At 44.1% G+C, this 144,179-nt stretch overlaps 6 protein-coding genes across 13 annotated transcripts in view; 3 read left to right on the forward strand and 3 right to left on the reverse strand.

The window, feature by feature from the left end:
- b4galt1l (DP-Gal:betaGlcNAc beta 1,4- galactosyltransferase, polypeptide 1, like) overlaps nt 1–2,423 on the reverse strand; it is a 13,282-nt gene extending 10,859 nt beyond the window's left edge. For all 3 annotated transcript variants that reach the window (XM_030145656.1, XM_030145655.1, XM_030145654.1), the window contains exon 1: nt 1,585–2,423. In XM_030145656.1, the coding sequence (XP_030001516.1) occupies nt 1,585–1,954 (370 nt within the window). In that variant the 5' untranslated portion in view covers nt 1,955–2,423. The remainder of the gene's footprint in view (nt 1–1,584) is intronic.
- Nucleotides 2,424–11,390: 8,967 nt separating this feature from the next.
- neurog1 (neurogenin 1) lies at nt 11,391–12,637 on the forward strand. Its single transcript, XM_030145903.1, has one exon. It carries the CDS (start codon nt 11,528–11,530, stop codon nt 12,107–12,109), a length of 582 nt encoding a protein of 193 aa, XP_030001763.1. The 5' UTR covers nt 11,391–11,527; the 3' UTR covers nt 12,110–12,637.
- Nucleotides 12,638–18,626: 5,989 nt separating this feature from the next.
- LOC115427524 (pollen-specific leucine-rich repeat extensin-like protein 1) lies at nt 18,627–21,087 on the reverse strand. The gene is made up of 2 exons (XM_030146107.1): nt 20,988–21,087; nt 18,627–19,522 (listed from the first exon to the last, which is right to left on the reverse strand). Exons 1-2 carry the CDS (start codon nt 21,085–21,087, stop codon nt 18,627–18,629), a joined length of 996 nt encoding a protein of 331 aa, XP_030001967.1.
- Nucleotides 21,088–51,729: 30,642 nt separating this feature from the next.
- Nucleotides 51,730–84,522, reverse strand: arap3 (ArfGAP with RhoGAP domain, ankyrin repeat and PH domain 3). The gene is made up of 36 exons (XM_030145907.1): nt 84,364–84,522; nt 76,893–77,038; nt 75,386–75,862; nt 74,623–75,000; nt 73,583–73,623; nt 73,392–73,474; nt 72,737–72,789; nt 71,431–71,652; nt 69,177–69,246; nt 68,975–69,095; nt 65,160–65,344; nt 64,703–64,809; nt 64,036–64,235; nt 63,299–63,384; nt 62,774–62,956; nt 61,247–61,382; nt 60,653–60,757; nt 60,355–60,517; nt 59,770–59,872; nt 59,497–59,695; nt 59,354–59,417; nt 58,584–58,747; nt 57,790–58,002; nt 57,458–57,563; nt 57,236–57,383; nt 57,087–57,155; nt 56,440–56,514; nt 56,251–56,368; nt 55,480–55,608; nt 55,264–55,400; nt 54,830–54,912; nt 54,707–54,742; nt 54,510–54,573; nt 54,293–54,430; nt 53,505–53,543; nt 51,730–53,417 (listed from the first exon to the last, which is right to left on the reverse strand). The coding sequence occupies exons 2-36, from the start codon at nt 76,964–76,966 to the stop codon at nt 52,977–52,979; spliced, it is 5,010 nt and encodes a 1,669-aa protein (XP_030001767.1). The 5' UTR covers nt 76,967–77,038; nt 84,364–84,522; the 3' UTR covers nt 51,730–52,976.
- A 7,297-nt stretch (nt 84,523–91,819) lies between these two features.
- Nucleotides 91,820–116,537, forward strand: shtn3 (shootin 3). 4 transcript variants are annotated; one of them, XM_030146134.1, is made up of 17 exons: nt 91,820–91,950; nt 95,586–95,646; nt 103,204–103,298; nt 103,435–103,639; nt 103,718–103,815; nt 103,894–103,975; nt 104,063–104,157; nt 104,976–105,122; nt 107,209–107,362; nt 107,537–107,705; nt 108,076–108,146; nt 108,600–108,703; nt 108,958–108,972; nt 109,633–109,713; nt 111,385–111,553; nt 112,303–112,549; nt 113,296–116,537. In XM_030146134.1, the coding sequence occupies exons 1-17, from the start codon at nt 91,891–91,893 to the stop codon at nt 113,402–113,404; spliced, it is 1,962 nt and encodes a 653-aa protein (XP_030001994.1). In that variant the 5' UTR covers nt 91,820–91,890; the 3' UTR covers nt 113,405–116,537. The 4 variants fall into 4 exon arrangements, with proteins under 4 accessions (XP_030001994.1, XP_030001996.1, XP_030001995.1 ...); XM_030146136.1 differs by having other exon boundaries at nt 109,633–109,695; XM_030146135.1 differs by having other exon boundaries at nt 109,636–109,713.
- A 17,549-nt stretch (nt 116,538–134,086) lies between these two features.
- Nucleotides 134,087–141,356, forward strand: thoc3 (THO complex 3). 3 transcript variants are annotated; one of them, XM_030146408.1, is made up of 7 exons: nt 134,087–134,288; nt 135,722–135,878; nt 138,459–138,663; nt 139,663–139,824; nt 140,230–140,330; nt 140,919–141,122; nt 141,177–141,356. In XM_030146408.1, the coding sequence occupies exons 1-6, from the start codon at nt 134,109–134,111 to the stop codon at nt 141,080–141,082; spliced, it is 969 nt and encodes a 322-aa protein (XP_030002268.1). In that variant the 5' UTR covers nt 134,087–134,108; the 3' UTR covers nt 141,083–141,122; nt 141,177–141,356. The 3 variants fall into 3 exon arrangements, with proteins under 3 accessions (XP_030002268.1, XP_030002269.1, XP_030002267.1); XM_030146409.1 differs by having other exon boundaries at nt 140,919–141,108; nt 141,176–141,356; XM_030146407.1 differs by having other exon boundaries at nt 140,919–141,356.
- Nucleotides 141,357–144,179: the final 2,823 nt, after the last annotated feature.

Below are 144,179 nucleotides of genomic sequence, written 5' to 3' on the forward strand. Positions count from 1 at the left end.
TGCCTAAAACAGTGCATCACATGACCCGTGTGTGATTAACTATTAAATACAAATCAGCTGTTTCCTGCTTCCACTGTTTCCACAGTGGGTGTGTCAGTATTTGACAGTGTTCCTCACGGGTCTGTAGTAGAACTCAACCACATGGAGAGTGAATGCAGACAATGGAGGTCTGGGTTCTACCGGTGGAACGGGCCAGAAGAACAACGGCTCCTGTTTCAAACATCCTGTGAATTCAGCTCATATTAAAAGTGAAAGTGTTTGACCATTAAGATTTGTCTTCAGTTCATCAGAAAATAATCCATTAAAAAAGTAAATATCATAGTCAGGTCATTATTATTGTTTCTAAAATATGTGGATGGATGAAGGCAGAGCCTCCTCGGCCTGGTTCTGGATCAGAAAAACAGACCGACAACTGGTCTGAAGTCAATTTAACAGGGTTTTTGTTGACGTGTGATTGACAGGTGTGTGTCCACAAGTCATACAACCCACAGGTTCTATTCAAATCCTCACACCACAGAAGAGGTTCTATGACTTCAGTCATTTTTTAAGGATTTTTGTTGTAGCTTTTAATCTAAAATGATCTGAAACTGAAGGTTTGTTTAATGTGACTCCAAAACATATAATAAAATTAAAGATTAATGACAGACATGTGACTGAGCACATGAACGCATGAGGACTCATTCACTGTCATGACTGAACTGTGGGACATCACAGCTGAGGAAACAACTCACACTGATGCTCAGGTCAAAGGTCAAAGGTCACCACGGTGGAGCTGCAGTTTAAGCAGAAACCACATCTGCAGTTCAACCCTGGTTTTTCACCAAACCGGGTCCAAATACGTCAGAACATCCAGAACTAGAAAAGCACTCGGAGAGCGCAGACCTCCGCCAAGGCAGATCAGTGCCCCCCTCCACCCCCCCCCCCCCCCCATCACTACCAAAATTGAATCATTTGTTCCTTGTGCCAGTATCAACATTTCCTGAAATTTTCATCCGAATTCGTCCATAACTTTTTGAGTTATCTTGCACACGGACAGACAGACAGAAAAACCAACGGCGGCAAAAACATAACCTCCTTGGCGGAGGTAAAAATGAGCAGAACTCAGAACTAATGACAGGTTAGGAGGTCACATGTCCTTCAACCTTGAACCACATGAACTCCAGTAGACCACATGATGACAAAAACCCCCACAGACCTGAAGACCAGCCGCTTCACCCTCATGTTCTGGGGGAATCTGACACATTTTCATCCGGTTTATGAGTTGATAAGTCGACATAAACACGTCGGTTCATCCCTAAAACTTGTTGATTTCATTAGATATGATCATCATCTCATGATGTGACTGAGTTGTTTTTAAAGTGTTTTATAAATAAAGTTGACTTGACTAGAGTTGTTGGTAAAACAGGTGTGTTTTTCTCCATTTAAGGTTAAAAATAGGAAACAATGTAAATAATTCGTTTGGGTTTTTTTTAATCATTTTGTTAATCCTACCTCCTACTGTATAAGGTACTTCTGTTCAAGTTCAGGGGGATGAAGAACATCCACCTGGGGAGGGTCCAGAGGAGGTTCTGGTTCTGGACTCACCGAGCAGGGGGGAGGTCTCCGGACACTTGTCCAGCTGCTTCTGCGGCTCCTCCTCCTTTGGGGGGTTCTGGTCCTGTTGGTCCTTCTGGTCCTGCTGGTCCTTCTGGTCCTCGCCTTGGGGGTTCGGCTTGTCCTTCTGGTCCTCCTGTTTGGGGGGGTCTTCCTGCGGGTGCGGGAGCTGGGTCCGGGTGGTCTGGGCCGGGCTCGCAACGCGGTGGCCCGACTGCTGGTTCTGTACGAAGGCGAACCGGATGTCCAGAGAGCGGACATAGAAGACGACGGTGACGGAGATGTGGAGGAGACACAGCAGGACCACCAGCTTGCAGGTCCGGTTCAGGAGGTTGAAGTTCACCGGGGAGTCGGCGGCCATCCTGCCCGACCGGAGGCGCTCGAACCCGGTCACAAACGGCGGCGGCGGAGGAGGGGTCTGGAGCGGAGCGAACTCACTGCTAGCTGCTGCCCTCGGGCTCCATTTCACCGGCGGACTCTGAAGTTGTCAAAGTACAGATAAGTGTCCGGACCACGCCCGACACCGACCCAAAACCCGTCAGAACTGGGACTGTCAGATTGTATCAGGATGTCCGTTAGCACAGTTAGCTTCAAATGCTAACTCCGACCAGGAACTCCGTGTCTCTGTCTCCTGTTGTCGTTAAAACTGTCCGAAACATGCGGTAAAGTCCCTGGAAAGACAAGGCCGCCCTCGCCCCGACACTGTCACACAACAACAGTGAACATTTGGTAATAAATCCGGCGGGTTGGGAGCCGAGACAGAACTTTGGAAAAGACGGCGAAACTCGGCGACTCCGACTGTCGGTGCTCAGTCACAAGTCGACAAGCTAACCGAACTCAGCACCACAAAACCGGAAAGGGCCTATCAAAATAAAAGCACCGACCGAACTCGGCACGATACCGCCGGAAAAACCTATCAAAATAAAAGTATTAACCGAACTCAGCAGCACATCACCGGAATAAACCTATCAAAATAAAAGCACTGACCTAACTCAGCAGCACACCACTGGAAAAAAACATTAAAATAAAAGCATTGACCGAACTCAATATTACACCGGAAAAACTTCTCAAAATAAAAGCACTGACCGAACTCAGAACTACACCACCGGAAAAAAAAAAAAAAACTGTCAAAATAAAAGCACTGGACAAACTCAGTACTACACCACCGGAAAAACCTGTCAAAATAAAAGCATCATTCATCGTTTGTATTAAACTGGATTCAGTTCTCATGAATGAATGAAGGTGGAAAGAGCCCGTTTTCTGTTTTCACTGCTCTTCATTTTTTGTATTTTTGCTGCTGTTAACTGTAAAAATTTCCCCACGGTGGAAATAATAAAGCCTTATCTTATCTTATCTTATCTTATCTTATCTTATCTTATCTTATCTTATCTTATCTTATCAACATTTGAGGTTTTAATCATTCTTAGGATTCACATTATTTTAATATTTTGCTACAGTTTCAATCAGCATTTTTCCATTTAATTTCACTTAATCTGACAAAACATAAATGAAACTGTACATTATTAAATTTTTTTTTTTTTTTTTTCAAATTCGAACCGAACCAAATGTGAAGAAAAGCCAGTTGAACAGATGAGTCACAAGATGGCGCCATTTTACAACTAGAAACATGAGACCAACGCTACTTTGACTGATGTGATCCATATTTAACCCCAACAACAAACAAAACCAAAGAACAAACAAAAAACAAACAGTGAAAAACAAAAAAGTAACGCAAAGAAATACAAAACACACAACCTCCACCATCATTATCAGAACTGATTCAACAACTACAACAACACATGAGAAACAAACAAACAAACCAAACAAACAGGAAAAAGAAAAACAAAACAAATCTAAAACAGACAACATCCCAAAACCAAATAAACACACAAAATCCAACACAAAAAGGAAAGAAAAACAGTGAATAAAGAACGGTTTGACGCCACCTGTTCGATAACAGGTGGGTGTGACCAGCAGGGGGCGGCACAGTCTGAGTGACGGCCCCTGGCCCCTCCCACAGCCTCAGAGGGACCGATGCTCTGTCCAGACTGGGACCAGGAGGTGGGGCCTTGGGCTGCAGGTGATAACTCCTGCTGACAGCTGATTGGACGGTCTGAGTCGGTGTCAGCTCCGCCCCCTCCGTAATCTGCATCTCCATCTTCATCACCACCATCACCTTCATCGTCATCACTGTCTGATGTCAGTATGTGAAATGATGATGATGAAGATGATGAAGATGACATACACACTGTCATGTTGTGTTTAACTCTTCGTCAACCAGAACAACATATTAATTATGATTTCAACACATGACTGTGTTATTCCAACGAGGGTGTAGAGCAGGGGTGTCAAACATATGGCCCGTGGACCCAAACGGTCCACCAGAAGGTCTGACCCGGCCCAGCCCCTGGTGTCAGTGGGTCGTGGGTCTGTCAGGTCCACTTGTCTGGTTCTAAAGGTTTGATGTATTTGTAGATCCACTGTCATCGTGTATGAAATTAACACAGACATAATACTGGTACAATTCAATGATTTTTCGGAAGAAAAGTCTGGTTCATATTTGTTCATGTTAATATTTTGTGTGAGAGGATCATTAATAAACATAAACATTTTCATATTGTAATTTTACCTTTTTTGGACTAAAACAAAGTGAAAAGTTGACATTATTTACAGTCAGATGGTGCAAATATTAGATCTGGACATTTAATGAGTCCATGAAGTGGGTCTACAGTGGACCGCCAGTGGACCTCCAGTGGGTCTACAGTGGACCCTTCAGTGGACCACCAGTGGATCTACAGTGGACCTCCAGAGGGTCTACAGTGGGTCTACAGTGGATCTACAGTGGACCTCCAGAGGGTCTACAGTGGGTCTACAGTGGATCTACAGTGGGTCCACAGTGGACCTCCAGTGGATCTACCGTGGACCTCCCGTGGATCTACAGTGGGTTTACAGTGGACCTCCCGTGGGTCTACAGTGGGTTTACAGTGGACCTCCAGTGGGTCTACGGTGGACCATGTGAACACTTTAAACTGGTTTTGTGATGGTTTGTTTCATGTGCAACTCTGTCAGAATCATGGACCTGATGTCTAACACCAATCAGACTCATTGATTATTGAGTTTCAGTTTGATAGACGTGTTCTCTGAGGACTAACTTGAGCCTTTTCTTCTCTGAGGACATCTCACATCCTGGTTCTTTCACCAGTGTCTGTTCCAAACCCCTAACCTCCTCTGAAGGGGAATCTATTGAACTCGCTGTTTCTAAATGATCCGTGTGTTTAGTTTAGTGTTAACTGTTCCACATGTTCCTCTGGTTTGGTTTTAGTGTTTTCTTCTGCAGAAGAAGAGACGAGCCAACAATAAACCGAGTGAGGAGCTTCCCCCCTCTCCTCCTCCAGCTTTCAGATGCAAACGAGGCAGACATATGGAGAGGAGGTCTCGGAGCTGCAGCCCTCCTAAAGATTCAGATTGTATGACAAATCACGTCCAGGACCACTCGGCCTCCGCCCCCATCCACCACCCCCCTGCACACCTCCTGCCCCCCCCTCCGTTCACACCCCCCACCAGACAACAGCTTCATTAGGCTCAAAGAACAGAGTTTCGGAGCTTTGTGGTTGGTGTCCAGACCCACAGCTTCTTCTCCCTCAGCCCTTTGTTTAGGTTATTGCTCTTCAAACCATATGCCCCCCCCACACACACCCCACCCCGCCAACCGACCGACCAACCGACCAACCCAACCCAACCAACCCTGTCTGATGATGTCAGATAAAGGCTGAATGTGCTGACTGTCCTCTCAGTCTGGACTCGGCTCCGTCCACAACAAACCTCACGCAGGGGACGAGTTTAGACAGTTTATAGTGGGCGCCACTGAGCTGCTCCTGGAAAACAAACATTTCACTGCATTGGCACCAAATTTAAAGTAACTTAGTGTTAATACTCTATGAAGAGTTTAATTAAACATACAGAAAATGTCAAAATTGGACAAATCATTGAACTCAGTCCAAATGGTGAACTTCCTGTTGGGTTTGGGGTTGGGCTTCCTGTTGGGTTTAGGGTTGGACTTCCTGTTGGGTTTGGGGTTGGACTTCCTGTTGGGTTTAGACTTCCTGTTGGGTTTGGACTTCCTGTTGGGTTTGGGGTTGGACTTCCTGTTGGGTTTGGGGTTGGACTTCCCGTTGGGTTTAAGGTTGGACTTCCCCTTGGGTTTGGGGTTGGACTTCCTGTTGGGTTTAGGGTTGGACTTCCTGTTGGGTTTAGGGCTGGACTTCCTGTTGGGTTTGGGGTAGGACTTCCTGTTGGGTTTAGGGTTGGGCTTCCTGTTGGGTTTGGGGTTGGACTTCCTGTTGGGTTTAGGATTGGACTTCCTGTTGGGTTTGGGGTTGGACTTCCTGTTGGGTTTAGGGTTGGGCTTCCTGTTGGGTTTAGGGTTGGGCTTCCTGTTGGGTTTAGGGTTGGGCTTCCTGTTGGGTTTGGGGTTGGACTTCCTCTTGGGTTTAGGATTGGACTTCCCGTTGGGTTTGGGGTTGGACTTCCTGTTGGGTTTAGGTTTGGACTTCCTGTTGGGTTCCTGTTTTTCCGGGGGGGCTGGTGATGTTTCCACATCCACGCACAGATCATATAAAGAATAAAACCTTTTGCTCTAAATGATGATATTTAGTTTCCAGATGACGTCCTGATCCACATTCTGTGGAACTAGTGGACGTTACAACATGTGACCTCTGTGAAAACCCTGTGGCGGTTGGTGTAGGATGAGGGCTGCATGATGGGGCGGGTCGTCCGGCGGCTCTTCCTCCTCCTCTTCTTCGTTGGTACACAGTGTGATGGTGATGGACTACAGTTCATTGTGTCCTTTCTGTCTCCTCTTATGAATCTCTTCCCGTCTCCTCACAGCGTCTTGTTGTTCAGGAAGGTTTTAATGTAATGGAACTAAAGCCGTGAATCAGATGCCGCCTTCGCCGAGCGGCCTCCACCCGCTGGCCTCCACCTCCATCAATCTGCTGATGCATTCTGGGAGCAGCAGCTTCCTATTCACTTGTCTGCGCGTGTTTGCTCAGGGTTATAATTTACCTCCAGTTTACCCTGCATTAGTAACCACAAAGGCAGCGATTGGGCCGAGGGTTTATCTGCCACCGACCGGCGCCATGGCAACGCCACGACCAGAAAACACAACACCTGAAAAGAGTCGACACATGATGGAAACCAACGAGTCCTGGTGTCAGTCTGACATGAACGGATGGTTACAACAGAAAACATCAGGACACAACGCCACATCTGTGACAGCGAATCATATGGAAGTCCACGTGTCACATGATTCTAATAGTTTATTTACACTGAGTCTGTTTGGGTTTAACGGGTTAGTTTGAGTTAGTCTGAGTTAGTTTAACTGGTGCAGACGTAGTATTAATTTTTCGGGTTAAAGCCTTGACTTACAGAAGCTAAAGAAGTAGAATGAAAGAATGAAGGACACCAGATTCAGTTCATAAAACCACAGTTTAATAAAGGTCTGTTTTTGTTCTGGTTTTATCACAGAAAACACCTCGTTCTCAGGTTTGGTCAGAGACGGTTTTGCACCTGATTGTGTCAAGTTTGATAAAAACAGATTCAAACTGGGATAAAATGTAAGAGCAGCTGAAGTTCACTCTGGAGCTGGAGCTCAGTCTGATCTAAGACGACTGTGGGTTTATTTAAAGGGTTCATATCTGTCTAAACCCACTTATATTAGACTGTGCTTCATTTCTTTGTGTATTTGGACCCTAACAGTTCAGACAGTTTGAATTTGAACCCTCCAGCTGCTGCATAGCTATCTTTATATTCATTTGGGCAAAAATCCAGTGGATTTCTACAACCTGTTTAAATTCCTTCTTAATTTGTTATAACTAGTTACGTCATGACATTTGCACATATAAGGTCCAGACCCAAGCAGAGCGTTTACAGTTTATGTAGACCACAATGTTTGAAAAAGCATAATTCCATTTAAAAAAGCAAAATATCACTCCTTTCAGACCAGTCCAGGGTTTAAGGTTAGGGTTTAGGATTTAGGTTAGGGTTTAAGGTTAGGGTTTGGGTTAGGGTTAAAGGGTCCTGGTCCTGGACCCAGTCTGCATCGAGGCTTCTTTGGTGCTGTGTTTTTGTGGACCAGTGTCGGGCCGGTTCCTGGACCCGGTCCTGGGCCGGGTTCCTGGTGGTTCTCCAGGATTAGTGCAGATTAAAGGTGTGGGCTTTTGTTTCCTGTGTCTTTCTGTTCGCTGTGTGAATCGTTTTCTCACGTGTTTCACTTCATTCACATTCAATCAGATCTGGTGTCGCTGAGGCTTAATCCTGTCAGAGCTTCACCTCGGACAGACCTCTCACTCCGACGCTTTTCTTTGGCTCTGTGTGCTTCATTTCAGTCTTTATGCGAGTCTCACTGCGTCTGCATTGAATGTGTTTTATTGTTTATCTGCTTCGTACAATTACCATTAAAGTGTCAACAACACAAACAGTCCAAAAATAGGACGGTTTAAAAAAAAAAAAAAAAAATCACAGTTTTACAGTTTTACAGTTGCAGATGCAGGAAAACCAGAAACAAGAGTAGAACAAAGTAGAAACTGTGATTCAGGCTAAAAGTTTAGGCAAAATAAAACAACAAACTCAACGAACAACCACAAACACATCATGTACGACTGTAAAAAAAAAAAAAAATTCACACAAACAGCTGATTTTAGATCAGTCGACCCTGATTTATTTAAGTAAATAGGTAAAGATTTATTTAATGTTTGGTTCATAAAATCTGAACATCTGATAAATACAAGCACCTTGAAACTCCTCCTGTTGTGTTTGATTTTATTTTCTTGTGCTTTGTTTTATTTTCTTGTGTTTTGTTTTATTTTCTTGTGTATTGTTTTGTTTTATTTTCATGTGTTTTGTTTTATTTTCTTGTGTATTGTTTTGTTTTATTTTCATGTGTTTACGTGTCTTGTGTTTTATTATCTTGTGTTTTGTTTTGTTCTGTTTTTTTTTTTTGTTTTGTTGTTTTATTTTCTTGTGTTTTGTTTTATTTTCTTGTGTGTTGTTTTATTTTCTTGTGTTTTATTTTCTTGTGTGTTGTTTTATTTTCTTGTGTGTTGTTTTATTTTCTTGTGTTTTATTTTCTTGTGTGTTGTTTTATTTTCTTGTGTTTTGTTTTATTTTCTTGTGTGTTGTTTTATTTTCTTGTGTTTTATTTTCTTGTGTGTTGTTTCATTTTCTTGTGTATTGTTTTGTTATTTATTTTGTTATTTTGTTTATTTTGTTTCGTTTTGTTCAACCTCAGTGTTGCTCAGTGCTATCACATCAGATGACGTGTCCATGTGGTTCAGGTCGTATCCTCTACACCTTAATGGTTCCACCCACGTGTTGTAAACTACTGTAAAGTGTTGTAAAGTGTTGTAACATGCTCCTCAAGCTGTCACTCCTCTCTTCTTTTACAGCCTCTGTCACTTCAAACCCAAACTGTCCAACCTCCAGGTTCTGACGGTTCTCCACCCTTATTTTTCATCCAGACCATGTACTCTGTTTTGTTTTTCTGTCTTTGTTTCATCTGGTTTTATCTTTTTCATCTTTTTGTTGTTCTCATTTCGTTTCTTCAAATGTTTCAGATCAAATCTAAACTAGAATCAATGACCTTCATTTGTATTTTTGGTTCTTTTTCTTTCTCAGTTCCTGTTCCATCTCATGAACGTTCTATTGAAACATCTTAGCGTCAGACGTGTTTGTCTGTTTTGTTGTGTTCTTCAGATCTTTCACAGCATTTTTCCTCTCTTATGTCCTTCCGGTCCCTGCAGGTCTGGTGAGGTTCTGTTGATTCTTCATTTCATGTTGTGTTTTCTTCAGTTCTTCTGCAGAACTTTGGTTCTTCCTGTTGTGGAGGTCTGACTCCTGTAGTTTTCTGCAGTTTTCCCTCATTCAGGCTGAGTTTTTGCTCTGTTTTCTGCGGTTTTTTCCTCGTTCAGGCTGAGTTTTTGCTGTTTTCTGCTGTTTTTTCCTCGTTCAGGCTGAGTTTTTGCTTTGTTTTCTGCTGTTTTTCGTCATTCAGGCTGAGTTTTTGCTGTTTTCTGCTGTTTTTTCCTTGTTCAGGCTGAGTTTTTGCTTTGTTTTCTGCTGTTTTCCCTCATTCAGGCTGAGTTTTTGCTTTGTTTTCTGCTGTTTTTCGTCATTCAGGCTGAGTTTTTGCTTTGTTTTCTGCTGTTTTTCGTCATTCAGGCTGAGTTTTTGCTTTGTTTTCTGCTGTTTTTTCCTTTTCGTTGCTGCTGTTGTGGCGTCTGAGGCCTCTCCGAGGCTTGTGCCGGCCCTGCAGTTCGGCCCAGAGATGATTTGTGTGCAGCCTGGCTTGGGTTTTGTTCCTGCTGAGGCCCATTTGAATAAGAATGCGGCCAATAGAGTGGCTGAGGCAGAAAGAAAGCAGCACAAAAGGCCAGAGGAGCTGGATTTGGACGAAGGACAAACCAGGAGAGGAGTGAAAAGAAGCACAGGGCGGACGTCCACAATGGAACAATTCACCTTCTAATCGCTTTGATATATTATACATGCCTGAAGACTCTAAACATTGTGTAATTATTTATAAATGACTGTCCCCCCCCTCAGCAGAATAAAGCCTCAGAAAGACTCTGCAGGTCTCTGCTGAACAGACCAACCTCTAAATGGAATAATTAATGGAAAATTGTATGGCTGTCTCATAAAGATGTCTTTAAAAAACACTTAAAGGAAACTGGGCTGAACTCACACTCACCGGGTTTAGAAAAGATGAACAAAAGACACAAACGCAACGTGGTCTGGGTCTAGTCTGGGTCTGGTCCGGGTCTGGTCTGGTTCTGGGTCTAGTCTGGGTCTGGTCTGGGTCTAGTCTGGGTCTGGTCTTGGTCTGGGTCCAGTCTGAATCTAGTCTGGGTCTGGGTTTGGGTCTGGTACAGTTCTGGGTCTGGTCTGGTTCAGGGTCTAATCTGGGTCCGGTCCAGGTCTGGGTCCGGTCCGGTTCTGGGTCTGGTCCAGGTCTAGTCCAGATTCAAGGTTTAAAAGAGATCAATGTAATAAATACAATTCAAGTGGAATAAAAACCATCCTCAACTCTGTCAACCTCAACATGTATTCAACAGTAAATATGACAAATATTCAAAGAATAAAGTCCACGAGAAAAAAAAGTCACATCCGAAAAGATGGAGAAACTAAAAGGAACTGAATTAAACTGAGTTCAACTTAAATAAAGTGAATTAAACTGAGTTCAACTTAAATAAAGTGAATTAAACTGAGTTCAACTTAAATAAAGTGATCTCAGACGTTCAGACTCTGATGGTCCTAGTGTTCGTGCTTCAGAGATGAATGAATGAATGAATGAATGAATGGATGGATGGATGGAGGTGGATTCTGCAGAGCGTGTCTCCTCCCGGTGGGGGGGGGTTATGGTGGGGGGGGGGGGGTTGACTCCTCTTTCCTATTCTTTCTGTTTTTTATGGTTTTGGTTTTAACTCTGGGTCTGGATCACATGGGGGGGGGGGGGGGGGGGGGGGGAAGCTGTGGTGGTGGTTGGCGGGGGGGGGGGGGGGGGGCTGGGGGTGCGTGTCATTCGCGTGGCCGGCCGCGGCTTCTGATTGGCTGGCCGTGATTACCGGCACGCTTCTATGCGCGGTCCGCACAAACACCGCAGGCGTCATTATGTAAATGCGGCAGCGCATCGGCACGGGGCGGGTGGGGGGGGGGGGGGCGGGCAGGGGGCCGGTCATTGTCCCGGACTCCGTATATAAGCGGGCTGAGGCCGGTCGTGTGCCAGGCTCACCGGCTCACACGAGCTGATCCAGAGCAGAGACCCCACAGACGCGTGCCGTCCCGTTCCGAACCGGAACCGCATCACGTACCAGGGCGCGTGGCCTCTCACCCTGCAGCTGCACGCGCTCCTCTGCACAGATAAACCCGGTCCCGCGTCGACATGGACCCGGTCTACTCCGACATCGACAGCAACAGCTGCGACTTCTTCCCGCACACGGACGACGAGGACCCCCGCAGCCCCCCCACCGCGTCCCCGCACGCGTCCCCTCCGGAGCAGCAGCAACAGAGGAAGCGGCGCCGCGGACGCGCGCGGAGCGACGCGACGGTGCAGGTGGTGAAGAAGAACCGGCGTCTGAAGGCCAACGACCGGGAGCGGAACCGTATGCACAACCTGAACGACGCGCTGGACGCGCTGCGGGGGGTCCTCCCCGCGTTCCCGGACGAAACCAAACTCACCAAGATCGAGACTCTGCGCTTTGCGCACAACTACATCTGGGCGCTGTCAGAGACCATCCGCATCGCCGACCTGCAGGCGGGAAAGCCCGGTGACGCGCCTCTGCTCCTCAGCCCGGCTCCGAGCCCTGGCAGTGACGGCTGCTCCTGGAGCTCCGGCGGCTCGTCGTCCTCCCCCTCCCCGTCTTACTGCGCCTCCAGCCCGGGCAGCCCCGCCCCGGAGGACTACGGATACCTGCAGCCGGACCCCGTGTACGGCTTCCACAGCTTCTTGCCCGGGATCTACTGAGACCCGGACCGGACCCGGACTCAGAGACAGGAGAAATGACCCAGAGCGGAACCGGGTCCGGGTTCTGCTTCACTGTTTGCCTTATAGAACTCAGGTCCGAATGTGGATCCAGATCAGACTGAAATAACTTAAGTTGTGTTTTGTTTTAGTTTTCATTTTGTTGTATTTTTCTCCTGAACCTTTGCACTTTGCTCCCACCCCCCCACCCGGAGGTTTTACAGTTTTTATAGATGACTTTTTTTCTCGGGGGTGAAAAGTCAATTTTACAATTTGTCGAGTGATGGAGCAGAAAAGAGAGCGTGGAAATCCAGTTTCTCCGCTTTGACAATAGACTGAATGGAACTGCCCTCATTCATTATGTATCCTGACCCCCCCACACCAACACCCCCGACACATTCATCATCATCTTCACCCCCCCACCCCCCACCCCTTAGATGATGTTTGCTTTTATTTATTACTCCATTTGTTTTACTTTTGTCTTGTTATTAAATCTGTATTTTGTACATAGAGAGATTTTTTATTCTATTTACTTCGGTGCCAGTTTTTTTTTTCTACAAAATAAAGTTATAATGTTTCTATTAAACAAACTGCGCATGTCTGTTTGTCCACGCTGTCCTTACTCTGCGCTGAAATGCGCGCAGTAATGTGCGCCTGAACGCGTCTACACAATGTGTTCAGGACGCATTAATAAGTGTTTTATTATAATTAATATTAATAAGGTAACGGTTCACGCGCAGCAGCAGGTGGAGGAGACGAACAAAGATCGTTTATTGTGCGTTAAAGTTGGACAGAGGGTTCTATGGGGGTCTGTGGATCTGGTCCAGCTCTGAACGGAATGTGTCAGGAGAAAACGTCTGTAAGGATTTTGCGCTAAAAAAAAAAAAAAAAAAAAAAAAAAAATGTGACTGACTGATGTCAGTAAAGAAACTAAAAACACGAAGCTTTAAATGATGAAGAAGAAACAGTGTCACCTTCAAACACGAAGTTACATGGATTTAATCAGAAAAATGAGATTAAAGATGAAATAATAATAAAACAACCAGAGTTCAGAGAAACAACAGCAGAACACAACATACTGGTGGTGGGGGGGGGCGTCATCAGGCCCTGTCTGTGCACGTGCAGAGGATGGAGGAGGAAGAAGAAGAAGAAGAAGAAGAACAACAACAACAAGAGGAGGAGGAGAAAAAGGAGAAACAGGAGAAACAGGAGAAGAATAAGAAGAAGAGGGAGGAGGAGGGCTCCTCCTCAACAGGTGAATCCGTCTCGTTAAACTGTTGTTATGGAACAGATTAGATAAAGAAAAATAATTAGATTTCTATTTCTATGTTTATACTTTTGTATTATTCGTATTCTTTGTTTATTTGTATTATTCGTGTTCTTTATTTGATTTTGTTTTACTCATTTGACCGGAACTCTTCATGGGTCATTTATTAGGCCATTATTCCCTTTTATTATTGTATTAGTTATTGATTGTATGATTTTTGTTCCTTTTTATTGATTAAAGTCATTTTTCTAATTCATTGATCTAAGGTTTTTGACTGATGAGGTTGTCATTATTGATCCTCTGTTTATCTTTACAGAATGTATTGATCGTTGTATCGGTTAGGGTTAGGGCTAGGGTTAAGGTTAGTCTGACTGGGGGTTTTGTGGGCGTTTGGGGGGGCGTGTGCTAATGGAGTAGGATTAACGGTCGTGGCTCGTGCACCTGCAGCGTCATAATGAGGTCCAGAGAGTTTGGACTGGATTTGTATGAAGAAGAATCCAGATCCACCAGAAACAGAAAAAAACAGAAAACAAGTGAAGAAACGGAATCACACAAACAACAATTATCACAGTCACACAACACCACAAATACCATAAATACCACAAATACCGCAAATCCAAAAAATACCACAAAAACAAAAAATACCATAAATACAAAAAATACCACAAATAAAAAATACCATAAATACAAAAAAATACCACAAATACCATAAATATTCTTCCAAAGTCCTTCATGTCCAGACACTGATCGGAGCTCTGAGGTCCATCCAGTCCATCTAGACCAGGGGTCTGCAACCCTGGTCCTAGAGAGCCACTATCCTGCATGTTTTAGATGTTTCCCTCTTCCAACACACCTGATGGTTGTTATCAGGCTTCTGCAGAGCTGGATGATAGGCTGATCATTTGAATCAGGTGTGTTGGAACAGGGGTACATCTAAAACATGCAGGATAGTGGCTCTCTAGGACCAGGGTTGCAGACCCCTGATCTAGACCACTACACTGTCCACATACAGGAGACCTGGGGTTCTAGAACCTCCAACAGGAGGATGGGACGGAGCTAGAACCTTCATGTGTCCACCTCCTCTACTGTGGAACCAGCTCCTGCCTCGGTCCAGGAGAAGACACCGTCTGTACGATGAAGAGGAGGAAGACGACTGTCCTTTAGGATAAAGACTAGAGTTAGGACGGATCAGACTGATCTGAGTTCAGCTCAGAGAGACTTAGACTGGGATTAGACTGAGCAGGATACACTGACCTCCTCTGTCCTCCTCCTATCTGTCCTCCTCTGTCCTCCTCTCTCCTCCTCCTCCTCCTCCTCCTATCTGTCCTCCTCTCTCCTCCTCTCTCCTCCTCCTCCTCCTCCTCCTGTCTGTCCTCCTCCCTCTGTCTCTCCTCCTCCTCCTCCCTCCTCCTCCTGTCTGTCCTCCTCTCTCCTCCTCTCTCCTCCTCCCTCTGTCTGTCCTCCTCTCTCCTCCTCCCTCTGTCTCTCCTCCTCCCTCCTCCTCCTCCTTCTGTCTGTCCTCCTGTCTGTCCTCCTCTCTCCTCCTCCTCCTGTCTCTCCTCCTCCCTCCTCCTCCTCCTTCTGTCTCTCCTTCTGTCTGTCCTCCTCTCTCCTCCTCTCTCCTCCTCCCTCTGTCTCTCCTCCTCCTCCTCCTCCCTCCTCCTCCTGTCTCTCCTCCTCCCTCCTCCTCCTCCTTCTGTCTCTCCTCCTGTCTGTCCTCCTCTCTCCTCCTCCTCCTGTCTCTCCTCCTCCCTCCTCCTCCTCCTTCTGTCTCTCCTCCTGTCTGTCCTCCTCTCTCCTCCTCCCTCCTCCTCCTGTCTGTCCTCCTCTCTCCTCCTCCCCAGAACCACACACCAGATGTGTCTCTACATAAACACATGCGTCTGTAACTGTCAGTCTTGTGGTTTGAGTCAGTAAATCTAAACTTAACATGAAACCTCATCCTCAGTTTAACGTGGTCGGTGCTCAAAGGTCATGTGATAACTTTTGTTTTGATTTAGTGCTACATAAATAAATAAATAAAATAAGACAGATTATGAATTGACACTATACAGATTCTATTTGTAATCTGATTCAGTGTGGTTCTGATTGGTGATGAGTGTGGACTCAGGGCTGATCTGGGCTCAGATGTTCCCTGAGGCGACAGCAGACACACTTACTGATCCCACTTCACAGAGCCTTCTTTAGACGCTGACCTCCGACCTCTGACCTCCGACCTTTGCCTCACAGTGGTCTGCTGCTGCTCTCATCCTGTCCACAGACTTTTGGACATGAAGGAACCGCTGAGTTGCTGTTAAAGTCCAGGTTGGTGTTGCCTCAGAGACAGTGGGTCCAGTTTGATGTTTGAAGGTTTCATCAGATTCATTGGCCTGTGGTTCAGTCTGACTCTGGAGCAGTGTTCCAACCCTGAACCTCAGACACACATGAGGATGATGAAGGTGAAGAAGATGAAGAAGATCATGAAAGGGATGAAGATGAAGGTGATGAAGATGATAAAGGTGAAGAAGATGAAGGGGATGAAGATGATGAAGGTGATGAAGATGAAGGTGATGAAGGTGATGAAGATGATGTGATGAAGGTGAAGAAGATGATGAAGATGAAGGTGATGAAGATGATGGGGATGGTGATGAAGGTGAAGAAGATGAAGGTGATGAAGATGAAGGTGATGGAGGTGATGAAGATGATGGTGATGAAGGTGAAGAAGATGAAGGTGATGAAGATGATGATGATGAAGATGATGAAGTGAGCGTCCGTCTTCAGATGGATCTCATTGGTTCTGGTTCTGGTCCAGTCTTCTTGGCCTTTTCTTCCACTGGTTTCATTTCTTCTTTGGGTTTTCATCATATTCTGGGTTTTGAAGACATTTGACCATTTTTCACCTTTAGTTCCAGTTGGACATGTTGAGTTCCTGTCCGTCATCTGTAGAAGGTTTTTCTGTAGAACTGGTCCTGGTTCTAGTTGGACGTCTTGGGTTCCTGTCCGTTGTCTGGTTGTGGTTCTTTTATTCGATTTTTATTCAAATATGGTCACAAACACCTGGATGTAGAACCTCATGAATCCTCTTGGATCTAATGCCATGTTTTTGGACATATGTTCCTTCTCATCTCAACACCTGTCAGTTATTTACCTGTTTTTACCTGAGGATTGGCCCCGCCCCTCCCCTCCCCTCCCCCGCCCCCCTGCGTTCGCTGTCTGTCAAACACACACTTTGTGATACTTAAAAGACCAATTAGACTCAAGCTAAGCTCCTGTTTTAGCAACAAATCATTATCCCACCGCCGCTGCCACGCCCACCGCCAGGGACGCCCTGACATGTGGAGGTCACATGACCCGCAGGAAAGCATGCATCAAATAGGACAACACTCCTCCATCTCCTCCTCTTCTCCTTTTTCTCCTCCCCCTCCTCCTCTTCCTCGTCCTCCTTTTCTCCCTTCTCCTCTCCTCCTCTTCCTCTTCCTCCTCCTCCTCCTCCTCCCCCTCTGGATTCTTCTTCCTCCTTTTCACCCTCCTTCTCCTCTTCTTTCACCTTCTCTTCCTCCCCCTCCTCCTTCTCCTCTCCTCCTTTTTCTCCTCCTCCTCTTCTTCCTCCTTTTCCCCCTCCTCCACTTTCTCCTCTCCTCCTTTTTCTCCTCCTCTTCCTCCTCCTCCTCTTCTTTCACCTCCTCCCCCTCCCTCCTCCTCCTCCTCTTCTTCCTCCCCCTGTGCTCCACACCATCCCCCTCCTGATGCTGAAACATGAGTGCTGAGGAAGGCAGCCATGTTTTTTTGGTGTTTCCTGTCAGCCAGGTGAAGCAGCAGTGGTGTGGGCGTGGCCTCAAGTTTGTTTTGTGACAACAGAAGAAGAACTGCCGTGGTTTTGTTGGACGTGGACGGAGGACTTTCAACCACAGGACTTCACTTCCACTCGGTTCCTCTTGACCTCCTCCATTCAGACACCTCCAGAGCCTCGGGCAGCTCCGCCCCCTTCACTTACCTTACTCCGCCCACTGCCTGTACCTGCAGCATCCCACAAGTGTGTGTGTGTGTGTGTGTGTGTGTGTGTGTGTGTGGGGGGGGGGGGGGGGGGGGGGGGGGGTTAAAAAGTGTCATCAAAGTGTCACCATCCACATGAACACTAACTATAACCCAGAACCAGGCCCAGATCCAGACTAGACCCAGACCAGACCTAGACTAGACCCAGACCAGACCCAGATGGAACCCAGATTAGACCCAGACCAGACCCACACCCAGATTTAACCCTGACCCAGACTAGGCCTTGACCAAGACCCAAAAGCAGACCCAGACCCAGCTAAGCTATGCTTAGCTTAAGCTAACCAACGTCCTTAATGCCTTAAATGACCTCATGTAGTCATTGATGCTCATACTAACAGAGCTAATGTGCACACATGAACTGACAGTGGTGGTCCTGAAGTGTGTGGGGGGGGGGTATGGAGGTCGGAGGGTCAGATGGAGACCAGATCAGGTCAGACCAGACCAGACCAGATGAGGAAACTGAGCCTCAGAGCTGCTGCTGCTGTTCAGGTAAACAGATGGAGTCTCAGGTCCTGGAGCTGCTGGAGATAACCTCTAACCCCCCCCACCCCACACACACACCCCACCCCCCCGCACTGATTGCACCTGTAACCCCCCCCACACACACACACCACCACCCTCCTGCCCTCGGGGCAGAGTAGAGTTTCATCCTCTTCAGACCACTGTTTCCAACTCCTCAGTGAGGAAAGTATCTATTGTCTGCCCTAAAAGTCACTAAATGACATCATTGGCTAATTTGCATAATTGACCATTTGCATGTAATAGTAATGGACGCTGTAGGACAGAAGAATAACACTGTGTTAGAGATAAAAAGTGAATAAAAAATACCATAAATAAGTTTAGAACTCCAAATGAACTGTCCCCTGTGGAATCTTGGTTTGTTTGTTTTTTTTATTTTGCTGTTGAAATAAACTTCTGCAAATAAACTTCATGATCAATGAAAAAAGTAAAACTGTAAAATGTAAAACGTAAATCAAATAGATTTGTGTAATGTGGGTCTGAACACAGTTTAGTCCTGTATTGTTAAATGTCAGAATGTCAAATTGAATCCAATGTCTGTTCTATGGGATGGAATTGTTAGTTGTAACCCCCCTCCGTTATCTGGGACCGGCAGACTGACCCAGAACCGACACTGTGGAGGACCCACTGAGGGTCCGGGTTCGTGTGGTTTTTAGTTTGGAACTAAACCAAATGTGTCTGAGTCAAACGCAGTGATTTATTTTAGTGTGAAAGTGAAGAAACATTTACATCTGCCTCTGGATGTGGACTGTGTGGGTCTCTGTGGACGTGGACTGTGTGGGTCTCTGTGGACGTGGACTGTGTGGGTCTCTGTGGACGTGGACTGTGTGGGTCTCTGTAGGTGTGGACTGTGTGGGTCTCTGTGGACGTGGACTGTGTGGGTCTCTGTGGGTGTGGATTGTGTGGGTCTCTGTGGACATGGACTGTGTGGGTCTCTGTGGACGTGGACTGTGTGGGTCTCTGTGGGTGTGGACTGTGTGGGTCTCTGTGGACGTGGACTGTGTGGGTCTCTGTGGGTGTGGACTGTGTGGGTCTCTGTGGACGTGGACTGTGTGGGTCTCTGTGGGTGTGGACTGTGTGGGTCTCTGTGGACGTGGACTGTGTGGGTCTCTGTGGGTGTGGACTGTGTGGGTCTCTGTGGGTGTGGACTGTGTGGGTCTCTGTGGACGTGGACTGTGTGGGTCTCTGTGGGTGTGGACTGTGTGGGTCTCTGTGGACGTGGACTGTGTGGGTCTCTGTGGGTGTGGACTGTGTGGGTCTCTGTAGGTGTGGACTGTGTGGGTCTCTGTAGGTGTGGACTGTGTGGGTCTCTGTGGACGTGGACTGTGTGGGTCTCTGTGGGTGTGGACTGTGTGGGTCTCTGTGGGTGTGGACTGTGTGGGTCTCTGTGGACGTGGACTGTGTGGGTCTCTGTGGGTGTGGACTGTGTGGGTCTCTGTGGACGTGGACTGTGTGGGTCTCTGTGGGTGTGGACTGTGTGGGTCTCTGTAGGTGTGGACTGTGTGGGTCTCTGTGGACGTGGACTGTGTGGGTCTCTGTAGGTGTGGACTGTGTGGGTCTCTGTAGGTGTGGACTGTGTGGGTCTCTGTGGACGTGGACTGGTTTTGACAAAAAAAGTCACCAAGTTGTCCCCACTGGTTCAGACTCTAATGGGTCCGTGGGTCTGTGGATCAGGTCTGGACTGGACCACGAACAACAGATTTAATTATTGACATAAATCCTTAAAATCACGACTCAGTTCAGAATCAAATGTGTCAAAGTTTCAGACTCATCTGGACCACGTTCAGAACAGCATCACACAGGGTTCCACAGAACCAGGGTTTAATGAAGACGCGTTCACTTGGTCAAACTGGTACCAGCTTCAGCTGTGGTGCTGGTTCTGCTCTGATGGACCAGAACCGGTACTGTTCAGATTGGACTGTGTGTTTTCCTGTGTGTAAATATTTTATGTCCACACGAAGACCACATCTGCCACATGTGGAACCCACACATGGACCAGTGTTGGTGGAACCTGTAGAACAGGGCTGTCAAACTCATTTTGGTTCAGTTCCATATTCAGCCCAATTTGATCTGCAGCGGGCCAGACCAGTAAAATAATGACTTAATAACCTATAAATAATGACAAATCCAAGTTTTTCTTTTTGTTTTTGTACAAAAAATCCCAATTAAATTATGAAAATATTTACATTTTACAAAACAGATGTGAAAAACCTGAAAAAATAGAAATTTTATTGAAAAATTAGTGCAATTTTAACAATATTATGCCTTGACTTATTTATACATGTACATTACACACAATGTTCCATAAACATTTGTTAACAGGCAGAATATTGTTAAAATTTTGGAGTTTGGAACTAAAATGTGCTCAGTTTCTACAATATTCCATCTCTTATTATTAACACAACTGCAGATCACAGTGGATCCATAAATGCACCAAACATTTAGGAACAGGCAGAATATTGTTCAAATTGCACATTTCGGGTTGTTCATCTTTGTTTTTATGTATGCATTTATTTGCATTTTATTGTGAAAGAATAGTTTTGTAAATGTAAATATTTTGACAGTGTAATGTTATTTTTTTCACTTAAATTTGTTCCACATAATTTTTCACAAAGAAAATTTGTTGTTGTCATTATTTCTGGGTTATTGTGTTGTTATTTTTACTGTAGATCCCATTGGTCTGTATGTGGAACCTGAACCAAAAGGATTTGGACAACCTGGACTGTTCAGGGTCATTTTTGCACTTTCATCCCGCGGGCCGGAACAAAACCTTTGGCGAGCCAGATTTGGCCCCTGGGCCGCATGTTTGACACCCATGCTGTAGAACATAAAGAACATAAACTTCCAGGTTCTGTTGGTCCAGAGTCCAACAGAACCGAGTCTGACAAAGGGCTTGAACATGTTTATAACGCTCTGGTGTGGACAGACCAGTTCAGTCAAATGAAGCTCTGTGGATACAATGAGTGGAGAAAGTCCTGGTCTGAGTCCTGGTTCACATAAACCAGAACCAGAACCAGAACCCCAAACCAAAACAGGCTAAAGGCAGAACCAATCTGATCAGACATGTGTTTCCATCGTACACCTCTATAAACTCTGGAGTCACATGATCTGTGGACACGCCCACATTCACACCAATATCTGCACATGTGTACGCCGGCGCCATGACGCGTCACATGACCCAGTGTTCCATCCACGTCTCTACGGCCCGACATCAGGGTGAAGGTGATGGAACTGACCCGTCCACATGTTCCTCTGATGTTCCACTGGAGCGTCTGAACCGCGGTCATGTGACCACGCGGTCAGGCTGATCTGATCATTGATTATTGATCGGTTCTGTGGATCTCTGGTACTTGGATGAAGCGACTGTTTCTGAGGCAGAGGTTCTGACGGGTCGCTGCTGCTCTGTGGGGGTCTGTATGTGGGTGGGGGGGGTCAGTGGTTATGAGGTCTTAATCAGAGGTCTGCCCCCCCCCCCCCGAACCCATGACCTCACCGCTCACACAACACCGCAGCAATTTCCAGGGCAATGAAACCGTTTCCACGGCGACGAGGCCCACGCCCTCACAACGCAGCGTCTGCACCGTTTACAGAATTAAAAATGTCACTTTGCTAATTTTCAGCTGGAATGTGAAGGTCGAGGCGGACGGCGGACGGCGGGCGCTGGCGTCCAGAATAATGAGTCCTTCTCTGTTCGGTCCTTTTCAGTGGATTTAAAACCTTCAAATTCACCATGAAGAAAAGTATAAATCACACATTTAAGTCGCCGTGGCTCGACCACAATGGAGCAGGAGGCGGAGGACGAGGGGAGCGCCATAATGTAAAATAGTTAAAAGCTTATTAGAAACGCTGAAAGGCAGAGTGATTTCCACTTTGTTTCGGAACACCCTGAGCTCATCCTTTCAAGTGATTGTGAAGGAGGCAATTCAAGTCTCTTTGGGCCCATATGAATGAAGGCCCTCTTAAAGCCCCTTTATACAACAGCAAATTCCCCACAGGCGTATGGCCTTTAGCTCCATTACTGATTTACCCAGCATTCATCTGGAGCCTTCTGCCGCCATTGTTCTGCAGCAGCAACGCCTGCACCTGATGAAGGCAAAGAACCACCAAATACTACCACAGGAAGGGTACAAATACTAGCAGAAAAAACACCAAATACTACCACAGGAAGGGTACAAATACTAGCAGAAAAAACACCAAATACTACCACAGGAAGGGTACAAATACTAGCAGAAAAAACACCAAATACTACCACAGGAAGGGTACAAATACTAGCAGAAAAAACACCAAATACTACCACAGGAAGGGTACAAATACTAGCAGAAAAAACACCAAATACTACCACAGGAAGGGTACAAATACTAGCAGAAAAAACACCAAACAGTACCACAGGAAGGGTACAAATACTAGCAGAAAAAACACCAAACAGTACCACAGGAAGGGTACAAATACTAGCAGAAAAAACACCAAATAGTACCACAGGAAGAGTACAAATACTAGCAGAAAAAACAAAAAAATACTACCACAGGAAGAGTACAAATACTAGCAGAAAAAACAAAAAAAATACTACCACAGGAAGTGTACAAATACTAGCAGAAAAAAACAAAAAAATACTACCACAGCAAGAGTACAAATACTAGCGGAAAAAACACCAAAAAGTACCACAGGATGGGTACAAATACTACCAGAAAAAGCAACAAATATTACCACAGGAAGTGTACAAATACTAGCAGAAAAAACACCAAATACTACCACAGTATGGGTACACATACTACCAAACAAACACCAAATACTACCAGCAAAACCACCCAATACTACCACAGGAAGTGTGCAAATACTACCCAAAAAAACAACAAATAGTACCAAAAAACCCACCAAATACTACCACAGGAAGAGTACAAATACTACCAAAAAAACCCACCAAATACTACCACAGGAAGGGTACAAATACTAATAAAAAAAAAAAAAAAACAAACACCAAATACTACCACAGGAAGAGTACAAATACTACCAAAAAAACCCACCAAATACTACCACAGGAAGGGTACAAATACTAATAAAAAAACCCAAAACAAACACCAAATACTACCACAGGAAGGGTACAAATACTCGCAGAAAAAACACCAAATAGTACCACAGGAAGGGTACAAATACTACCAAAAAAAAAAACACCAAATAGTACCACAGGAAGAGTACAAATACTACCAAAGAAACACCTAATAGTACCACAGGAAGAGTACAAATACTACCAAAAGAACACCAAATACTACCACAGGAAGTGTACAAATACTAGCAGAAAAAACAACAAATAGTACCACAGGAAAAGTACAAATACTACCAAAAAAAAACCCACCAAATACTACCACAGTAAAGGTACAAATACTACCACAGGAAGGGTACAAATACTACCAAAAAACACCAAATACTACCACAGGAACGGTACAAATACTACCCAAAAAAACACACCAAATACTACCACAGGAAGACTACAAATACTACCAAAAAAACACCCAATACTACCACAGAAAGAGAACAAATACTACTAGAGAAACCACACAATACTACCACAGGAAGAGTACAAATACTACAAAAAAAACCCCAAAAAAACCCAACAACAACAAAAACCAGCAAATAGTACCACAGGAAGGGAACAAATACTACCAGAAAAACCACAGAGTACCAAATTAAAAAACAAAAAAAACAAACCTAGACTAAACAAAATTAAACTACATTAAACTAGAGTAGACTAAACTAAACTAGACTAGACTAGACTGGATTAAAGTAGACTAAACTAAACTAAACCAAACTGGGCTAAACTAATATAAAGTAGACATGATTAAACTAAACTAGACTAAACTAGACTTGACTAAACTAAACTAAACTGGACTAAACTAATGTAAAGTAGACACGATTAAACTTAACTAGACTGGATTAAAGTAGACTAAACTAAACTAAACTAAACTGGACTAAACTAATATAAAGTAGACACGATTAAACTAATCTAAACTAGACTACACTAGATTAAACTAATCTAGACCAGACTAGACTAATCTAAAACTAAACTAAACTGGACTAAACTAATCTAAAGTAGATTAGACTAAACAAAACTAGACTGGAATAGACTAAACTAAACTAAACTGGACCAAACTAATCTAAAGTAGACTAGACTAAACTAAACTACACTAGACTAGATTAAACTAAACTAGGCTAGACTAGACTAAACTAAACTGGACTATACTAATCTAAAATAGACTAGACTAAACTAGACTAGATTAGACTAGATTAAACTAAACTAGACTAGATTTGACTAAACTAAACTGGACTAAACTAATCTAAAGTAGACAAGACTAAACTAAACTAGACTAGACTAGACTAGATTAAATTAAACTAAACTAAACTAAACTAGACTAAACTAAATTAGACTAAACTAGACTAGGCTAAACTAAAGTAAACTAAACTAGACTAAACTAAACTAAACTAAACTAGAATAGGCTAGACTAAACTAAACTAAACTGGACTAAACTAAACTAAACTAAACTAGACTAAACTAAACTAAATGAAACAAAACTAAACTAAATTAGACTAAACTAAACTAGACTAGACTAGACTAAACTAAACTAAACTACACTAGACTAGACTAGACTAAACTAAACTAGACTAGACTAGACTAGACTAAACTAAACTAAACTGGACTAAACTAAACTAAACTAAACTAAACTAAACTAAACTAAACTAGACTAGACTAGACTAGACTAAACTAAACTAAACTGGACTAAACTAAACTAAACTAAACTAAACTAGACTAGACTAGACTAGACTAAACTAAACTGGACTAAACTAATGATGTCCTGCATCAGTAACATTAATAAAAGTAAACGTCTATAAAATGGTTTTAATCTGATTCATTTAATTGATCAATGACATTTAAATGTGTTTAAATGTGTTTAAATGAGTTTAAATATGTTTAAAGGTGTAATTAAATAAACCTGACGTGCGTTTCATTCAGGTTTGTCTTTGGTCACATGTTCATTCATTGAGTTCAGTGTATTTTCAGTTTTTTCACTTTAACTGTTGTTATTGCGACACATCCTTGAGCAGCTTTATGTCCCTCTGGAGGAATTGGACTGATTGATTCCCTGGAGGAGGGGTTAGTGTGTGGGGGGGTCGGTGGGGGACGGGGGCTGGGGGGGTTAGGGGGCGGGGGCCAGGGGCGGTGCTGTTAAACATGGAGCTGCTGAATGAGGCGGCTCTCTGGATAGAAAAGGTGGAGGCCTGATCCCTCTGCTTTCTTTCTTTCTTTTCCTTTTCTTTCTCATTTTCTTTCTTTCTCCTCTAACCTCGCCCCCCTTCCACCCCCCCCACCCCCACACCGCCCTCCCATTCACATAAAGGGGTGAATATAATTCCAAGTGGGCCTATTGGAGCTGTACTTAGATTAATTAGAGCCTCCTTTAGAGCCCATTGAGCCCCTCTCTCCAGCGGGGGTCCTGCCCCCTCCCAAAGGAAAGTTTTCACATCCATTTGCATTTGTTTGTGTGGTTTTTTTTGCTGCAGTGAGGCGGAGGAGAGGAGCACAAAAGGAGAGCAGGGAAAATATTCTTTTAATGGCTTTTTCAGTGCTTTAGCTGTTTTCTTTACGTCCTTTCAGGACGAACGTCTCCACAACTGGAGGAGAAGAAGTCGTCAAAGACGGAGACGAGACGAGTGGAGCTGAAATCAGATCCATGTTCACAAAGACGCAAGAGGGTTAGCGTTGGAGTGTGTGTGTGTGTGTGTGTGTGTGTGGGGTGCATGCCTCTGCATGTTCACCCATGCATTAACAGCATCTGAGGCTGAGCTGCAGCTCTGAACCATAACAGCACAAACAGAACCAGAACCAGAACCACAATCTGAGTCAGAGCCAGAGTCATGCTCAGAACCACAAATACACACATAAATACACAGATCAGATCAACATGTACAACCAGAATCTGGAACTTTAGCACATTCAGGTGAAGGGGCGGGGCCTTTCTGTGTTAAGGTTACATGTTCTCCTCATGTTTGCAAGGGTTCTCTGTAGGTTCTGTGGGTTCCCTACGGGTTCTGTGCTTGTTCTTTGTTAGTTCTCTGGGGGTTCTGTTGGTTCTCTGTGGGTTCTGTTGGTCCTTTGTTGGTTCTCTGGGGGTTCTGTTGGTTCTCTGTTGGTTCTGTTGGTTCTCTGTGGGTTCTGTTGGTCCTTTGTTGGTTCTCTGGGGGTTCTGTTGGTTCTCTGTTGGTTCTCTGGGGGTTCTGTTGGTTCTCTGTTGGTTCTCTGGGGGTTCTGTTGGTTCTCTGTTAGTTCTCTGTGGGTTCTCTGTTAGGGTTCCAGGGTCACTGTAAACCACTGTAGGTGTTAACAGTTTGTTTCCATCCATGTGATGAACTGGAGACACGTTCAGGTGAACCATCACCTGTTGGTACCCAGGGTAGACTCCACCCTCTGACCCGGGGTAGCCTCCCCCCCCCAGCGGTCCAGCTACACATGTACATAAGGGTTTTATTGGTTATTTTAAAGGTCAGGGGTTAAAGCTCTGCACTGAGGTGAAACTCACTGATTGGTTCGTCTTTGTGAGAAGCTCCGCCCTCTCCTGGTCCAGATCTCTGTGGTTGTGTTGTTCCTCCAATCGAGACAGAATGTGTGACCTCTGACCTCTGAGACGGGCGTCATTAAACCCCGAGAGGCTGCGGCTCTCGTGCACACTGTCACCGAACAGAGCGCACGTGAGGAGACAAACGACAGGTCAGCTGACACAAAGAGGAGGAGGGGGCGGGGCTTAATCTCACATCAACTCTAATCCACATTCATTCAGATTCAGTCGGTAACCATGGCAACTTGCCTTCACAACCATCAGCTGATGGGTATTAGTGATGAGTAGTGAATGAAGTTTTAGACGTAAATACAGTTCAAATGTAGCCAAACTTTATTCACAAAACACTTTTAATGAAAAACACAAGCAAAAAAGCAGAAAAAATACAAGGTTTGCATTTGTACAAACAGGAAAATAGAAGTAAATATAGACTCTATCCATCCAGGTGTGACAGTGACTGAGTGATGAATGTATGAGTGTCTGTTCTAGATGGAGGAGGGGTTGGACAGGTGGATGGGGGACGGAGGACGGAAGTACTGGACTGTTGGCTGGGGTTAGGGTTAACCCCAGGGTTAGGGTTAACCCCAGGGTTAGGGTTAGGGTTAACCCCAGGGTTAGAGTTAGCCCTAGCTCTGCTGACCCTCTATAGTCCGGTGAAGTGGGTGAACAGAATTGTCCCTGATGGACAGCAGCTGGTCCAGTGTCCTCCTGTCCCTCTCTGGCTCAAACGTCTCCACTGCCAATAACATGTCGTGCTTTTGGGCTCAGTTTGTTGATCCGGCTGATGTCCCTCTCACTGATGCTGCTCCTCCAGCTGACCACAGCAGAGGACAGGCCACTGGCCACCACACACTGGTAGAAGATCTCCATCATCTGCTGCATACATTAAAGGACCTGAGCTTCCTCAGGTACTAAAGTCTACTCATGACCCTCTCGTCCACAGCATCACTGTTGTCCCTCCAGTCCAGCCTGCAGTCCACATGGACTCCCAGGTACTTGTGGTGATCCACAAGTTCCTCCTCCTGGCCCTAGATGGTGATGGGCTCCACTGGTGTCTTGAAGTCCACCACCAGCTCCTTGGTCTTGTCCATGTTCAGGGGCAGGTGGTCCTGAACCACCTCAAACAGTCTGCCATCAGTGTCCTGTACCCCCCCACCCCCACCCGTCCATCTACACCCAACCACTGCAGAGTCATCAGAGAACTTCTGTAGTGGCAGGACCCAGAGCTGGACAGGACAGTCCCCTGTGGTGTGTGTGTGTGTGTGGGGGGGGGTGCATTACTCACTACAGTGTCAGACAGGGAGCCCCCCCAGCTGCACAGACCAGGGCCTGTCAGACACGTAATCAGTAATCCAGGACAGTGGTGGAGCTGACACCCATCTGAGCAGCTTCCCACTCATCAGAAAAGACTGAATGGACCTAAAGGCACTGGAGAAATTAAAGAACATGGTCCTCACAGGTGGACCAGGACAGGTCTCTCCAGGACCTTCATGACCTGTGACTCCTCCCCCTCCTCCTCTTCTTCCTCTTCCTCCTCCTCCTCCTCCTCTACCTACTCCTCCACTTCCTTCTCCTCTTCCTCCTCCTCTTCCCCCAGTGCTGCTTCCTCCTCACCGTGTCCTGGTGCAGATCAGAGGTCAGAGGTCAGGAGTCGCAGGGACAGCCTCAGGTACCTGAGCTCTGATCCGTCTGTCAGTTCTGGAACTGGAGTCTTAGACCAAACAGGTGAAATAAAAAAACTAAGAAATAACCTGTTTTTGGAATCATGTTGCGTCATCAGTTTGTTCTGTGATGCATTATGGGAAATGACATCCTTTTCATTTTTACAAACACAACCTGTTTCATCAAATTCTGAAGAACTGTTGAGTTCTAACAGATGGTCTGATCACTGATGACTGTGGGGATTATGGGAAATGGAGTTCATTAGTTGTTCCAGATCTGCGTTGACATGTTGTACAAATGTCTCTGATGTTCTGTTCCAGAACCGGGTTCTGTTCCAGTTCGTTCCTGTTCCTGTTTGGCTGTCTTCATGTCTCTAAAGTCTATTTTTACATTAGGTTTCCCCAAACGTTTCCTTCTGGACAGTTTTTATTAATAATAATAAACCACTGGAGCCAGTGTCAGCACAGGACTGAGGCCTATCTGGGATTTAACAAACATTCATGAACATTTAAGCAGAAAAACAGATAAATATTTAATTAATGAACTAGTGCGTGGACCTGTGGGGAACCATGGGTTCTAGATCCTCTGATCGAGCTCATTCCTTTCTTTCTTTACTTTCGTGGTAAATTCCTCTGTCATTTTCTGTTGAATAACCTCTCAGCTGACATGTCTAATTCTGCACAGGAAATTTGACACCATGGCAACAGGGCCCTAATGTTTATCTGTTGCTAGGTAAACCACTTCAATGATGATTCTATGATTCTGGATATAACAGTGTGATTGGCCATTGGGAGGCCTTTGTATTCCAAAATTACTAATATTTCCCAAAATAAAAGTGTTAGGGAACAGATGCTGTAGATACTCCAATACCCATAAGCCTCAGCTGACGTGAACGTCACATATGCAGACGCTCTGATGCGTTCACTGTACGCGAGGAATCTGAAGCTCTGAGAATCCACTTTAAATCAGGCTGTAAACTGTATGAGTTCACAACAAAAGACCCCCCTCCCCCCACGCCTTCCTTCCATAGGTCAAAGGTCAACTCAACAACTGGCAGCGGTCACGCCTCTGTGACCCCGACTACTGTTGCGAGTATCAACTTTCATGGACCAATGTGAACGGAACAGATTTAATGTCTGGACAACAAGGAAATAATCAGGTTTATGAAAGAAACCAACACACAGAAGGGCTTCACAAACTAAAACCAGTAAGACCAGTTCAGAACCAGTTCAGAACCATTTCCCCAGAGTTCAACAGTTTCATATAATGGATTCACTGACCAAACATCAGCAGAAACACCAGAACAAATGAGGGGCAACCACTGTTTATGTAGAGGTAAGCCCCCTGCCTCCCAAAAAAAAAAAAAAAAAAAAAAAGTACAGGCAAGTAAGACCCAACCCCAGATAAAAGTCCCCCCACCCCACATATGTACAGATAAGACACCCCCCCCCCCCCCCCACACACACACACACACATTTTTTATATTGTTGATTGTATGCTTCTGAACATGTTTTTATTTATTTATTTGTTCTGAGCTGCAGGTGCTCTGAGACTTAATATCTGAAAACAGCTGTTGATCATCACTAAATTTGGTGTGGACATCTGGTTGGATAGGCTACAGCAGGGCCGGCTCTGTCCTGTCATATTGGGGTGGGCTGGTTGAAAAAACAGTTGGGCTCTTTGGTTTGTACAGATGACAGTGAAGCCGAACAATGACCTGAAGGCTGACACTTTGAACTGTAGTAATTTAATACAAAATAAAAATGATTTTAAAAGTCCTTCATGCATATTTCTTTTCATTGGATGAGCTTGAAATAAAAGAATGAAAACTAAATACTAATAATATGAATTATTCTCACTGTGGCCAGAATTTATACAAATAGAAGGCACTTTACTGTAGTTCAAACTCAGACTGAAAAGTGGCACAAATACAACAACTAACTAACTAACAAGTATAACATTTATAATTTCAAGTAATGTATTCATGTTACAGAGATTGACACTAGACATGATAAACAAACAGAACCCAAGGGGAAAAAAAGGCAATACAAACAAGACACGCATAAAGACAGTCAAGACAGTGTATTCTGGTACTGTTAAAGGAGGAAAGAAAATAAATAAATAAACAAAACAGGTCAATAACAATATAAACACCTAAAATGTTTTTAAATTTCCAGGCCAGGCAACATATTCACACAGTGTAAAAGAGGCTCCCATATTTTGTAAAATTTATTGATAGAGTTATTTAGGGTGCACCAAATTTTTTCTAACTTTATATTAAGCATGATGTCTCTGATCCACTGATGGTGTGTTGGAGGTGATGAGTCCTTCCATTTGAAGAGAATGGTACGCCTTGCCAGTAGAAATGCAAAGGCCACAACTTTTTGTAGGTTAGCTGAAGGAACTGAGTCATCTGTGCATGAAATGAGACCAAAAATAGCATTAAGGGGAGATGGCTGAATACGGCACCCATAAGCCTTGGAAAAGAAATTAAAAAAAAAAGAGTTCCAGAACGGGGTAAGTTTGGAGCAGGACCATAGCATGTGGTGTATTGTTGAACTACATTATATTTGTTCATATTTCACAAAGTCTGATTCAAATTCAATCTGAAAAGTGACAAATGACAAAGAAAACAACAAATCTTTGTTTTTCATCTAAAACCCTGAACTTTAGACTCAAATGTCAGTAGAACTATAAACATATAAACCAATAGGACTAAATTATTAGAATAATTAATGTAATTTAGTGACAGATCATTTACCCCTCACTTAGTTTTTGTCCCTTCGTTGGACGACGGTTGACAGACTGTGTGTGTGTGTGTGTGTGTGTTTTATGGGGCTGTGTTGACCATTGTGTGTGTTTTATGTATTTAGTCGGTGTGTGTGTGTACATAATGTGATGCCGCTGCACCGGTCCGGCTGCTCTGCAGGAGGACGGAGACGGTGCTCAGCCCAAGAGCACATCAAAAAGCCACAGACACAGTGAAACTCTGAGAGAGAGAGTGGAGGAATTCAACAGAAACCCCGACAGACCTCGATAGGTCACAAATAAGACCAATAGTAGTGGAGTCTGTTCTGTTTTACTATTGGATGAACGTTTTCCCTTAACTTTCTATTGGATGGGCAAGACGGACATTTGGGTGGACTGAGCCCCCCCCCCCATGCCTACCAGCAGCCTTAGGCTCCAACACCCAGTCCAGGATAAACGGTTCAGAAGATGAAGGAATGAATGAATGAATGAATGAGTGAGTGAGTGAGTGAGTGAGTGAAAAAGACAATAGTCCGGGGCTCCACAATTATATTTAACTTTAAATTTTAAAGTGAAACAAAAACTTCGCTTGGAGCACAGCTTGGTTCTGAGTCCTGCAAACAGAACTGGTTCCCAGATCCGTGAACATACCCGTCCCCACAAACGTAACGGTTCCATTTACAATTCTCAGAACTGGTTTCTAGAGCGGAACCAACTTCACTCTGCTGTTCACCTCCACCAGAGTGAAGGAAGAATGGATCAATAATGTGAAGTGTTTTGGGTGCCTTGAAAAGCACTATAGAAGTATAATCCATTATTATGATCCTATTATAGTCTGTAGGTCCAGATGGGGGGTCTGTAGGTCCAGATGGGGGGTCTGTAGGTCCAGATGGGGGGGGTTGTAGGTGCAGATAGGAGAGGTCTGTAGGTCCAGATGTGGAGGTCTACAGGTCTGGATGAGGGGGTTTGTAGGTCCAGATGGGGGGGGGGGTCTGTATGTCCAGATGGGGGTTCTGTAAGTCCGAATGGAGGGGTCTGTGGGTCCAGATGTGGGGTCTGTAGGTCCAGATAGGAGGGATCTGTAGGTCCAGATGGGGGGTCTGTAGGTCCAGATGAGGGGGTCTATAGGTCCAGATAGGGGGGGTCTGTATGTCCAGATGGGGGTTCCGTAAGTCCGGATGGGGGGGGGTCTGTAGGTCCAGATAGGAGGGATCTGTAGGTCCAGATGTGGGGTCTGTAGGTCCAGATGTGGGGTCTGTGGGTCCAGGTGGGGGGGTCTGTAGGTCTGGGGGCTGAAGTGTGCCGCCTGGCAGCCAAAAGGCTGATGCTGAATGGGCAGGCAGGAGATCTGGCAAAGCCCCTTAGAAAATCCCATTAGCCCCCCACCCCCCCTAAAAGAAAAGGCACTTGTTGCTGCTGAGCCCCTCTGCCCCCGGCTACATCTCTGTCTTTGTCCACTTTGTCTTTTTCCAAGATTTTATCACATTAGCTTCACCGAGAGCTGGACATTGTCTGTAACTGCGAGTTCTGTTTTTTTTGGGGGGATGTGTGGGGGGGGCAAGGCCAAAGGAGGAGAAGACAGTGGGTGAGGAAGAGAATGGTCCCTGATGAGGAAGACAAAACAAAGCTGTGGTTTTAGTCAGAGATTAAAAAAAAAAAGAAGTCCAAACATACAGTATTTTACTACTAGTTATGGTTAGGGTACAGGAGGAGGGGTCTCCATGTATGTCAAATCAAAGCTCATCACCTCAGTTTCCTTGTCAGTCACTAAAAGTAAAGAGTTTGAGATCCCGGTTATTAAAGTGGGTGTGTCTAAAAACTGTCACATCACTGTGATTGGCTGATACAGATGCCCATCTGGTTTTTAAAACATGGGAAGCTCCACTTATCATAAAACTTGTCGTATGACAGCAAAACAATTAAAAATAAAAAGGATGCTTAACTGAGGCTGTTACGGTTCATCTGTACCAGGGGTTCCCGAAATGGGGTATGTGTACCCCCAGGGGAACTTGGAAGAAGCCCAGGGGGTACTGGGAATGTTCATCATGTACTGAATACAAAATAATGAGAATTAATGCTGAAACACAATAAAAGCATTCCTATAGTAATTTTATTGTCTGTGGAGAACATTTCTATTTTATATGATTCCAAATGAGTTTATTTGAGTAGATAAGGATTTTTTTTTTTTGATGAAAGGTTCATTTATTAATTAATGACCAATTTATTTCTTTTTCTCTTCAGTGAACGAGGGCACTTTTCAGTTTATATTTTACTCATAAAATGTGTTTGTCTGATCCTGATGTTAGTCTGTATCTGCTGGGGGTGTCCCAGGTTCTGGTCGGCAGCAGAAGGCTGGATCTGTGCAGGCCAGGCTCATACGTTCATGTCTGCCTTTGTTCATTCAGATTAATCCATGCCCTCTGGAGCCGGGCATCACCATGCTCATGACTGTTTTAACACATGAAGCGGTGTGTTCACCGTCCTCGGACCATCTTAGTCGCCTGGTGTGGAACTGTTGTCAGCTCCTGGAGCAGACATCATCATGAGATTTAACGCCACAGATCCAGCAGATCATGGATCTGTCATTTCGGTGAAATGTGTTATTTTTATATATATATATATATATATATATATATATATATATATATATATATATATATAAATATATATATATATATATATATATAGTTCAGTTAAATATATGTTGTTTGTTTACAACGTTTTGAAAACATAAACAGACGCCTTTGGCACAGGAACAAATTTTGCCAAATTTTTTTCAATCAAAAATGCTGAAGTGACAGTTGGGGGTCCTTGGATAAAAGAGTCATTTTGGGGGTTTGAGAACCACTGATCTATCCCATAATACCACAGACACACACTTACAAGTGTAAGACTGGACCTTTTTTCTCTTCAGCTGATCTAGTCCTTGTAGACCCTTGGTCCAACCACCTCTTCCTCTGATATCCCGTGAGGCTTTGCTCCAACGGGTTCCGATGCCCCTGTGTTCCAACATGTCTGTCAGTCCAAACGGGTTCAGCCTTTGGGTCCAATACCTACTCTGTCCAACAGTTCATCCAATCCAACATCCAAAGTCCAGCGTCCTGGCCCCGCCTACTGACCCATTCACCCCCAGAGACGCTGAACGTCCATGGGAGGGTTTTGGGTGGGATGGTTTTAGACGTTTGGCCACTGACCTCCATGCGTCCCTGCAGTGACAGACACAGCTGAGTACTGCCTCAGAGACAACAGCGTCTGATATCGGAAAGCAAACGATAAACAGCGGACCGGAACGACATAGCCATGAAATTAAGTGAATTCTAATGTTGTTTCAAGCCTTCCTGATGATATTCTGGTTGAATTCAAGGACAAAGCTGCTCTTGGGAATCCGTTTCCTGAACCCTTTATCAGTGCAGCGTTTGTATTGAACAGCTCAGAGGTAAATAGCCCCGGTCCACGCTCGACCACTCCGGTAACAACTGTAAGTCAGGTTAGTTTGATTTTAAACCTACTTCTGTTATTCAAGTTCATAAAGCCCTAAAAGACATCGATCACAGAAATCTGCAGGTCCAGATTAATACCAACAGCACCGATACCACCAACAGCACCGATACCACAGATACCAATACCACCAACAGCACCAATACCATAGACACCAATACCACCAACACAGCACCAACAGTACCAATACCACCAACAGCACCAATACCATTAACAGCACCAACAACACCAATACCACCAACAGCACCAACAACACCAATACCACCAACAGCACCAACAACACCAATACCACCAAAGCAGATCTAACCCTGACGGTGAAACACGGCTTCATGTCCATCATCTGTAGTGAATTTGTTTTGGTGTAAACATGAATAAATGTTTGTTTGTTTGTTTGCTTGAATGTAAATCCATCAGGTGCCATGTGATCTATTGGATCTATTGGATCTACTGGATCTTCTGGATTCTCTGGCGTTGACCCTCTGATCGTCTCAGGCTGAAGGTGCAGGTGGTGAATCATCTCCGGGTTTGTTCTGATGACATCTCTGTGGTTGTCATGGTGATTCCTTCCTCTGTTTACGTTCACTGTCAGGTCATAGTCGTATTTCTTCCACTTGTCAGGATGCTGTGACCTCTGACCTCTGACCTGTGGATGGTTCATGTTAGGAAACATCTGATTGGTTTAAATCTGACATATTTTCTCTGGTATCATCAGATCATTGTAATCATATGAGTGTGAGGGCTGATGGAGCCGATGATCTGCAGTAGAACTCGGAGAACAAAAGCCGAAACCCAGTGTTTCCGTGTGAACTGTTGAACCTTTTGTTTCCGACGGCAGAATAAATAAATCAGACGCTCTTTGTTTTGCGTCGACACCAGGCTGTAAACTGTTGTTCTGTAGTGGTGCAGAGCTGAGAGGGTTAATGGAACCGACCGGACCACATGAACTCAGAGCTTCAACCACCTCAGCAGGTTCATCAGCAGAGTCTGTCTGTTTATTACAGCTGAACTCAAACACCATCATGTTCATATGAGTCAAAGTTCCACATGCTTTGACCTCATTTCTGTTGTTTTGTTTTGCACATTATTCTCTTAAGCTTTGGCCCGTTTTTCTCTTGTATCAGTTCTGCAGTTTTTGTTTGCTTTATTTTCTATAATTTATAAATGTGTCCTAGACCTGTTTCCATCCTGTTTGGTGGTCTACATTTGTTGGAATGACGTGAATAATTACAGTCTCCGTTCCCAGGATCTCTTATCTTTATGGGTTCCAAAAGTCAGAACAGAACTGGGAAAGAAAGCTTTTAAATGTTCTCCTCCCACTGCCTGGAACAACCTACAGGACATTAAACTGAAGGAACTTGTCTGTTTTAATACAGTTGAAGTCATTTTAAATAAATGGGAAAAGGACAAATGTGGGTATAGATGTTTTTCTAATCGACTGAATTGGGTTAGACTTTGAGATGTTTTAGGGAACGTTGTTGTTATACTTTTAGTACCTTTTAAAATAATGGCAATGTTTTATAAGTGTGTTCTTATGAGTTTTAAGATTGTTTTTAGTACTGACTTTCATTGCGTTTATGTATATTAGTGTGAATGTACGGCTGTGATTTCCATTTTGTGCAACTTCTGCTGCTGCTGCTGCTGTCTTGGCCAGGAGACTCTGGAAAAAGAGATTTTTAATCTCAATGAGCTTTTTTCCTGATTAAATAAAGGTTATTATAATAATATAATAATACATTTTTCTTCTAGTTTCTTTTGAACAAAGTGATGAAAACAGAACTGAGCTGAACAAGACATGAGTGGGATGTTTCCACATTGAAGATTCAAGTTGTGAGGAATCTTTCCCATCATTTCAATCAGTTGGACTCTGGTTGTGACGCTGGTTCCTGATGCAACATTTCTCTGTGTTCCCATAAAACCACCCCCACATATAATAAATAGTGTTAGAAGTCTTTTTATGGCCCATGTACTCTAAAGTATTCAGATTTAACTCAAACAGCAGCGAATACCTGTTTGATCAAACCAAACCCAGTCCATTTCAGGGACTCTTCCATTTTTCAGGTGTTTTTAGGCTCTTTGTGTTGTTTGTATTTTGTTTCTTTCTTTTCCTCTGATCGTTGTTGTTGTCATTTCATTTGTCCTCTGGTTCTGACTTCAGACTACTGCCATTGTTCAGGATTTTCACCAAAAGCAAAACGTACATTTTGTCACTAACAGCGTAAAGAAGGAGCTCAGGTTTCTGGCTGTAGTTTGGATCAAACCTTCATTTGTTCCAAACTGTTGGACATTTATTGGATCTGTTTGGTTTATTTCATCTTGTTTAATGTTCTTCTTCAGTCACCTTTGGAGACTCTTCTGTTTATGTGTAATTTTCCATTTTAAATCCTTCCTCCTGTGTTTCTGAGCTGTTGTCACTAATTGGTGGTGCCCCCCCCCCCCCATTGAAGACAGATATGTAAGGGGATCCTCTGTATTATTACTGGCCCACAGCTCAAACCCGTGGTTAGAGGCCAGTCCTGGTGCCACCTTCGCTCCAGTCCTTTTGTCTAGACTCCGAGGCTCAGATTATGTGGTCGGGTTCAAAATGAGACAAAGACCCCGACCCTGCCAGGCCCCACCCCCCCACCGTCCAGACCCCAGACCCAATAGGAGCTGGTTGGCATTGTGGACGTGGTCAGGTTGCGGCGCTCACCTGGAGCCGGTGCCACCCAGCAGGACTTGCTCTTTCATCCTTTGTGCTTCTGAACAGGAAGGGGCGGGGCTTCCATTTAGACAGGCAGCTGGTAGAGACACCCCTCCGCCCCGTAACCCCCCCCATTCAGGATTACACCAGGACCAGGACACGCCTGTAGACTCCTCCTTTATTTCGCCTCCACATGGTTCAGCGTTTGGCCTGGATGTTGTGTTGATGGACAGTGATTGGACAGTGATGTCAGGTGGAACCTCCTTGGGGGCGGGGTTACCTCAAAACCACAGTAACCCTAACCTTAACCCTAACACATAGAATGTAGCCCCGCCCCCAGGCGAAATACGCATAACAAAATGCCCTAAATAAATATACTTCAACTCTTTCTGGAACTGATTCTCCTCAAACCTCAACACTGCCCCCCGTGGCTCCTAGTGGTACTGCAACATGGGGGGAGGGGCAGCTCATCTGAACCTGAACCAGAACCAGTCCTCCCACAGGCTCTGAAACAAACTCAGACTGTATCTGTCATCACAGTATCGGTTTACCAGACGGAACCATAGAGAACCAGCTCCAGTGGTTTGGATGTGAGGGTTCTACATCTGAAGAACAACGGCAAGAAAAGGAGTAAATACATGGTTGCGTTGGACCCCAGGAGACCAGGACCTCAGGAGACCAGAAGACCAGGACCCCAGGAGACCAAGACCCCAGGAGACCAGAACCTCAGGAGACAAGAAGACCAGGAGACCAGGACCCCAGGAGACCAGAAGACCAGAAGACCAGGAGACCAGAAGACCAGGAGACCAGAAGACCAGGAGACCAGGAGATCAGGAGACCAGAAGATGAGGAGACCAGGAGACCAGAACCCCAGGAGACCAGAACCTCAGGAGACCAGAAGACCAGGACCCCAGGAGACCAGAAGACCAGGAGACCAGGAGACCAGGAGATCAGGAGACCACAAGATGAGGAGACCAGGAGACCAGAACCCCAGGAGACCAGAAGACCAGAAGACCCAGAGACCAGGACCCAAGGAGACCAGGACACCGGGAGACTCATGTCCATACTCACATATGTCAAACCTCCAAACATCAGCAGATCAAATGGTTCAGGTGTGGACCATCCCGTCACTCATGGTGGAACCATGATACTGTTGCAGTGAAGGGTCCAGAGTCCCCCAGGATCCAGGCCAGGGTCCAGAGTCCCCCAGGGTCCAGGCCAGGGTCCAGAGTCCACCAGGGTCTAGAACAGGGTCCAGAGCAGGGTCCAGAGTCCACCAGGTTTTGTCCATTTGTGATACATTCATTAAGAATCACTGTTATCATTGTTGAACATCATCATCATTGAACTGGGCCCAGTACTGGTCCATTTAACTATACTGGTTCTGAATGTGGTCTGAGGGTTCTGGTTCCATGGGGTCTAGATGAATACTGGTTCTGGATGTGGTCTGAGGGTTCTGGTTCGATGGGGTCTGGATGAATACTGGTTCTGCATGTGGTCTGAGGGTTCTGGTTCGATGGGGTCTAGATGAAGCAGACTTCGTCTTGTTCAGTAAAAGCTGTGACACACTTGAATCCTCTCAGTGTCCTCATGAGGACTTAACGAGCCCCCCCCCCCCTGGCCTCCCCCAGGTCTGAGAGGCTCTGAATGGACCTGGTGTGTTGTTGGAGTGCTGCTCTTTATTCTGCGTCCGTCCACTGATCACTGAAGTGTGATCTCTGCAGGACGCCGCCCGCTGCCTTTGTGTCCTCCACTTTTTTTTATTGGATAAGTGCAGCGCCTTCCTTTGTGCCTTTGAGCCCAAGGTGGCCTGTCGGGCTCTTAATCAGCGCTGCGTTCAGGGGCCGCGGGATAAAGAGCCACCCCATTCACACCAAACCTCGGCCGAGCAAGGTAAACAAACGGCAAACAAAAGGCGGAGCTTCAGAGAGAACCGACACCGAGGGGGGGTGGGGGTGGGTCCTGGAACATGACTGACAGCCAAGAAAATACACCAAATTTGCAAAAACCCACATCCTCCCAAATGTACATCCTCCAAAACCTCCACAACCCCAAACTAGATAAACATCCACAACCTAAAACCACCAAAATCTCCACAACCTAAAACCACAAAAACCTTAAACCGCCAAAACCCAAAACCACCAAAATCCAAAATCTCCACAACCCAAAACCACCCATACCTAAAACCACCAAAACCCAAAACCACCTAGACCTCCACAATCCAAAACCATCAAAACAGTTTTTGGTGGATCAGTTGCTTCCTGTTTGTCTCATCTAAGCTCCACCCCTTCAATCCAAGTGGACTTTTCCGTTTCCGAACAAACCCAGATGGTGGTGACCAAAGCTGGGCCACGAGGCTTCAGAGTGGCCGCAGTGGAAACGTCCAAACGTCGTGATCCAGTTTTAAGTTCAACAAGTCCGACTTACAGCAAATGATTTTATGAAAAAAAAAGAAATCACTGTGAGTTCAAACAATTAAAAGAATGACTACAAACTTGACGACGTCTGCTGATGAACGTTGAGTTTTAGTTTAAAGACTTTTGACTCATTTTTAGTCGACATTGGATCCATTAAATCCAGATTCTTTCATGTTCTTTTCATCTCCATGTGACCCCTCACTTGTATTCCAGACCTCATGGGGGGTCTCGACCTGCAGTTTAGGAACCACTGATCTAAAGAAGAGCTTTAGGGGGCTTTAGCGGATCTAATCTGGGTCTGATGTGAGTCTGATCTGGATCTGGACCCGGTTCAGGTTCAGGCTGTGATCTTATTTCCGTTTTCTTCTTCATCTTCACTGTGTTTCTGTTAAATCTCTTTGTTTTTCTTAATCGTCTAATTTCTTCTTCATTTTTTCTGATTCTGGCCCCTCGGACCCCCACCCCCGACCCCCCCGACCCCCCCGGACCCCCCACCCTCAGCCCTAATCCCTGCTCTATGGCCTCCTCTCTCTCCCCTCAGTCCTATTCTGTGTGAACCTCTCTCGCCCTCTGGATGGTCGTGCTGCGCCTGCCGTCGTGTGACCAAACACCGGCTTTACAGACTTTCATTGTGTTCAGAGACAAACGTCACGTTTCCATGGTTCATGTTGAGTTTGAGTCTCATGTCAGAGACGTTTAACTTAAACCTCAAACAGAAAAACACCCTTTATCTGATCAAATACATCAACTCAGACACAAACCAGTTTAATGGGCATAAAAATAAAACCTGCAACATTAGAATCATTTCATTTTAACTCTAAATAAGTCAGGGTTTAACTTCAAAATAAGTTTAATCAAAGATTTAATGTAAAACTAAGTTTAGTTTAGAGTCAAAGTTTATCTGTTCAATGACAAAGAGTCTGATATGTCCAGTATTATCCAGGGTGTCCACAGGTTGGACATCTATGGACAGTGTTATCCAGGGTGTCCACAGGTTGGACATCTATGGACAGTGTTATCCAGGGTGTCCACAGGTTGGACATCTATGGACAGTGTTATCCAGGGTGTCCACAGGTTGGACATCTATGGACAGTAGTATCCAGGGTGTCCACAGGTTGGACATTTCGTGGTCGTCCGTCAGACTTCGATGTCTCTGCAGGACGTTTTCCAGATCTAGTTAAAGTCTATTCAACGTTCAAAGGCCACACATTGAAGAAGTCCAAATGAGAGAGTAAAGAGTATGGCGGCGGGGGTCTGAGGCCTGAGAGGCGAAACGTTGCCATTATGGCATTATGGGATGCCACCCCCCCACCCCCCTTCTGGCAGCAGAGTCTGTGGGCTCGAGCTTTCACTGTCACACAAAGGGTTTCTAATTGAGAACAAACTGTCAGTGAAAGAGACGAGACCGTGACCGAGGGGGGCTGGTCCGGGCCCGGGGCCAGCACCGGGTCCAGGGGCCGAGCTGAGTCCGGACCCCCAGGCCCCTCGGACCCCCCCCCCCCCCCCCGAGACCTGGGTGAGTGACACCAGGGGCCACGGAGGATCAGAGCAACACAAAGGGCCTTCACAGCCGACTGTCAAGGGTGGACAGGACGGACACTCAGAGACACACAGACAGATAAGTGTGAGGTCTGGGGGGGGGGGGGGGGGGGGGGCACCACTGCAGGACATGTCCAAGAACCCAGAGACATAAAGACGACCTCAGACGTAGGAAACAGGTTTTACATCAGAACACGGATCCTCTGAAGTTGGGTTTTATATGGAGAGAGTGTGTTTTTCAGGGGTCAAAGGTCACGTCCATCTGCTTTAATGTAGAATCAGATCATTGTAAACATGGGCAACGTTTCATATTTAACTTATTACATTTATTTTGTTGTGTTTTTAGCCAAAGTAAATCCAACTCTTTACTTTGTCCATTTTCAGTTTGTAGACGTCATTTCTATGAAATAATTAGGCCTGACTAAATGCAAAAGACTCTGCTGGTCTTAAGTTAAGTCTGGTCTCAAGTTTAGTTTGGTCTTAAGTTAAGTCTAATCTTCGATTCAGACAAATGTCAGAAAGTAAAAGGCTTAAACTCAAAGTCTGACTCTACAAATGAACAGACACTGTTTGTTTGTTTGTTTGTTTGTTTGTTTTGTTTGTTTACACCACATGGATCAGATGAAGTTAAACTAAAGTCCGATCCTCCAGGAGGTGAGAGAATAAATTGCATTATAGCAGATTTTATTTTCTTCACTATTTGTACCTTTATAATAAATTATTTGTTTTGTCCTTGGAGGAAACATCTGCAGAGATGTGTTTCACTGACTTCATTTGTAGATTAAACACATCACATGATCTGAGCCTTTTAACAATTCCATTTAAGTCATAATGAGCTCATTTTACATGATGAGTTTTAATATTTAAAGCCCAGAAGGAGACATTCCGCTCATAATCCATGTTGTGTGATTTTCCTGTGATGTGACCAGAGTCGATGTTAGATAAAGAGTCAAAGCTCGAGCCTTTAACTGGATGTTAATGTTATTCCTGAGGATGTGGCAGAGCTCCACTCGTCCTCGTCCTGTCTTTGTGTTTTCTCTTTTTGAGGAGGATCTCGGTGCTGAAATGTTGGAGTGGGAGATGAAAAGCAGCTCTACCACCAACAGAGCTGAATGGTCATTGTGAGGTTCACAAAGGCAGCTGCAGGACAACACAGGACTCACTCGTCTCAATGGTTCACTTTGGAGCTCAGACAAAAGGCCAAAGAGCACCAAGAGGAGCAGCACTCCAGTCTGAGGACTCATCTGGGTTAAAGACGCCATCAATCAGAGCATCACAGCACCAGTACATCCCTTCATTTACATGTTCACTGGCTCATCAATCATCTGACCTGCAGGAACGGACCCCGACACTTACTGAATCTGCAGGAATTTACCCTGAAAGTCAACAAATCTGCAGGAATTTACCCTGAAAGTCAACGAATCTGCAGGATTTTACCCCCAGAGTCAACGAATCTGCAAGAATTTACCTCAAGAGTCAACAAATCTGCAAGAATTTTCCTCAAGAGTCAATGAATCTGCAAGAATTTACCCTGAGAGTCAAGAAATCTGCAAGAATTTACCCCCAGTATCAACGAATCTGCAGGAATTTACCCCGAGAGTCAATGAATCTGCAGGAATTTACCTCAAGAGTCAACGAATCTGCAAGAATTTACCCCGCGAGTCAACTAATCTGCAGGAATTTACCCAGAGAGTCAACTAATCTGCAGGAATTTACCCCCAGAGTCAACGAATCTGCAGGATTTTACCCCCAGAGTCAACGAATCTGCAGGATTTTACCCCCAGAGTCAACGAATCTGCAGGATTTTACCCCCAGAGTCAACAAATCTGCAAGAATTTTCCTCAAGAGTCAATGAATCTGCAAGAATTTACCCTGAGAGTCAAGAAATCTGCAAGAATTTACCCCCAGTATCAACAAATCTGCAAGAATTTACCCCCAGAGTCTACGAACCTGCAGGATTTTACCCCCAGAGTCAACGAATCTGCAAGAATTTACCCTGAGAGTCAACGAATCTGCAGGAATTTACCCTGAGAGTCAACGAATCTGCAGGAATTTACCCCTAGAGTCAACAAATCTGCAAGAATTTACCCCTAGAGTCAACAAGTCCAACAAAAACTCACCTCATGGAACAGAACAAACCCGCGTTAATGTTCAGGGGGGTTTCATCCAATCAGGTGGGTGGAGCCCAGCTGAAGCAGACAGGAGGAGCTTCAGTTCTGCTTCAAATGAACTAAAAACAAGCCCAACCTGAACCTTTAGAACCGACGGTGAACAAGGGTGTATTCACACCAGGAAAGTCTGATAGTCCACTTGCTTTGGGCCAGACCAAATGGGTTTGGGTTTATTTTGGTGCGGTTCTCTTTCACATTGTACCTTTTTGTAAGTGGACCAAAATCTGTCAACAAAACCACATGTACTGAGCTCGTTCAGCCATTGGACAGAAATGAGCAGTGTCGATTAAAGCGCTCAGTCCAAAGTGAAAGGACGGAATCATGGAAATTTTGTGTGCTGTTTTTGTTATCGTCATAGTGATATGGTTTTTACAGATACAGACGTTTGCACAAATGTTTGAGCAGTAAGAGCGTTTGATGCAACGTCAGGTTTACAATATTGTAGAATTCATTTCTCAGTGACGAAGACACAGGGCAAGAGGAGGACAGCGCTCATGTGCGCATCATGTTGTGACTGTCGCTCTTATTCACACAAGACGTAACAGGTATGAAGTTGGAATTCTGCTAGTATATGAAAAGACTGTTCTCCAAAAGCGTTAGTGCTCCATACTGCTTACCTATGTGTAGCTATCCTATATCACCGTTCAGTTTAACCAGGTACAGAATTCCTTAACGCAGGTAAAGTTTGCTGGGGGGTGATGAAGTTGTTTATTATTTTTCTTTTCAAGCACAACAGACAAATCTAACCGGAGTTCTGAAAATGAAATGTCCACATGTTACTGTTTTGCATAAGCACTGAATCCAACCCATACCCACACTGAAGCTCAGTTACTGGGAACATAAACGAAAATGATACTGGCTGTTGATCTCTGCCTTTCTATAGTGCCAGTAGGAAATAATAATGCACCATTTCCACAATCGTAAACAAAACCAACTGTGTCGGATCGGGTCCGGGCTGCTTTCACACCTCAAAAGAACCACACCAGGGTTCGTATGGAATCGCGCTGAGACCACCTCTTCAGCTGGGTCTCGGTTCACTTGTTTTGTCTGGAACAGAGTTCGGTGGTTTTTATTCACACCAGCCCAAAAGGTCCGAACCAAGGGAGCAAACAAACTCTGGTCCGTTTTAAACGGACCAAACAAGGCAGGTGTGAATACACCCAAAGGTCGTCAGAACAGAGGTGACACTATCCTCTGTGCCCACGTTGGCTTCATTCAACAGAAACATTTAAAGACTTTATTTTCACTTTGTGGATCAAATGGGATCGATTTGAGTTAAATGATCCGACAAAACCACAGAAGAAAACCACACAGGAGTTCAACGTTTTTTCATCACTGGTCAACAAACAGAATTTTCTGTGTCTCATGAAAAATGTCTCAACTCAGTGTCCAGGTCATGGATGAAATTTCACTGTATTTTTGGTTGAAATGTTAAATCCAAGAATAGAAGGTTTAGACCCACGTCAGGAGGGAAATGTTCATGAGGTCAAATTCTACAGGATGGAAGAAACGACAACGAGAAGAGAAACTATGGAAAACGCTGAAATAAGCACCGATTAATGCAGAGAAAAGCAGAGCGGACATAAAGGAATGACCCCCCAACCCCCACTCTGCTTCAGTGAACAATAACATGTGATTTAATGCTTTAAAGGCTGGAATCAGATCCACGTTCAAACTCCACATCCTTGTCCTCCTGGACATTCACCTCCATCTGATTCCGTAAATAGACACCTCCATCCGATTCAGTAAATACATACTTCCATCTGATTCAGTAAATACACACTTCCATCTGATTCAATGAATACACACCTCTATCTGATCCAGTAAATAGACACTTCCATCTGATTCAGTAAATAGACACTTCCATCGGATTCAGTAAATAGACACTTCCATCGGATTCAGTAAATAGACACCTCCATCTTATTCAGTAAATAGACACCGCCATCTGATTCCATTTACGGTGACGTTTAAATGCTCTGACAGCAGGACGTCTAATTTACTTGGATAAATGTATGTTTGTGTTGTTGAGTACATGTTTTGTTTGGAGTGTCCACGTGCGTCTGTGTTTGTGTTGCTTCGTTTGGATGTTCATGTGATCATCACAGTTGGCTTTGGGTTCAATTTGATTCTGCAACAAGTGTTAATATGTTCATTCCCAAAAACCTGCTGATGTGATTCCGTTACTTTAAAGTGGACCCACAGATGGACCTGGTCTGGTCCAGCCTGTGTCCACCTGAACATCCCCTCAGAGTATATGGGGGGGGGGGGGATGGGGGTGGGGGTGGGGTGATTATTCCTCCCTCTAAGTCGACCCATCTGTCCCAGTTTGTGCAGGTCTGAGCCTCTTTCACAGTGGCTGACAGGACCCTGTGGCCGATGGGGGGGGGGGCTTCAGAGCCTCACCCCCCCCCATCCCCCCCAAAAAAACCAAAAACCGGCCCCCGATTGTGTCCCTACTCACCAAAGCACTTCTCTATAGCTTTTTGATTGGCTTTCAATCCCCATGCCAGTGTGTGTGCGTGTGTGTGTGTGTGTGTGTGTGTGTGTGTGTGTGTGTGTGTGTGTGGGCTTACTAAGGAGATTTAGTGCTGGGGGGTGATGGGGGGGGTCCAGAGGTGATTTTTCAGCAGTAGGAGGAGGAAAGTAAAAACGTGGACAGATGGGGCTGATTGTTGCTCTCGACGCAAATGAAGGAGCGAGACATCTGCAGAGAGAGAGAGGGGCGAGTGAGGGGCGAGCGACAGGACAACTGAGGCAATTAACACAGGAGAGAGAGAGAGAGAGAGAGACATTTACATGTATGTGTGTTTCAGGATCACATTACAATAAAAAGGAGTGTGTGTGTGTGTGTGTGTGTGTGTGTGTGTGCATCTTTTCACCACGGCAACAGAGAATCCTGGCCTCTGATTGGCTGACAGGTGTCTGTGGACATATTTTAAACTTACCTGCTGGTTGTGTTTATCTGTAAAACCAGTAAAAATGTCGACGAACACAGAGAAAAGACAGAAAATGTAGAAAATAGAAGTACAGAGTGAGAACCCAGTCCCTGAACGCATCATCACAAGAACATGTGTTTAATAAACAGACAAAAAAAAACCCTGAAAACGTCATGAACCCAGAACATAGACCGATCCAGGGTGAAAGTGAAACTGAAAGTTTAAAAAAAAAAAAGTGAATAAATGAACGAGGATCAAACTGCAGCCCAATAAACCCATGAAGATGAGGAGGAGGAAGAGGAGGAGGAGGAGGAGGAAGAGGAGGCGTGATGAAGAGCAGAGCAGTGCATTACTATGCATCTACATCTCTGCAGAGGTCAAAGGTCATGGCATCACGTGACACAACAAGGTCACCACAGATTAGTCCAGTTCCACAAGAGAGGAAGAAAAAAGGGAAACTGACAGAGCTGTAAAAAAAATTTGAAAAGGAAAAGAAGAGAAAGAAGAAAAAGTTGAAATAAAGAAGAAAAGAGAGAAAGAAGAAAAAGATGAAAAAAAGAAAAAAGAAAAGAAGTGAAAGAAGAAAATGATGAAAAAGAAAAGAAGAAAAAGATGAAATAAAGAAGAAAAGAGAGAAAGAAGAAAAAGATGAAAAAAAGAAAAAAGAAAAGAAGTGAAAGAAGAAAAAGATGAAAAAGAAAAGAAGAAAAAGATGAAATAAAGAAGAAAAGAGAGAAAGAAGAAAAAGATGAAAAAAAGAAAAAAGAAAAGAAGTGAAAGAAGAAAAAGATGAAAAAGAAAAGAAGAAAAAGATGAAATAAAGAAGAAAAGAAGAGAAAGAAGAAAAAGATGAAAAAGAAGAAAAAAGAAAAGAAGAAAAAGATGAAAAAAGAAGAAAAAAGAAAAGAAGTGAAAGAAGAAAAAGATGAAAAAGAAAAAGAAAAGAAGAAAAAGATGAAAAAGAAGAAAAAGAAAAGAAAAGAAAAAGAAAAGAAGAAAAAGACTAAAAGATGAAGAAAAAGAAGAAGAGAAGAAAAGGAAACCCAGTGTTTCTGATCAGGTTTAGGTGATCTGGATCAGACCTGAGGAACACCAGCTGATGGACATTTAAACACATCTGACTGAAACCTGTCGACACCTGGAAAACAAATGACATCAACAGGAGCAGGTTTGGGTGGGGGGGCGTGGCCTACAGGTAAACAGGTGTTGACTGTCACTCATGATGTTCATTCATTCTCATTCAGAACATTTACAACTATGCACTCACATCCACCGTCAACAGAACCAGACCAGGTGTTCTGACCCAAACCAAGACCCGCCCACTGAGGATGATGTATCTACATGTTAACGAATCCCTGATGGATCTGACCTGGAGGGAGGCTGAGTAATGACCACTAATTGGTTTGAGACGATCACATGACAGGGACGCCAGCCAATCAGATACCATCGCCTCCAAAAGTCTCTGTTTTTGTCCCAACAGCTAAAGTGAGTCAGTAGGCGGAGCTTCAGACTCTGATTGAGTGGTTTGGATGCGATGGTCCATCCAGAGGCATCGTGGGTAATGTTTCAGACTGAACAGATGTGGGTGGGTCAGTTCAGTTGGACGCCTCGGGATGTTTGACTGTGTCCACTGGACCGAACCACACAGGAGACACCAGGGAGAGCACCAGGGGGTTGGACGGAGGGGGGCGGAGTCAGAGTGTGGGCGAGGACACATCCCAGTGTCCCTGAAGTGAAGGATGATGGACAGAATGTCTGTGAAGGACACGTCAGGTGGACGATCAGCTGATCTGAAGCTGAGGAAACAGCTTCTGTCGTTCAGTCGGATTTCACTGAACACGGTGATGAAAAGAACGTAAAAAAAAGACAAAAATGATGGAAAGGAGACATAATAAAAATAAATACAAAATAAAAAAAAATACAAAATAAAAATAAATACAAAATATGAATAAAAAAAGACACAAGGGCGAAAGAAAATAAAGGCAACAACAGAAGAAACAAATGAAAATGCAAAAATGATATAAAAAGTCAAACAGTGTCAAGCCCAAACAGGACCTGGTCTGGGCCCAGGACCAGAACCTAGACCTGGTCTTGGACTTGTGCTGGACTGGTCCTTCTGCTCTTTGTTCTCAGACTGTGTCTAAAGTGTGTTTGTCCTCGGGGCTTTTTTCCACTTAGAGCTGGACATGTGCTGATGGGTCCCCCCAGCCCCCCCCCTTATGGTCCCTGATCCCTGATCTGAACCTGGTCTTCAAAGGCCGGATGAGCAGATTAGGGGTCAGTCCAGGATCAGGACTAACTGATTTAGGAAGCCCGTCCTGACATCCATCCTCTTTGTCTCCGTGCTCTTCTCACTTCCTAATTGGTTTTTCTCTGCATCACTGCCCAACACCACCTGATGGAGGAACCTGAACCCGGGTTTAGCCCCGCCCCCATCCCGCCCCCACCGCTCTGACTCCTCAGGTGTTTCATGACCTCCACGACACATTTCCCGGTTTGCCCCGGTCTCAGACCCGGTTCTGCTAAATCGAACCATCATGTGTTCGGTCTCCGTCCACTGTGTCTCCAGCCAATCAGCAGCTGTTGCCAAGGAGGAGGAGGAGCCAATCAGAGCAGTGCGGGCCCATGAACCACATGAATATGAGACATGTCAGGCTGTGACATGGAAAATGTGAACATTACTGAAATCAAGTATTGAATCTGAAATGGAATGGTTTTAAAAAACAATCATCTATTAATGTCAACACTGAAGGTTTTAAATCCAGAGGCTGAAACTGTGTCTCGTACGTCTGAGACCCACTACGTCACAACAACTCAGAGTTGGATCGACACTTTAACGTCTGTTAACGTCTACAGTCGACCAACAAGTTACAGAGAAACAGAATCTGAGACTGTGATTGGACAGGGGGTTGGTGAAAAGCATCCTGGGAGTTGTAGTTGACTTCTGCGTTTTTGGACCTTTTACTTTTTATGACAGCTGTTTATGTGGTGGATGTTATCGAAGGGGGAGGGGCTTAGTCATCTGAGGTAAGGAAAGGTAAGATATTTAACGTAAAACGTTGGAATATGTCGCTTGTTCCAACTGTTTACAACAATATGAGAATAAAATCTAAGTATCAGTTAGGGATGCAACGATTACCGGTATAACAATAAACCGCGGTAAAATTCCCGACGGTTAGTTTTACCGTTTAAATTCTAATTAGCACGATAATCGTGTTTGATTACCACATTTTGAAAGAGAGAGAGAGAGAGAGAGAGAGAGAGAGAGAGAGAGAGAGAGAGAGAGACTGTCTATCTATCTATCTACGAAAAAGAAACTAAAACAACTCAAACTTGATCTGGAAAATGGTCAAACAGTGTCCATAAGGTGCCATCTTTAATGCACATGTGTATGTCTGATGTTTACATGTTAATATTTGAATGTTTCTGCCAACAGAAAGTACATTGTGCCCATTATTTTTTAATTTTTTTGGGGGGGGGGTTACAACTTGGTTAAATTATTTCAGTGTGTGTATAAATACTTTTTGAACATTTCGAGCACATTTCAACAATACCGCGATAATAATGGTAACCATGATAATTTTGGTCACAATAACCGTGACATGAAATTTTCATATCGTTACATCCCTAGTATCAGTTGAAAATAAATAGATCAAATATGTGATAAAACATGTAGAGAATCTCCGAGAAGTTGCAGCTCAGAGACGAGGAGATAAAGATTGCTTTTAATGTTTAATCTTAATGTTTAATTATTTTATATTCGTATACCTGCCTTTTGCACCTGCTTTTAATGTCTGTTTCTGTTTTTATCTGCTGCATGTAAAGTGTCTGAGTTATATGAAAAGCACTATACAAATAAAATGTATTATTATTATTATAAACGCTCATATTTCACATCATCGTCTTGTGTTTATCGGTGTTTGAATCTCTATACTGTGGTTTCGTGGTCTTCTTATCACAGACTCTGGTTTGTTTAGACCCACATGTTCTGAGTTTGTAGAACCTGTTCAGATCCATTCTACCTCTGTGTGTGTATTCAGACCCTGGAGAACCCTGGTTCTGCCAACGCTCATGTTCCATCGGATGTTCTCTGGAATGTATCTGCTGTTGGGTCATTATTCGCAGGTTTCCCGTTGTGTCCTGCAGAAAAGGGGAGGAGTTAACGTCCACAGGTAAAACCACCTGGAGTATGGAAGTAAATCTATCTCATCAGATTTTGAATTATAAAAGCCATTTAATTTCTAGTACTGAATTTTTTTTGCATTGAAATTAAGTATCTGAATTTTTTTTTTTTTTGCACCAAAACTAAGTATCTGAATTTTTTTGTTGTGCTGAAATTAACTATCTGAATTTTTTTGCACTGAAATTTAGTATCTGAATTGTTTTTCTGCTTTGAAATTTAGTATCTGAATTTTTTTTTTGCACTGAAATTAATTATCCGAATTTTTTTTGTATTGAAATTAAGTATCTGAATTTGCTTTGCACTGAAATTAAGTACCTGAATTTTTTTTTGTGTGTGCTGACATTAAGTATCTGATTTTTTTTGCAGTGAAATTAAGTATCTGAATTGTTTTTTTGCTTTGAAATTAAATACCAGAATTTTTTTCTTGCAAGAAAATTAAGTATCTGAATTTTTTTTGCATTGAAATTAAGTATCTGATTTTTTTTTTTTTGCGCTGAAATTAAGTATCTGAATTTTTTTTGCACTGAAATTAAGTATCTGAATTTTTTTTTTTGCAGTGAAATTAAGTATCTGAATTTTTTGTCTGTCAATTTAACTATGTTCATAAATTTAGAATAAAAAAAATTCAGATGCAAACTAGAAGCACTTGGAGAGCGCAGACCTCCGCCAAGGCTAATCAGTGGCCCCCCCAGTGGGCCCCCCCACCCCCGATCACCACCAAAATTTAATCATTTCTTCCTTATCCCATTTCCAACAAACCCTGAAAATTTCATCCAAATCTGTCCATAACTTTTTGAGTTATGTTGCACACTAACGGACAGACAAACAAACAAACAAACAAACAAACAAACCCTGGCAAAAACATAACCTCCTTGGCGGAGGTAAAAATTCAGATCACACATCCGGGACACCAAGGATAAGCAATGATTCTATCTCAAGTCAAACCACCAGCCAGCTAATCAAGTTACATTAGGTTGGTCATGTGACACTGAAAAAATTCAGATACTTAATTTCAGAGCAAAAAATTCAGAGCTAGAAATTCAGTGGCTTTTATAATTCAAAATCTGATGGGACAGATTTACTTCAACACTGGAGCCAGTCCTATAGAGTTACGACTAAAATCCACTTTAGTTCAACATTAGGATAAAACTCTGATTTCTTGGTTCTTCTACTTTCAGTTCTGACTTGTGATTTATTTAAGTTTATGACTAATCAATTAAAGGATGAATCACTGGAGAGAATGTATTGAATTATTTGCACAGAGGTAAAAATATTTAACTTAAAACTGAATAAAACCTTAAAACAGTTTTATTTTTTATCCAAATGTTTCCTGGTTCAAAGTTGATGTAAACGTCTGAAAACACAGGATTAAGAAACAGATATATATTCATTTATTTCAGTGTTTGATGAGACAAAGCGTGGACACGTTGAAGTGAATCCAGTGGAACTGTATGACCATATGAACATATTAAACATGGAGCGCTGCCGGCCCCTGCTGTTCACTCACAGCATCACATCCTGACAGAGACAGAGGGGTCAAAGGTCAGAGAAACAGCCCACATATGAATAAATAGACGTGTTTTGGAGAGTGAATGTATAAGAGGTTAAAAACAAACACATGGAACCAAAGGGTTAAAACAGAGTCATCACCTACATGAACATTTAACTGTTTGACACTTTTATACTTGAAGATAAAAAGAGCTTTTTGGACTTTAGGACATCTGTGGAAATACAAGACCCCACTAGGATAAAATGTTTGATATATCAGAGTAATTAATAAAAGACAGAGTAAAGTGACATACGTAAATAATCTTTAAATAATAAATGTAGATTGTACTTGGGATAAAAGATGCAATTAATAGACGTTTATTTTAGAAAATCTGCAAATTTAGTGTCAACTTTTCTAAATGAATCTTTCTGGGATGACAGTAGTCACTTTTCCATTGACGTTCAAATTGTGCGACTATAACTTGTGCATAAAAATTTGCCGAATGGAAAAATGACAATTCCACCAAAATTCTTGTTTTTCGATGAAAGTTTTTGTTCTTGTTAGAGGTGGTTCTTCGTAGTTAAATTGGTATATCACACAAAACTGTAATGGAAAGACCTTTTAGTCCAACTAGAGTCACGTAAACAAACAAAAAAAAAAAACGGAAGTTGATGAATGTTAAAACCAGATTAGTGTTGAACTAACAGGAAGTGATGAAACAAACCTGAAGAGGCTCCGAGATGACAACGCAACAACAAAAACACGGAATACTGGTAAAGGCTTAAAACAATAACACAAACACTGAGTCCATCTGGTGGACCTTCAGACCAGGCTGGTGTCCTCCTCAGCTGAGTCACATGACCTCTCAGCCAATCGCAGCGTCCGCTGAGGTGCACCAGGTGAAGGTATGATCACCAGGGAATAAAAGAAGAGACTTCAGATGGTCTCCAGGCATGAACATGAGGAACAACCATCAGCTGGGACTGTTTCGGTTGACGGTTTGATTCCTTGTACCTGCACAGCAGCAGGTCAGGGGTCAGAGTCCGACGACAGTAAATAAAGTGTTTTCAGAAATGGACGGTTCAGGTTTTTGCCCTTCAGTCTGCTCGTCCTACATCCATGTTTGTCAGACATCATACAGTCTCTCCTCCTCTGGCTCCGCCCCCTCCTCCTCTTCTTCTTCTTCACTTTTCTTACAGAGTGCGGTCGACAGTTCATGCAGCAGCGCCTCCTGTGACGGCGAACACACTCCCTGAATCTGCTGCCGCCTCCTTGCTGTGGGAGGCTGCGTTGCGTTCAAGTCCAACGAGCCGTCTCTGTTCATCTCTCCGCCGTCCTCTGGAGCGTCCGGCTCGGTGACGATCAGGTGACCTGTCTCCATGGGAACCAGCCGGAGCGGGGGCTGGTCCGGGACCTCATGGGTCTCAGCGGCACTGCTGGACAGGAAGCTGGTCTCCAAAGACTTGAGGACCTGCAGACCGAAGTCACCGACCTCCTCGTAGAGCGGCTCGGGAAGGTCCGGAGACTCCGAACGCTCCTCGAATGAGTCCTGCTGAACCTTCATGGGCTGAACCAGAACAGAACCACCATTTTTATAAGCAAAACTACACAACAACACAATAAAACACAAGTTAGAATGAGGTCCAGAACTCACAAAGTACATGGACAGAGTCCGTCTGTCGTGAAGCTTCCTCTGCACCGAAGAAACGGCAGAAATTAGATTAGAAACACATAAAACCCATAAAAAAGCATGTCTGTCACCGTTAAGAAAAAACTAATGAACTGAAAACATCCTGTGTGATTAAAAACTACCAAAAATTTCAAGTAATTGGAAGAAAATGAAAACTTTTAAATTTTTGTTGATTACAAGCCAAATGAGTTACTTCTTTGAAATGGAAAGATATCCAAGGACCCACAGCGAAACAATGGATTAAAGAAGTGTCTTCTAACCTGGCACTGGAAAAGCTGACGTACCTGGCTACAGGAAAGATCAAAGACTTTTATAAGATCTGGACACCTTTTTTGTCATTTTTAAAGGACTTGTCTGTATTGTCAATTAAGTTGTGTCTGTCAAGAATGTTTTGTTGCACTGGGAGTGGGTGCTATTGTGTGGGTGGGGGGTGATAGGGACTATTTTGATGTGTTTGTGTTTTTTGCCTGTTCTTATAAAATAATGAAAACGACAATAAAAATATTTCTGAAAAAAATAAAACAAAACAAAACTACCCAAAATACTCATGTTACGGAGGAAATGTCTTTAGTTTTGGTTCTTTTCTGTTATTTTGTTCTACTTTCCACCACCAGATGGCAGCCCATCACACCTCATGTTTACTGTCATGTGATTCCATCAACTGGTCAGTTTATCACCATGGAAACCATGTGTGGTGTGTGGGAGGAGCTGAGTGATTTGATTGGTCCTCGTGGTGTTTGTGTGGTTCTGACCAGCGTCTGATTGGCCGTTAACATGCTGCTGTTGCTCTCGTCTCCTCGGATCGGAACCAGAGGCATAGTCCCGAACTTCTGCTTGGAGATGTCAGAGGAGGAGTGGCGGCGGAGGACCGGAGGACCGGGGTCATCGTTCTGCAGAGGAGACAAAACAGACCAGGGTCAGACCAGGGTCAGTCCAGGACCAGGTCCAGGTCCTGGCTCTGCATCTCACCTGAGCTTTGAGGAAGCTGGAGATCCAGTCCCAGAGTTCGGCCTCACAGTTGCAGCACAGGAAGCTGAGGATGAAACACGGATCAGGGTCAGGGTCTGGTCAGGATCAGGGTCTGGGTCAGGGTCTGGTCTGGTCAGGGTCTGGGTCAGGGTCTGGTCTGGTCAGGGTCTGGGTCATGTGTTAGTGATGATACTCACAGCTGGTGTTTGTCTGATATGACTGTGAAGCCCCACCTACAGGAAACACACCTTTAGTCGTCACTCATACAGGTGAAATGTGACCATGTGACCTGCAGCTAAACCTGTGAAGGGCGAGTTCACCTGGTGGGAGCTTTCAGTTTCCTGCGGATCCCCATGTAGATCTTCATGGACTTCAGAGACCACTCCTTCTCAGGTTTGATGCTCTGAAAACAAACACAAGACGTTTCTTTCTGTTCTCGCAAATCATGTGAAACGTCGTCAGTCGAGGCCCAAGGACTGTTCCAGTTAAAATTTACACAAACCAAGATTGGACAGAATTCCCAGATGTTCTTCCTGTCTTTTCCCTTAAACCAAGGACGGACTGGTTGGTGCCTCATGTGGGCTTGGCTGCAAATATCTCAAGATGCATTTGGTGCTACTGTCAACTTGTGACTTTTGTTCTCTCGGCCCATTCTTAACAAGACCGAACTCGGTGACCTTGACAAATGCCTACAGAGTTTAGCCCACCACTGACCGGTTCAGGTTCATGTTACCAGTTCAGGTGCGGTTCCTACCTTTTTGTCTTTGAGCAGCAGTAGTTTGTGGTCTTTGATCTGGAACGTTCTTTCTTGAAACTTGTTTCCCTGCAGAAGCTTCGGAGGCTCCTCACGACATCTTAACAAACCGATCTTCATGATTTCGCTTCTATAAGCTGAAACACACGGTCACAGTGAAACACATACATATATAAATACATAATAATTAGAACCATGTATTTTGCGCGGACCCACAGGTGAAGATGTTGAGTCCGTCGGCTTTTGGAACCCTCTTCACCACCAGGTAGGCGGAGCTGGGGTCGGCCATCTTACACCACTGCAGAGCCTGTTCCAGAACCTTCTCTTTGGGATGTAACGGCCGTTCTGAAACCACAAAAAACACGTTGAAGCGGAGATGATGGGTCAAGGGTCTTTACCTGTCATATACGGAACATGGACACAAAGCCACACCCACAGACTCTGGAATGTATCAAACCAACACGTCTAATTGGTTGGTTCAGTGTTTGGGTCATTCCTACAGGTGTCGTCCACGTCAAATTTCACACACTGAGGTCTTGTCATGGGGGCGTTATTGTGTCATTTCTGCAAAAAACATCTAAACTTGCTGTGTTGCCACGGCAACATCATTCAACAAAGAGTCTGTGCAAAGAACTATATCAAAATGAGTTTTTCAAAGGTGTTTAGATGTAAATGATGAAGAGGCTGGAGCTGATGCTGTAGGAGTTCATTCACATACAACAGAAATCCAAACTGGTTTTTCATTCATCTGGAACAAACAGGGGGCGCTATTGATCCACTATACCACAGGAACCAATGTGGGGTTCTTCTGAAAGAGTCTCGACAGTCCTTCAGTTTAGACCACTGGTCTGGGGTCAGGACCTGACATACCTGGATAAGGACAAGGGTATCCCAAACCCCAACAGGTGTCCCAGACCCCAACGGATGTCCCTGACCCCAACCAGTATCCCAGACCTCATCCAGTTTCTCAGGTCCCAGGTATCTCACCCAGTTGTCCGTCCTCGATAGCCTCAAATGTCATCCAAACGTCTCTGTCTCCAGGGGGGGTGTTCCTCATGTAAAGCACCTGATTGGTCAACTCCTCAGCACACATGGTGGGAGACACCTGTGGGGTCAAAGGTCACACATGAAGATGCTGTGCTTTGATGACAGTGAAGCTGATTATTGATGACTCACTTTGAGGGTGATGCAGCAGTCTGGGATCTTCATCTCCAGGTAAACTTCAATGATCAGATCTCCAGCCTGAGACAACTGAACACAAAAGACACCAGAGAAGAAGATGACAGGAAGTGATGTCACCGCATCTGCTTGAACAACAGTTGAATGAAGGTGAAACGGACAGAGCTCAGACAAAACCCAGCTGAGTGACATCTGGACTGATCAGTACCTATCAATACCTGATCCATGCTGCACATAGTCCAATAGAATTAATGAACACTTGAAGATTCAATTTTCACTAAAGTGACCATTGAACCTGATAAACCAGACAAAGACGTCACATGGACGTTGAATCTGTAGACAGAACACGGAACATCACACACCCCACCTTTAAAATACAGATGGAGATGAACCTGATGACTGACACATGGAACAGGAAGTCGATCAGAAGACACACCTGGAACCTGAACCTGGAACCTGAACCCATTCAGGTCAACTCTGAACAGAAGCAGATTCACATCACATCATGACTACGTTTGGATTCTCTTCACATGTGTCTTTTTCTGAACTCGTCTTGTTTCTCCTTCACATCCTACACTGACCTTGTGACCTTTCACCCACAGTTCAATCAGACCTGCTCAGGTTCTAAGTTCTAGTTCTGGTACCTGCGTGTCTTTCCAGGTGGTGATGAGGCTGATCTCCAACTCGATCTGGGTCTGATGTTCCTCATCGATCTGTGAATCAGAACACACCTCAGCACCGTGTCATTTGAACCTGTGGTCAGACAGGTGATGGGCGGCGGTGTGTTACTCACATCGAAGACGTACAGGTAGTTGTCTATCAGATCCTCCACGATCTTCACCTCGTGTTCTCCTTTCCCGTCTGTTTGGAACAGACTGGGAGCGAACAGTAGAGACAGGTTCTTGGTACACATCTGATTCAGATCTGCACATTTCTGGACTCTGAGGAGGAACCGAACAGATGTCGTTATCCTGCTGCCCACCGTACATCCAGGTGTGTGAGGGGCGGAGCTTACCTGTACAGGTGACCGATGAGAGCAGCCAGAGTGGTCCTGTTGACCCGAGGAAGACTTCGGATGATCTCCTTGTATCGGTCCAACCTCTGGCTCCGCTGAGGAAGTTCTGCACAGAGAAGATTCATTAGATTTGTTTTAATTTTTAAAAATCTAAATCCTGTTTTGTCTCTGAACTAAAAAATGTCATTAAAATAAAATGGACTAAATATCCTTAAAAACCCAGAGGCAGACTTTAGCCTTTGTTGAATTAACTCAAAGTAAATAACATCTGGTTTCTGTAACTGCGGCCTCGACATTAACCCCACTTTAACCCGATAACGTGACAGACTGACTGGCGGCGCCCTGCCACAGGGGGTGGAGCTCCGCCATGAACACGGGGTCGTCGATCTCCCTGAAGAACCTCTTCAGGACGTCCGTCACGTCTTCGATGAAGTGGTCTCCGATTCGCAGTTTGACGTTTCGGGCGTCTTTGCGAAACTCGTCCATCAGCAGTTTGATCCTGGACTTGGCTCCGTTCTTCCTATAGATCCCCTCGTGACCCAGACCTGCACGCACCAGAACCAGAACCAGAACCATCAGCACCAAAACAAACCAAAGAAAAGAAGAGATAAAAATAGACGCTGTTTTCTCCACTGGACACAGCTGTAAATGGAAAGACTGGAGTTTGAGGGGGACTCAATAATCATTTTAAATCCAACTCAGTGCTTTCTTCAACTCTCAGGTATGTGTCCAAATAGTTTTGTCCATGTAATGTTTAGAATTTTGTACCATTTTATTGTTTTTAATGTGAGTTACTGTTAATAAAGGTTTTATTGTTGCATTATTTCACTATGACCTCCATTCATGTGATAAAATGTCAGTATTTCCTCATGTTACGTGACTTTTTGAGAAGGTTCATCATCTCAGATTATGTTCTTAATAATGTGGAACTAAGGCCTGGTTGGACTGTGGACGCCCTCGGGTTAGGGTTAAGGTTAGGGTTTGGGTTAGAGGGTTAGGGTTTACTATGACTTTATTCTGGTTTTTTTTGTAGTTTCTGTAGGTCTGTAAACATGTCCGGACCTTGTGGGGGTCTAGTCTGGACCTTGTGCTGGTCTTGCGGCCGTGTGCAGACCTTCTCTCTCACCGTACTGTGTGATGAAGGCAATGCAGCTGTCGATGATGATGGGGATGTCATTCCTGCTCAGCTGTTGTTCTCTCAGAGTGTTCCCTTTGCCTCCGGCTGCTCGTTGGATGTCTGAATACCACAGAGAGAAATCTGTCCGTCCAACGCCCTGGAGGTGGAGCGTCCTGAATAAAGACACCAGGACAGACGATGACCTTTGAACTTTACTCAAATGTCGACCTGAGAACGCCCTGGTCTGAAAATGAACGGATCCACCCCTATGTCAGTTAAAGTCAACGTTACTAAACAATCCACTAGATGTCACTGTTTGACTTTTTGTCATTTCACTAAATCCAGAAACAGGAGTCAAGTCATTTTCTAAAAACACTATCGAACCAACAGTTCAGCTCCATTTCACAGCAGTGAAGGTCCAACGGCAGTAAAATGAACGCGGTCATGTTCTACCAAAAGGATGAATCACCAAGTTTAAAGTATAAGAATCATTTCACAAATTATACAGAATAAAAACCTTTGGTTAACCCTTAAAGACCCAAACATCCACCTTTAACCTAAACCATCTACTGATCTAAACTGTTTAATACCTGTTGATCCACTAATCCTATCAATCCATGTCAATAATTGGTGTAAAATACAGTTGTTCATCTTTTCATGGTCATCAGATATGACCCATTTGGACGTTCAGAGGTTCCGTAGTTACCATGGAAACACTGTCATTTACAACAGAAATAAAATAAAATAAAATAAAAGACAGTCCTAAATGTCCAACTCACCGTCCCTTCTCCACTAAAACCAGGATGTCTTTCCTCTCGTGGTTGTCATTCTCGGAGGCGATGCCTTCAACACAGATACACACACATCACAGATCAATGGCTGATAATCAATAGCTGATTATCAACATCTGATGGACACTGACTGAGCTCCTGCAGACGGTTCAGGTTGATGATGTCCTCGGCGGCGCCGTCGTTCCGGGGGCAGATGAACAGGTTGGACTTCTGCAGGACGAAGTAGGCCTCCTTCCACTGCTGAGGGTCCAACATGGCCCGGTACCGCATTAGCCCGACCCGCTCAAACTCCCGGGTCAGAAGGCAGTGACAGCTGAGAGGGGTCGCCGCCTGAGGAGGTCAAAGGGCACGGGGTCAGACCGATGACGCCAACATGGACCGACCCTCTAGGGACCGATGCGTACCTTTCCAATGGCTTTGGTCCAACTGTGCAGAGCGTCGGCCGTCTCCAAACCGAACTGGTAGAACTTCTCTGACGTCAGGTACAACTCAAAGGTGTAACGGAACCTGAGGAGGAAACACCTGGATCAGCCCAACAGAACCTGAGAGACCACGGTCTGACACCAAGATGGAACCACACGGGTCTGGACTACTGCACAGAACCCTCAGACCCTTATATTAACTGAGTCCAGATGTGTTGTGGTCTTCTCTGGAATCTGATGGATCTGGGATGGACCAGGACTCAGTGGAACCAAAACACCCATCCAGACTGGAACATCTGGTCATGGCCTGGTTCTGTTGGACCTGGAAACTAGTTTATGAAAGACTGAGACAGGAGACGGGTCGACAGAAAAACCCAACTGAACAGTTCTGGTTTGGGTATTATTATAAACTGACACAACAGGAGTCTGTTTGTAATGACAGCTGATCCACACGGAGGGGGCGGGGCTTATGACATACTACAGCCAGCCACTGGGGGCAGCGGTCGGACAGCTGTCATCTCATTGTTCTGCTTAACGGTTGACTGATTGATTATTGATCGGGTTTACCTGTCGATGAAGCCGTTGTTGTTGTTGTTGTTGGATCCGTCAGGTCGAGCGACTCCTAAACACACGATGTCTTTGACGTTGATCTGAAGACACGGATCAGCTGATCGATCCGACTCGTACAACAGGATGGACTGGTCCACAGAACACCAGAACTTCTGGAAGTCTGGAAGAACCGCACCGGACAGAACCCTGAGTTTACTGACACAGATCCAGTCTCTAAACATGAGTGTGCTTCTCTTGGTTGGGGTTTAGATTTAATGTGGTCCTCAGAGACCTTTGAGTCCTGGTCGACTTTTACCTTCTCTGGTTTTCCGGGACAGTGTTCCTCTGTTCACGGATCCTGATTTGTAGAGGAAACCAGATTGAAGAACCGGCTGCATGATCTCGTCGTACACACCGGGATCTGACGGAGACAGTTCAGGTGATCATACGTTCTACAGACTGACCCAAAACCCAGGAACAAACCCACCCTTAAACCAGCCCTGACCCAAAACCCAGGAATAAGCCCACCCTTAAACCAGCCAGAATGTTGACTCTGTAATAGAATATACAGAATCACGTCATGAATGGCTGCAAAGTGATCGATAACATCAACTAAAGTTTTCACAAACATTTAGCCCTGAAACCAGACACAAGAAGAAGGAGTCTTCATGTTCAGAAACTAATTAACCCCGAAAACTTCAACTATCCATTCTATCACTTTTATCTAGTGTAGGGTTGGGGATAGGACAGAGTAGAACCCGGAGAACCCAGTAGAACTCATTAGAACCCAGTAGCACCCAGTAGGACCCCGTAGAACCCAGTAGAACTCAGTAGAACCCAGTAGGACCCCACAGAACCCAGTGGAACCTGTAGAACCCATAGAACCCAGTAGAACCCCATAGAGGCAGACCTGAGGCGGGACTCTGATCCAGCTGACGTTGTTGGCAGCCGTTTGATTCACTGGCGAGTCGAGCTGACTCCGCCTCCGAGAAAATCTGAGTGACAGTTTTCAGAAGAGTCTGTTCTGAGACGGCAGAGCAGAGGACCTGGAGAGGACGAGAGACATTCACACAAAATAGAGAGAGAGAGAGAGAGAGAGAGAGAGAGAGAGAGAGAGAGAGAGAGAGAGAGAGAGAACACCTTTACTGTGACAGATCCAAAACAGAACCTGGTTCTGACTGAATCCAGACCCAATGTCCAGGGTCCGACATACAAGGTCCTGAACCAAAGGACTGTTTGAACAGAACACATGAAAAACCATCAGAGCAGAAACTAAAACCAAACAATACCGAAACATTTGTTTCATCAGAACAAACAATAACTGATGTTTTTATTCATAAACTAAAAACTGAATAAACACAGACAGAACCGAGTCAGTCTGAAGTTGGATCAGTTCATCTACTGTTCAGGTCACTTTAACCATCTGATGTCCCACTGCATTCTGGGAAACCTGAGTCTGTGCTGGGGTCATCTGAGGTCAGATGTGTTCAACCAATCAGAGCAGAGGAGGACACAAGAACTGACCTGGGATCAGCTTTGATCTTCATGTTCAGACTCACTGGTCCAGACTCTAACCCCCCACCACAGACCAAAACCTGGACTTAGCCTTCCCCTGATCCAGGACCTGGTCCTGGACCCATTACTGTGGAAACCAGGAGGACATGGACCGGAGCCAAACTGGAACCAAACTGGAGCCAAACTGGAACTGAACTGGAACCGAATTAGAACCAAGCTAATTTATGACAGCGGTTCCAAATAGCATCAAACCAACAAAATGCAGATATTTTAGAACAAGGGGCCAGTCGACAGAGTCGATGGGAGCTGGTTTCACATATTTTCATTCCAGCTTCAAAATCACGACATAAAAGTAATGACACAAACCCTCCAACGCCGTCGTCGTCACTAAACAGACGTTCTAAATGACATTAACTCAGTGTAAACACACGGTCCTCTTCATCGTCGTCACAGGTGAAATACTCGACAGCCTAAACACACGGTCAACTTCACCCTCCACCTGGTTACCATAGCAACGACAGATCAAGCCCAACATCAACATCAGAAAGATGAACATTCAACGCTCTCACAGTGTCGGATGTACTGTGAGCGGTATGGACTCTGCGTGGACTGTCCACCGACAGGGTTTCATAGTCGAGCGGACCGATCCAGTGGCATCAGCTCAGTGTCACAGTTAAAACAGGTCGATGTGAAGACTGAACCCAACAGTCTATTGAGTGACACCGAGTACGCGTACGCAGAGTCCGCACTGTTATAAAAATTCAGCTTTGTGTGGAGTCAAATACATCCGACTGTGGGGGGGTTTAGAGTAGATGTTTTGGTTTTAACCGACCGCTGCAGAAACCTGCCATCGGAGCTGAACGTGAACATGTGTTTAATGTGGACGTTAAATCTGACTCGTTAGCATTTTCATGACCCGGACCTTGAGCAGATCCTCCTGGCTGCTGAATCCCGGGTGTGGGAGGCGGAACCGGCCCTCGCGGTACTTCTGGGTAATGAACTCCCTCCTCTGCTCTGGAGACGCGTCGCAGTCCAACTCGTCGGCCGCTGACAGTCGAGACGCCCAGAAGTCGTTGGCCCGGTCGTTTCCCAACATGATGAAGAGCTGATCGACACAAACAAACACAAGCAAACCAGTAAGCAAGGGTGTGTTCCAGATGTGTTCTAGGTGTGGTGTGTTCCAGGTGTGTTCTAGATGTGTTCCAGGTGTGTTGTGTTCCAGATGTGCTCTAGGTGTGTTCCAGGTGTGTTCTAGGTGCAGTGTGTTCTAGGTGTGGTATGTTCTAGGTGTGTTCCAGGTGTGGTGTGTTCCAGGTGTGTTCTAGGTGCAGTGTGTTCTAGATGTGTTCCAGGTGTGTTCTAGGTGTGGTGTGTTCTAGGTGTGGTGTGTTCCAGGTGTGTTCCAGGTGTGTTCCAGGTGTGTTCCAGGTGTGCTCATTGGTCTTACTTGGACGATCTCGTTGCTCCAGACGCTAGTGTCGAGTTTCAGACTCTGGACTTTTGAAACCATTGTTCCCAGTCCTCTGTGCTGCCCTGAGCACACAACAGAAAGAAAATACAAACACATAAACACAAACATAAACACAAACTAACACAAAAAACAAACATAAACAACATGAAAACAAAACATAAACAAACACACTAACAAGCAAATTAGGGATGCACTGATACCACTTTTTTCCAGACTGAGTACAAGTACAAGTACTTCCATTTGAGTACTTGCCAATACCGAGTACTGATATGAGTACTTAATAATCCCATTCCAGTTGTTAGTTCCTTTTGTAAATGTGCTTTATTGTCGTTGTCATTAGTCTGACTGGAACAAAGTGCTGCTACTGACATTTAATGTGTTGGAATGAGCGTTTGTCAATTAATCCACCAGGGGGCGCCGCTCTGAATTAACCATACTGGACAAATACCACGAAAAAGAGCAAAGTTTTATGAGAAGAAGAAAGTCAGTAATAATAAACATGTAGACGACAGAGGGAACACTACTGTGATACTAATGCTGATATTGGTGAGGGTAGCTGTCATAAATCTGTCAGTAGTTTTTCTCTAACTCACTCAGTCGCTCTTTAAACACATACTGATCCCAGTGAAACCCCTTAACTGTGACCCAGTCTTGATGGTGTGAGGTCACTGCTGGTTCAGTTCGACCCCCCCACCTCACCCCCTGGCTTGTACCTGCACAGTTCTTGCAGATGACCACACACAGATTGATGGAGGCCCAGTCCGGGTTCAGGGCTTTGCAGTCTGCACATGCCCGGTTCGACCGGTTCGACCAGATCTTCTCAGCGACCTCGTAATCCGACAGCGTCTCGGCGATGGACTCCTGCAGCGCCTCCATCCAGTCCCGTTTGTCCCGGTCCGACTCGGCGGAGAAGCTGACGAGTTCAAGCACAGGTCGGTGGTGAGGCTTACAAGACGGTCTCCACGGCAACGGCATTTTACAGATGCTAACGTGTTTTGTGAGGAGTTGATTCAGTTTCACATTAAAACAGGCGTCAGAACAAACGATCAGCGAATGACTGTCCTGCAGGTCTGGAGGGAATTAGACCTAAGGAGGTCTTCCATGACCTGGTTAGACCAAATGGGCCAAACTGGACCCGGTACCAGTTTTATCTGCAGAACTGAAAACTATAGATCTGACCCCAAACATCTCAGACGTGAAAGACTCACAGAGGAGCGTCACATGTTTCACCATCTGACTTTTGTGTTTGAGGTCAAACTTTCATCAGTGTCTGTCATTAAAATTCTATTTGTTTTTATTCTTTAATTCTGACGTTCCTCTGGTTCAGATCAGAGTTCCTCTACAGATCATCTACAGTATTCAATAGAACATTGTTTATACCTGAAGGTCTTGTACGGTGTGATGAGGTCGAAGCTCTTGTGTTTTCCGTCTCGGATCGTTGCTCCTCGAGCTTCGATCACCGTGATGCCGATTCCGTTCCGAAAACACTACAGATGTTGGACACACATGAAGAGGTTTTTACTGGATCTGGACCAGGGGTCTCCAGTCCTGGACCTCGAGGGCTGGTATCCTGCATGTTTCAGACGTTTCCCTCCTCCACCTGATGGTCGTTCTCAGTCTTCTGCAGAGCTTGATGATAGGCTGATCATTTGAATCAGGTGTTGGAAGACGGAAACATCTAAAACATGCAGGATACCGGCCCTGGAGGACCAGGGTTGGAGACCTCTGATCTGGACTAAACCACCCGTGTTCACTCAGGTGGTAACATGTGCATTTGTTAAACATGTCCGATGGTTTTCTGTTTGTTGGCACCAGTGAATGAATCAGGTGTTCTCACCTGCTCGTTCTTGTGGAGCCAGATCTGATCCGTGTTGATGGCCATGTACACTTTGGATTTGGTTCCTTTCAGTTCCAGACCTCCATGTTTCTGACAGTGAGAACCAGGACCGAAACGCCGTCGACCGAAAACCAGCTGATCTCTGACGTGGTCTTGCAGCGTGGAAACCCAGCGGCGCCGCAACACTAGCAAACAAAAGGCAAGAAGAAGAAACAAAGAAGAAACTGGATGAGTGACTTTCACAAACATTTAGAGACAACGCTATGACTAAACTGAAATCTATTTGAATGATGCAGATCTGCTTCTTACTAAATCCTAATTCACTCCTTTTAAACTTTCTTTACTAAACTGAACATTAGATCTGATCTTTGTCCTCTGGTCTCAGCTGATCAGTTGTTTTTAATGTCAGTAAAAAAAACCTTCAGATCCACTTTTTGCTGCATCAATTTTGTCTCATAAACAGCTTCAACGGTGGCACTAGCCGGCAGACTCACTGAGCCCCGATAAATGTAGAGGGTGGAGTCAGGAAGGATGTCTGATATAAACTTTAGTTAAAACAAACATGCGAATCACAACAAAGAACCTGATACTGGATCGGCTGAGGCCCGGGTTAACAACAACCACCACTGGTACTGTTGACCTACAGCAGGGCTGTCAAACTCTTTTTGGTTCAGTTCCATATTCAGCCCAATTTGATCTGCAGCGGGCCAGAGCAGTAAAATAATGACTTAATAACCTATAAATAATGACAAATACAAGTTTTTCATTTTGTTTTAGTACAAAAAAACTCCCAAATAAATTATGAAAATATTTTCATTTTACAAAAAAGATGTGAATAATCTGAAAAAACAGAAATTTTATTTGAAAAATTAGTGCAATTTTAACAATATTATGCCTCAACTTATTATTTATACATGTACATTTACACACAATGTTCCATAAACATTTGGTAACAGGCAGAATATTGTTAAAATTTTGGAGTTTGGAACTAAAATTTGAACAATTTCTACAATATTCCAATCTGTTATTATTAACACAACCACAGATCACAGTGGATCCATAAATGCACCAAACATTTAGGAACAGGCAGAATATTGTTCAAATTGCACATTTCAGGTTTTCATCTTTGATTATATTTATCTATTTTATTTGGATTTGACAGTGAAAAAATAGTTTTGTAAATGTAAATATTTTCAGTGTAGTCTTATTTTTTTCACTTAAATTTTTCACAAAGAAAATTTATCATTGTCATTATTTATGGGTTACTGTGTTGTTATTTTTTACTGTAGATCACATTGGTCTGTATGTGGAACCTGAACCAAAATGATTTTGACAACCTTGACTGTTCAGGTTCATTTTTGCACTTTGATCCCGCGGGCCGAAATGGAACCTTTGGCGGGCCAGATTTGGCCCCCGGGCCGCATGTTTGACACCTGTGACCTACCGGGTACTGATGAAGGAGAGGAGAGAGGAGAAAGGAGAGGAGGAAGGAGAAGAGGAAGGAACCTAACCCTAACCTGTGTGTCATCTTGGAGTTTTAAAATCTTTTTGAACAAAGGAGACGTTGTACCAGTAATCATTACATCCCTATTAGAAACCTTGGACCTGAAGAAAAGACAGGAGACAGAGCTGGAGGAGCACAGGTCCAGACGATCAGGGTCTGTTTAGGAGGGACCAGGATGGACCAGATCAGGAAGGAGGACATCAGAGGAACAGCACATGGAAAATGTTTGGGAGAAAAAGTCTGAGAGGCCAGACCAAGATGGTTTACAGAGGAGGGTTAGGGTGATGGGGCTGGAGGTCTAGAGGAAGACCCGAGACCAGATTTATGGATGGAGTCACAGAGGACATGAAGGTAGCTGGTGTGAGAGAAGAGGATGGAGAGGATGGAGTTAAATGGAGGAAGATGATTGGCTGTGGCCACGCCTGAGGGGAACAGCCCAAAGGAAAAGAAGAAGAAGAAGGTGTTTAGTCTCATGAACACCAGTTACATCCAGACTTTCACCCACACCTGGATCTGGATCAGACCAGCTCAGAAAAGTCTACAAGGTTTGGACGCAGGTTGACGACTTCAAGCTTTCATTTCCTGATCGAGGTCAAGTCAAGTTATGTGAAACTGAATTAAATGAATCTATGTGTTATTGATGTTCCAACTCTTACCAGCAGGGGCCAGTCTGGTACCAGAACACACTGAGAACCAGAACTGGATCAGTGACTAAATATAGTACCAAAGTCATAGTTTCATCTGTTTTATGGAATCAACAAATTTAATTCAACTTTTAGATGTTTATTTTAACAGAACATAAAAGAACACTGGGTCTGATCATGATGACGTGACGCATCAGCTGATAGTCTACGGAAACTTAGCAATGGTAAGAACATCCCATAATAACTTGTTGGTTGTAGCAGTCTGGTTTTGGATGCCCCTCCCCCCGACTGTGAATGCAGCAGGTTTCTGGGTCAGCCTTTTGTCCGTCCCAGCTGGAGCCAGTCACATGACCCGCTGAGACCAGACCTGCCAGAGACCAGTTCACAGATCCACCACCAAGACCATTTAGACCACCAAGACAGGCAAGGCCACTGAGACCAGTAACACCACCGAGACCAGCAAGACTCGTAAGACCACCAAGACCAGCAAAACCACCAACAACAGTAAGACCACCATGACCATCAAGAACACCAAGAACTAGGGATGCACCAATACCACTTTTTTCCAGATCGAGCACGAGTATGAATACTTACATTTGAGTACTTGCCAATACCGAGTACCTATACAAGTACTTAATAATCCCATTCCAGTTGTTAGTTCCTTTTGTAAATGTGCTTTATTGTCGTTGTCATTAGTCTGACTGGAACAAAGTGCTGCTGCTGACATTTAATGTGTTGGAATGAGCGTTTGTCAATTAATCCACCAGGGGGCGCCGCTCTGAATTAACCATACTGGACAAATACCACGAAGAAGAGGAAAGTTTTTTGAGAAGAAGAAGAAAGTCAGTAATAACAAACATGGAGATGACAGAGGGAACACTAATGTGATACTAATGTTGCAGCGTTTTCTCTGGTAAGGTTTCACAGTTTAGCTTCAGCAGGAAGAGAAAAGACAAATGAGTGAGAAGTTTCATTTTCACTTCTGCTGGCGGCGGTCTGCACCGCTCCGTACTCCCGCTGGTATTTTCATTCTGGGTACGCATCCGCCAGCACCTGGAAAACAGATGGAATGTACGCAGAGGACGGACAGAACGCTGCATCCATATCCGTCTGTGTCTGTAATGTTACTTGCATTCAACGTTACTTTTATCACCGTCATCTATTTTGAAAAATCTCCACACTCTTCACACTCCACACACATTATTCCACCACTGCGAACCTGCTGCACTGAACTGTCAATGTCAAACAGCCGTAAGTGGTATCGGTGCATTTGTATCGGATATCTTTTACAAGTACGAGTACACACACTGAGTATTGGAGCTGATGCTGATACTCGTATTGGTATCGGTGCATCTCTACCAAGAACAGTAAGACCACCATGACCATCAAGAACACCAAAACCAGTAAGACCACCATGACCATCGAGAACACCAAAACCAGTAAGACCACCATGACCATCGAGAACACCAAAACCAGTAAGACCACCATGGCCATCGAGAACACCAAAACCAGAAAGACCACCATGACCATCGAGAACACCAAGACCAGCAAGACCAGTAAGATCAGCGAGAACACCAAGGCCTGTAAGACCACCGTGACCAGCAAGACCAGTAAGACCACCATGACCACCAAGACTAGACTGGAATGAGACCCTGCATGGTTTTTACCTTCATTTTCAGTCCTGAAGACAAAGATCCTGTGACTGGTGACGATCTCAAACTTGTTGTCTTTGGCGGGCCGGGACATCTGGATGGCAGCCAATGGGATCACTCCTTTAGGGTAGGCGTCCTGAAAGTCAGAGCAGGACGGTCGGATCCACAGATCATTCACACGGACAGATTATTGATTACACTCAGGTCTGATCATCACCTTCTCGCTGCCGAAGTACATCAGGTTTTTGCCGTCGAACTTAACGAAGCGTTTCTGGAAAACGTAGTTCCTGAAATGGAAGAAACGATGGATCAGACGTCACATGACACATAACGAGGACGGGAAAGGAAACAAGAGAAAAGAAACAGAAGGACAGGAGAACAGAACACACCGACCACAGGAGGAGGAAGAGGAGGAGGAGAGGAAGGAGAGGAGACAGAGGCAGCTCCGTAGGACAGAGGAGACACACGGAGGAGACGAGGACATGAGGACACGCAGGATGGAGGACGCAGACCTCGGACTCCTGAGGAACAAACACAGGAACTCGGGTCACAGAACCTCCTCAGAACCACACACAGAACCTCTACTACCTCCAACACCTCCTTCAGAACCCCAGGGGTGTCCAACATACGGCCCATGGGCCTAAACCGGCCCACAGAGGGTCCGATCCGGGCCACGGGAGGAATTAATGAAATAAGAATATTATTAGATATTAAACATTAATGGTGATTAAGTCATTTTAGTTCAGGTTCCACATTCAGAACAATATGATCTGAAACGGGTCAGAACCAGTAAAATAAGAACAGAATAACCTTTAAATAATGACAAATACACGTTTATATTTATTATTATCCTTTAAAATAAGGCAGTGTCTACTGTCCCAGTACTGAGATAGTAAATGTGGGCGTGTCTATTTCCACAGAGCCAATCAGATGTTGTCATTTGTCCTGGTCCAATCAGCAGTGAGGACATGTTGTTGTCCCAGATCCAATCATGGACACTGTTCCATGAACTCACTGTCCTCTTGTGTCCACAATACTGTGGTCATATATGGAATATACGCCTCCCCCCCCCCCCATACACACCACAACCACATTATGTCAGTCCACTATAGTTTAATATCATTTGGGCCTTTGGTCCCATGACACCGGCGTTGTTCGTGCCTGAAACAGTATTTTTGGAGAATGGGTCCCAGAGCGTAACATGTCCCCGTAGCGTTGGTGTATGACTGGGACCAACACCACTGTATGGAAACCATGACGACCACAGGACCATGTGACCAGAAGAAGAAAACCCCAAACGGAACCTCCTGCACATGCTCAGTGCATTCTTCTGTGGTTTGAGTGGCTCCTGCCATAGGCTCTGTCTGTGTTTGTGGACAGCGCCACATATAGGTGTGGCATACATATGACACGTTTAACCCAGTTGGACCGTTTCCACTTGGACGCAGATATTTATGGAAACCATACGAGTATGGACGCAAAACTGTTAGAATCCACTAAAGATCCGGTAACTGGTCCCCTGTCCTGGTCCTGGACCCGGATAGGCCCATGTGTGATGGTTCTGTCCACAGTACCGTCAGCAGGGGGACAGGGTACCAGTCTACACAGGACAGAACCAGGACACTGATTGGACCTAAGGGGCAGAGACACATGACAAAGGTAGTCCAACAGGACTGGGACAGAGACAGTCTTCATATAAACCAGTACAATTGGACCAGTATTCAGTCTGTTATTAAATGTTGCGTATTTTTGTAGATCCACTGTATCTGTACACTCTAATAAACGTGTGGAAACAATAAAGAAAGGCAGAACATTGGTCCAAATACACTTATTTATATGAAGACAGTGTGTCTGTCCTCAGTCCTGTGGGATTTGGTTGTTCATGTAATTAACATTTTTTTAAAGGATGGTTTGTAGATGTAAACATTTTCATAATATCATTTACTTTTTTCACTGAAAAAAGTTTATATTTGTCATTATTCATATATTATTGTGTTTTTATTTTACTGGTTCTAATCCACTTTAGATCATTTTGGACTGATGTGGAACCTCCAGGTCTTGGGCCTCTTAAAAAATACCACGTTCACAACATGTACAACCTCATTAATAACCTGTACATGCTTGGTTTGCACCATTTAATGAAGTTCAACTCTTCTCTAAACCTCTAAAACCTCCTGAAGAACCTCTTAAACCTATGGAAGAACCGCTCCACATAAAAGCTCCTGAAGAACATTTCAAACCCCTTAACATCTGGAACTCATTGAAAACCTCCTCAATATATGAAACTAGTTCAAAAACACAATAAAAATGGATCAAACTTTTGTATAAAAACATTTCAACCAGCCTGAGGACCAGTGGAACCATCTTCCAAACTGTTGGAACCTTCTTTTAAAATACTTTGATGACCCTGTAGAACCCGTGGAACCCACAGAGTCAGTGTTCTCAGAGAGTTCTGAGCGGGTTCTCCTCACCCCTGTGGCGACAACTTGTCCAGCCAACCGCTGATGATGGGCGGGGCTCTGTCGCTCAGGGAGGTGTAGCTGGCGTAAGGGGAGATGGTCAGGTCCTCGTCTACATCTGAGGGGAGGGTGTATCGGAGAGGAGGCGGAGCTTCACCCACGGTACTGTAACCCTGACAGTCACCAGAGTGAAGAACCTGAGACAGACGCTTGGTCCACGACAGCTTCTGACACCTGGGATAAAGAAAAACAATTTTATTGACACTAGTGATGTCGACATCAACGGTGATGATGTCATCGGACCCATCGGTCTCGTCAACCACCGATCACATAAGTGTCTACAAAAGGAAAATATTCATCATTCTCACATTTCCAGTCTGTTCTTATTCTTTTTTGTATTTTCTGGATTCATCAGCATTTACTGTTCATTATTTATGATTAGAGTGTTTTTGGAGTGACTGCCACCTGAATTCTTCTCTATATCGAACCGTTCCTAAGTCATTTGCTGCAATTTCTTATTTTATCCACTGCATTTTTCAGAGTAAATCTTGTATTTTCTATATTTATTTCACTGATCATGTAGATGTTCATTAAAGCTCAGAGTCAATTCACAGGTTATTTTATCAGCTGATTTTCTTTTCACATAAACAGATCCTTTTTGTGTCTGTTCAGTTCATGGTTCTTTCTCTTAGAACCATCGGAACCAACTGATTCATGACAGACTGGACACAAAGATTATAAAGATATAAAACCACATCATCTGCATATCGTCACATTCTAACATGTACAACAGATGACACTTGAACACAGCTTTAACAAGTGAAAAAGTAGATGGGGCTTACTAATAAGCCCCGCCCAGGCACAAAACACTTCCCTTCCTGTCCACAGATGCCCCGCCTACACAGGCATTAATGTTGAGTCTTAAAATTCAATCTTTTGAAAAGCTTTTCAAAACAAACAAAAAAAAAACATTTGCGAGAAAGGCACATGTACAGAACATGTGTGTGAAAAGAATCAGGTGAAAAGTGTCCGAGAAATGAGATGGACAACCATCTGGGACAGACAGAATTCTACCTCGTATAATAAACCTGAATCTGACTCCAGGACCAGAACATCAGTCCACTTGTGTTAAACCTGAATCTGACTCCAGGACCAGAACATCAGTCCACTCGTGTTATGCAGATGATGCAGCTTCTTGTACATTAAATTTGTTCTTTTGTAGGTTTTGTATCATTTTAAACTCTACTGCAGGTTCTGTATTCAATGGTTTATCAGATGTGTTCATGTCTATATTTGGTGTGTCGGGTTGGTATCTTACCCATGATCGTCTGTATGTGGTGAGGTCCTCATGTCAGGTCTGTTCCTCTCATTCTGGAAAGAAAGGAATAGTCACAAACGGAACCATTAACTCTTCCATTGCTTCAAAGTATATACTAACTGGCTCTAAACTGATGTGTTCTAAGCCAGCAGGTTCTAAACTAACAGTTTCTAAACTAAAGAGTTCTAAACTAACGGGTTTTAAACTAATCGGTTCTAAACCAACAGGTTCTGAACTAACAGGTTCTAAACTAACAGTTTCTAAACTAAAGAGTTCTAAACTAACGGGTTTTAAACTAATCGGTTCTAAACCAACAGGTTCTGAACTAACAGGTTCTAAACTAACGGGTTCTGAACTAACAGGTTCTAAACTAAAGGATTCTAAACTAACGGGTTTTAAACTAATGGCTTCTAAACCAACGGGTTCTAAACTAACAGGTTCTGAACTAACAGGTTCTAAACCAATGGGTTCTAAACTAACAGGTTCTAAACTAATGGGTTCTGAACCAACGGGTTCTAAACTAACGGGTTCTAAAGTAACAGGATCTAAACTGTCAGGTTCTAAACTGTCAGGTTCTAAACTAATGGGCTCTGAACCAACGGGTCCTAAACTGTCGGGTTCTAAGCCAACAGGTGCTGCTGCTGTGGGTTCTGACCTCAGTTATGTGTGGGGGTTTCCTGCTTTGGAAAACGGTTTCACAGTATGGACTGATCTCCTCCTCAGGATCATCCGTCGACACTGGAAACAGAAAACACAAACCTGTGGAACATGATCCAATCACATCAACATATGAAGAGAATGACAGTAAAAGAAGTGTCTAGAACGTCCAAAACAGACGGTTCTCACCTCGGGCTGATCCGGAAGAGTTGTTGCTTAAAGTGCTGCCACTGAAAACACACATAAACAGAAGAACACACATGGAACACACACGGAACAACAACAATATTGTTACACCATCACAAACACACACCCACACTGTTGCAGGTGTTTGTCTGTACCTGTTGCAGGTGTTTGTTTGTGCCTGTTGCAGGTGTTTGTTTGTACCTGTTGCAGGTGTTTGTACCTGTTGCAGGTGTTTGTTTGTACCTGTTGCAGGTGTTTGTACCTGTTGCAGGTGTTTGTTTGTACCTGCTGCAGGTGTTTGTTTGTACCTGTTGCAGGTGTTTGTTAGTACCTGTTGCAGGTGTTTGTCTGTACCTGTTGCAGGTGTTTGTTTGTACCTGTTGCAGGTGTTTGTTAGTACCTGTTGCAGGTGTTTGTTTGTACCTGTTGCAGGTGTTTGTTAGTACCTGTTGCAGGTGTTTGTCTGTACCTGTTGCAGGTGTTTGTTTGTGCCTGTTGCAGGTGTTTGTTTGTACCTGTTGCAGGTGTTTGTACCTGTTGCAGGTGTTTGTTTGTACCTGTTGCAGGTGTTTGTTTGTGCCTGTTGCAGGTGTTTGTTTGTACCTGTTGCAGGTGTTTGTACCTGTTGCAGGTGTTTGTTTGTACCTGCTGCAGGTGTTTGTTTGTACCTGTTGCAGGTGTTTGTTAGTACCTGTTGCAGGTGTTTGTTTGTGCCTGTTGCAGGTGTTTGTTTGTACCTGCTGCAGGTGTTTGTTTGTACCTGTTGCAGGTGTTTGTACCTGTTGCAGGTGTTTGTTTGTACCTGTTGCAGGTGTTTGTACCTGTTGCAGGTGTTTGTTTGTACCTGCTGCAGGTGTTTGTTTGTACCTGTTGCAGGTGTTTGTACCTGCTGCAGGTGTTTGTTTGTACCTGCTGCAGGTGTTTGTTTGTACCTGTTGCAGGTGTTTGTTTGTACCTGCTGCAGGTGTTTGTTTGTACCTGTTGCAGGTGTTTGTACCTGCTGCAGGTGTTTGTTTGTACCTGTTGCAGGTGTTTGTTTGTACCTGTTCCTCTCTCGGTTGCGGTCTGATGTTTGTCTTGGAGGTGTGGGGGGAGCAGATGGTTGGCTGCAGTAACTCCTCCCTCCAGCGGGGGCAGTAGAACAAGCTGAGGAGCCCCAGTAGATTTCATTAGACACCATCTCCATGGTCCCTCCCTCTCCTGCAGGTGAGGTGGAGGGGGAGGGGCCAGGAGAAGCCGGAAGTGTCTGACTTTGCTCATTTGGTTCAGTAGAAGAAGAAGAAGCAGAGGGCGGTGACCCCTGGACGGAGGCGGGGGGAACCCCTCGGTTCATCCTTGGGGGAACAGGAGGTAACGCCCCCCCGGCGTCCGACAGTGATAGGCTACGACACGGCCTCTGGCGACCAGTTTGACCCCACCCCCTGGAAACAGACACAAATGCTCAGACACCATTTAGTCTGGTAGAAGTACACCAGAATACACTGTAGTACACCAGAGTACACTGTAGTGCCCCAGAGTACACAGAAATACACCAGAGTACACTGTAGTACACCAGAGTACACTGTAGTACACCGGAGTACACTTTAGTACACCAGAGTACACTGTAGTACACAGTAGAATACTGTAATACAGTTATACAGCCCTCACCACTGCAGTGCTTTGTAGTACTCTGTAGAACACAGTACTACACTACAATACTCTGTAGAACATAGCAGTACAATGTAGTACAAAGATACATACACTTGAAAACTACAAATGAAGAACATGAAGTAACAGAAGTTGTATTTGTACTTTGTTCAGTCTCACCTCTGTCTGGGGTTGGTCTGCTTTGTGCTGATGTCATTGGAAATGGGTGTGTCCAGACCCTCCAGGACAGTGAAACAGAGGGAATCCTGGGACATCCTCCTGGGCGGGGCTGGAGTGGGCTCAGGGGCGGGGCTGAAGCTGATGGGCGTGGTCCGACGGCGGTTGAAAACAGTTCTGGGTTTGGGGACCGGCTTCACTCGGCCGGGATCAGAGTTCGTCAACATGGCGGCCAGGTTTGGCACCGAGCTGTTCCTGAACACCTCAAAGCCGACGGTCTGAGCGCGCTCTGTCACCGACTGACAGCGGTCCCTCTGCAGCTCCGCCCTCTGATTGGATCTCTGGATGTGGCCGACCAATCGTAGGATCCTCTTCCTGTGTCCGGTGGCGGTCACTCCGAGGCTGACCAGAGCATCATGGTCCAAGTGGGTGAAGTCTCCGGCCAATAGGAGACCGGCACGACGGAAGGTGTCCACGTATCTATAGCGACCAGACACAGAAGAGTTTAGATGGTTTTCATGAGCTGAAGTGAACCAACATGAACCTGCTGATGAGGAACTGGATCCACGACCTGAGACCAACCTGGACCAGATTCAGAGCCCAAACATTTAACATCAGGGTCAGGACCAGTGGACCAGTTTGATTTGGCTTTGGTTCTGCTGTGGACGTGTCATGAAGGTGTTATTGATCTACTGCAGCTAAAACCCAGGACAATGACACTGACCACTGAGGGGAACCATGGATCAATAGTCGTCCAATGACCAAAGGGGCAGCGGTTTGAATCCTGGCTTCAACTGCCCACGTGTCAAAGTGTCCTTGGGCAAGACACTGAACCCTAAATTGCTCCCAGTAGGTCTGGCAGCAGCCGCCTACTGATGTATGAATGTATGAATGAGTGTGTATGAATGGGTGAATGTGAGGCTCTGGAAAGCACTGAAGGTGAGGAAAATGTGTTATATAAGGTCAATCCATTTACCATTTACCATCAATAGAACCAATAGGATCAATAGAACCAATAGGATCAATAGAACCAATAGCAGTGCATACCTTACAATTGTATAAGGAGGATGCCCCGCCCCCTCAACTGCACGTCCCGCCCCCCCAAGACCACAGACTGGTTCAGTCAGTGTCGTTGGATACTTAAGGCTTAAACTGGACAAATCAAACAAATAACTGTTAAATATCCATGTCATGGTTCTCCTGGTCCAGATCTGTGTGACCCGTTCACAGTAGAACCCTCTAGAACCCACAGTAGAACCCACAGTAGAACCCACAGTAGGACCCAGAGTAGAACCCTCTAGAACCCACAGTAGAACCCACAGTAGAACCCTCTAGAACCCACAGTAGAACCCTTAGACACACGCTTCTGTTTCAATCAGATCGTTTTTACAACTTTATATTTAATTCCCTGAAAATGTCCTGACTCCAGTTTCCTCCTGGTTCTTGTCAGCTGAGTCTGAACCCCCCATGGCCTCTGCAGGTCAGAGGTCAAAGGTCAGAGGTGTCTGACCTGTCCAGGTGGATGGCAGCCAGCAGAGTCTCAACCGGCGTACGTCCATCCAACGATGCCATGACGACCAACATGGAGTCTGGAGTGGGCTTCGTCTCCTCCACGAGCACCAAACACAACGGCCATCGCTGAGCTCCTCAGTCCATCTGAGTAGATAAACAAACAAACAAATAAACAAACAAATAAGTAAACAACCACAGCTGGGTCCATCTGAGATAAACAAACAAACAAACAAACAAACAAACAAAGGTAAACAAACAACACAAGCCTGAGGCTGGACAAAGGATGAGTCATCCAGTCATGTGACAGGAGTCATGTGACCAACGTGAACGTTACAGATGGAGGAATGAGACTGGACAAAAACACGACCAGAGACGCTCAAGTAAAACAGAAGGATGTCTACTGGTACTGGAACGCAGTACTTTTACTGCTGTACTTTTACTGCTGTATTTTTACAGCTGTATTTTTACTGAGGTACTTTAACTGCGGTACTTTTACTGTGGTACTGAGGTACTTTTCTTCTGACAGATGTTTCTTCTAACTGTTCCTGTCTGAGGTGAATATGGTCTTTTCTCCTCCATCAGCTGAATGACTCAATGTCCAAACCCACCATTGAACGGACACAGTGCTGTGGGACCTGTGGGACATGTGGGACCTGTGGGACATGTGGGACCTGTGGGACATGTGGGACCTGTGGGACATGTGGGACCTGTGGGACCTGTGGGACATGTGGGACATGTGGGACCTGTGGGACACTTCTCCATCAGTCAGCCATTATTCATCATCTAATTGGACTGGAATTCTACAACATCTAAAACCACACACATATTCAGTGTGTGTTCATTCTTCCTGCAGCTTCAGCCTCTGTGTCAGTACTGAACCAAGTACAGGATGGGAGTACTTCATGTACTTCATGCAATACAGACTGGATACAGAGTGTGTGTGTGTGTGTGTGTGTGTGTGTGTGTGTGTGTGTGTGAAGGGCGGGGTTCGGCCACTCGAGGCCTTCCTTTGTGTTTCTGTGGTCTTATGAACTGACACCAATGGAGTTAGAACGATGAAAGCAGAGTGCCCCCCCCCCCCCCACACACACACACACACACCAGTTTGAGGGAATTTTAGTCACATGACTGGAAAAAGCCAATGGGTGCAGGACCACGGGTCTGTTTCAGTAAATCTGTCTTTTATGTGAATGAACATGACGCTTCAGATCCAGATCTGTTGTTTTTAAAGGTTCTGATCCAGATTCAGGACCCGCCCTCCATCTGCTGGAGGAGGAACCTGATGGAACCAGGTTCCAAACCCAAACGGACCCTTTAAGGTCTGAGTTAAAGACACTGATGATCTGTGTGAAACAGGAAACAGACTCTGGTCTCCTGTTAAAGTCCACCCACCATGACCTCTGACCCACGCCCACTGTGTCTCCATGGCAACAGGACCACATGTCCCCTGGTCCATCTGATTCACACGGCGAGAGGTCACATGACAACACTCTGTCAACCTCCTGACTCCGCCTCCTGGCTCTTAAACTACACCTCCTCATACTCAGACCCGCCCACTTATACTAAGGCCCCACCTCCTGACACCAAACCCCACCTTTACTGCTCAGACCCCGCCTCCTGCTGTCATAAACCTCTGTGTTCTGATGACGCGGACTGTGATTGGACGTTTGATCAGAGGACGTTCAACAGCAGCCAATTAAACAGTGAAAACACGAGTGGACGTCTACATCACAGCGTGTGTTTGTGTTTGTGTGGACGTGAATAAACAGGAAACAGACGATAAAAATACACATTCAACACCCTGAGGTCAGCGTCCAGGAGGAAGTGAGTCAGCGCCACTTCCTGTTTCCTCCTCCAGAGTTAAAACCATCTGACCTGAGACCAGCGGGAGGCGCCTCCGTCCCAGAACCAGAACCTCCATCTGCAACTAGAGGAGAACCACCGGACCTGAACCAGAACCTTCATTTGCTACTGGAGGAGAACCATCAGACCTGAACCACAACCTTCATCTGTTAAAGAAAGAGAACCACCGTCCCAGAACCAGAACCTTCATCTGCAACTAGAGAACCACCCGACCTGAGCCAGAACCTTCATCTGCTACTGGAGGAGAACCATCGGACCTGAGCCACAACCTTCGTCTGTTAAAGGAGAACCACCGGACCTGAACCAGAACCTTCATCTGCTACTGGAGGAGAACCATTGGACCTGAACCAAAACCTTCATCTGCTACTGGAGGAGAACCACCGGACCTGAACCAGAACCTTCATCTGCTACTGGAGGAGAACCACCGGACCTGAACCAGAACCTTCATCTGCTACTGGAGGAGAACCATTGGACCTGAACCAAAACCTTCATCTGCTACTGGAGGAGAACCATCGGACCTGAGCCAGAACCTTCGTCTGTTAAAGAAGGAGAACCACCGGACCTGAACCAGAACCTTCATCTGCTACTGGAGGAGAACCATTGGACCTGAACCAAAACCTTCATCTGCTACTGGAGGAGAACCATCGGGCCTGAACCAGAACAAACTGAGCTCCATACACTTCTTTTCACCACATCAGTAAATGAACCAATGATGGTTTATGTAAATGAGATGGAGCCAATTGATCAGTGATCAGCTGTGACTCTACTGCTCTATTGTTTGGATCAGAACTGACACTGACCCGGTTCAGATCTGGACCTCATCAGATCTGAAATAAACACCACACCCTCCATTCACATTGAGTTCTAATACTGAGGAACCATTCTGCCGGTTCCATCTGTAGAACATCAAACAACAGCTTCAGGACAATGTGATCAGCTTCAACTGTCACGGCAGCAGAATCCGACGGACGCAGAGGAAGCGTTTCAGAGGAGGAAGAAGAAGCGTTCAGATGGATGTGATGTTTTCAGAAGGCAGGAAGAGGGTGAAGGCTGTAGATAAAGAACGGACGGAGGAAAAGCAGCAGCAGGAGGATACGACACTCCCATCCTTCAGCACATTTATTACACAGAGCAGGGAAAGGCCCGAAGAAACAGCAGAACAGAGCTGAACGCAACCACTGAACTGAAACAGACACTGAAACGGTCAATGAAACGGTCAGTAAAACAGTCAGTAAAACGGCCACTGAAACAGTCAGTGAAACGGTCAATGAAGTGGCCAGTGAAACGGCCACTGAAACGGTCAGTGAAACAGCCACTAACCTGAAACAGTCACTGAAGCGGTCAAAGAACTGAAGAGATCATAGAATTGAAATGATCATTGAAGTGGTCATTTAACTGAAGCAGTCATAGAATTGAAGCGGTCATTGAATTGAAGCAGTCATAGAATTGAAGCGGTCATTGAACTGAAGCGGTCATAGAATTGAAGCAGTCATTGAATTGAAGCAGTCATTGAATTGAAGCGGTCATTGAATTGAAGCGGTCATTGAACTGAAGCGGTCATTAAACTGAAGCGGTCATTGACCTGAAACGGTCATAGAATTGAAGCGGTCTATGAATTCAAGTAGTCATTGAATTGAAGCGGTCAATGAAACATAACACTGGTCTACAAGGAAAATGCTTCCAGAATAAAAGTAATGAAATTTTACCACGAGAGTCACTGATAAAGAAAAATCAAGTCCTAAATGTTGGTTGGCTGAACTTTCCAAGATACAGCCTCGGGTCAAAATGTGAAATTCAAGAATTAACAAGAGAATGGGTTTGACTCAAAAGGAATATTTGTGTCAGAGCTACAAGATCGACTTCAAAACACTGTCTGCACATTAGAATACATTCACTTTACAGGTTCTATTTAGTGGAAGATTTATAAAACTATTATATAAATGTACATAAACCAATATATATGTGGAATAACACTTAATCATATACCTTGAAAACATCAGCAAACTGGCACTTTTGTCATTTACTTTCCAATTAATCTTATTAAAATACATAACATTTAGCACATTTAATCTCTGAAGCAAATCATTTCTAAAAAATTGTAGACCAGTGTAATCCATCCAAACGTCATCCTACTAGAATGCACGTTTCTATGTCTGGTGTCGGTCCGATCGATGTCCCGATGTCGCAGCACGGGAGGGCACTATCGTACAATGGCACCACGGGTACAATGCCGCTAATCCATGTAAATCCATGATGTTCTGTTATTGCGTTATTCATCACCTGCCACAAGGCTCCGCCTCCTCCACCACATCTCAATGCAAAATCAAGTTTACCCACAGTTCATTGCAGGAGGGCAACACAGCAACGCAACTGTGACCCACCTCCAAGCGTTCGTTGTATCAGCGGTGATTGATGAAACCTAAAGGTGAAAACATGAAGGTTATGAACCAGACCAAACCAGTATGAACCAGACCAAACCAGTATGAACCAGACCAAACCAGTATGAACCAGACATAAATGTTGTCATATAAATCTGAGTCTCTTTTGACATTATTATTATTATTATTATTATTATTATTATTAATAATAATAATTATTATTATTATTATTATTATTATTATTATTATTATTATTAATAATAATAATAATAATAATAATAATAATAATAATAATAATAATAATTTTTTCCTATTCTGTTCTATTGTTTTCTATTCTATTCTATTCTACTGTTATGTGTTACTATAATATAAAGGGCTCAGTTCCTGCTGCTCTCTCTCTTCACTTTTTTCCTCAGCTCACCAGAAGACCACACAGCTTTTTGCTGATTGTTTTTTCTTATTCTTTATTTTTACTAATAAATCACTTCTTTTTTGCATTCAATCTGGTTTTGTGTCCTGCTTTATGTTATGACTCTGAGTCGGTCATAACACTATTCTATTCTATTCCTTTTTTTTTTTTTTATTCTATTCTATTCTATTGTTTTTTATTCCATTCTATTCTGTTGTATTCTGTTCTGTTGTATTGTTTTTTATTCTATTCTGTTCTATAAACTCTTCTCAAACAGAAACATGCATCACATTTCAGAAGCTGAGGTCAAAGTTCAACAATGAAGAGGAAACTGGTTCATGCAGGCGTTGAGCTGTCAGTCAAACACAGCCCCGCCCCTCCATCCTGGTATTTATAGACAGATGAAGGAACATGTGGGAGGGGCAGTAGGCCCTGATTGGATAAGAGTCCTTTCAATCACAGAGTGTGAACAGATGGAGGCGGGGCTGACGGAACGCGGAGGCGGTGGAAGCAGAGCGAGGACGCAGCGGACACTGAGTCTTTGATTGGACGAACAGAGGACGATTGTTCAGGAGCTGAGACTGGAACCGCACACGCTGGGACAAACTGGGACACAGATGAACATACTGGGAAAAACTGGGACACAGATGAACATACTGGGAAAAACTGGGACACAGATGAACATACTGGGACAAATTGGGACCACCTGGGACAGACACCACTGTTTCCACCTCAGACCTCAGTCCTGATGTGGTGCGTTCAGGGCCTCCTCATCCAGTGGGTGTGCCCACCTACACAGACCACTCCCCCCACAGGTTATTAGAACTGAAGACGTCTCTTGGACGAGAGACAAAACGTTTTCAAAAGAGCAAAACCAGTCCAGTTGAACCCAGAAGAACCTGGACCTGGACACATGACACACACACACACACGCATACACTTGCATATATTTAGTATTTGAGTGTTGATGTTGGACGTCTGGACCTGATGGACACCGTGGACATTGTCCATCAGTGTCCAGTCCACCGCTCACATGGGTTGATTCAGTATTTATTTACAAAAGTCTGAACGAAGCTCAGGTTAATGACAGGCATTGGCCAATCAGAGGCCAGACCACAGGACACGCCTCCACGTCCATCTGACCAATCACAAACCACAGGTGCATCCATCCACACAAACGGTTTGACACTAAATTCACTTTGGTGAAACTTTTCCATCACAGACACCTGTGATCGTATCAGCTGTGGATCCACTGGAGCTGTCGGTTTTATTTTCATGTTTGGAAACGTTTCACTGACGTTTAATTCAATGTTAAACTGACACTTCGCTCAGACGGTAAAATGACAGACGCTGCACCGTTTTCCTGTGGATTTGACTTCAGGTCATGGACTTTTCCAGGATTTGAAACTGTGGCTTAAATGTCCAGGTGTCAGAGGTCAGAGGTCAGAGGTGGTTTTTCAGGTGCCGTCATTGACTTCATTCCTCCGTCTGTGATCATGAACAGGAAGTCGACTGTCCCTGTGTCGTAACCATCAAACCACTGTGTTTCTGTTTCTGCTTTTTCTCTAGTTTCATCCTGTAACATCGTCATGACGACGGCGGCGCTTTATAAATCTACACGTCTGGATCTGCGATCTGATTGGATGAGCCGCCAGAGGAAACGCCTCCACAAACCAACGGTGAACCGATGATCGGATGGGATCAATAAACAGACCCTCAGTGTGAACACAAGGATCAACGATAAAACATCGGTTCATGTTTTAGAGTCTGAACATATACGACAAAAACACTGAAAGAAAAATGAAGCACCAAAAAACTGAAGACAAAATACAAAAACAAAGAAAATCTACAAAAATCAACAAAATAAATCAACAAAATTAATAAAATAATAAAGTAAATGAGCAAAAGAATCAACAAAACTGAAGGAAATTGAACCATAATTGAAGAAAACAAACACATGGAAACAAACAGATGGAAATTATCGATAAAATGAACCAAACTATACAAAAACTAAATAACAAATGAACCAAAACAAAACCTAAAAATGAACCAAAACTGAAGAAAAATGAACAAAAACAGATGCAAATGTTTAAAAAAAAAATTAACATGATGAGAATAAAACTTACAACCAAAGAGAAAAAACAGAGAAAAATAAATAAAACAACAAAACTGAAATAAGCATCCAATGAAACTGAACCAAAACCAAGCTCTGGTCTGATCTGGGTCTGATTTGGGTTTGATTTGGACAAAAACTAATAAAAACAAATGACATGAACTGCAGATAAAACCTGATCTGAGGTGGTTTTATTGACTGACACTGAATTTAATAAACAATTACAGAAACATACACCAGCAGCTTCTGCAGGTTTTCAATCAGTACAAAAAACTATTTTAAATCAAATGTTCAGACTTTTTCATCAGACAAACAGAGGTTCCACTGACTTTAACAGGGACCCATCTGACTGGCTGGATCAGGTTCTGGTTCTGGTTCTTCAGGTGAATCTGAGTCTCACATCTTTAATCGTTTCACTCTGATCTTAAACCTGAAACCTGGATCTGGACTCTGCTGGTCCAGATCTGGTCTGAAGGGCGGACACGGGACCCAGACCCTCTGGACCCGGTAGACCCTTGTGGAGAGCCCGCCCCCCAGGTGGGACCCGTTCAGGTAGTTTTCATCCCGTGCCCCCCCCCCCCCACACACACACACACACACACACACACAGCCGTTAGTGCGCGCTCCCGCCCTGTGCGTCACTCCTTCAGCCTGAACCCAGACCCAACCCCAGACCCCGGCTCCAACAAAACCCAGAACATCTCACCTCTGGTCCGGGTCCGGTTCTGTCCTCCCTTGGTCCGGTTCTGCCCGCCCTTGGTCCGGGCTCTGCGGGTCTCTGTCCCGGTAAACACACCCTGTCCGTCCGTCCTGGAGCGTCTCTGGGTCCGATGTGAACTCTGTCAGTCTGAGGGAAACTCTGGATCCCGGAGGTTCGTGAAGTGAACACGGAGCAGCCGCCACAGCAGCTTCCGGTCTTCACAATAAAAGTATGCACGACTTCCGGTTCAGCGAAAACGTCCAGATTATGGAATAAAAGCGTTTAATTTACAGGTTTAATAAAAGAACAGAAACAAACAGATACTCAGGGAAAAGTCCAAGAAAAACACGGTTTACACAGAAAAAAAAATCATAAATATCCTAAAAGTCTACAGTCAGTGTAAAAGGAAACATCACCACATATTAATAACAGTAAAAAAACAGTAAAACAGTAAAAAAAAATAATAACAGTAAAGACCACTGGTTCCCAACCTTTTTTGGCTCGTGACCCCATTTTAACATCACAAATTTCTGGCGACCCCAGACATTCAAAACAGAGACTTTTTTTTTTTTTTTTTGCTAAGATTAATTTGTTTTGATCATGTAATAGTTTGCTGTTCTATGTTGCAAATAAACGTTAATTTTAGAGGACATTTAGTCTATATAATGTATATAATTGTGGACAGAGGCAGAAAAGCCAGATGTAGATTTCTGCACAAAGGGAGAATTTATTTATCTATTTATTTTCCTTGGTCAGGATATGTACAGTCAGTCCAGCTTGTATTTACAAGACTGACAATTAATACTGAACAAACAATAACTCAAACTATGAATTATGGAAGAGCTGCAGCATCTGAAACTGACCACAGTGAACATTTGAAAGAAACAGTACCACAGTGCTTCAGTTTCAGCTTCAGAGTTTGTCATGTCTGTCATGTATTGTGGATGTCTCTCTCAATTCACCATATATTTCTTATTAGTGAGTTGCGGGGGGGGGGGGGTTTGTATCAATTACTAGAAATTTCAGGCGACCCCATGTAGGGTCCCGACCCCAAGGTTGAAAAACACTGGTAAACACATTAAAACCTTTAACCTCAAATCAAACCAGAAACAACTGACCATAATGACCTTCAGTGAACTGGACTGAAACCACAGAAATGACATTTTACACCTTTTCTCTGAGATCGGTGTTGTTTTTCTTTTACTTATTTTATTGTATTCAGTTTTTATGCCACTCTTGTCTTTTTTTGTCTTATTTTTGTCACATCAGTACCGGACTCTCTTATGTTTTGTCTGTCTTGTTTGTCACTTCCTGTTTTATTTTGTTAATCCTCCTCTTGTGTCATGTCTGGTGTCTTTGCTTCCTCTCCCTGATTGACTTCTCCCTGATTTCACCTGTGTTGATTACCTGTCTCCGCCCTGATTTGTTCCACCTGTGTCTCATTGTCTTCCCTCCCTTCTGTGTATATAAGCCCTGTGTTTTCCCCTGTCCTGTGCCAGTTCGTATTCCTTCCTTGTGTTGTGTATACTTACCAGCGATTCTCTGAACCTGTTCGTCTGCCTGTCTGTTCGTTCCTGACCCGGTTTGTTCCTCGACTTCTGAGCCTGCCTGATCCCTTCCTGTACCTCTGCCTGATTCTGCCTCACTGGTTTTCGACTTTTTGCCTGGACTCACGGTTAGTGCTTTGCTTTATCCCCATGTACCGTTGCCTGTTTTTTGGATCCTCTGTGTATGACCTGGTCTGTCCCCTGACTCTCCTCTGCTTACTCCTAGTCGGGTTCCCCTGGTGTGCTCCCGACCCGGGCAGAGAACTCCCCTTGCTGGTCTCGGACGCCGTGACGAACTCACACAGTCTGACCTGCGAAGATTCCTTAAAGAAACCTTTTTGTAAACTGTTAATCTTGTCCGTGTTTAATAAACACTCTATCTTTACTCCTGTCTGTTGGTTGTGCATTTGGGTCCAAGTCTTGTGTCTCTGGTTCTAACAATTTTGTGTTGTTTTCATCCTCTTGTGTTTGTCTCGTGTGATTATTCACAACGTATCGTCTTTTTTTTCATTACTTAGGTTCAAATCATTTTTAATATTGTGGTAATTCAGCTCAGATACATTCATTTGAAATTGCTGAACCTGTTGGTTTTGTTTTATTTTACAAACTTTTATTTTGAATTGTTTGTAGAAGGTGTGGTCGAGGGCCCACCCCTCTGGATGATTGACAGGGCCCTATAAACAGCTGTTTGTCATCTGACTGATTCACTGTTTCAGATTTTTAGCTTCAACAGGAAATGACAGAAATCCTCCTGTGACTCATTTTACTGTCGTTCAGACAGTTGATTTTCCATCCTGTTTTTTGTCTTGTTGAGCCTCTTTCATTATCTTCATTTTGTGATTTTTATATTATATTCATCTTGTTGCATCTTTTTCTTTATGTTCATCTTTTTGTGATCTACACCAGTTTGGTCAGAATAATAAGAGTCAGTTTGCGTTGGGCTTGGTTCCGTTTTTTTTTTGTTTTTGCAATTTTATTGTTTCTTGTGGTGTTGAGACTCAAACATGATGCACATTGTTGCAGCTTTTGGAGGTGGAGGTGAACACTGTTGGGTCAGTGTGTTCACCCTGTGTCTCCACCTGTTGAAGCCATCGTGGATGAGCAGACGATTGGAGTCTGTGGTGGTGGTATCAGTGGTGGTGTTGGTGGGATTGTTGTTGGTGGTGGGGCTGGTGTTGGTGGTGGTGTCGGTGGTGGGGCTGGTGTTGGTGGTGTCAGTGGCATTGATGTTGGTGGGGTTGTTGTTGGTGGTGTCAGTGGGGCTGGTGGTGGTGGTGTCGGTGGGGCTGTTGGTGGTGTCAGTGGCATTGATGTCGGTGGGGTTGGTGGTGGTGTCAGTGAAGTTGGTGTCAGTAGGGTTGGTGGTGGTGTCAGTGGCGTTGGTGGTGGGGTCGGTGGCGTTGGTGTCAGTAGGGTTGGTGTCGGTGGGGTTGGTGGTGGTGTCAGTGGCGTTGGTGTTGGTGGGGTCAGTGGTGTCGGTGGGGTTGGTGGTGGTGTCAGTGGCGTTGGTGTTGGTGGGGTCAGTGGCATTGGTGGTGGTGTCGGTGGTGTTGGTGTTGGTGGGGTCAGTGGCGTTGGTGTCAGTAGGGTTGGTGGTGGTGTTGGTGGTGTCGGTGGGGTTGGTGGTGGTGGCGTTGGTGTTGGTGGGGTCAGTGGTGTTGGTGGTGTCAGTGGTGTTGGTGGGGTCAGTGGCATTGGTGTCAGTAGGGTTGGTGGTAGGGTTGGAGGTGGTGTTGGTGGTGTCGGTGGGGTTGGTGGTGGTGTTGGTGGTGTTGGTGTCAGTGGCGTTGGTGGTGGTGTTGGTGGGGTCAGTGGTGTTGGTGTCAGTAGGGTTGGTGGTAGGGTTGGAGGTGGTGTTGGTGGTGTCGGTGGGGTTGGTGGTGGTGTCAGTGGGGTCAGTGGCGTTGGTGGTGGTGTTGGTGTCAGTGGCGTTGGTGGTGGTGTCGGTGGGGTTGGTGTCAGTAGGGTTGGAGGTGGTGTTGGTGGTGTCGGTGGGGTTGGTGGTGGTCTCGGGGGAGGTGTCCCCCCCCCCCTTCCTGCTGTGGTGATAAGGAAGCCTCTGTGCGGGCTGTTTCCTCCTGGTTGCGGCGGCGGGCCTCCGTTATTGTCTCAGCCACTTCCTGCTTCCTGTCTCTGATTGTTGTTTGGGCAGCGATGAGGAAACTCCACCACCAGCAGCTTCTCAGGACAAACTGTACACACAGGACGTCCTCACTGTACACAGAACACCAAGTTGGACCGCCGTGACCCACGGACCTCCACGGTCCTCGGGAACACAGAGGTCCAACCTGAGGACGGTGGCCCAGACTGAGGCCTCGCAGGACGCCCCGCGGTCCACCAGGTATTCAACACATGTAGGCGAGTGTTACTGCAAGACCATGGGAAGACCACGGAAGACCACGAGACAGAAAGAATAAGAATAATACACTGCATTTTTAAAGTACTCGTCTTCCAAAAAAATGTCACAGTGCTACAGCGAAAAAGAAAATTGTAGAAGAAAAATAAAATCCTAACTGTAAAACAAAACCTCATGGTGGGCCGTGAAAAGCCCATCTGAACAGGAAAGTCCTGAGTCCCTGAGGTTGTTTCTGGGGGGACAAGTATGTTGGTGCTGTGGGGTCAGAGGCTTCGGGTGGATGTGTTAGAGGTGAGAAGGTCCTTACAGTAGTCGGGGGCGTTTCCATGGATACACTGGTAGGTGATGACAGTCGACATATTCAGGTCTGGAGGTGATGGAGCCAGCGGGGGTTATGGAGAACTGGACTGATGTGTTCCTGTTTAGGGACTTTTGGGTGGATTATAGTTTTTGGAGCTGTTTCCTGGGGATCCCATAGAGAAGGGCATTACAGTAGTCCAACGTCCAGGAGACAAAGGCGTGGACAAGTTTCTCTACATCTGAGGCAATGACTGAGGGACGGAGTTTGGAGATGATCTGAACATGGGAAACAGAATGTGTTGTTCACTTTTAATCCCCTTCAGCCAAATCTAGTGTCAGATTCTGTTAAAGTTCTTGTTCTGTAATTTACATTAGATTGTCTTTGTGTCAGACTTATTCCATCTATGTTTATATGTGAAAGTACTCAGATATTAGAACTGCACAAGAACATGTGACCTGGAAACAGGAGGTCAGAGGTCACCTGTGTTCAACAGGCTATGACAACATGCATCCACAGGATAAATGTGGAGCAGATACCTGGATGAATTCAACAGAGAATGGTATTATGTCACTGAATGGACAGACGGATGGACGGATGGACGACAAAACGATTACAATACCCCTCAGCTGAGCGGTAAAAAACAGGTTTTAAACAGATGTTTAATGTGGAGCTTAGTTGCAGTGGTTGAGAGTGGGGTTAGGACTGGACCTGGTGGAGGGTTAGGGTTAGGACTGGACCTGATGGGGGGTTGGGGTTAGGACTGGACCTGGTGGAGGGTTAGGGTTAGGACTGGACCTGATGGAGGGTTGGGGTTAGGACTGGACCTGATGGGGGGTTGGGGTTAGGACTGGACCTGATGGGGGGTTGGGGTTAGGACTGGACCTGGTGGAGGGTTAGGGTTAGGACTGGACCTGATGGAGGGTTGGGGTTAGGGCTGGACCTGATGGGGGGTTGGGGTTAGGACTGGACCTGGTGGGGGGTTGGGGTTAGGCCTGAACCTGAGGTAGAGTCGTGTGTCATCAGCATTGCAGTGAAAAGAGATGCCATGAGGCAAAGGATAAAGAGGAGTGGGCTAAGGACAGATGCCTGTGGGACCCCACAGGTGACCAGGGCTGATCTGGACCTGGTCTTACCCATACTCAGTCCAACCAGAGACATTAAAGGGAACTAGTCAATGTGAATATATGCAAAGGCCTATTTACCTACTGGCGCCCTTGGTGCCACACCCCCTCATTTGAACATGGGAAATGTTGAATATAACAAAAACTGCTCTAGCAAGTAACGCTACGGTCGACCCCCCCCAGGAGACCGGGGGAACAGGCTAACATACGGTCGACCCCCCAGGAGACAGTAACATAAAGGTGGCTTTAACCCCAGGTGTATTCCAGTCCAGGTATATGCTAGCCTGTTCCACTGGTCCTCTATAGGGTTGACCACAGCATTACTAAGCTATCTGTCAATGTGTACTGTAGTGGTCCAGGCCTGTGGTGGTCCAGGTATGTGGTGGTCCAAGTCTGTGGTGGTCCAGGTCTGTGGTAGTTCAGGTCTGTAGTGGTCCAGGTCTCCAGTGATCCAGGCCTGGAGTGGTCCTGGTCTGTGGTGGTCCAGGTTTTAGATCTAACAATATGTTTTTATGACATTTACACATACAATGTTCTATTATTTTACTTTTATACTTTATTTTATATTTTACTGTAATGTAATGATACTAATTGTCAGCGTTAATTATTACATAGAAAATCAGATCAAGTCCAAATGATATCATTGTTTTTAAAGTGAGTCAAATCATGGTGTGTTTTGACTCTAAAGGTCAAAGTTCACAGTTTTACATTTTTATTTTCTGAAACATGTTTGAATCAAACCAAGTGTCTATAATCTGTTTATGTGTGTGTGTGTGTGTGTGTGTGTGTGTGTGTGTGTGTGTGTGTGTGTGTTTGGCTCTGCTGCCCCCTGCTGGATCTGCTGTAGCATCAACAGATCCTTTAAAGTCCATGAACAGCTGTGATCCAACACCTTCAGGTTTTGTAGAACTCATGGGTTTTATGACATCACTTTATTTATCTTTGGATCCAGTAGATGATGCTGATGTTTGTGCATTTGTCTCCATAGAAACAGACTCCGCCTCCTCCTAGACGTCACACAGGGGCACTGAGGGAGTGTCCCAGAACCCCAACCAGACCCAGAACCGCAACCTGAACCAGACCCAGAACCCCAACCAGACCCAGAACCCCAACCAGACCCAGAACCCCCCATACCCAGAACCCAAACAAGACCCAGAACCCCAACCAGACCCAGAACCCAGCAAACAGTGGCTCGGTGAAAGTGGTGCAGAAGTTGTGGAGGTGAATGAGTCCATCAGAAGACACTTCATAGAAGGACAAAGACCTGGCAGGACAGCCCAGGTGGACAGACACTGTTATTATTATTATTATTATTATTATTATTATTATTATTATTATTATTATTATTATTATTATCAGTAGTAGTAGTGGTAATAGTAGTAGTATGCATTATTATTATTATCATTATTATTATTTTATTTTTTTATTTTATTTTTTTGGTGATTTACTGGGTGTGGTTTTCTTCATTTGTGTCTGTTCCTTGAGTTCTTTTATTTTTTCTTGATTTATTCAACATTCTAAACTACTCTTGGGTTTTTACACCTCGTGTCCCTGTAGTTTTTCATTCTGTTTGTTGTTTGTAGGATTTAAAAAAAAAAAAAAAAAAAAAAAAAAAACCTAAATACGTTTTCTCTCTTTCAAGAACAATGGACTTCTAATGTGTGTGTAAGATTTCCCATGATTCTACCCGGTACTTGAACGCAGCGCAGAGTTTCCAGATGTCCGATTCTCCCGGCATCTCCTGAACGCACCCTGACCCTCATCACGGCCCCGAAATGTCTGAGGAGGAGGTGTGTGTGGGGGGGGGCAGGGAGGGAGGGATGGGGTTGGTTGGGGTGGGGGTGTGTGTGAAAAACAGCAGGAGGAGGAAGGTGTCGGTTCGGTTCGGTTGAAATCCTGCAGAGGACTCTGTTTGATCCGGGTCTGCTGCAGCCCGGATGATGGAGGAGGGGTGGGGGTGGGGGTGGGGGTGGGGGTGTGTTCAGGGAGGCAGATGATGCTGTTAGTGAGAGGAGGAGGAGCCGCTCCATCCCGTGCGTCTAGAGGAGAACGGTCCGGTCTCGGCTCGGGTCCAGACAGACACGTGCTCGTAGGAACCGGCTCTTGCAGCTTCCTGTTCCTTTAACGCCTCCTCCCGTGGACCCCCCACCCCCATCCCCCCCTCCCGTGAACCTCCTCCCCGTGGACTCCGCTCTCCGTTTCCTGAGGATGCTCCGGTGTTCGACGTCGGCGCAGATGGATGGATGCGAACAGGACCGGAACACGGAGGTAAAGACCCGAACCGGCACCGCATCCGTGCTATGTAAACCGGAACCGGCTAGAACCGACAAAGAGCCGCGTGTCCGGCCCACATGGACCCGGTGCGGCCGAGAAGGAGGGGGGGGGGGGGGGGGGTCCGTACATAGCCGGACCCCTCCCTGATCCGCGCCATTAAACGGATGCAGACCGGGTTCAGGAGGGTTCGGGTCTGTGGTCCACGATGGACCCACAGGAACCGGGTCCTGATGAGTCCACGTCCAGACCGAACCCTGGACCACAGCCTCAGTCCGGATCAGACCATCCGAGACCCGGTACCGGATCCGACAGACCGAGACTTTACCTGTCCGGACTGTACTGATTTTATTTAAGAATAAAGTAAAAGAACCAATGAAATAAGAGAAAAAACAAAACTAAGACTGAGATCTGTCAAAAAAAAAAGACAAAAAACCTCAGAAATACAAGAGAATAGGACAAAAAAAGACAGAAGGACAAAACCTTTAACAAAGAGACAAAACCAGGAAAAGACAAAGAATGAGATGAAATGAGGAAAATTATATGAAATGATAAAAATGAAGTAAAACAATAATCAGAAAAAATGCAAGAAAGGATGGAAACAACGTAAATGATGCAACAAAACAAAAAAAAGGTAAAAATGATAGAAATTGAAAAAAAAAAATTAGACCGAAACAACATAAAAAAGACAAAATGAAAAGAGGTAAAATATGAAACAGGAATAAACAAAAAAAATAGGACCAATGGCCCTGTAGTTTACCAGCACTTCCTGTCTCTCTAATGGAGAAATTTTTCAAAGTCACACCAAATCCAGAATCAGAGCCAGATCCAAATAATTTCACTAACTTTTGTTAACATCATCATAAAGAAGCTGGATACCAAGTTTGAAGTCAATTGGAATTGTAGTTTCGAAGAAGACAATTGAATTTTTTGTAACAGACGACGACAGACACCGGAGGCCGCATGACAATAGCTTACATCCTATCGGCCGGTAAGCTAAAAAGATGAAAGTAATGTAGAAAAATCCAACATGTAAAAGCTTAAAATGATCAAAAGATGTGAAGAGAAAATGGATGAATTATACAAAACAATAAAAACATAAGAAACAGAATCAAGATGAAAAAATAAAAAAACTAAACGACAGGAAACAAAAAACAAAACATGTTCTATGACAACATTAAGGATTATTTTGATATAAACCTGGTCTGTTGTCATGATGATCAGAATCAAGTATAAAAATGGCCGCCGTACTAACGCTAGCTGTCGAATGCTGGCATTAGCCGTTAGATGCTAACAGTCGCTCATCACTGTTAGACTTGTGTTCTTCGGTTCTGGATCCGTCTCGTTTCTTTCACGTGTTAATAAAGTATTTTCATCGTGAACACGTCGCCATCCATCACTGTCTGACCTTTGACCTCTGACCTGGTTTTGGACGGAGCAGGTCTCAGCATTTCATCTTTTCCTCTGATCATCATCATGTGAACTCTGCATATAAACGTATATTTCATTGTGACTGTCGTTAACCGTCAGCCGTGGGCGTGGCCTTCAAAGTGAGGCGGAGCTTTGGGTCTTGAGTGTTCGAGTGGAAACATGAACGTGAATGATCGGAGCTCCACGTCCAATCAGACGCTTTAATGACATGGACGTCATGGATTCAGCTTTGGTCATGTGACCACATATGAGTCACACCTGGGTCACATGGACACACCTGAGCCACAGGAATTATGGGAGATGTAGGTGTGAGGCCGTCACACCATAAACCAGTAGAACAACATGGAACCGGAGGTCGATGATAGAATGTTCACCTGCATCAAAATAAACATCAGATGATGACATTAAAGCTGAGATTGAATCAAAGATGAAGAAACAAAAGTTTCAGTTAAAAGATGAAAATGAGACAAAAACAAGATGAAACTGAAAGAAAAACTGACAAGAAATAGAAACAAACCTTCAGTTTCTGTTCATTTTCTTCATTTTGATTCAATCAAATATAGAAAATCCAAGTTTTTTCTTATACTTTAAAACTGTTTTTTCCATGGAACATAACGGACCGGCACTGAGTCCGGTTCTGATGACGTTTCACCGTCATTTCTTTCCCTTTTGAACTCAGAAAACATCCGACGTCTTCAGTGTAAAATGGAACCGTTTCAACCCTCAGACGTTGATGAACTGAGTTCATTGATCTCATTGGTCAATTGCAGGTGTCAATCAGCTGGGTTAGGAGGTCAAGTCCTGCCCCTTCTTATTGCTTATTTGGGGGGAAAAAAAATTAAGTAATTATTTATTGATCCTGTTTGGTCATTTTCACATGTGATGTTTGTGAGTTTAAAGATAATTTTACAAGTGAATAAAGTCACAGTTTTAAAAAGTTTGACTGTAAATATCATGTGATTGATGTTTTTAGAAGCACTTCTGTCACAGAACTGACGAGCACATCCTCCATAACAACTAAACATGTTTACAGTCTTTTACATAAACACTTAAAAGTCTTATCTGTTGTTGATGAACCTGATTCACGTCTGAGGCTGAAGCATCCGTTTGCTGATTGGTCGTCGTCGAACGCCCAGTTACAGTTGTTTCGGCTCCACACAGTTTTCCAGGTGATTTATCAGTTCAGTTATTTTGGACTGAAATGGATGTGGCATTAGCAACGGCGTTAGCGACACTGTTAGCAATGGCGACACAGCAGCATCCGACAAACAGAAGAAACACCGAGCTCAGTGTCAAAGTTCAGGAGGAGGTTCATGTAGATGGTCTCAAACACTACATTACCCATGAGCCTCAGCTGCAGCTCCATGGAAGAGAAGCAGAGGCAGAAGGTGGAGTGGTTTAAAGATGGATGTTCTACAATAAATCATCTCAGTGTTAGAGGTTTACGCCTCAGTAGAACCTTTATAATAAGACACGCCCACATCTGTACCTCCTCTGTTGACCTTTGACCTCAGCCTTGAACGTTTGTCCTGCACTAGCGTCTCCGTGGCCTTCGTCCTTCCTCCTCCTCATCAGGTCTGTCCTCATCATCACTGACGTGATGACACTGAAACTTTGATTCCTGTTGTTGGCGTCTGATTCCAAATATAGTAATGTTAATAATAATAATGTTATTATTATTATAAATATTATTAATAATAATAATTCATCCACCTTCTGAACCACTTTATCCAGAAGAGGGTTTGCAGGGGCGGAGCCTATCCCAGCTACCTATGGGTGAAGGCGGGGTTGACCCTGCCCGTGTCACCTTTACCCTCATGTACCTGTTTCTGATGCGGTTTGACCTCAAACCAAAGACCGTCTGTGGAAATAACCAGGTTTAGACTCAGTGAATGTGGAACAACACCATTAAATGAATGAAAACCATATTCAAAAACAACAGAAGAAGAATCAGCAGCAGTCTGAGTGTTGTCATGGTGATCAGTGGTGACCTCATCCACAGGTACAGACACATATTCAGCAGACTCCGCCCTTTCGCTGGTGTCGTGGACAATGCATTTGTCAGACTCCGCCCCTGCTGTGTTTATGGGTGTGTCTTGGTTATTGGCTGTATTTGTGTTGCCAGCGGTTACGGTCGACTCGCCATGTTTCTGTGTGTTGTAAACATGATCTGACCCGTTGACACTGTTCTGGTTCTGCAGTGTTCCAGACTGACCCAGGAGAGGGATGAGGCCCAGAGGCAGCTCAAGCACATCAAGAGAGGTGAGTCTGCCCCCCCCCCCACCTGGATCCCCCAGCAGTGGGTGAAACCCGACACTTAGCCCCTCCCATTGACAGCTGACACCTTTCCTTCCTCTCTTCACACCTTCCCTCCTCATGACATCACCATACCTTATCCTGTATGGGCGTGTTCTGGTCTCCATGGCAACCGTCAGGTCAGTTACCGGCGCAGAGGTGTCAGCCTTTTAACTGGTTAGTGTAACCGGCCGCTGCCATGACGATCCACCGAGGTAAGACGGCGCATTCACAGGCAGTATTATTCAGATAAAAGGCGGCATCGGGGGGCTATAGGGGGCTGTGGGGGGGTTCCCAGCCCTGCAGGTGGAGCTCATCTCCTCTGATGTTCATTCTCTTCTGTGGTTCAAGGTTTATTTATTGATTGAACTGAATGAGTTCATCAGAAACAGACGATTCAGCTTTTACTGTCAAAACTCTGAAACAGGGTGATTCTGGTCTGGGTCAGTCCTGGTTCTGGTCTTGGTTCAGTCCTGGTTCTGGTCTAGTTCAGTCCTGGTTCTGGTTTGGTGATCATGTCTTTAATCCTGTTCATGTCCTTGTGAAGGCCTACTCCAGGGTACAAGACAGGGAGGTTCGACCGATAATCCAACCCCAGATTTAGGAACCATGTGGTTTTGACCCGGTCGTGGATAGGGATGGGAATTGAGAACCAGTTCTTTTTGAGAACCGGATCCCAGTAGCTCGATTCCTTGGAATCGTTTGCCTGTCTGCTTATCGAGTCTGCCGTCGTTGCGCATGCACAATGACGTCACGCCTACGCTGCATTGTTTTGGTCAGAACGTAGCCAACATGGCGTTGAGGCAGAAACGGTCCAAACAGATGACACCAGGTCCACTGGAACACTGTCAAAGCTTCCATTTCTTCAGAAGGGTGGAATCCCTCCAATATACTCAAACATTTGTCCACAGCATGTGATTCATTTACAGGAATGTCACGTATTTGATTCGCTACTTAGCGGCGCTTGTGAATGTAGCGGCAGAGTGAATGCCAGGCCCAGTTCCGGTTCCAGCGTGGGCAACAAATGTCGTACCCAAATATAAGTTTCCGAAGGTAGAGGAAAGGAAATGAGGTGCACAACAACGGGACATGAGCTGAGCCAGGTCGATTTGGTTTGACGTAGTGGAAATGCGGCAATAGAGGAATTAGTAAAGCATCTTTAGTTTCACTTTCACCACATGACACCCCCCCCACCCCCTGAACTGGAGCCGGTGTTATCTGTTATTATTATTTGTTGTACATACTGTATATGAAATATAACAGACAGTTAATGCAAACACCTGTTTTTACTCTTTTATTCCCTCACCCAATGAGAATCGATAAGGAATCAGATTGATAAGCAAAATTGATAATGGAATCAGAATCGTTAAATTCTTAACAATTCCCATCCCTAGTAGTGGATCACTGGACCAGGTCTTTACCCTCCACAGGCTCCTACAGGGTTCATGGACGTTTGTTCATCCAGCCCACATGTGTTTTGTGGATCTGGAGAAGGCACTGGACCTTGTCCCTCAGGGTATTCTGTGGGGGGTACTGTGGGACTACAGGTCCATGACCCACTGCTATGGGCCAGTAGCTCCTTATATGACTAGAGCCAGAACTTGGTCCACATTCCCAATTGTAAACCAGATTAATACCTAGTGTGGGTTGGACTCCACCAGGGTGGGCCTTTGTCACCGATTCTGTTTGAAATCTCTATGAACAGAATTTCTAGGTGCAGCCAGGGGGAGGAGGGGGCCTGGTTTGGGGGAGGAGGGGGTCCAGTTTAGGGGTGGTGGGGGTCGAGATTAGGGGAGGAGGGGGTCTGGTTTGGGGGAGGAGGGGGCCTGGTTTGCGGGAGGACGGGGTCCAGTTTAGGGGTGGAGGGGGTCCGGTTTGGGGGGAGGAGGGGATCCTGTTTAAGGGTCGTGGGGGTCCGGTTTAGGGGCCTCAGAATCTCATGTCTGCTTCTTGCAGATGATGTGGTCTTGTTGGCTTCATCGAACCGTGACCTCCAGCTTGTACTGGGACGGTTCACAGCCGAGTATGAAGCAGCTGGGATGAAGACCAGCACCTCCAAGTCCAAGGCCAGGGTCCTCAGTTGGAAAAGGATGGAGTCCTCCCTCTGGGTTGGAAAAGAGTTGCTGCCTCGAGTGGAGGAGTTTAAGTATCTCAGGAACTTGTTCATGAGAGATGGAACCACAGATGGCAGGGCTCAAAATTAACTTTTTGACCTAGGAGCACTGTGCTCCTAACCCTAAAAAGTTAGGAGCACAGGCTAAAATCTAGGCGCACCACTATTATATAAAAAATTTGGAGAACAAGCAAAACTCTTGGCCATACCAAGTAATATTCCTATATGTATTTAAGCAATGTTAACAACCTAGAATAAAGTATTTGAATAGAGTATGAAAGAAAAAGCTTACATTGACACAGGTGCAAAACAATTGTCAGTGTGTGGTATATACTTTAGTTGGTTCTTGGAGAAGAAAGACGAATCTTTTGAAACAGAAGCCATCAAAAAATAATCCGAAATAGAGCGCTTCATCTTCCCTGTTTACACAAACAACGCCCACAGGCTCGCAGAAACTTTTGACGAATCATGTACACGTCTGGATACCGCTTGTTGTTTATTCATTAGCCCCTCGATTCGCTGGTTACGGTCAGCTGATCGTGTAGCAAGTTGATTCGCGCAACATGATCATCTGACTTGCAGGATACATTACGTCATGGGAAAATACTTGGAACAACGCCAGCGCTACTAACCAGGTTTGGCGGGAGATTGTTTCAAACGTCGGTGGAGCTATTTGATCCCTTTGTTTATGCCGCCTGCGCACGCGAGGGGGCGGGGACTAGATTTTCCGCTTCAGTCAGCGGGGCGTGGAGCTTGTTTATTTTCAGCTGACGAGTTACTTCTGCAGCCATTATTCTAGGCACACGTATTAATTTTCGCTCATTTTTTTATTGGCGCACCGTGCGATCGTAATCTCAAAAACAGTCGCACTACCGAAATTCTCAGGCGCATGCGACCGTAATTCAGTCGCAGTCATGAGCTCTGGATGGACAGGTGGATGGGGGCAGCGGCAGCAGGATTCCAGACCCTGTGCCAGTCTGTTTCGGACCCTGTACTAGTCTGTTCCAGACCCCACACTGGTCTGTTCCAGACCCCGTACCGGTCTGTTGTGGTGAAGAAGGAGCTGAGCCAAAAGGTAAAGCTGTGGAGGTGGATCTCTGTTCCTCCAATCACCTCTGGACACCAGCTGTGGGTAGAGACTGAAAGTAGGCCTGCACGATTTTGGCAAAAAAAAAAAATCCCGATTTTTTTCCTCTAAAAACTCGATTTTCGATTTTGATTTCGATTTTTGGGTAAAACTACAAAAGACAACAGAAGTCAGCATGTCGTTTTCGTGAGCAGCCCACAATGCAAGGCACTGCTCTGACCTCAAATCTGTGATGGTATCACGTGATGAACCCACAGAAGTTTATTTTTTCATAATTAAATCTTTATTGAATGAAATAGAGAACACAAACAATGTATGCAACAAGAAAATAACATAAGTTTGCCAGGGGGAATACACTATAATACAATGTCCAAATCAGAGCAAATACTTATGTTTTTTATAGCCTTTTTGTTTCCAGATTTATCTAACAGCTTTAAATAAAGTTCAACATCTTTCAAAAAATAAATAATATTTGTTTTTGTGTTACAGAACTTACATTTGTGAATGAAAAATTTAGCAAGTAAGAGGACTAAATTAATTATTTAAATTTTTATATATATATATGTGTGTGTGTGTGTTGTTGTTGTTTTTTTTTTTTTTTTTTTTTTTTTTTCCTGGGTATCTGGGCCCACAGAAGTGATACCAGTGTAAGTCAGTGACAGGCATCAGTCGTGCGCGCGTGCGTGGACCACGTTAATATGAGTGATCCACATATGGTTCTGTTTAAACTGAGGGATCCGTGCGTGGAATAGACTGACCCAGGACACGCTGGAGGGATTCTATCCTGGAGCTGGTGGATGTGTGTGGGCACAGGGCTGTGTGGGCTCCTCTGCTGAGGCTGATGACCCCGAGACCCGGATCCGGATCGGAAGAAGACAGTACGGTACGGATCCGGGACAACGGAAGATGAGTGATCCGCATGCAGTTCTATTTCAGTTGCGGGATCCGTGCGTGAAGCCACGGCTTACATTGCTATAAGTACTGCGGGCTCATGAACACATTTAAAGTCCGGCCATTGCACGGAGTTCTGTGACAGACCGCTGTCACTGATAGGAGGAGGAGCCTACGGGAGCCCGCAAGCGCACGGCCCGCAGGTACGAGAGAGATGAAATCGATTGTACGATTTCCCTTTTTTAAAAATCGTACTAATTAAAAAATCCGATTTCGATTTAAAATCGATTAATCGTGCAGCCCTAACTGAAAGAACAAGATCTGAGATCCAAGCGGTGGAGATGACTTTCCTCCACAGAGGGTCTGGGGTCTCCCTTAGAGACAGAGGGAGGAATTCATCCATCTGGGAGGAGCTCAGAGTAGACCCACTGCTCCTCCAAATCCTGAGGAGTCCACTGAGGAGGTTCATCTGGTCAGGATGATCCTGGACACCTCCCTGAGGGGGTATTCCAGGCATGTCCAACCGAGAGGAGACCCCAGGGACAGACCCAGGGTACGCTGGAGGGATTCTATCTGTGGACCTAGGAGGGCCTCAGTATCCCCCTGGAGGAACTAGTGGAGGAAGAGGAGGAGGATGGATTTATTAAAACGACCACAAAGGCAGAAACATTTTAGCTCACGGTCTCATTGTTGAAGTTATATTATTGTTTTTGTTGTTGTCGAAGTTGTTGCTGTTGTTGTAGTTGTTGTTTATAGTTGACAGAGTTTACAGAGAACAGCGTCATCACAAAGGTCAATAACAGTAACAGCTGCTGGGTTTCAGTCAAATACAGTCGTTTGAGTCTTTTTCAACAAGTTGAAAATGTTGTTAGAGATGATTATTTGGCCTTAAATTCAACATAAACTGGAGGAAAATGAATAAAAGCCAAACCTGGACTGTGGGACTTCATACATTCATTCACTCATTTATTCATTGGACGCCTCGTCCCCAGAGATGCCGCCACCGCCGCTGTGGTCATGTGACTCATGAATTATTCACACTTCCTGCACTGAATAATGCATCAGCAGGGGGAGGGGCCTCCTCCTCCGCTGTGGGCCCTCAGAGACCACCCACCTGATCCACAGCTGACGACCCTGAGGACCCAGGAAGTCCAGGTGGACCCCCATGGCCCTCAGATGATGAAGACCAGAAACCAGGACCTGGAGTAGGACCAAAACCAGACCAAGATCAAGACCAGGCCCGGACCAGACCTGGACTCAGATATGCACCAGAACCAGACCGGCCCAGATGGAGGAGGTGTATTTAATGTGTTGGTTCTATTTACGTAACAGATCTGTGGAGGAGCAGATGATCCTGAAGCAACAGAACCAACAGAACAGAACCATAAATGTCCATTAATGTGGACGTTAATCCCTGTTTGTTCCTTTTGTCCACATGTAAACAGCATCTTGGGTCCAATTAACAGATGTTGGATTTGGTTCAAGTTGTCAACGAGAAAAACCAGGACTGACTCAGACCCGGGTCTGAGTGTCTCAGAGTCTGGTTCTGATGCCTTTGGTCCAGCGGGTCAGTGTCTCTGATGTTTGTCCACATTGTCCTCCTTTCCAAGTCCAAGATCTGGATTCAAAGCCTCACCTCAGACCAGGACCACCTACTCTGAGTCTTGGTCCTGGTCCAGGTCCAGATCAAATACAAATACACAAAAACATTTAAGAACAGGTAGAACATTGGCCCAATTACACTGATTTATATCAGGACATGTCAGGTTCATATCTGTTCAGATTGTTCAGATTTTTTAAAGATAGTTTGTAAATATTTTTTAATTTAATTTTACTTTTTTTACAGTAAAACAATGATTAAAATTTGGATTTGTCATTATTTATAGGTTATTATGTTATTTGATCCACTTTAGATCATATTGTTCTGAATGTGGAATCTGAACTAAACTGACTTTAACACCATTAATGGTTAATATCTAATAATGGTTTCATTTCATAAATCCGTCCGTCGGCCAGATCGGACCCTTTGGCGGCCGGTTCTGACCCACAGGTCGTCTGTTGGACACCCTGCTGTACCTGAACCACAGACGTGCTCTGGAGGCGCTGATCCTTCACCAGCTGCTGGGTTTAGTGGGTTTGGGTCCAGTTACAGTGACTTCCTGTTTGGTTCTGGTGTTTTTCTCCTGTGATAATCCCCAGTTTAAACCCGGTTTAAACCTGATTTAAACCCAGTTTAACCCACCGACTAATCCTCCACATCATCTGTTAATGACAGGCAGCAGCGTTAAAGGCTTACGGACATTCATCTGATGACCCATTTCTGGTTCATCAACCCAGAACCGGGTCAGATAACGTCACATCCGAGCACTGATTTAATCGTTCTGTCTTTTTAGATCAAGACCATTGTTGTGTCTGGAATAGAGTAATAGTATGTTACTATTATTAATAGAGAATAATGAGACAAACTCTGCAGGGCTAAGCTAACAGTGCTAAGCTAACACTAAGTAGATCCAACAGTACAAGGATTATTTCTACTGATAAAAGTCAAAAAGACAAAGAAGAACAAGAATAACAGTCACATTCGGAAGACATGATGATGGACGTCGTCTTTGCTGTTTTCTGATCTGAACTTGGTTTTAAATGAATGAAGCGTCTGCTAGCGATGCTAATCCACTGGTTTGAGTTACACTGAAATGAATCAGACACAAACTAATGGACCAGAGTTTATTGTGTTAACCCTTTTGTGCATGAGTTATGAAAAAACAGTATCTAGATTTTTTTTCTTATTACTCAAAATTAGGCTGAAGTTGAAATGCGTTTTGAATTTTTTTTTTTTTAAATATGGTTTTATTAAGAAGATATTTAACCTCTTGAGACCCAGGAAAGTACATGTTTTGGCTTTTTTAAATTTAAATAATTGTCCATATTGGAAACACCATGATGCAAAAGTTTTTTCAGATGTATTTTTAAAATTACTTTTATGGAATGTCCTGTGCGTTGGACAGTTTTTTGTTTTGTTTTTTTTAAAGCTGTGAAACTCTTGGACAGTAAACTCATAGCTGGGTCATAGGAAATTAACTTTATAAGATCACAGAGCAGTCCAAATTCTACAACTAACATGATACTTTTTTTCATCGTATTTCTTAGGGTCTATAGAGACTGTTCCCGTGTGGTTTGGAGAATATTGCCTTTAGAACCCTTTGAAAAGTGAACTTAAACTATGTGTCCATAAATGTGGACATCATGCATGAAAGGGTTCGTTAATCTGGGATCTGAGGATCCTGTTCTGTGTTCTATGTCAGACCTGCATCATCACACACATCAGAGGGTGTGGGCGTTACCATTTCATCCAGACGCTGTTGCTGTGTAACTGTTGTGTTAACGTCTGACTCTGCCCCCCTCCAGTGTCTAACTCTGACTCCGCCCCCTCCAGTGTCTCAGATGGTGATTGAGGAGGTTGGCGTTCTGCAGACGCAGCTGGAGATCGAGAAGACATGTCGGGAGAACGCCGAGGCCCTGGCCACCAAGGTACGACGCACAACCACACAACAGTGACACAAAAAACACACAAAGAATATGTGGAAACACACAACCTGTAGTATGAGGCTGATGGCAGGAGCCTCGGCCCAAACCAGTGTCTGATGGCTGTGACCTTTGACCTCAGCTGAACTCTGAGAACAGGAAGTTGAAGTACCTGAGCCTGTCGTCGCGGCCCTGTCTGGACGAGCTGCTGCCCAGTATCTCCGACTGCATCGCTCTGAAGGTGGACGCTGATGGCACAGATGGGAACGCCGACGGCACAGATGGGAGCGCTGATGGCACAGACGGGAACACCGACGCCTTCGCACGGTACCAGCAGCAGGTCAAAGGTAGGACAGCGGGTCAGCTCTGTGTGACGCAGTTCTGTCAGCTGATGGTTCTGATCTGACCCACGTTCTTGTGTCCAGAGCTCAGGGAAACCGTCAACGGCCTGTTGGACGAGAAAAAGGCGTTCGTCTGTCAGATTCATGAGCAGCAGAGACGGATCGAAGAGCTGAGCGCTCAGGTGAGCTCCGCCTCCACATCACATGGTCACCTTAACCCCGCCCCTTTCACATCATGTCACTGTTCTTCATCTCCACAGTCGGAGAAGCATCAGGAGGAGATCAAGGAGCTCCGAGAAACTGTAGATCAACAAAACAAGACCATCAAGAGGTTCAACAGAGGTGAGTTCAGGGTCAGAGGTCAGGAGAGGACATCATACACAGTCACATGGTCACATGTCCAGTCTGACCCGCTGTGGTTCTGTTTAGTCTCCATGATGGCCACTCAGGAGTACGAAGGCATGAAGGAACAACTGGACCTGGAGCAGAACCTCCGGGTCAAAGCTGAGACCTTCGCACATGAGGTGAAGAAGACGCTGACAGGAGGAGGTGGAGGAGGTGTAGAGGAGGAGGACGTGGTGGAAGAAGAAGAGGAGGAGGTGTAGAGGAGGAAGTGGTGGAGGTGTAGAGGAGGAAGTGGAAGAAGAGGAGGAGGAGGTGTAGAGGAGGAAGTGGTGGAGGTGTAGAGGAGGAAGTGGAAGAAGAGGAGGAGGAGGTGTAGAGGAGGAAGTGGTGGAGGTGTAGAGGAGGAAGTGGAAGAAGAGGAGGAGGAGGTGTAGAGGAGGAGGAGGTGGTGGTGGAAGAACAGGAGGTGGAGATGAAGAGGAGAAGGAGGTGGTGGTGGAGGAGGAGGTGTAGAGGAGGTAGATAGTGGTGGAGGTGTAGAGGAGGTGGTGGTTAACTATAGTGTCTTAATGACCTTGTGTCTGATTAATGAGATGAATGATGCGTTCACTGACTGGAATGAAAAGCATCCAAATGCATTGACATCATTAGAGTGGATTGAGTTGTTTCCTGTTTGTGATGCGGTACTTCCTGTTGTTTCCTGTTTGTGGCGCCATACTTCCTGTTTCCTGTTTGTGATGCTGTACTTCCTGTTTCCTGTTTGTGATGCCGTACTTCCTGTTTCCTGTTTGTGATGCCGTACTTCCTGTTGTTTCCTGTTTGTGGTGCCATACTTCCTGTTTCCTGTTTGTGATGCCGTACTTCCTGTTTGTGATGCCGTACTTTCTGTTATTTCCTGTTTGTGGTGCCGTACTTCCTGTTTCCTGTTTGTGATGCCGTACTTCCTGTTTCCTGTTTGTGATGCTGTACTTCCTGTTTCCGGTGGTTGCTGCTGCAGATGCTGGTGAAGCAGAAGGAGGCCAACAGGCAGAGCGTTCTGTTGATGCAGAGTTCTGAACCCAGCGTTCAGCTGCTCAAGGCTCTGGAGGATGTGGCTGCCGTCACCAAAACCCTGGAGGAGGAACGTCTGCAGCATCAGCACAAGGTACCAAGCAGAACCTGCAGAACCTGGCAGAACCTGGTGCAGACACCAGTCAGGGGTCAGTCAGTCAGTCAGTCAATGTCACATTAATAATAATTTTATCATAAAATAAAACCTAATGTGAGGAAAAGGCTGTAAATACATAAGTTAAAGTATTAATTAGGTTTTCTTCCTGGTTTGATCAAGAATTTGTGTTTTTAAGGTAACCTGAACTAAACGGAAATATTTGGTGAATTAAAGGTTGTTGGTTTTTAAAATTAGTTTCATCAGAGACATAAAACATAAACTTCACTGATCCAGGAAATTCACAGTTTCAACTAAAAACATACAAACTGTAAAACCAATGCACACGTCATTTATCTACACAAATATGTAATGGTCCATAGTGTGACCTGGGTGCATCACCTGAGTCCAACAGAAGTTTGAGTTCATGGATTCACACTTACAATTATAGAAACTGAATTTCAGCAGAATTTACAAAAGATAAAACACACAGATGTGAAATACATAAAACATTCATGAATAATCAACCAACAGATCAGTTCTTCTAGTCCCAATGGTCCAGTCTGACTGCTATAGGCAGACCAGACAGCTTAAGTCTGCTGGTCCAACATTGGTAGTCCAGATGTTATTTCTGTTCCGTAGAAGTCTGTGGGAGCTCTGGTTTTAGGCAGCAGGTGGTGCAGGTGGTGTTCCCTGTGACCCGGCTCAGGTGCGGTTCCTCCTCTGGAGATGATCTTCAAAGCTCTCTTTTGCACCCTCTTCAGATGTGCAGCCTGACTTTTGTTGCACCCCACTAAGAGGACACTCCCGTACTCCAAGCATGGCCTCACTAATGTGGTGTAGATGGTCAACAGGTCCAGTTGTTGTAGTCCATGTCTTGCTTGGACAGTCAGAAAGTGAAGGTGCATGGAGGCTTTCATCACCATCTCTCCACTGAGGTTCGAGTTGAGGTGGAAGCCCAGGTATTGGGTAGTGGGAACAACTGGGACTTCCTTCCCCCCCAGAACCAGAGGAGCAGGCTGTGGCAGACTATTTGCAAAGCAGATTTGGAGCTCCACAGATTCCATCTTCATTGAGCTGCATGTTGTTTTCTTAAACCCATTTATCCAGCTGTTGGGCTTGTAGGGCCATGGTTTTGTCACTGTCATCATTATTTAGAGGGATGGCCCTTGACAGTCCCATGTCATCTGCATATCCAATGTCCAGAGTGTCCATGAAAAGTGCCTCTTGAATGGACATGTAGAGGAGGAACAGATATGGAGAGATGACCCCTCCCTGTGGGACTCCAGATGTGACCTCAGCCCATGAACTGTGACCCCGTTGGCCCCCACCCTTTGAAAGCTTCCAGTCAGGTGACTGTGCAGCCAGGTTAATAATCTGGGGCAGAGCTGTAATTTGACCAAAGTTAGCATTTATTAGCCTGCTATGATCTACTCGATCAAATGCTTTTGACATATCAGCCAGAAGGACCCTGACCATTGTAGGGTTAGGGTCCAAGAGCGTACAACTTTAACAAGGGCTGTGGTGGTCCTGGCCTTGGGAAGGTAGGCATGCTGGTTTGTATTTTCCCCAAATAAGATGTATGAGACACAGGCCTCCAGTCATTGGTGGCGCTAGAGCAGGGGTCAGACACCCTGGTCCTCCAGATCTACTGTCCTGCATGTTTTAGATGGATCCCTCTTCCCAACATCTGATTTAAATGATAAACCTCTCATCAAGCTCTGAAGAAAACTGATAACGACCGTCAGGTGGACTGGAAGAGGGAAACATCTAAAGTATGCAGGAGAGTAGATCTGGAGGACCAGGGTGTCTGACCCCTGCACTAGAGGCTTGAGTCTTTGGTATGGGAACCACATTTGATAATTTCCAGGCCATTGGAACTCTCCCATTTGCAAATGATGCATTCACTATGTGTGTGACAACAGGAGCCAGATCTCCAACATTGTCCTTCAACAGCCATGGTGGACTTCCATCAGGTCCACAAGACTTCTGGGGGTTCAGCTTTTGAAGAGCCTGTTTGAGAAGCCTTATACTATATTCGTGTGTGTGTGTGTGTGTGTGTTTGTGTGTGTGTGTGCGTGTTCAGGTGCAGAGCCTGGAGGAGCAGCTGGAGCAGAGCTGTATGAAGAAGCAGCTGGAGGAGATGCAGAGACAGATGGAGCTGCTGGAGGAGGAGAAAAAGGAGGTGGAGGCACGACTGGAACAGCAGGAGAAGAAGAACAAGGAGCTGGAGAGCAGAGGTGAGGAAGAGGAGGAGGGATGAAGAGGAGGAGGAGGAGGGGGAGGAGGAGAAATATAAGTAAAATACTAATAACCAAATAGGTCAATAATAAACATAAACGTAAAACAGCTGTGTTGCCGTGGAAACTGTCTGTATGATGTCATATTAACCCCGGTTCTGGTTCTGTCCACAGTCCAGGAGCTACAGGAGACCCAGGAACACATCACCATGACGACCACAACTGGACCTCCACCTCCAGTGCCTGGGGTGGCCCCGCCTCCGGCCCCTCCCCCGCAGCCGCCTCCTCCCCCTCCTCCTCCGCCCCCTCCCCCGCCCCCACCGTCACGCTGCAACCCCCTCAGGTAACCACGGCAACAACGACAACATCACATGAGTTGACGTGTATTTTAACACAGATAATGGACACGTTTACGAGACGCTTCATAGAAATATCCAGCATACATGACATTTTAAAACACCTGTATCGACCAATCAGAGGAGACTTTATTCACACAACAGTAAAATAAAGAGGTATTTATGAGTACTACAAACACAGTACACAGTACACAGGACTGAAGTACACTGTTTTTTCAGGGTTCTGCAAAAGTTTTATGTAAGTTTTATTTCACTGTTCAACTATTTTCAACCATAAAGTAACAGTTTCAGATAAAAGATGAAATGTGTGTGTGTTTGTGTGTGTGTGTGTGTGTGTGTGTGTGTTGTACGTCTCAGTTCTCTAATTGCCATCATGAGGAAAGGCTCCAAAGGGTCCAAAGCTTCAGCCAAGTCAGAACCACCTGCAGGTCAGTCCACACCAACAACAACACACTGTTCATTTAGACCAGAACCAGAACTGAACAGGAACCAGAACTGAACAGGAACCAGAACTGAACAGGAACCAGGTGGAAAAATTTAAGAACATATCGTGTGTGCACTTTAAACCCCCCTCCTTCAGTCCACACCAGGGCTTCCTTATCACTATCTGTGCCCCCCCCTACACACACACACACCAGGTTCGAGTGTGGACTGGGGTTACAATCTGGACCAGGTTAAAGACTAGACCACGTTTCTACCGTGAAGTCTGATGATGTAATGAGAGGGGGCGGGGCTTAATCAGGGTTCCCACTGAAGGGAGATCTGTGTCCTTTTCATTCCTTTTTCTGGTCTTGGGTCAGTCCCAGTCCTGATCCAGCTCAGGCTGACCCGGGTCCATGTGGACGTGTGTCTCAGGTGTCTCCGTTTGCCTTTGTTCTCAGCTGCTGAAGGCGTGGATGACGTGAAGGTGAAGGCGGTGAATGAGATGATGGAGCGGATCAAACATGGCGTCGTCCTTCGACCCGTCAAGTCTCAGGACTCTAAGGTGAGGACACAGCGGGGGAGGGGCTTGGGGAGGGGCCGTCCGCCGTGTCCCGCCTCCTTTAACTGTTAACAGAATGAGCTGTGAGGGGTCGTGACCTCCAGTCCCTACAGCAGCGGAGGTGAAGCCCCGCCCCCTCAGAAGGGGCAGGGCTTTACCTCTGTCAGAGGTTAAGAGTCAGAAGTCACTAGTCCTGTTTCTGACTCCTCCTCCTTCCTGTTTCTGACTCCTCCCCCTTCCTGTTTCTCCGCCCACAGAGAGCAGCAGTGAAAGTGAGTATAGTGACGTTTGCATCAATCATGTGCTTGTGGTTGCTCCTCCCCCTGACCCCGCCCCCCCATGGTCCACACCCTCCGTTCAGCGTCCGGATGACCTCCCTCTGAACTCCTTTAATGTTCAATTCAAAAAAGGCTTTATTGGCTTTACAAACGTTTACGGTCCAAGGTCAAATGTGCAAAGAGTAGAAATGTAAGAAGAACATGAATATTAAATATTAATATTAAAATAAAGATGATGTTCAAGGTTCAGTCACTGTGGTCATCTCCTCCTGACGCTGCATCCACTCATTTCATGTTAGAAATCAAAAGAAACTGACATTAGTGGCAACATCATCTGACTGGATTTATCAGGTTTATCGGAGTTATCAGGTTTATTGGATTAATTAGGTTTATTGGATTTCCCGTTTTTCCAGTTTTAATTTTCTTGTGTTTCCCGCTTTTCTTATGTTTCTCATATTTACCGTATTTTTTATGTTTCTCATATTTCTTGTTTTTGTCTTATTTCTCGTTTTTCTCATGTTTCTCATATTTCCCGTTTTTCTCATGTTTCTTGTATTTCCCGTTTTTCTCATGTTTCTCGAATTTCCCATATTTTTAATGTTTCTCGTTTTTCCCGTTTTTCTAATTTTTTTCGTATTTCCTGTTGTTTTTCAGCAGCCACCTCCATGTGAGGAGAAGCAGCAGGAGAGCGCCATGGACGAACTGAAAGGCATCCTGGTAAAACATGGACCTTCTGTCCATATATCGTTTTAATAAAAAAACCTGCAAACTGAATAAATCTGAACGACCTCCAAGTCCAACTGATTTAGTATTCACTCTGAGTCTGTTTCCATCCCTACTGATACTATCAGATAACAGCAGTAATCAGATTATAATCTATCAGATTAACACATCTGGATTAGTCCTAATACTACCATGTCTTCTTTCATGTATTCAGGTTAATCTGATTTAATTTGTTCAGTTCCATCTGAACTTGTGGAAAAACTATTAAATCACAGAAAACTGAAGAACGTAGATGACAAGAACAGGAAGTTGGATTCTATGTCACTACATATGAACTCTGAATGTATTTACACCTGTATTTACAAATATATTTACATGCATTTACACTTGTATTTACATGTATTTACACCTATATTTACATGTGTTTACATGTATTTACACCTGTATTTACATGTATTTACACCTGTATTTACGTCTATTTACACCAGTATTCATACCTGTATTTACATGTTTACATGTATTTACACCTGTATTGACATGTATTTACACCTGTATTTGTACTTGTATTTATACCTGTATTTACATGTGTTTATACCTGCATTTACACCTGTATTTACATGTATTTACACCTGTATTTACATCTGTATTTACATGTATTTTAACCTGTATTTACATCTGTATTTAAATGTATTTTAACCTGCATTTACACTTGTATTTACATGTATTTTAACCTGCATTTACACTTGTATTTACATGTATTTTAACCTGCATTTACACTTGTATTTATACCTGCATTTACATGTATTTACACTTGTATTTACACCTGTGTTTACATGTACTTACACCTGTATTTACACCTGTATTTACATGTATTTACCCCTGTATTTACATGTATTTACACCTGTATTTACATGTACTTACACCTGTATTTACATGTATTTACACCTGTATTTACATGTACTTACACCTGTATTTACACCTGTATTTACATGTATTTACACCTGTATTTACACCTGTATTTATACCTGTATTTACATGTATTTACACCTGTATTTACATGTATTTACACCTGTATTTACACCTACATTTACATGTATTTACACCTGTATTTACATGTATTTACACCTGTATTTACACCTATATTTACATGCATTTACACTTGTAATTACATGTATTTATACCTGTATTCGTATGTATTTATACCTCTATTTACATCTGTATTTACATTTATTTACACCTGTATTTACATGTATTTACACCTGTATTTACACCTACATTTACATGTGTTTCCATCCTGAGGTGTATTTCCATTTTCAGTCTGTGGACAGAAAATCTCTGAGCAGTACAAATTCAGTCTGAACTATTGGTCATAATGTACAGTCATGTATTAGTGTGTAGATGTGGAACAGATCTGGATAAAAGATACATGTAAATACATTTGGATGGAAAGGACAATGGTGTTGGATGTGAGAAGATGAACTAACTGTAACTGTACCCATAACCCCCCTGTGAACCCTGGTCTCATCTGATTGGACGTGCCTACCTTCATGTTTTTGAGTGGATCTAATGGATCCAACAGACTTGAATCCTGCCTCAGACCCAGGGTTCAGATGATGATCAGTGATTCTGCATCAGGTTGTTCCAGACATTTAACTTTGATGTCGGCGTCTGATTCTGTTCCAGGAGACAGTGAAACGAAGCCCGAGTCGAGGCTCTCAAGAGGCGGGGCTGAAGGAGGCGGGGCCAAAGGAGGCAGGGCCAAAGGAGGCGGGACCGAAGGAGGCCGGGCCGAAGGACAGCGAGCTGGAGGTGATTCTGAGACGACGGCGCAACAAGGCGGGAGAATCAGGAGGTGAACGGAGCAAACATCCCATAATGTGACCGTATCACAGCTTCATAAAAACAATATGGAAGAAAAAACAGAAAAGATCCGTTTTACATCCAGTCCATGACCATTTATTCTTCACCAGAGCAGAGGATGGTTTATGGATGTTCTGGTAGAATCTAAAACTCACTTTATTCACTTCCATCTGATTAACTGCTGAAACCGCCTGAACACACGATATGGACGAATGCTGTCATTTAAGGAGGTTATGGCAGTGAAAATGGAGATGTGATATTCAATATCGAACCTCTACTACAGTATCGAACCAATATTACAGTATTAAACCTGTATTACCGTATCTAACCAGTATTACAGTATCAAACTGGTATTACTGTATCAAACCAATATTACATTATTGAACCAGTATTACAGTATTGAACTGGTATTACTGTATCGAACCGGTATTATAGTATCAAACTGGTATTACTGTATCAAAGCTGTATTCCAGTATCTAACCAGTATTACAGTATCGAACCGATGTTACAGTATCGAACCAATATTACAGTATCAAACCGGTACTACAGTATTGAACCAGTATTGCAGTACTGAACCAGTATTCAAGTATTGTACGTTTTAGATATTTTTTGTGTTGATCGTCTTCTGAATGGTCGTTGTTATTTTTCCATGTTAAAGGGGGTGGAGTCATTCTTCAGACCCTCCCCTAATGATCATCTGAAGACACTTTGAAAACCTGCATTGTTCTGTTTCCTCTGTAGACGAGCGTGAAGGTCACATGACACACCTGTCATCATCTGACCACCTGAATGGGAGGCGGGGCAGCAGCGACTCAGGTAAAGGGGAGGGGTCGGCGGGTCTGAGCGCCCCCCCCGAGGCCGGTCCGGGCAGACGGGGGTCAGGACCAGGACCTGTCGTGGCCCGGAGGAGGAGCTCGGACACGGGCAAAGAGCCAGGGGCGGGGCCAAGGTCCTCCAGCGGTCTGTCAATCAACGGCTGCATCATCAGGTACAGATGAAGATGTGTGAGGTCAAACTCCTCCTCATCGTCACAGTTCGAATGATTCCAAACTAAGACCCTTTCCCACCAACACTGACAGGAACGTTTATTTCCTGGTAAAATGAATCCTGTTCATCCTTGTGTATGTGTATGTATATATAATTATATAATATTACCACTCTGCTACTTGTTGTTTCTATGAGTTCTTTATAATGTGAAATTGCCTGTTGTTTTTTTTTCAATAGTGTTTTTCTTTTTTATTGTTATTGTTTTGTTATTTTCTTGTGTGTTTATTCAGTGTTCGTGCTGCTGTTGGAACCTCAATTTCCTGAGGGCTCTGCCCAAAGGATCAATAAAATCTAATCTAATCTAATCTACATTAGTCTAATCTAATCTAATCTAATCTAATCTATTTTAGCCTAATCTAAACTAATCTAAGATAAACTAATCTAATATAGTCTAATCTAAACTAATGTAATATAATATGATATAAACTAATCTAATTTAATCTAAACTAATCTAGTCTAATATAATCTAATCCAATCCAATCTAATCTAAACTAATCTAATCTAATCTAATCTAATCTAGTCTAGTTCCTTCGGTGGAAGTGGGTCTGAAGTGAAATTCATTTCTTTTTGAGCATAGTTTTATGTAACTATATAAATGTTTCCGTCTCTATGACCTAAAGTTATTTTTCACTGTCTCCTCATGTGAACATCAGTGTCTCTGACCTTTGACCTTTGACCTGTCCACAGTGGAGAAGACAGTGGAACCCCTGATGAGCGTGTCCAGTCCAACGGGGTGGACCTCAGTGGGCCCTGCGTGGACGCCGACACCGCCGTCAGTACCGACGCCCAGTGCTGAGGGACTCTGAGGATCCAGGGCCCGGTTCTGAAACCTGATCCAGCTTTGACTGACTGATAGAGGATCGATGTGAGACCAGTCCTCTGGTTCTGTTCACATCAGGCACAAAGAACGCACATCAGTGATAGTCAATAATCAATAAGAGCTGTTTGAACCCTGTTAGACGAGATGGAAATGCATTTGAATTTAAAGACACAACAGGACGGAGACACTGGAGAAGATGATCCAAGATGAAAAGCATCAATAAATAAGAGATCAACAGCAGATCAATACTAGATCAATATTAGATCAACATTAGATCAACCGTAGATCAGCATTAGATCAATAATAGATATTAGATCAATACTAGATGTAAGATGATAAAACTCACTCAGTCCAACAGCTGATGTTCTTGTATTTCAACCATGTCCTAAACCTGTCGTCCTCCTCTTATTGCCATGGTGACGTCAGGTTCTGGAAACAGGCCCGTGGATCCCAGAGATGGAACTGGAACCAGAACCGGAACCAAACGAGGAAAACTGCACAGTTTTGCACAAACCTCAGTTTTCTTCAGACGCCGACAAAGAACTGAAGGTTTTTCTGTTTGATGGATGAAGAATCATTTCAGTCAAATGTAGAAGAAACGAACGGGATGAAGTTAAAGTCCAGTTCATCTAAGACTAAAACAAATTCTCCTTCTTCTTCCTCTTCTTCTCCTCCTTCTTCCTCCTCTCCTCTTTCTTCTCCTTCTTCTCCTTTTTTTCCTAGGGCTGCACAGCTGCTTGTCTTTCCTTTCTTCACTGCTTCAGTTTAGTGACTATAATGGAAAAAATAAGATTGTGAATTAAAAACTGCAGAATAATTATCCAAATATACAAATATCCACATCCGAGTCCACAGCTGGTGGATTTACTGATCTACAGTATGTGGCCAAAAGTCTGTGGACTCTCAGATAATGTCACATGTACCGTTAACAGAACCATGGACCGGTTCTGTTTGAGTCAAACGGTGTCTGTTGAACGTTTCATTCAACACTTTGGATGAATCTAGGTTTGACTGGACCATGACTCAGTTCGACTTTTACTGAATACATTGACCTTTTCTCCTTTAAACTAAACCCTAGTATGTTTTTCTAACTCAGATCCAACTGTAAAAGGTTCCAAAACCGTCTGCTCTGGTAATTCATGACGGCATTCAGCAGTTTTAACGCTAAAACTAGAATAAAAGCTACAATAGTTGCAGAAATTTTTGGCCATTTATTGTACAGTCCATGACATACAGACAGTTTTATTAGATCTCAGTATAATCGACTGTTATTATCATTCATCCACTTTATAGCATCAAAAAAAACAACAACACCAAATACATTATAAAGTATTAATAATAATAATCAGGTACCACTTTACAATAAAGATAAAGGCATTAACAAACACATAAATCAGTTTCCTTGGTTGAGATTCACTATTTGAAAGGATTTAATCAAATTTTTATCACTTTGTCAGTCAACTTATTAAATCATACATTAATGATTAACTAACATTTATAACCTGCAATAATGTAAAGTGTAAAATACGTCACTATTTACTAGATTATAGAGCCAGGTGTGTTCAGTAACAGCCTTCATTTAATCCTTCTTTATTTTTTCCGTGTTTTTGTTCCTTTTTTGATCCTTAATACACAATACTATTTAGCTTTGCACTGCTAGCATAAGTTATCATATCCTAGCTCTGTTTCCAAACTACAAATGAAATTCAAATCACACACTAGAACCAAAAACACACTGAGCTCTGAATATCAAAGTATTTAACTCATTAAAGTAACTATAGTTTCATTGTCATTAAAGTAATTCTAATAGCAACGTACCAGTTTATACATGGATAGTGCTAACAATTAGCATGCTAACCACTAATGCGCAGTCATTAGCTAATGGTTTTCTCTCATTTCACTGTTGTGCAGGTTGGGGGTTTTGCCACATGAATCATTTTCAGTTTAGTCACGCTGATGTTGGTTAGTAACATATTACCGAATGTCAGATGGGACTAACGAGTACCAATAAATGCGAATAATGGAAACAAAAGGCGCAAACAGATCTGTAGCTAATGTGAGCTCAAAAACAAGTCATTATTACTGTTTTCTAATGCGTTATAAGCACTTACTAATAACTCAAAAAGTGTCTAGAACCTAAATGTTCTTATAAAGCATGTATAAAGGTACTTTTATTGTAAAGTGGTACAGGTCTTTGACTCAGAAATGCGAAGTCTCGGTTTTAAGGAGGATTACTGTGTAAAAAATGACCAGACTGATGTTGGACTGTGCAGCCCTGTGGACGTTATCTGGGTTTGTAGAGTTTTTTACACATGAACTGTTTCCAACCTCCTCCTGAGTCTGACTGAAAACACCCAGAACCATGTTACAACCAGGGTCCGGAGGTCCAAGGGTCAGGGTTCGGCTTCAGTCCAGGTCTGGTCGTGTCGACTCTCAGTGTTTGGTGACCGATCATGAAGGTCTGAGGGACAGTGTTGAGCTTTGAAGACCGTAGCACAGATCCGGGTCCAGATCCGGGTCCAAATCCAGGTCCGTCTGCCTATGCGTCCTCAGGGTCGTCAGGTGGACCTCCATGGCCCGGGTCCTTGAACGCCGGCGTCATCAGGAAGCTACTGAAGCCATGTTGAAGGCGTTGGAGGAACCAGGTGTTCTGGTTCCACCTCCTCCACATCCTTCCTTAATGATCTGAAAACCCGTCTTCCACTCCATCACTGAGTCCCATCCCTTCATTCCGAGACGTCCTCGTCGTGTTCGTGCGTCCCCCGTCGTGCATAAATCGCTGTTCTGAATCCTGATGCAACATTTTAACGAGTATGCAACTAAGGCACATTTGTACGACGCTCTCACACCTTATTCTTTCTTAAATCACACGTTCACATGTTTCAGTGCGTTTAGTCATTGACAGTTGGATTTGGTTCTAATGCAGAGGTCCGGACCGTAGACCACCAATCACAGGCCTTGGGTCGTCTCAGGTCTTTCCGTTGGTCCAATAGTCGGACAGAAGGGCGGTCGTAGTTGTTGTGTGTGTTTGGGATTTACATACATGGAGTGTTGAAAGTTTTTTAAACTTTGATCTTAGCATCACTTGAAATAAATTGCAATGAAACTTGAACGTGTGTTTGTGTTTACTTGAAGAACAGAATGTTAGAGTTTCCAAAGTGAGAAAATGGAAAAAAAGTGATCCATAAATATGAGCAGTGGGCATTTTAAGCACCGTTAAAGTCAAATAATCCAGATAGTTTCAGTGGATTCGTTGAAGAATCATGAAGAGAGGTGATCGACGCGCACATCCAGAAAATGAAAGGAGTGCAAGATCCCCAAAAAACTGGATGAAAAAATGAAGCAAGGTCCACACAACCTGTGAGCTCCCAAAGGATGTATTACCACTCCTTCATTCTGAGATGTCCTCATCGTGTTCAGTGAGTGATAATAAATTCTTTAGGAGCTCACAGGTTGTGCGGACCTTACACTGTTAAAAAAAAAAAAAATCTGTAATTTAACAGAATTTTCACTGTTTATTTTACAGATTTTTCCTGTATTTTTAAGATACAGGAAAATATCAATGAAATGACAAAAACAGACTGTGATTTTACATGTCAAATGTAAAATAACATGAAAACACTAACTGTGAATAAACAAAAAATGTATTTTTTTTAAGAAAAAATTTGTTCTGTTTTCACAGAAAAATACAGTTAAAATACATGTGCAAATGTATCATAAATTCACAAATGTTTATTTTCTATTCATGAGATTAAACTGTTAATTTAAAGTTTAATACTGTAAAAATGGAATAAAACCAGATAAAATTACTGACAATTAACCGTAACAGAAGTATTTGTTCTGTCAGTTGAACCAGACTTGTTTGTTAATTGACAAATATCTTGTGTAATTACAGGAGGTTTCACAACAAAAATGTTGAATAAATGTGTTTTTGTGAATGTATAACATGTACAAGCACTGATAAACTGTCCAAATACAGTTTTTATCAGTGGATTTGACAACTGAGTCTCACTGAAAATTATTTGTGTATATATATATATATATATATATATATATATATATATATATATATATATATATATATATATATATATATATTTACAGGTAATTTGTTTTATTTCATGAAAATATTCTTTATTAAACATTGTAAAGTAAAAAAAAAAAAAAATCATAAAAAGTTAGGGCAAAAACTGTATTTTAAATATGAAAAATTAGCGTATTTTTATGAGATGGTTATTTTTCATTATTTTACAGTACTTTTTTGGTGCCCCTGCTGCCGGAATATTACCGTGTTTTTATGTTTTTGTTTTTTTAACAGTGTACTTCATTTTTTCATTGAAGGATCATCCATTCAAAATAAAATCATATTGTGTGTTCAGTGTTTTTCAGACTTTCCTACATGTACACTCATATCAACATAATAATAATAATAATAATCCATCAGTTTTATGTAGCCCTTTTCTAGGTTCTCAAAGACACTTTAGTTCCGTGTCTCTAAATCAAACCTAACCCTCCTCTAAACCCAAATACAGATGCGTTTACTCCTCCTAAGTGTCTCCTCCTCTTCTACCTTCCATCCTATCATGGACCATCACACCTTCATTTCCATCTTCACACTCATCCCTCTATCTGACACTCTTTCACCTCCAGAACATTCCTCATTAGCTCCTCCTCCATTTCTCCTCCCATCTCCACCCTGGTTGAACGTCTTGAACCTCCTCCTAACCTTCTGTCCTTTCTGTCTTTCCATCTGGTCTCCTGGACACTCAGTCCATCTACTGTCCTCCTCTGCATCAGACCAACATTCACAGTCCTCCTGTCTGTCCTACAGTCTGGACTGGACTCTTCTGTCCCTGTCTATGGACATGCCTTCCTCCCCTCCTTCCTCCTCCTCTCCTTTCTCCTTCCTTCTCCTCTCTTTCCTCCTCCTCTCCCTTCTCCTCTCCTTCCTCCTCCTCTCCTTTCTCCTCCTCTCCCTTCTCCTCTCTTTCCTCCTCCTCTCCTTTCTCCTTCCTCCTCCTCTCCTCTCCTCCATCAGTACCCTGTAGATCAACAGCACCAGTGGTGGTCTTTGTTAACCCAGAGCTCAGCTGATCCAGTATCAGGTTCTTTGTTGTGCTTCACGTTTATTTTGGTTAAAGTCCTTCCTGACTCAACCCTTGAGCCTGTATTCTGGAACTGAACGTCTAAAACTGATCATTAGTTTTTATGAATGGATTTCTTTTTTCGACTCCAGTGATGGGACATAACTCTATTATATATATCTATTATATTTATCTATTGTATATTTATTCAAATTCAAATACATATAACTGATGTGACCATTTCCATACTCTATTCTTCTACAGAATCACATTTTAGAGTAAATTCTTCACTTTTATTCCTCTTCATTGAACATTTAGACTCATTAGTTTATTTAAAAACAGGACATGTGATGCTTAATGAACACGTGTCCTTACACCGACACCACATTAACAACATTAAACATATTTTCATGTTTGTTTGTGCAGAAGGAGTCAGTCAGGTTTTCTTTCACACTTGAAATCACAGAATAAGTTCTCGATAGTTTAACATAACAGAGGTTTTTTGTTGGAATAATATGAACTTTTAATGTAAAGTAACAGAACCCTGTATCCTCTTCTACATTATTCTGCGGCTAATTTAGGATTTTTATTCTCACACTGTTAGTATTTTATTTATGTTTATTGATTTTGTTTTTTGACAACAGTACACAATAACAACTTAGGAACATGGTGGTTCAAAGGTTCCATTCAGCAGGAGTATGAGTCCACAAGAGTTCATTCATAAGGTAGAAGAAAAAACGAAGAGTCCATGTATGTGTAACAGGTGTGTTAGCCTCTTAGCTTCAGCTGGCTTTGAATCAGCGGCACATCCGTTAACCCGTTAGTACTCTGCGTTGTAGTTCATAGTGATGAAGGACGACTCAGACCACAGTAGATGAAGACTCAGCAGTTTACTTTCAGCCAGTACATCACATCTGTACAATAGAGTGAATTATTAAACACTGTCCGCGGCTTTTCCTTCTGGTTCAGCCACACACAGACCCCTGCAGCACTGGAACATGTGTCTACCTTAAGTTTTAAAAATAGACTTAACACTTTACATTTAGACACACAACACGTCTGTAGCATAAAACCGTCACATATAAATGCACACTGCTACACAATATTCAATAAAATTAAAACAATTACTGAAATTGCAGCAGAGAGTGAAAGATCCTACTTTCCCTCAGCGCATCTAGCGCGAACTGAGGAAAAAGACCGCGCGATGACATCATTAACTTGCGTCGGCAGTTCAGACTTAAAGGAACAGTACAGGTATGAACAGCACAGGTATGAACAGCACAGGTATGAACAGCACAGGTATGAAGAGTACAGGTATGAACAGCACAGGTATGAACAGCACAGGTATGAAGAGTACAGGTATGAACAGCACAGGTATGAACAGTACAGGTACAGGAGAACCTGCTGCTAAATCACTTGCAGACGACCTGATTGTGGGTCAGGGTTTCGTACGTAGCAGAACAGCTCCGGGGGCCCACCGACTTCCTTCCCACGGTAGCCTCCGGTAGTACCAAGGGTCTTTCTCTACCACCCGCACTGCTGCTCTGTGGGGCTACAAGTGGAAGCAGGAGCGTCCTTCTCCTTCCTCCGGTGGGTGGCACCGGGGCTGGTTGGCAGGGTCTCACCCAGGCTGTGGTTCTCCACTGAGAGTGGAGACTGCTGGTGCCTGCATACATACATACATACATACATACATACATACATACATACACAAATGTATTAATAGACACATACATACACACATACATACATAAACGCATACATACATAAATACATACATATACATACATATACACACATATACATACATAACAACACATGTACATACATATACACACATACATACATAACTACATACATAGACACATACACTGTCATACCCGCAGCCAGACGTTAGTCTGGTCTCGTCTGTCTTTTATGTTTTGTTTGTCGTTTCCTGTTTTATTTTGTTAAGTTTTCCCTCATGTGTCGTGTCTGTCGTCTTTACTTCCTGTTCCCTGTTCTCCCTGACCTCTTACCTGATTACCTGTCTCCGCCCTGATTTGCTCCACCTGTGTCTAGTTGTCTTCCCTCCCTTTTGTGTCTTTAAACCCTGTCCTTTCCCCTTGTCAGTCGCCAGTTTGTAACTCTCATAGTTCTTACCAGCGTTTTGACCTCGTTTGTTCGTTTGTCTGCCTGTTGTGACCCTTTTTTGGATTCCTCGGTTTTTTGCCTACTGCCTGCTCCCTGTCGGTTTTGTCTGCCTCATCTGGTTTCCTGGTTTCGATCTTCTCGCCCTGACTACTGGTACGTGAGTATTTGTCTAGCCCTTATGTCCTGTTGCCTGAGTGATAGCCTGCCTGTGCATGACCTGTTTCTGTCCCTGACCTCCCTTTGCTTTTCCCCAGTCGGGGAAAATACCCCAAACGCCGCTCGGGGAGACGGGCTGCCGCCCTCGAACCGGAGGACGAATCAGAGGAGGATATCTCCCACCTTTATCCTCAAGATTCTGTCATTATTATTATTCTTTCACCTGTGTGTGAATAATAAATCCTTTGAACCTTATTTTTATTTATTTTTGTGTCCGAGCATTTGGATTCAGTGTTTGTACTAGCCGCATTACATACACATAAACATACATACATATATACACACCAACATGAATACACGCATACACACATGCATACATACATACATACACACATACATATATACATACACACACACAAAAATAAATACACAAATACGTTCATGTATATATACACAAAAATACATGCATGAATGCATACATACAAACATACACAAAAAAAATCATAGATACGTACATACATACGTATGTAATAAATGTGTCATCGCGTGACGTGTTGTAAACGTGTAATAAATGTGTCGTCGTGTGACGCGTTCATAACATGTAAAAAATGTGTCATCGCGTGACGCGTTGTCAACATGTAGTAAATGTGTCGTCACGTGACACGTCAACGTGTAATAAATGTGTTGTCACGTGACGCGTTGTCAATGTGTAATAAATGTGTCATCACGTGACGCGTTGTAAACGTGTAATATATGTGTCGTCGTGTGACGCGTTCAAAACGTAAAAAATGTCATCGCATGACGCGTTGTCAACATGTAATGTGTCGTCACGTGACACGTCAACGTGTAATAAATGTGTTGTCGCGTGACGCGTTGTCAACGTGTAATAAATGTGTCGTCGCGTGACGCGTTATAAATGTTTCATAAACGCGTTGTCGCGCAACGTGTTATAAACGTGTCATAAACGACGACGCGTTTATGACATGTTTATAACACGTCACGCGACGACGCGTTTATGACACGTTTATAATGCGACGACGCGTTTATGACACGTTTATAAAGCGACGACGCGTTTATGACATGTTTATAACGCGTCACGCGACGACGCATTTATGACACGTTTATAATACAACGCGTTTATGACACGTTTATTACACGTTTAAAACGCGTCACGCGACGACGCATTTGACACGTTTAAAACGCGTCACGCGATGACACATTTATTAAACGTTTAAAACACGTCACGCGATGACACGTTTATTAGACGTTTATAACGCGTCACGCGACAACGCGTTTATGACACGTTTATGACGCGTCACGTGACGACATGTTTATGACATGTTAATAACACGTCAGGCGACAACACGTTTATGACACGTTTATAACACGTCGCGCGACGACGCGTTTATGATACGTTTATAACGCGTCACGTGACGACGCGTTTATGATACGTTTATAACGCGTCACGTGACGACGCGTTTATGACGCGTTTATTACACGTTTATAACGCGTCAAGCGACGAAACGTTTATGACACGTTAATAAAACGTCAGGCAACGACACGTTTATGACACGTTTATAACACGTTGCGCAACGACGCGTTTATGACGCGTTTATTACACGTTTATAACGCGTCACGCGGCAACACATTTATGACACATTAATAACACATCAGGCGACGACACGTTTATGACACGTTTATAACACGTCGTGCGACGACGCGTTTATGATACGTTTATAACGCGTCACGTGACGATGCGTTTATGACGCGTTTATTACACGTTTATAACGCGTCACGCGACGACACATTTACGACACGTTAATAACACGTCACGCGACAACGCGTTTATTACACGTTTATAACGCGTCACGCGATGACACGTTTATTTTACGTTTAAAACGCGTCACGCAACGACGCATTTATTACACATTTAAAACACGTCACGCGAAGACACATTTATTACACGTTTATAACGCATCACACGACGACACATTTATTACACGTTTATAACATGTCACGTGACAACACGTTTGTGACACGTTTATAATGCGTCACGCGACGACGCGTTTATGACTCGTTTAAAACACGTCACGCGACGACATGTTAATGACACGTTTATAACGCGTCACGCGACGACGTGTTTATGACTCGTTCATTACATGTTTAAAATGCGTCACGCGACGCCGCGTTTATTACACGTTTAAAACGCGTCACGCGACGACACATTTATTACACGTTTAAAACGCGTCACGAGCCGACACGTTTATTACACGTTTATAACGCGTCACGTGACGACGCCTTTATTACACGTTTAAAATAAGTCATGTGACGACGCGTTTATGACGTGTTTATTACACGTTTATAACACGTCACGCGACGACACGTTTATTACACGTTTAAAACACGTCATGCGAAGACACATTTATTACATGTTTAAAACGCGACCACACATTTATTACACGTTTATAATGCGTCACGCGACAACGCGTTTATGACAAGTTTATGACGCGTCACGCGACGACGCGTTTATGACGCGTTTATTACATGTTTAAAACGCGTCATGCGACGACGCGTTTGTGACACGTTTATGACACGACGACTCGTTCATGACTCGTTTATAACGCGACACCGCCTTTATGACACGTTTATAAATCGTCACGCGACAACGCGTTTATGACAAGTTTATAATGCATCACGCGACGGCGCGTTTATGACACGTTTATTACACGTTTATAACGCGTCACGCGACGACGCGTTTGACACGTTTCTAATTCGTCGCACGACGATGCGTTTATGACTCGTTTATTACACGTTTATAACGCATCACGCGACGACACGTATATTACACGTTTTAAACGCGTCAAGCGACAACACATTTAAAACACTTTTATAACGCATCACGCGATGACGCGTTTATGACACGTTTATAACGCGTCACGCCACGACGCGTTCATGACACATTTATAAATCATCACGCGACGACGCGTTCATGATGCGTTTATAACACGTCACAAGCTGAAACGTTTATTACACGTTTATAACGCGTCACGCGACGACACGATTATTACACGTTTATTACACGTTTATAATGCGTCACACGACGACGCGTTTAGTACACGTTTAAAACGCGTCATGCGACGACACATTTATTACACGTTTAAAACGCGTCACGAGCCGACATGTTTATTACACATTTAAAACGCGTCACGCGACGACGCGTTTATGACACGTTTATTACACATTTATAACGCGTCACGGGACGACGCGTTTATGACACATTTATAATTCGTCGCGCGACGACGCGTTTATGACTCGTTTATTACACGTTTATAACGCGTCACGCGACGCCGCGTTTATTACAAGTTTAAAACGCGTCACGCGACGACACGTATATTACACGTTTAAAACACGTCACGAGCCGAGCTTTTTGAGTTATGTTGCACACTAACGGACAGACAAACAAACAGACAAACAAACAAACAAAAAAAACCCTGGCAAAAACATAACCTCCTTGGCGGAGGTAATAATCATCACACGACGACGTGTTCATGATGCGTTTATAGCGCGACGACGCGTTTATTACACATTTAAAACACGTCACGCGAAGACACATTTATTACACGTTTAAAACGCGTCACGCGACCACACATTTATTACACATTTATGACGCGTCACGTGACAACGCGTTTGACACGTTTATGACACGTCACGCGACGACGCGTTTATGACACGTTTATAACGCGTCGCGCGACGACGCGTTTATTATACGTTTAAAACAAGCCATGCGACAACGCGTTTATGACGCGTTTATTACACGTTTATAACACGTCACGCGACGAATCGTTTATTACACATTTAAAACGCGTCACACGACGACGCGTTTAGTACACGTTTAAAACACGTCACGCGACCACACATTTATTACACGTTTATAACGCGTCACGCGACAACGCGTTTGGCATGTTTATAATGCGTCACGCGACGACGCGTTTATGACACGTTTAAAACACGTCACGCGACGACATGTTAATGACACGTTTATAACGCGTCACTCGACGACGCGTTTATGACACGTTTATTACACATTTATAACGCGTCACGCAATGACGTGTTTGACACATTTATACTTCGTCGCGCGACGACGTGTTTATGACTCGTTTATTACACGTTTAAAACGCGTCACGCGACGCCGCGTTTATTACACGTTTAAAACGCGTCACGCGACGACACATTTATTACACGTTTAAAACGCGTCACGAGTTGACACGTTTATTACACGTTTATAACGCGTCACGCGACGACGCCTTTATTACACGTTTAAAACAAGTCACGTGACGGCGCGTTTATGACGTGTTTATTACACGTTTATAACACGTCACACGACGACACGTTTATTACACATTTAAAACGCGTCACACGACGACGCGTTTATTGCACATTTAAAACACGTCACGCGAAGACACATTTATTACATGTTTAAAACGCGACCACACATTTATTACACGTTTATAAGGCGTCACGCGACAACGCGTTTATGACACGTTTATGACGCCTCACGCGACGACGCGTTTATGACGCGTTTATTACATGTTTAAAACGCATCACGCGACGACGCGTTTGTGACACGTTTATGACCCGACAACTCGTTCATGACTCGTTTCTAACGCGACACCACGTTTATGACACGTTTATAAATCGTCACGCGACAACGCGTTTATGACAAGTTTATAACACATCACGCGACGACGCGTTTATGACACGTTTATTACACGTTTATAACGCGTCACGCGACGACGCGTTTGACACGTTTCTAATTCGTCGCACGACGACGCGTTTATGACTCGTTTATTACACGTTTATAACGCGTCACGCGACGACACGTATATTACACGTTTTAAACGCGTCACGCGACAACACATTTAAAACACTTTTATAACGCATCACGCGATGACGCGTTTATGACACGTTTATAACGCGTCATGCCACGACGCGTTCATGACACATTTATAAATCATCACGCGACGACGCGTTCATGATGCGTTTATAGCGCGACGACGCGTTTATGATACGTTTATAACACGTCACGAGCCGAAACGTTTATTACACGTTTATAACGCGTCACGCGACGACATGTTTATTACACGTTTATTACACGTTTATAATGCGTCACACGACGACGCGTTTATTTAACGTTTATTACACATTTATAACGCGTCACGCGACGCCGCGTTTATTACACGTTTACAATGCGTCACGCGACGAAACATTTATTCCATGTTTAAAACACGTCACGCGACGACACGTTTTTTACACGTTTATAACACGTCACCTGACGAAACGTTTGACACGTTTATAATGCGTCACGAGCCGACACGTTTATTACACGTTTATAACGCGTCACGTGCCGAAACGTTTATTACACGTTTATAACGCGTCACGCGACGACATGTTTATTACACGTTTATTACACGTTTATAATGCGTCACACGACAACGCGTTTATTTAACGTTTATTACACATTTATAACGCGTCACGCGACGCCGCGTTTATTACACGTTTACAATGCGTCACGCGACGAAACATTTATTCCATGTTTAAAACACGTCACGCGACGACACGTTTTTTACACGTTTATAACACGTCACCTGACGAAACGTTTGACACGTTTATAATGCGTCACGAGCCGACACGTTTATTACACGTTTATAACGCGTCACGTGCCGAAACGTTTATTACACGTTTATAACGCGTCACGCGACGACACGTTTATTACACGTTTATAACACGTCACACGACGACGCGTTAATTACACGTTTTAAAACAAGTTGACGACACGTTAATGACATGTTTATAACGCGTCACGAGCCGACACGTTTATTACAGGTTTAAAACATGTCACGCGACGACACGTTTATGACACGTTTATAACGCGTCACGCGACGCCGCGTTTATTACACGTTTAAGACGCGTCACGCGACGACACATTTATTACACGTTTAAAATGCGTCACGCGACGACACGTTTATGACACGTTTATAACACGTCACGCAACGACACGTTTATTACACGTTTAAAACGCGTTTATAACACGTCACGCGACGACACGTTTAAAACGCGTCACGCGAAGACACATTTATTACACGTTTAAAACGCGTCACGTGACCACACATTTATTACACGTTTATAACGTGTCACGCGACAACGTGTTTATGACACGTTTATGACGCGTCACGCGACGACGCGTTTATGACACGTGTATAACACGTTTATAATACGTCACGCGACGACACGTTTATTACACGTTAAAAGCACGTCACGCGAAGACACATTTATTACACGTTTAAAACGCGTCACGCGACCACACATTTATTACACGTTTATAACGCGTCACGCGACAACGCGTTTATGACACGTTTATGACGCGTCACGCGACGATACGTTTATGACACATTTATAACGCGTAACGCGACGACACGTTTATGACAAGTTTATAACGCGTCATGAGCCGACACGTTTATGACACGCTTATAACACGCTTATAACACGCTTATAACGCGTCACGCGATGACACGTTTATAACGCATCACGCGATGACGCGTTTATGACACGTTTATGACGCATCACACGACAACGTGTTTATTACACGTTTATAACGCGTCACGCGACGACGCGTTTATGACACGTTTATGACACGTTCATAATGCGTCATGCGACGGCGCGTTTATGACACGTTTAAAACACGTCACGCAACGACACGTTAATGACACGTTTATAACGTGTCACGCGACGACGCGTTTATGACACATTTATAATTCGTCGCGCGACGACGCGTTTATGACTCGTTTATTACACGTTTATAACGCGTCACGCGACGCCGCATTTATTACACGTTTAAAACGCGTCACGCGACGACACATTTATTACATGTTTAAAACGCGTCACGAAGCGACACGTTTATTACACGTTTAAAACACGTCACGCGACGACACGTTTATGACACGTTTATGACACGTTTATAACGCCTCACGAGCCGACACGTTTATTACACGTTTATAACGCGTCACGTGACGACATGTTTATTACACGTTTATAACACGTCACGCGACGACACGTTTATGACACGTTTATAACACGTTTATAACGCGTCACGCGACGACACGTTTACTACACGTTTATAACGCGTCACGCGACGACGCGTTTATGACACGCTTTTGACGCATCACACGACGACGTGTTTATTACACGTTTATAATGCGTCACGCGCCGGAACGTTTATTACACGTTAAAAGCACGTCACGCGAAGACACATTTATTACACGTTTAAAACGCGTCACGCGACCACACATTTATTACACGTTTATAACGCGTCACGCGACAACGCGTTTATGACACGTTTATGACACGTTTATGACACATTTATAACGCGTAACGCGACGACACGTTTATGACAAGTTTATAACGCGTCATGAGCCGACATGTTTATGACACGCTTATAACACGTTTATAACGCGTCACGCGACGACACGTTTATAACGCGTCACGCGACGACGCGTTTATGACACGTTTATGACGCATCACACGACAATGTGTTTATTACATGTTTATAACGCGTCACGCGATGACACGTTAATGACACGTTTATAACGCGTCACGCGACGACGCGTTTATGACACGTTTATGACACGTTCATAATGCGTCATGCGACGACGCGTTTATGACACGTTTAAAACACGTCACGCAACGACACGTTAATGACACGTTTATAACGTGTCACGCGACGACGCGTTTATGACACATTTATAATTCGTCGCGCGACGACGCGTTTATGACTCGTTTATTACACGTTTATAACGCGTCACGCGACGCCGCATTTATTACACGTTTAAAACGCGTCACGCGACGACACATTTATTACACGTTTAAAACGTGTCACGAACCGACATGTTTATTACACGTTTATAACACGTCACGCGACGACACGTTTATGACACGTTTATAACACGTTTATAACGCGTCACGCGACGACACGTTTACTACACGTTTATAACGCGTCACGCGACGACGCGTTTATGACACGCTTTTGACGCATCACACGACGACGTGTTTATTACACGTTTATAATGCGTCACGCGCCGGAACGTTTATTACACGTTAAAAGCACGTCACGCGAAGACACATTTATTACACGTTTAAAACGCGTCACGCGACCACACATTTATTACACGTTTATAACGCGTCACGCGACAACGCGTTTATGACACGTTTATGACACGTTTATGACACATTTATAACGCGTAACGCGACGACACGTTTATGACAAGTTTATAACGCGTCATGAGCCGACACGTTTATGACACGCTTATAACACGTTTATAACGCGTCACGCGACGACACGTTTATAACGCGTCACGCGACGACGCGTTTATGACACGTTTATGACGCATCACACGACAATGTGTTTATTACATGTTTATAACGCGTCACGCGACGACACGTTAATGACACGTTTATAACGCGTCACGCGACGACGCGTTTATGACACATTTATGACACGTTCATAATGCGTCATGCGACGACGCGTTTATGACACGTTTAAAACACGTCACGCAACGACACGTTAATGACACGTTTATAACGTGTCACGCGACGACGCGTTTATGACACATTTATAATTCGTCGCGCGACGACGCGTTTATGACTCGTTTATTACACGTTTATAACGCGTCACGCGACGCCGCATTTATTACACGTTTAAAACGCGTCACGCGACGACACATTTATTACACGTTTATAACGCGTCACGTGACGACATGTTTATTACACGTTTATAACACGTCACGCGACGACACGTTTATGACACGTTTATAACACGTTTATAACGCGTCACGCGACGACACGTTTACTACACGTTTATAACGCGTCACGCGACGACGCGTTTATGACACGCTTTTGACGCATCACACGACGACGTGTTTATTACACGTTTATGACACGTTTATAACACGTTTATAACGCGTCACGCGACGACACGTTTACTACATGTTTATAACGCGTCACGCGACGACGCGTTTATGACTCACTTATTACACGTTTAAAACGCGTCACGCGACAACACATAACACGTCGCGTGACGACGCGTTTATGACACGTTTATAACGCGTCACGTGATAACGCGTTCATGACGCGTTAATAACACGTCAGGCGACGACACGTTTATGACATGTTTATAACACGTCAGGCGACGACATGTTTATGACACGTTTATAACGCGTCATGTGACGACGCGTTTATGGCGCGTTCATTACACGTTTGTAACGCGTCACGCAACAACACATTTATGACACGTTTATAATTCGTCGCACGACGACGCGTTTATGACTCACTTATTACACGTTTAAAACGCGTCACGCGACGACACATTTATAACACGTCGCGTGACGACGCGTTTATGACACGTTTATAACGCGTCACGTGACAACGCGTTTATGACGCGTTATTAACACGTCAGGCGACGACACTTTTATGACATGTTTATAACACGTCAGGCGACGACACGTTTATGACATGTTTATAACACGTCGCGCAACGACGCGTTTATGATACGTTTATAACACGTCAAGTGACGACGCGTTTATGAAGCGTTTATTACACGTTTATAACACGTCATGCGACGACACGTTTATAACACGTTAATAACACGTCACGCGACAACATGTTTATGACACAGTTATAACACGTCGCGCGACAACGCGTTTATGACATGTTTATAACGTGTCACGCGACAACGCGTTTATGATGCGTTTATTACACATTTATAACGCGTCACGCGACGACACGTTTTTTTTACGTTTAAAACGCGTCACGCAACGACGCGTTTATTACACGTTTAAAACACGTCACGCGAAGACACATTTATTACACGTTTATAACGCATCACGCGATGACACGTTTATTACACGTTTATAACATGTCACGCGACGACGCGTTTATGACACGTTTATGACAAGTTTATAACACGTCACGCGACGACGCGTTTATGACACATTTATAATGCGACGACGCGTTTATGACACGTTTATAACGCGACGACGCGTTTATGACATGTTTATAACGTGTCACGCGACGACGCGTTTATTACACGTTCATAACGCATCGCGCGACGACGCGTTTATGACACGTTTATAACGCTTCGCGCGACAACGCGTTTATGACACGTTTAAAACGCGTCACGCGACGACACGTTAATGACACGTTTATTACACGTTTATAATGCGTCACGCGACGACGCGTTTTTGACATGTTTATGACACGTTTATAACGCGTCACGCGACGAAACGTATATTACACGTTTTAAACGCGTCACGCGACAACACATTTAAAACACTTTTATAACGCGTCACGCGACCACGCGTTTATGACACATTTATAACGCGTCACGCGACGACTTGTTTGTGACACATTTATAATTCTTCGCGCGACGACGCGTTTATGACTCATTTATTACACATTTATAATGCGTCACGCGACGCCGCGTTTATTACACGTTTAAAACACATCACGCGACGACACATTTATTACACGTTTAAAACGCGTCACAAGCCGACACGTTTATTACACGTTTAAAACGTGTCACGCAACGACACGTTTATTACACGTTTATAACGCGTCACGAGACGACACGTTTATTTCACGTTTATAACGCGTCACGCGACGACACGTTTATGACACGTTTATAACGCGTCACGAGACGACACGTTTATTTCACGTTTATAACGCGTCACGTGACGACACGTTTATTACACGTTTATTACACGTTTATAACACGTCACGCGACGACACGTTTATGACACGTTTATAACGCGTCACGAGCCGACACGTTTATTACACGTTTGTAACACGTCACGCGACGACACGTTTATGACACGTTTATAACACGTTTATAACACGTCACGCGACGACGCGTTTATGACACGTTTATGACGCATCACACGACGACGTGTTTATTACACGTTTTTAACGCGTCACGCGACGACACGTTAATGACACATTTATAACGCGTCACGCGACGACGCGTTTATGACGCGTTTATTACACGTTTATAACGCGTCATGCGATGACGCGTTTTACACGTTTATAATTTGTCGCACGACGACGCGTTCATGATCCGTTTATTACACGTTTAAAATGCATCACGCGACGACACATTTATTACACGTTTATAACGCGTCGCGCGACGACGTGTTTATGACACGTTTATAATGCTTCGCACGACAACGCGTTTATGACACGTTTAAAACGCGTCACGCGACGACACGTTAATGACATGTTTATTACACGTTTATAATGCGTCACTCGACGACGCGTTTATGACATGTTTATGACACGTTTATAACGCGTCACGCGACGACACGTATATTACACGTTTTAAACGCGTCACGCGACAACACATTTAAAACACTTTTATAACGCATCACTCGACGACGCGTTTATGACACGTTTATAACGCGTCACGCCACGACCCGTTCATGACACGTTTATAAATCATCACGCGACGACGCGTTCATGATGCGTTTATAGCGCGACGATGCGTTTATGACACGTTTATAACGCCTATAAATGTGTAATAAACGTGTAATAAACGCGTCACGTGACGCGTTACAAACGTGTCATAAACGCGTCGTCGTGTGACGCGTTTAAAACGTGTCATAAACGCATCGTCGCGTGACGCGTTACAAACGTGTAATAAACGCATCGTCGTGTGATGAGTTACAAACGTGTAATAAACGCATTGTCGCGTGACGCCTTACAAACGTATAAGAAACGCGTCGTCGCATGACGCGTTTCAAACGTGTCATGAACGTGCCGTTGCGTGACGCATTACAAACGTGTCATGAACGTTTTTTTTTTTCTCTAATTCAGTTTGGTTTAATTCGTTTTTAGAGCAGGTTTGCTAGTTTTTATCAGAACAATAACAAGAACAATATAGCTGTTTCTATGGCAACCACATGTTTGGCCTTATTTGAAAGCTCTCGAGCTCCCCCACATGTCTGTGGGGTCAGATGTCACATGTCGTGCACTTACACACACATGACTGACCCCAAGTGGGCGTGGCCCATTGACTCCCATTCATTCATAGCAGGTGTAAATATGTGATTTGTGCACATGTCATGTACATCATTGGAAAGGTCTCAGTGCCGTGAATGTGAATGTGTGTGAGAGTGGCCACAGTGGCGAAAGGCGACCGCGTCACTGGCGATTTTGTCCCCATGCGCCCACTGCAGACTCAATAGGCCCTGCGCCAGCTGTACTCGGCTCAGGCCTAAAAAGTTTTGGTTCTCAGTCTAGTCTGATTGATAGAACCTTCTGAATTATTAATTTAACGTCTTCCCAGAAAACCCCCACCACCACCACTCCAGGACACGCTCATAAGCAGTGGAAGAGCGTCCCCTTATCTTCAGTGCATCTGGTGCATACGTCTGGAACATTACAGTTACATTTGTTCAATTCTTCTGGTGTTTGTTTGTTTATTTATTGTTTATTACCTCCGCCAAGGAGGTTGTGTTTTTGCCGGCGCTGGTTTGTTTATCTGTTTGTTTGTCTGTCTGTTTGTCTGTGTGCAAGATAACTCAAAAAGTTATGGACGAATTTGGATGAAAATTTCAGGAAATGTTGATACTGGCACAAGGAACAAATGATTAAATTTTGGTAGTGATGGGGGGGGGTGGGGGGTGGGGGGGCACTGATCTGCCTTGGCGGAGGTCTGCGCTCTCCGAGTGCTTCTAGTTGTATCATGGACAATCCCAATGAATGAACTGTATCAATAATGGTAAAAAGCGGCAGCTTTTGCCAACATGGCTAGTATCCTGCTGTAGTCCCCAGCCTGATGACAACAGGCACCCTAAAAACACTATATATTACAGCACATTAATAAAAAAGAGAGTTAAGACAGATAAGAGACAAGATAAATCAATAAAGATAAGTGTAAAAGATAAGAAAGTGTAACACACACTCTGATAAGCCATTTAAATTGTAGAAGTTTCAGATGTGATAATTTGCTATTTTATTAATATTAGTCTGTCGAAGTGCATTTATTTTGATTGGACCTTCTTTTGTTTTTACAGTGTTTTGTTTACGTGTGTTAGAGCTAACTGTCCTAAATGTGCTTATCTACACACACTTTAACAGGATCACTGTATCTAGGTTCATGTATTCTTCAGGTTTTTTCTCAGTGGATTCAAACCTACATTATTCCCCTCCTGAACACCGGGGGGCGCTGACGCGCACGCGCACACGCGGACGCATCCAACATGGCGTCGCCGTATTTCCAGGAGATGCAGGAGAGCTTCAGAAATAACAGTAAAAGCCGTGAATTCCCGGCTCATACGGCCAAAGTTCACTCGGTGGCGTGGAGTTGTGACGGGAGGAGACTGGCCTCCGGCTCTTTCGACAAAACAGCGAGTGTTTTTATTCTGGAAAAAGACCGTTTGGTGAGTCGGGCTGTTAGCATGCTAGTGTTAGCCTCCATATGAATGAACGGATGTGCTAAACATGAAGCTAACTTTGTGAAGCTACTACACGTAAATTCACTGTAGTTTTCTTTAATTTTCATTCTGGTGTATCTTAGAAAACCTGAAGTTTAACTTCAGAATGAGTATATTACACTATATGAGCTGTAACTACAGTAAATACACCATGCGGACACTTGTTCATCAGCTGGTCGTGAATGTGTTTGAAGTTTAGTTTAAGGAAAGTCTCACATACTTTATGTGTGGATGATGCACCCAAAACGGTTACCATGGAAACAGTGTTCACATCAGCCGACATCGACAAATGTCACATCATTTACTTTCCAGTTTTTAGACTGATTATTGATCCTGAGTGAAGAAACCAGATGGCTCTTCATGGTTTGTGGGTCAGAACATGACATATACTTTAAATAATGAGAGTTAGAAAAAACAGCACAAAGATCAAATATGGACCAAACCAAGACAAAGTCAACATCAGTGTCATTAATTATAGTTTCACCTATCCTTTCTCAAATTGGGGCATTTTTAGATGAAGCATTACAACATTTCAGTATCACTTGTAGAAAAAAGATGTAAAGATATAATCAATATAAAATGAAACCTAAAAAGGACTCAAATATGTAAATGCACTATTAACGTTAACAATAAAATTTGTTCTTGTGTCAGTGATATTTTCAGTCTGTGAATCTGATAAACTAATTCTTCAACAGTACATGAATATTCAAAGGTTCTGTCCAATCCAATTATTAGTCCAATATTCTCTGCTATTATCTGTATATATCACTTCAGTTATATGTCTGTTCAATAACAGTTTATGATCATATTTGTTGTGTTTTAGTTCCAGTCAGTCTTTTATTGTGATACTGAACAAAGGTCCAAACTGCTGTCCCCGAGTCACACAGCAGGAATTTAAGTATTTTTACCCCAAATGTTATTTGAGTCAGTTGTACCATGTGTCATGTGACAGTACTTACCCAGACCTATTCAGACACTGTTGAACAGGACATGTGTCCCAGTATCACTGCTGGATCTCTTGTCGGTTCTATAGTTTAGGTTTTAAACTCTAAAATTATTAAATTGCTTCTTTTCCTTCTTGTGTGTACTTGTGTGTTACTCAGATTATTTCACACACTTATTTAACAAAATGATACAAACCACTTTTCTGTTTCCTTATTCTTTAAGGACATAACCACAGGTTTTAACCGTGTTAAAAAGACAGATTCATTATTTCTGTGAATGCATCAGAATAAACCAAACACTAGATCATCTTTTTGGTGCATTAGTCATGTGGTCCATAAAGAAAACATCTACAAACAGATGTTCTGACCCTCGACCGTCGTCTTCTTTCATCGTCCTGCTATGGTTGAAGGTCATGTGTTTGTCCTCATCCTCAGGTGAAGGAGAATAACTACAGAGGACATGGAGACAGTGTGGACCAGCTCTGTTGGCATCCCACCAACCCGGACCTGTTCGTCACAGCGTCCGGAGACAAAACCATCCGCATATGGGACGTCCGCACCACCAAATGCATCGCCACTGTCAACACCAAAGGTCTGAGCCTTGTTAGGTGTTACTGTCAAACACCCACCGCTCTGGTGCTTTAGTAGAGACTCCACTTAAACAACATAAATATCATTATCCTCATATCATAATTAGGGCTGTGTATTGGCTAGAATCTGGCGATACAATACAAATCACAATACGAGGATCATGATACAATATATCATGATATATCATGATACTGTTAAAAAGGCAATTTTTTTGTTTGTTTCTTTTTTTGAATGATTATTTCCTGGAAGAATTGAATTACACCAGAAATCTGCACAAATACTGAACACATTTTTATTTGATCACAACAGGATCTAATGCTATATCACAAAATGTTCATGTGTTCAAACTGAAATTATGTTTTACAGACATTACAATTTAAGATCCTGTTCAAATGTTTATATTCTATTAGTTCACAACTAACATCAGAACATTATTTTTGTACAATCCCAACAAAGGAACTAACATTATTTAATAAAACAGTGTTAAATAATGATAAATAAAATATAAACAAAATAGAAAACCAAAAATGAACCTCCACAATATCTGCATTTGAATAAATACTTAAAAATATTGATACAGTACTTTTTAATATTGATACAGTATCTTGAAATATCGTGATATATTGCAGAACCGATATTTTCTTACAGCCCTAATCATAATTGCCAAAGTCATACACTGGTCTCTTTTCCACTGACCCTCAAATTGCGTGAATATAAGTTGTCCATAAAAATTTACCTAATGGAAAAAGGACAATTTCGCCAACACTGTCATTTTTTGATTAAAAGTTTTTGCGCTGGCAAGAGGTGGTTTTTGGATGTAGTGAAATTGGTATATGACACAAAACTGTAACGGAAAGACCTTTTTACGTAACGAGAGTCATGTGAAAAAAAACAGATGTTGACGGACGTTACAACAAGAGAAGAAGAAGTGTTTGTGGGTATGTGTGGACACACCAGGAAACTGAATCATTTAGAATTTAGAAGGAGATAGAGGGGTAATATACAGGGTTAGTCAAAAGGAATGAACTGATTTCATTGCTCAATATTTGAATAAGGAAAACCAACAGAAAACTGCAGCCCAGTCACTAGTGTTCTACTGACAGTCCACTTTTATTTCCTGTTTTCTAAGTGTTCAGTGTGTCCACCACCTGCAGCACAGACAACACCAGTGCGATAAGAGGATTCCTCCCAGACGTGTATCAGCATTTCACCATCCACTGAGTCCATGCTGTTATTTCATGTTTAAGGTCATCGTGGTCAGTGGGTAGAGGTGGAACATAAACTGATAAAACTCCTCTTTCTAATGGTCACTGACTCATTCCGTAACGATGCTTGAGAAATGAAGCAATGAGTCATGAAATGGGTTCATTCTTTTTGAATAACCCTGTATAATAATAATGAATATATCTGTAAATCAACACCATATTTACGTTCATGTTTATGAAATGACTTCTGGTGTCAGCTCTTGATAATAAACAAACAAATCATCGCATTTGTGATTTAATGGAAAAACCAACATTACACACTTCTGTTTTTTTTTTACATTTAGTCAATATCGGTAAAGTTTTGTGTAGATGTCCAATGGAAAAGAGACTACTATGTGTCCAACAGTCTGTGGTCCAGTTGAATCCAGGTGTTTCTTTTCTAACAGGGGTCTGGGATCCAAAACAATAATGACTAATGTCAGAATATAGTTTTATTTTATGGGATAAATATCAGTGCATTGGTTAGTTTGGTTTAAATTATTATCTTTGTTTCTAAAATGACTCACAAATGGTTTGGACTGAATTTATATCAACACTGTTTTTTTTGTTTGTTTGTTTTTCCCTGACTCTGATTTTCAATGTTCTTCCTCTAAATGTCTCTAATACTTTTCCTGCTCTGAGTGTAAATAATAATTTCCATCTACTTTCATCACATCTAACTGAGGAAGAAAAATCTACCATTAAACTAGAGGGAAATATTGATGTTTCTAAACTATATGGACATAAATATGTGGACACATCATGTCTCCAGCTGTCAGATGTCCTGTTCATGAGGATCGGACACAGAAACATCAATATTAATAATCAATAGGATATTTATCTCATAATATAAAACTATATTCTGACATTAGTCCTTATTGTTTTGGATCCCAGACCCCTGTTAGAAAAGAAACACCTGGATTCAACGGGTCCACAAACTTTATTCCATGTGTGTCTGAGTTAAACAGCTCAGATCTGAGGATAATCATATGTGGTTTCATGATCCATAAAGACGTTTGTGTGAAAATGATCCGATTTGTGAAGCTCCAGTCGAATCCATCCTGAAAATGTTGACGTTGGTTGATGTTGTAATGTGTGTTTCATGGTTTAAAGTCATAGTTGGATCATTCTTCTGTTGGATTCACTCAAACGGTTTCCAACAAAATCACAAACGCAGAAACTGAAAACAACAAAGCAGCACTTTTCTGGTTTTGTTGTTTTTAGTTCTTTTAAATCAGAGGATTATGGGTAAATTCCTCAGGTTCGTGTATGAGAAGGTTGGTTTTCTGTCTCCAATGAAGCAACAGTAAATGAATCCAAATACTGACGTGTCATAGGAGAGAACATCAACATCTGCTGGAGTCCTGATGGACAGACCATCGCCGTCGGCAACAAAGACGACGTGGTGACGTTCATCGACGCCAAGACACATCGGTCCAAAGCGGAGGAGCAGTTCAAGTTCGAGGTGAACGAGATCTCATGGAACAACGACAACGACATGTTCTTCCTCACCAACGGAAACGGATGCATCAACATCCTGAGGTACAGACCCGACCCCTGACCTCTGACCCCTAAACCTGACCCTAACACCAACCTTAACCTTAACCCTGACCCTACAACTCACAAACACCGTCATCCAATCACAGGAGGCACTCGGTCTGAGCTGCTTCAAAACACACATTCATCTTTTACTGCTGGCTCCACCTTTTCATGTATCTGTGATTCTTAATGTCCCTGAACGCCTCGTGTCTTACATCAGATAGAGGTCAGCTCAGAACGAGGGTGAAGTTAGAGTTTTTTATTAAAAAAAACAGAACCAGAATCACCATGTGTTTCCACCGTTTTTATGAAGCAACCAGAAGGTGAAAGTGAAGCTGATGGGTTCGTCTGTGGCTGAAACGTGTCACATGTGGGTTAAAAATGTTCACACCAGAACTTTCGCAGAACTGGGCTCAGCACATGCACCTGGGTTTGACGTAATAATAGACTGTGCGTGGAACCGATTCCACGTACAGACCGGACCGGTTCTGTTCTCAAATGGTCCGGCATGCATGTGGAACTGATCCGTCTAAAAACATTACGAAGACATCACGGAGCCTCGTCGTCAAACTGAGTCCAGGTTCTATTGACGGAACCAGAACACACCAGCTGAAAAAGCTTAGTTCTGTCTGAAATCAGAACAACCTGGAAGAAGACGGTCCAAGTTTCCATTTGTGTAATTCCATGTCTTAGGGTGGGTTCTGTTGGTTCTGTTTGTTCTTGACACTGTATTGATCTTTAATTCCATGTCTCGGGGTGGGTTCTGTTGGTTCTGTTTGTTCTTGACACTGTATTGATCTTTAATTCCATGTCTCGGGGTGGGTTCTATTGGTTCTGTTTGTTCTTGACGCTGTATCCGTCTTTCATTCCACGTCTCGGGGTCAGCGCTAACGTTCCGTCCACTCCACCGTCGGGTTCCTGTTCCTTCCAGGTTTGAAGGTTCTATCTGTTTTCTACATGAGGTTCTGTGTGTGAGCCGGAGCGGTCGGTTCTGTGTTTCAGTTACCCGGAGCTGAAGCCCATCCAGTCCATCAACGCCCACCCGTCTAACTGCATCTGCATCAAGTTCGACCCCACGGGGAAGTACTTCGCCACCGGCAGCGCTGATGCCCTGGTCAGTCTGTGGGACGTGGACGAGCTGGTGTGTGTCCGCTGCTTCTCCAGGTTAGTCACACACAAGTGGGTGGAGCCTCTTGGGGTTCTGTCTGTTCTGTCCGGTTTGTTCTGTGGGTTCTGTCTGTTCTGTTTGTTCTATATGTTCTATGGGTTCTGTCTGTTCAGTGGTTTCTGTCTATTTTGTGGGTTCTGCCTGTTCTATATTATCTGTGAGTTCTGTCTGTTCTCTATGTTCTCTCTCTTCTGTTTGTTCTGTAGGTTCTGTCTGTTCTGTCTATTCTGTGGGTTCTGTCTGTTATGTGGGTTCTCTCTGATCAGTCTGTTCTGTGGGTTCTTTCTGTTCTGTATGTTCTGTCGATTCTGTGGGTTCTGTCTGTTCTGTGGGTTCTGTATGTTCTGTGGGTTCTGCCTGTTGGTTCATGGCCCGTTCCTGTCCGGTTCTCCCCGTTTCAGGCTGGACTGGCCCGTGCGGACGCTGAGCTTCAGCCATGACGGGCGGATGTTGGCGTCGGCGTCGGAGGACCACTTCATCGACATCGCCGAGGTGGAAACGGGTCAGTTCATCAGAACAAACAGAACAGAACCTGGAAGATAAGGACCCGTAGAACCACAGTGGTTCATGTTGGTTAGAACCGTTAATGTGGGTCCATCTGCGTTTATTCGTACGTTCAGTCTAGGTTCAGTTCGACTCTTTCAGGGTGAAACAGGTTCAGGATCCGAACGCCACAGGAGGAGACTGAAATGTGTCCTGGTCATGTGACCTGTGTTTATTCCACCTGTGTCCACATGATGGCATCTGTTCTGATTGAAAACAGGAGGTAGATCCAGGTTTATATGAAACATGGAACATCAGTGTTAATGAGGGAACCACATCAAATATGAAAGGATTCAATCAAAACAAAAACACAACCAATGGGATTTAGTTTGTTTTGATTTAATTCAGATTTAAAGAAACACGAGCCAAACGAAAACCAAGTAAAATGAATATAAATAAAATAGTAAGAGGGTTTTCATCTGGAGGAAACGGACCCTGATAGACATGAAGGTTTTCATTTGTTGAATCAGCTTTAGTTCAGATGGAACTGATGGAGGTTCTACTGGAAACAAGCAGAACCCTTAACGCTGTGTGTCCCCATCTGCAGGAGAGAAGCTGTGGGAGGTCCAGTGTGATTCTCCCACCTTCACCGTGGCCTGGCATCCCAAGCGCCCCCTGCTGGCGTACGCCTGCGACGACAAGGACGGCAAGTACGATAACAACCGCGAGGCCGGGACCGTCAAGCTGTTCGGTCTCCCCAATGACTCCTGAGACCTGGGCCTGGGTCCTCCTGGTTCTTCCCGGGTCCTCCTGGTTCCTCTTGGGTCCTCCTGGGTTCACCTAGGTCCTCCTGGGTTCACCCTGGTCCACCTCCTGCAGTTCCCTGCCTCCACCAACAGATGGAGCTGCTGGACCTTTAAAGCGTTCCCCTCCCTTCATTGCCATGGTGACCATTCAACCCCTGTGCTGTATTATATTTAGTTTTTTTAATGTAAAATACGTATTGTTTTGATAATAAAATCATTCTGTTTTTATCTTTTCTGTCTTTAAATGTTAATGTGTTTATTCATCAAATGTAATTGTAATAATTTATCACAGTTTCTCAATGATTTAAATCAGGGAATTGAACAATTTAATGAACATTTTGTAGATAAACTGAATTTTTAAAAAAATGTTTAATCAAAACAAAGTTTAAACCGATTCAGATTCATCAATGGGATCATTTTAATGTTGAAATAAGAACCTTCACCTTTAAACTTGCATTAAACTCCACCTGTAGTCAATGTTCGTTGGGTTCTATTTCATAGAGCTCATATAATCCTGGTGGTTCTGGTGGTAACTTCTGTTCTATCCTGTTGTCCACCAAGTGTTTGTCCAGTAGGTGTTTGTCCACCAAGTGTTTGTCCAGAAGGTGTTTGTCCACCAAGTGTTTGTCCACCAAGTGTTTGTCCAGTAGGTGTTTGTCCACCAAGTGTTTGTCCAGTAGGTGTTTGTCCACCAGGTGTCTGTCCAGTAGGTGTTTGTCCACCAGGTGTCTGTCCAGTAGGTGTTTGTCCACCAGGTGTCTGTCCAGTAGGTGTTTGTCCACCAGGTGTTTGTCCAGTAGCTGTTTGTCCACTGGGTGTTTGTCCACAGGGTGTCTGTCCAGTAGGTGTTTGTCCAGTAGATGTTTGTCCAGTAGGTGTTTGTCCACCGGGTGTTTGTCCAGTAGCTATTTGTCCACTGGGTGTTTGTCCACAGGGTGTCTGTCCAGTAGGTGTTTGTCCAGTAGGTGTTTGTCCACCAGGTGTCTGTCCAGTAGGTGTTTGTCCACCAGGTGTCTGTCCAGTAGGTGTTTGTCCACCAGGTGTCTGTCCAGTAGGTGTTTGTCCACCAGGTGTTTGTCCAGTAGCTGTTTGTCCACTGGGTGTTTGTCCAGTGGGTGTTTGTCCAGTAGGTGTTTGTCCAGTTGGTGTTTGTCCAGTAGGTGTTTGTCCAGTTGGTGTTTGTCCAGTGGGTGTTTGTCCAGTTGGTGTTTGTCCAGTGGGTGTTTGTCCAGTAGGTGTTTGTCCAGTGGGTGTTTGTCCAGTAGGTGTTTGTCCAGTGGGTGTTTGTCCAGTAGGTGTTTGTCCAGTGGGTGTTTGTCCAGTTGGTGTTTGTCCAGTAAGTGTTTGTCCAGTGGGTGTTTGTCCAGTGGGTTTGTCCAGTAGGTGTTTGTCCAGTGGGTGTTTGTCCAGTGGGTGTTACTGACCCACACTGGTTATATTGTCCCATTACCTGGACCACATGGACCGGTACTGACCCACCTGGACCACATGGACTGGTCTCTGACCCCGTCCAGCAGACACCAGTCTGATGACACATTATCGTCCAGTGCTGGGTCATGTCTCTATGACAACGGAGGAAAGAATACAACTGAGCAAACACCAACATGTACTGGAACTGAACCAGTCTGATACTGGTACTGATACTGGTTTACTGGTGCTGACACTGTTTTACTGGTACTGATACTGGTTTACTGGTACTGATATTGGTTTACTAGTGGTGATACTGATACTGGTTTACTGGCACTGGTTTACTGGTACAGTTACTGGTTTACTGGTACTGATACTGGTTTACTGGCACTGGTTTACTGGTACGGTTACTGGTTTACTGGTACTGATACTGGTTTACAGGGACTGATACTGGTTTACTAGTGGTGATACTGATACTGGTTTACTGGCACTGGTTTACTGGTACAGTTACTGGTTTACTGGTACTGATACTGGTTTACTGGCACTGGTTTACTGGTACGGTTACTGGTTTACTGGTACTGATACTGGTTTACTGGTGCTGACACTGGTTTACTGGTACTGATACTGATGTACTGATACTGGTTTACTGGTACTGATACTGGTACTGATATTGGTTTACAGGGACTGATACTGGTTTACTAGTGGTGATACTGGTACTGATACTGGTTTACTGGCACTGATTTACTGGTACAGTTATTGGTTTACTGGTACTGATACTGGTTTACTGGCACTGGTTTACTGGTACGGTTACTGGTTTACTGGTACTGATACTGGTTTACTGGTACTGGTTTACTGGTACTGATACTGGTTTACTGGTACTGATACTGATTTACTGGTACTGATACTGGTGCTGATACTGGTTTACTGGTACTGATACTGGTCCTGATTCTGGTTCACTAGTACTGATACTGTTTTGCTGGTACTGATCACCTGGAATCAACCATGTTCCGTCACTTGCAGCCAATGGCTGCTCTCATAGGTTCTGACCCCGCCCATAATTCACCTCATATAAAGGTCCAGTTTGGTGCGTTTGTGGGGACTTGGACTGAATGTGTGCTTCTGTTACTTATACGTGAAACACTGATAAAAAGGAACAAGTGATAAAAAAGAAAAGTCTTGCGTTTTGGTTTGAGGAAAGAATCTGCACAAACAAAAGGGTTTTCACATCCGTAGGGTTTGACTGGATTTCAACTTAAAAACAATGAGGAAAAAAAAAAAACATTGTCAGTGGGATTTAATCTGTGACATCTGAGTCCTGGTTCCAGGTCCTGACCGTCCTCGATGTGAGTCCAGGTCTGAGGCCTGGTTCTGGATCCGTGGTGCGTTTGTGGTTAGTTTACGTGTTCTAGTGGAGCTTTAACAAAAAGACATTTAACTTCTGTTCAGAGGAGGAGCACTAGAAGAAGGATGAAGAAGATGAAGAGGCAGAAGCAGATGAAGGGTGGATGCTGGATGTCATGGCTGATGGTAAGAGTTTCCTACATTACCCAGAATGCCCCATGTTTGTTTTCCTTTGAGGACCTGGTTTAAATCCTGCTGATTTAAGGCTTGGAATGAGGATGAGGAGTTTAGAGAAGATGAAGGAAATGAGACGT

The sequence above is a fragment of the Sphaeramia orbicularis genome, chromosome 10, assembly GCF_902148855.1.
Source record: "Sphaeramia orbicularis chromosome 10, fSphaOr1.1, whole genome shotgun sequence".
Classification (NCBI taxonomy): domain Eukaryota; kingdom Metazoa; phylum Chordata; class Actinopteri; order Kurtiformes; family Apogonidae; genus Sphaeramia; species Sphaeramia orbicularis.

Coding starts and splice junctions, on each gene's coding strand:
- neurog1 (XM_030145903.1), top strand. CDS start 11,528: ATGGACCCGGTCTACTCCGACATCGACAGCAACAGCTGCGACTTCTTC.
- thoc3 (XM_030146407.1), top strand. CDS start 134,109: ATGGCGTCGCCGTATTTCCAGGAGATGCAGGAGAGCTTCAGAAATAAC. Junction 134,289..135,721: donor TTCTGGAAAAAGACCGTTTG/GTGAGTCGGGCT, acceptor CCTCATCCTCAG/GTGAAGGAGAATAACTACAG. Junction 135,879..138,458: donor CGCCACTGTCAACACCAAAG/GTCTGAGCCTTG, acceptor GACGTGTCATAG/GAGAGAACATCAACATCTGC.
- LOC115427524 (XM_030146107.1), bottom strand. CDS start 21,087: ATGGCGCCGGCGTACACATGTGCAGATATTGGTGTGAATGTGGGCGTG. Junction 19,523..20,987: donor GGTGTACGATGGAAACACAT/GTCTGATCAGAT, acceptor TGTCAAAACCAG/TCCACGTCCACAGAGACCCA.
- shtn3 (XM_030146134.1), top strand. CDS start 91,891: ATGCTCCGGTGTTCGACGTCGGCGCAGATGGATGGATGCGAACAGGAC. Junction 105,123..107,208: donor GTCTGCAGCATCAGCACAAG/GTACCAAGCAGA, acceptor GTGCGTGTTCAG/GTGCAGAGCCTGGAGGAGCA. Junction 108,147..108,599: donor CAAGTCAGAACCACCTGCAG/GTCAGTCCACAC, acceptor CTTTGTTCTCAG/CTGCTGAAGGCGTGGATGAC.
- arap3 (XM_030145907.1), bottom strand. CDS start 76,966: ATGTTGGTCGTCATGGCATCGTTGGATGGACGTACGCCGGTTGAGACT. Junction 62,957..63,298: donor GGAGCAACGAGATCGTCCAA/GTAAGACCAATG, acceptor TGTGTCGATCAG/CTCTTCATCATGTTGGGAAA. Junction 54,431..54,509: donor CCAGCTTCCTCAAAGCTCAG/GTGAGATGCAGA, acceptor TCTCCTCTGCAG/AACGATGACCCCGGTCCTCC.